Raw genomic sequence first — 120554 nt, forward strand, 5'->3', positions numbered from 1 at the left:
AGCTGGAGCTCAGCTCCCGTCAGTGTAGTAAATACCAGAGCAAGGACATGCTTGTGTTAACATCTTCTTAATTCATGATATATTAAAAAAAAAAGGTGACAGGTTTGCAAAAAAAATATCCAAATGCAATCTCCTTCTTCAGCTCTAAAGTTTGCAAAAATTCGTCAGTGCACACAAGGAACCAACATTGTTTTAAAATGCTGTTAAATTGCTGTTAAAAATAATTAACCCATCCTTTTTTTTTGTTTACATGTGTTCCTCGTTCTCGCTGGTGCACACACACAAACACACACACACACACACACACAGACTCGGTGGACCCAGACAAAGATAGCCCCGGTTGCAAGAGGCGGAGGACCCGCACAAATTTCACGGGCTGGCAGCTGGAGGAATTAGAGAAGGCTTTTAACGAGAGCCACTACCCGGACGTGTTCATGCGGGAGGCTCTGGCTCTGCGGCTGGACCTGATAGAGTCGAGGGTTCAGGTAAATATAGATACATTTTTGTTCCTTTACACTAAAAGGTTACATGTTATTATATATATATATATATATATATATATATATATATATATATATATATATATATATATATATATATATATATATATATATATATATATATATATATACATAGTGGGTGTGTGTGTCTTTATTTGTTCTCTGTTGGTGACATGGCTTACATTTTTGTGTAAAAAAAATATAAATATATAGAAATCTTCAAATTGCCTATAAGCCAATTCAGGGTGATAATGTATAATAATCATTAAATATTTTAAAGCATGCACGTGTGTGTGTATGTATTGTCTGACCTTTAATGTTGTATTATGCTTACGCTAGTCAAATAAATCAATTTTGATTGCACTATTTATTTAAATTTTTTTAAGCAGAATAATTTGGTCCAAAAAATACTTCATATTTCTCACTTTTATAGACAAATCCTGGACAAACAAAGGACGGAAATATTCAGAGCATAATCTACAAACTAGTTCAGTTGCATGACTGAATATATCGAATTATTTTATTTTTCATTATAAGAATATTTCTGTAGAAGCTTATAAAGTTTTAGTCTAATTATCAGAGGTTGGTTTGGGGGGGGGGGGGGGTGATAGTATTATTATTATTATGGAGACTTATGAAGTAAAACTGACCCACGGTTCAGTTGATGTCAAACCAAAGCTTCACTCGTCTTCATCCCAACTTCCCGGTGCACAGATTGGTGTTTAATGAGAGGCCTAATTAAAGGCCTGCGTGCAACACAATGAAAAATGAAACCTCACAACTTGTTTAATTACCATACTGTTAAAGACACCGACAAATTCTGCTCTAATTAATTCCCGCCCCCTCCTCTTGTACACACACACAGTGACAGGAGCTGCGCATCACGTATGTCCCCCCTCTCTCTCCCTCTGTGGCAGGTATGGTTCCAGAACCGCAGAGCCAAGTGGAGGAAGAAAGAGAACACGAAGAAAGGTCCGGGTCGACCCGCGCACAACGCCCACCCGACCACCTGCAGCGGGGAGCCCATGGACCCGGAGGAGATCGCCCGCAGGGAGCTGGACCGGATGGAGAAGAAGAAGCGGAAGCAGGAGCGCCGGCTGCTCAAGGCCCAGAACAAGCTCGCGTCCGGGGATTTATTTCACACGCCGGGGTCGGACAGCGACAGCGGGGTGTCGCACGTGACCGACAGTGACCACGCCACGGGCCCGCCTTACGACCCGGTGGGGCCGGCGAGCCAGACGCAGTCGAGCTGCGAGCAGACGTCGCCTCCCCCTCACCCTCACCCGCTCCACAACCACAACCACAACCAAAGACTGCTGGACCCTCGGGACCCTCGGGACCCTCGGGACGCGGGCGGCTCCGACCTGGACTCGCCCGACGCCAGCCAGCGGACACTGTGCTCCAGCAGCACCAGGGGCTCCGGGCTGCAGAAACTCAACCCCTTCAGCGTCGAGAGCCTCCTGTCGGACGCCCGACCGAGACGCAGCCCCGCGGCCTTACCCTCCTCGCGGCCCTTGATGGGGAAGGGACACTTCCTGCTCTACCCCATCACGCAGCCGCTCGGATTCATTGTTCCTCAGACTGCTCTGAAGACGACATCGTCACCGTCATCGTCGTCGTCATCATCATCGTCGTCGTCGTCGTCGTCGTCAGCAGTGAACTGTGACACGCCGGCGGAGAGGAGCCAGCCCGGCGGCGGCCGCTGCGGCGTCTCTGCGGGATGTAGGAGCAGCTCGCCGGACCCCGCCGCGGACGCCGTCCCGCCAAAGCGGGGACACGCCGCGGGGTCAGGGGACGGCGCGGGGTCACCGCACACCAGCCCGCCCGGGGCCGCCTTTTCCGCGGGCCAAGCCGGCGCGCACGCCTTGGTGCTTTGCGGCGATTCGACTTTGGGCCCCCACGAACCCCGTCCGCGGCCCGGGACCGAGCCTGCAGCCGCCGCGGACAGACAAGTGCATTTAGAGACCGAGGACCAGGCCCAGTCTGTCCCCGGCGACAGCGAAACAAAGACAGACTCAAAGGAAGATGTCGACATGGAATAAAATCTCTGGGGGTAAAGACAAAACAAAATAATAATAATAATAATAATAATAATAATGCAGAAACATATTGATATAACCTCTAAACGACACCATTCATTAGGCCAAAGCTTCACCAGAAACCACATCTACACCCCCCCCCCCCTCTCTCACACACACACACACACACACTCTGCTGATATTTTGATAATGGTGTGATCACTCTCTCTCTCCATCCATCTACCCTCTCTCTTTGCAAGTGTGTGTGTGTGTGTGTGTGTGTGAGAGAGAGAGAGAGTCAGGAGTCTCTAGATATCCTTTAATGTGTGATGAACTTGTCAAAAAAATAAAACAAATCACAAGACCCTGAGACCAACGAAAATCCTCAAGAGCTGTAAAAAAAGAAAAGAAAAGAAAAGGTATTACACTATTTATATATGTACGTTTTTTTCTTAAATAAATCTATTGTATACAAGCACCTCGAAAACCCGTGTGAGACCCTAAATAGCTGCAGTTACCATACACAGATATACAGTAAGGAAAAAGGGGCTTTTCTCAAGAAAATCTCATGTTGTACTTTGTATATTGCCTTAACAAATTTATTCATCTATAAGCCCCCCAACTGAAATGAGGTTACGAGCCCGGGGGCGAGAAAAAGGACCCGCTCAACTCCTGCAGAGTTTTGATATGAAAGTAATTATTTTCCCGGTGGCTACTGCAAAAGGGGGGTGGGGGGGGGATTCAGTTTATTTTAGCTCAAAGGGGGTTATAATACATTACCGATTTCTAGTGATATGAAATCACATAAACTTCCAAGAATAATAGAATTAGCATGAAAAGGCCTGGGTGTCAAATTGAAATAGGAAAATAATAGCCCCGGCAGCTGGGAGTGTGTGTGTTTGTGCATATTGGATCGGAGATGGGGATTCGTGGGGAGGCATTTTCATGAGCTCTTTTTTTCTTTACTCCCATCACCCCCCCTCTTCTTCTTCTCCCTCTCTCTCCCCACTTTGTCAGGGTCCCTTGTAGCAGGGCTATATTAAGATAGATGTTCGATGATATCCCTCATTGTTCTGTCGCTTTACATTGATGTTTCTGTGTTATCAGCCTATTGATCACGCGTCGGCTGTAATAGGACGGGCTGAGGCAAACGTGCCTATTTACAATAGCAGAACACATTTGTTCTAATAGGGTTGGTGGTCCCCGGGGGGGAAGCCGCGCAGGATCTGGGACATCTGCTCCCCCCTTTTTTTCTCTCCCCCCGTCCCTCTGCGATATTAGCAGCGTTGACCACAATATCAAGGGGACCCAGGGAAGAAATGTCGAGGCATTGGAATAACATCTTAGGACCAAAATAATAATAATCTAGTCGGCCCATATGTAGAGCTGCTCATGCCCCCTTGTTATAAACACCCACAAGCCCCTTTAGGTTCCCTCTTTGGGTCTTGATTTGCAAATAAATTGAAAATAATCAGAGGGGTGAGCTTTACGTCTGAGCCGGCGCAAATGAATTTCTGAGCCAGTGTCCCTTTCAAAAATATTTACATAAATTTCCGCCCATGTGCAGCTGTTTGCACTAGGAAGCAATGTCTTATTAGGTTGGGGGGGCAAAAACACACATGCACACACACACACACACACACACACACAACATGCAGGAGATTACAGGCCTACACGAGCTCTGGGTTAGAGGTGTATCCTCTGTGTCTGTGTTGAGATGACACACTCCTCATTGTGCTCTGTGGTGTGTATTCATCCTCATTCTTCATCATCTCCCCATGCAAGTTTTTTTTTTGTTTTTTTTAAAAAAATATCCTATAAATGAAAATGTCCCTGCAGTTCTTAAATGTTGCCATCCCCCTTTAAATGCCATTATAGCCTATAAATATTCCCATTGTTGAATTAGAAATATTTAAAGGTTAAAAAAAAAAAAAATTGCTAAACTCATTTATAGGGCTGTCAATTCTGTGGAAATGCAGCGTGGAGACCAGGGTTTGTTCAGTGAATTTGGGATATAACCGAGGCCAATTTTGAAATAACCCCTGAAGATTCTTCTGTGTGTGTGTGTGTGTGTGTGTGTGTGTGTGTGTATATATATATATATTTTCCCCGTGCTACTCTGAGGCTTTTTGGGACGTGTGCCCAGTTCATCCATAATTCATTAAGCCCACTGAATGGGAGTATCGCTGGCTGCACATTGGTGGCCTTAAGGTGAAATTAGCGATTTGCTTAAGTAGTTAAGCTTTCCCTGCCCGAGAGCTGCACGCCGCGTGATTCAAGACAAACTATCAATCGATATGCCCCGGCAGCCTGCAGACAGTGTGTCGTCCATGAATCATACTTTATGAATTCAATTTATACGCCCGGTGAAAATTTTCAATTTGAACGCGCGGATCATTATGGGGGGGGGGGGGGGGTGTAAATTGTTTTTGCTCTATTATGCATCGGACGCCATCATTTTTCTTTCTAATTACGGAGGTGTCAGGTCGGGCTGTCATGCAGACGCTGATTTTCAATTTAACTGATCATCACGCATTCATTTCCCCATTTGATAAATCTGCTATCTCGGAAAGCGCCGCCGCGCGCGGACTGCTGAGAGAGGCGCAGATTGGCAAAGTAATAGGCGCCTGTATGCGGCAATAAGTGCAGATCAGCCAGCTAATTTAGCACCTCCTGGCATTTTCCATTTCCATTTCTCATTTCCAACTCTCAGAGGAGGAGAAGCAGCCCGAAGGCAGGAAGCTGGTAGAGGGCTCCCCACTATCGGAGAGAGACAGAGGAAGGGAGGAAGAAAAAAAAACATCATCATCTACCGAAAAAAAAAACGGCTTGTTTTCAACGACACATTTGCCTAAATTAGGATATCAAGCTTAATTAAGGCTAATGGAGTTTTCTCAGTGTGTGTTAGTTTTATTTAATAGAAACAAATTTGCGCAATTAATTACACGGCCACGATGTTGAGAGTCTCATTTCGCAGCAGCGGGAAGAAGCTTGTAGATCAGCGTCCTCAGAAATAAGCCCCCCTTCACTCCCGAAGCTTAAACGACCAGCCTCCATCCTCCCATCGGTTCATTTTCCATATCATATCCGGGGAAACTAAGTCGGGTTAGACCCAAACTGATCCCCTTTACTGCGAGTTAACTGTAGATTTGCTTCTTGCAGAAATCGATTATTTCCCCGTATTGAATTCGAGATATCTTCTTTTCAAATACACATTCTTGGAACATATTCCAACACAAAAAAAATCTATGTTTTCTCTGTGTCATAGAAGTTGCATGCTCACACCAACTGGCATGGACAACCTGTGTTCTCAATCTGTGTGTGTGTGTGTGTGTGTGTGCAGGCGACCCCTGTGCGCTTTGTGTTGCTGTGCGACATCTCACAGGCTCAGTTTGGATAAGAAAGATCCGTGTCCCCTACAAAAAAAGAAGATCCTCCATAAAAATCAAATGGCACTTGACATTTGGCTTCTCCTGCAGCAACTGCGCCATGCCTTTTAGGATTATTTTACACCTCACACTCATTAATGCGCCGGTGGATTGAATCAGTCTTATCTGTCCTGTGCATACCTGGGATAAGCCTGACATTACCATCTGCATTGATTTCTGGACGATCCTTAAAAAAATAATTTGAATTATCTCGGGAGTCCTTCGCCAAAAGAAAAAGGGAAGAAAAAACAAGACCCTCTAATCAAAATGTTGTTAAGAAGAAAGTCGCCCCTCAGGTTGATGTGTGCAAAAAATAAAACAATTTAAAAATGTACTCAAATTTAGCAAATTTAAAAAAATCATTAAAATTATTTAATGTGTTTTTTTAATTACTAAATAATATAAATTAACCCTACAACACATTCAACCAACTGCACTTTGACTTTGTCTTTTTTTTATCCTGGGGGAATTTTTTTAGGTTGACAATTTCAATATTACATCTCAACTTACAAAGTACTAAATAATATTTGAATCAATTGTATTCACTCTTCTTCTAACTAAATTGAACATGGATAAAATGAGGGTCATAATATCACAGCTTCATGTTTAAAAAAAAGGTGCAAAATATTATGACATTATGACAAAATATCATAAATTTGTATCCTATAATTCTATAGCTTCTAAAAGTCATTGTTTTCACAATCTTGTCCAGACTGTGTAATGTGTGAATCTCCCAGACTTTTGAAAACAAGTCAAGAAAGATATTTCTGAAAAAACACACTTCATATATGAAAAAAAAGGAAAAAGCTTTTTCATCACAGAGCAACATGGAGTCCATAAGTCAGGATAGAATATTTTATGTTATATTATATATTAACTTCTTGTATCAGAGTTAGTTAGTTGCTGTAGTGACATGACTTGCTGGTTGTCATGACAACATAAATGTCAGCTTTCTGATAATGATATGACCTTACTATTCTTTAACACTTTTTTAAAAATATCACTTTTTATAGCAAACAAGTGCATGTCACAGCACATAATGTAGGCTGGGATGACTGACCAAACAGAACATTGCATTTAAATGAATAGATAAAAATATAATTGTTATGAGGGAACAATTAGACCACACTCATGTGAACAGATTCTATTGAGCTGAAAAAGATGAATATTTTCAAAACGGCAAACGTATAGTATCTAAAGTTGGTTAAGAGGCTGTCCCACATTGTAACGATGAGCCTACAAACAAGAACAAAAAAAAACAAAGTTTTGCAAACTACTTCTTTAACAGAACGTGAAAATAATATATTAAGTTCCCCAGTGACCACACAAACAATAATAGTTGTCTTAAGTTACACAATATAGAAGAATGAGTAGGTACCGGCAGTTTTCCTGAGTGCAATAACATAAGTTCAATAACATATCATTGCATCTTCTTCTTCTACTTTTTTTTTTTAAACGTCCTTCTCATTAAATATTGCACATTTCTGCATTTTTATCATGGCTCCTTATTGTATTGGGATAGCTGCAGGCAAGGATTAGATATTAGACGGCCCTTCACAATAAGAGCACTTGCATCCATGTATGATGACGTGAGAGATCAGTCGGGTCATTTCAAAGTGGTTACACCTGTTGCTACATGTCTTTCTGGTCCATCACCTAAAGTGACCCGTATTGTGTTTTTGGAAAACGCAACCAGACGAGTAAAAGGACAAAGAAAATATTAGAATGCGACGAATGGACGGTAAAAAGTCTCATCCTTTAAGGAGGAGAAGATCTTCGAAGGCGACCGTAGCAGCTGTTGGGAGATAAATCTGATTTCAAATCGTCAACCACTTCCTGACGCCTCATTGTCTTGAGTTCTTAAGGATTCTCCTCCCAAAAAAGCCACGCTGAAGTTATCATCCATCAATATTTTTGAAGCCTTTGTGCAGTGATAAAGGAACAAGTTTGACAACGTCCTACTCTGATGTTTACCAAAATATCAAAAGGTGCAGAAGTACGTTAGTAATCAATAATTTTGATCAACAAATTTGATGGCAATTGTCTCAGATTTACATATCTATCTAATCTGGCTTGAGGCTTGCACAGAGTTTAATACAGTAGTCTGCATCTTTTTTCTTTCTTTCTTTTTTGCAGAGGAGCCATAGTAAGCTGTATAGGCAAATTTTCATCTTTTTTTTAAAGTTTGGAAATGAATGTTAGGTAATTACTGCTGTCTCTCAAGTCAATAGGTAAGTAGTTTTCCTTTGGTGATCACCGCTGTAGCCAGATTTGATAACCATGACAATCTGAGACAATTTAATATCTGAAAAATATAAATATAAAACAAAGAACCATACTAAACTTGGAATATATTTATCTGTGTGGAGAGTCTATATGCCCTTCTTCGCCGCTTGGTAATTACACTGCAGGTGAAGTTGGGATAGTATTTATAGAGTGGCTGGATATTAAAGGTATAGTTCCGATTTTTTTGGGCATGAGTTGGTTCATGCAGTGTTTTCGATGCTTGGAAATCAGTGGAGGCTGCAAATAACTTAGGCACTTCAACTCTCACAAACTACAATGGCCGCTAACTTTTGTCCGGCGGAGTAAGCCTTAGCGTATAGCCTACACTACTGCTCACTTTGCATGGCCGAGTGGGACGTGAATGGGCTCCACCACATCTTCTCGGTTACCTTAAATGACGTCTGAGAGGTAAATCTTCTGTTGCAGCTAATCAAAACTGGAGGCACATGGTCTAAGAGACAAGGTTTGCATTATTTCATCTATGTCAATAAAACATGTCTTGCATTGATTAACATTTATACTGTTCCAAAAAGTGGTGAGGAAACATATCTATACACACTTTACATCTATCTATGTACATAGACCAATTATCACCTTCTCTGGCGATTCCATCGCTGAAAAAAATATGGTCATAACAATTTACAGTGAAATCCTGGGTGTCTATTTGGCTCCAAATTTATTGTGTAGGTTAACTGGCAGATTATTGTCCATGTGTAGATTATGTATTTAGAGTCCTATGGAGTCACCACCACGAGCATATATGGATAAGGGCCTTCAAATCTTCACATGAAAATGTTTTGCATTAGCAAAATATATTTCTAGAAAAACAGTGCACAGATCTAAGAAATGTTCACTGCTAACATCCTGAAAAAGACTTCAAAACATAATGTCAGTATTTCTTATTCTTTATCATATAATATCCACTCATGGGAGTTAGTGTGAATCAAAGTTAATGCAATTAAACCTCTCCTACCTCCACACCCTAGCTTGTGTTTTGGGAAGTGAAAAAGTGAAAAAACTGAATACTTGTTGTCGTGATGGTGGAGAATCCAAAAATAAATAAACCACTTGAGCGGTAACAAGCTGCCAAAGCCGAGATGACATGCTTTGTGAAAAGCTTGTAGATTAACAACACACGACTCACGGTGACATCCAGGAACTGCCAGATCATGAGGCAGCACCAGGGGCGGCGAAGAACGGCTGATTACGTTAGTCCACAACGATGACAATATTTTGAGAATCTCCTTAAATTCTATGATCGGCCAAGTACAGGAGACGGCGAACGATATCATGGTCGGAAACCCCCTAACGAGGACCCATGCCACTAGCTTTCTGCCAAAAACTTTGCTATTTAACAGGTTTGGTTGAAAACTAAAATGCCTAAATGCACCTGTATGGGATGGTAGAGGGGGTGTTTCTGTTTGGTTCAATGTAGGGCCCCGCAGGTCCCTTTTGCCTGGGGCCCCCGAAGTCCCTCGAAACAATTCTGGGCAGAACATAAAAAGACCATGTGTTGGATAAACAGTACTGAGAGTTACTGAATCAGTTGGGACTGGCTTTAGTTGAACAAGAACATGAAAGCAATCCTCAATCCAAGAGGGAAGGGTGACACTCACAGAAAACTCGGGGCAATAACTGCAATTGGCCTTTCTCCTAAAAGGTTTGGTATAGTAGGTGATGACCAATAGGTACGATTAGCCAGCTGAGGCAGGAACCTCAGCCCCTGAAACTGCAGTTCGAGAAGGCAGGAGATGAAGGAAAGGGAGGCACTATCAGGCCTTCATGTCATGATGAGAAGGAGCCATTTCAACATTCAGAGGGCAGATTATCATAGAGGTCATTTAGAAAGAAAACCAAATAGTAGGGTGCTGTGCACAAGTGAGTTAATAAAAGAGCCATTTAGGATTCCACTGAGCTGTTCAGTGATCTGCAAAAAAGGGGAAGGAGACCTCAGAGCAAAGCCTTTGGTCCCTAGATTCCTACAACTGCTGCCTAGACATACAATACGCTCCAGACTCAAGTTATTAAGCATTTTGGGCACAACAGTTTTGTCTTTCACTGTCTCCATCCAGGGGCAAGTTAAAAGACAACCTTGGCTCTCAGATAATCAAACACCTGCAGGATTCTGGTTCCTGGTAATGAAAAGAAAGAGGTGCTTCTCCGCTTACACCATTTATCTGTCCAGCAGCAACTAGTTGCTACTCGTAGCAGCGAGCAAATTAGTGCAGCCAGGTAACCTCCTCGCTAGAGGTCCCAATATAGGATTTCATAGTTCAATAAGCTTACAATTTCTTTCATATTATCTTGCTGGATCTATGTGATTCACCACCAGGCTGCATGTAGCTCATGAAAGGAACCCTGGAGGAGGAACATCCTCAGCTGCAGCCCGTATGCTTTGGGAGAATGAATCTTTTTGTTCAATAACCACATCCCAAAGGCCCGCAGTGGTATCATCCAAGGTAAGTCACTGCTGTAATCCAAGGAAGAAGAGAAGAGGACACAGTCCCATGTTGACCTCCCCGAACAGCATACTGCTAGCAGCTTTAGCAACATGCACAAATTCCATCATATCATAGAGACCAACGTATTGACTGCATTTGGGTAGAAAGTTGGGAGAGAAATCCAAATAGCTGTTTGAAGTAGCACACAGTTGGTCAAAGTTTAGTAAGCTGATCCCCAGACAGGTGCATCCAGACTGAGAGGGGATTTGTACTTTGCCTGTGTATGTGACAGATATGTCGAAATGCACCATCTCTGAAGTTCAGCCGGCTGTTGGAGCCGAGGATGCCATTGTGGTTTGGCCGCTCAGCTTAACCGTGTATACGGACAATATTCAAGACAATTCAAAATGTCTCGGTGGAGTTAAATGGATTCGGATTCGCCACCAGTGAGGAAATGGAACAACAAAAAAAGTGATTGTTGTACCATGCAGGTGGTAGAAGCCAGCCTGCAGCGCACAGCGCTAGCATGGGACGATAAAGACATGGCCATCAGAAAACAATTTGAGCATGAAGATTCATTCTTAACCTCTAAATAGGAGTTTGACAAAATTGTGAAAGCGACGGTACACTTCCAGAAAAACCCAGTTAAAGGCTGGTGGGACAGTGAACCTTGATTTCAGATTACTTTGTTGGCCAATTATAATTTCTATTGCCAACAATGATGTTTTATGCTGTCCCTGCTGAGAGCGAGTCTTTTGTTGTTTGTATACTGTTACATACTTTTGTTTGTACATTTTCCACTTATATGGGGATATGGAAACAGTTTAGGGCAACAGTCAGTATAACTAGCCTACTATTCCCAAGACATGCGTTCATATTGAATGTATCTGCAGTGCACAGTTTACTTCCAGTGGACATAACAGGGGTTTGCAGAAACTGTTAAAAATTTACTAAATTCCTTGAGTGATGCCACGGGACATCTAGTGTCAATGCTCGGTGTCAGTGCAAGAGGTATTGTGACTTTTATCCAGTGTGGTGCTCTGCTCGGCTGAGAGGGAAGCTATTTTTATCCACAACTTAACCTTCAGCCAATCCCGCAGGTACGGCATATTAGGACTGGGCTGTAGTTCAATATGAAATGTTGAAGTTACGTTCAGGTACAGATACAATCGTTTCTGTGTTATTGCTTTCAGCTGTCTTAAATTGCAACCTTTAATAGTTGGATCTGTGATCTTGTTTTTCAATTAACATGAATGTAGTGGATCTGTGATGTTGTTTTTTAATTAACACCTGCAAAAAGCCATTCAACTTAACATGAACATAAACAGGAAAGGTGTTGGTTGTTTTTCCCTATGAAAACTGACATTTTAACTGTGATACCCATGATATTCTTTTCATTTATTGGCAAACTAAACTTCATATCTGTAATAGATACTGTTGAGTTTTGTTGCCCCAAAAGCTGCCTGTACACAGTTCCATCAGTGCTCAAAAAATGAAAATCAATTTAACAGGGATCCATGCGAGTGTTACACTACTGTGTAAACAAACGCTTTGGAAGTTGGCATGTGTCAGTTTAACCTGGGACACAGACAAGCAAACTTCACCTCATCCCAATTATTGTTGTTTTTTGCGATTAGTGCGAGCTCGCCTTTGGCAGCACTGTTTGGAATTTTTTGTTTATGCACACGTGCATGGATATTTGTGATCGAGACGTGAAAGCGCATATAAACGGCACCTCAACCAGAATATCAGCTATTATCTGGAAGATTGTGTGCATGTAAATGTTGTCACTGCCTGGTGGTGATTTATAAGAAAAAGTCAAGCATTCTCCCTCCCCGACTTCCCAGGGAATCTGAGCCCCAGAGGTTAATGAAGTGTGAAGTGTGAAAACTTCCTGAGATGGGATGAGTTAAACAGTGTTCTCAGATGTTGAAGCAACACTGTCCAAATTTATTTGTGCGTGTTAGTTCTTTCTAAGTCGTAAATCTGGCAAACGTGCCCCGCGGGCCATCTGCTTCCATTGTCAGGGCTAATGCCATCTTGTGTGTTCCAGTTAGTCTGTCGTAAATGGATGTAATAACAAGATCTATGTGAGAATTCAAATCAAATTCGTGGAATTTAATGATATTTGTTTTACCGTTCAGTGTTTTTACTAGTGTTGGAGAAATCTCACATGAAAACGTAAAACAACAGCATTTGTCTCTAGCGGATTTTAGCTACATTTGGTGAGTGTGAGTGTGATAACTTCTACATGTTACTTTAAAAAAATAAAATAAGACAAAGCGATTTAAAACTACCCCTTAAAAGATGTGGTGACTGAACATAAAATGGAATGATATGGGTTAAAAAGAAATGTGACAAACTATTAATACACAAATAAACAAATTACACCATGATGGATTATAAACAGTTCATTCTATATTCTGCAATAAGTTCGAAGAAGCTTTCAGGAGGTTAGTCAGATAAACGACTGCAGTGCAACAACTACACAAATATTTGGGCTGAAAAATGCTGAACAATAGTATAGTACGAGTACATAAGTAGTTAAATGATAATAATAACAATAATGATATATTGATAAAATCTATCTAATGATATTTTCCAACCTAAAAGTTTGACCTCTATAATGGATACAGTATCTGCCTAAGGGAGACTTCACTAATAGACATTTTTTGGTTGCAATTAAAAATGGTTCCCATGAAAGGCCTGACATGTCCTCCCAGGCAGGAGTCTCAGACTCGGCTCTTTCCTTTTGGTCATTAAAGTGGTACTGCAAATGTTCTTAGCACATCCAGGCCAGGACCTCAGATCTCACTATTACATGCACATTATTTAATCCTTGGGCTCTCTGGTAGTACTGACATGTACAATTTCTGTCATTAACTTGCCTGTAAGCTCAGGGATGGACCAGACTCAGAGATCCACTTGAGGTCCAGTCTTTCATTTAATGGCCCAGGGGAGGTAAGGTTCAACTGGGCCTGAAATGTTACTATGAAAGTGCTCTGTAGAGGAGCACGTTATGGCTCTGCGTCGGTCCCAATCGATCACATTAGGGCTAAGGAGGTGGTGAGATGTGACAGCCCAGAAACATTTCAATACTGACACAGTGTCTGAGAGCTTCAGGCACACTTCTGAAAATAAAAAAAAGCTTTGCATCAGTCCTGTAAATGGGTGTGATTAGTCATAAAGGAGCCTATTGTGCAGAGGCTGGAAGCAAATTAGAGGTGATAGTGGGACAGAATCAATGCTGTTTACCTCTCGGAGGTGTGAGCGTATCCATCAGCCATCACCGAGGATCCTTTTCTCACAAGACGTTATTGACAGTTTGAAGAGGACCTGAGGAAGGAACAGTTTTAAGGCACAGCATTAATTTCTCTGCTATCGACGAGCAGACAGCGCTTTCAAAATGAGTGATTAGGAAAGGGAGGAAATAATTAAAACATCACGAGCTTCTTAAGGCAGATGTATAGGCGGTTTAGAGAAAGTACAATCACGTTCTCCGTTTCTTTAAAGCCAGATAGTACAGTATGTGGTCCTTTCTCAACAGGCAGCAAAAAAGTCCTCAGATACCAACAGATTTAATGTTTGCATATTTGGTTCTAGTAGTAGTACAAGTTTTAAATGTATGTTTTACCTAATCCAACATATATGCCATATTTGCAAAAATTAGGTATACTCATGTGTTCAACTATTGATATTGAAAGTAACCAACGCAACAAATGACCAAATATCTGATGATCAAATGTGACGTTTAACCACTTTATGGAACTTAGTCGTGACAATACACCGTTCTTTCAATGCCACAAGTCCTAATGTTATGTTGATATAAAATAATGAGCCATAAACAAATTTAATTTACAATGTTTGGAAAATGGAGTACATAACAATATGTTACTAGCTAGTAACATACTCCAATTTCCATTTTTGAATGTTGAAAGTTGACATTTCCCAAAATTGCACCATAATCCACTTTTCCCGTCAGTAAATATGTTTAATTTGTGCTAAACAATCATTGTTTAGTGAAGACACATTAAAGGGGGTGACATGTTTGTATATTGTTTTCACAGTTAGTGTTTCTGTGAAAAAAAAAGAAAACTTAAATATCCCAAAACCCTAATACATCAATAATTTAAACACACAGCCCACTCAAAGGTTGTGCACAAAAGCAAAACGTGTGGTTTGATCCGTCTGCCTGTCGCAACAGCACCCGTAACTACTGAACTGCTGTTCTGAGCCACAAATGTTTGGTTGGTGGTTTTTGTCACCGGCAGTATCGGCTGGAGAATACACCAAACAAGTCCATCACAGGGAAAGTCACACACAACATTAAGGAAATAATAGTACAACTTCCAGCAAAGAGGTGAGCTGACCTAGTTCTGGCGGTAGACTCACAAGCCACAGTGACTCCCAGAGGACTGGATTCTCCTCCGGAGGAAGGTGACTCTGTCCTTGATGGGAGGCAGTCAGTGGCCGCTCCAGCACAATGCGAGATTTTCCTTCAAACATCCTGTGTGACGCCAAACCCAAGTAGAAGGGTGTGAAGATGCTTTCAGAAAGGATGTGTAAGATTAAGACTAGAATACAGCCAGTGGTGGTTTGCAATGTGTATGTTAAAATGTAAATGTTTTTGTGGTATATGTAATGTTTCATAGCTGGAAACATTTACTTGAGGATCATTCACTGAACCAATGTATATGAAGATGGACGTCATGTCCCTACTTCCTCACAAGCTACAAAACTGAAGCCAGAGTCTGCGCAGTAGTGATTGTGGAGGGGAGTATTGAAATCACGCACTCGACCAATCACAACCTGCCAATGATAGTTTTTACAGCATTTAATCACTAAATAAAAAATGATCTTTTGTTTTTGTTTTGAACAGAGCCATCTTGAAACATTTAAAGATAATGCCAACAATCATATTTTTTAAACCATCTCACAAAACAAATGTTTGCTTGATGGTAAAATCTATTCGTGCTAGAAATGAGAATCTTGCTTTTGTCTACTGCCGTTTAAAATCATTAAATGAAAAAGAAAAAAACCAAAAACCTTTTAAGTAATAAATCCACTATTATTAGCACATGGTCAGACAAAAGAGTCTAATTTCTTATTTATTGATAATAAACAGGGTGAACTCACTGTTTTCTTTCAGTTTGCAACCTTACTTGGAAGTATTTATTTCCGTTCTGTTGAATAATTGATGGAAGTGCTTCTCAGGAGAAGGTCTAATTTGACCAATTCATCAGGGTTGTGCACGGCCCTGTTTAAAGCCATTTTCAGATTTTCAATATTGTTTTTAGTTGAGACACCTGCTGAGACCATTATAAACAGCTCTTAAGAGGTTGAATAACTTGGCAAATGTAATTTCCAAATATCATTAAAGGCATCCTCTTCATAAAAAACGTAATTGACCGGGCAACACACAGTCTCCGACAACGGCCGGGATCTGTCAGAGATCTCGGGGCATGTCTGCGAACTCAAGATATCCTCCACTACAAAAGTGCTCTCCCATTAATGAATAGAACATGAGCCGAGGAAATGATTCCTTGAATTTTCTGTGCAGATAATGATTCTCATCTTTATCAGTGGTTTATCTCCTAAGGTCAAGATTAAAGTGAAAAGTGACGTGAACCCCCAGTGTCTCCAATTAAGAAGAGAGAGAGGGAGAACGGGAAAGAGAGGGGGAACGAGCGGGAGCAGAGGTGGACTTCTTCTGCATTACGCCGCTTTTGCTGCATCCCTCAAGTATCCCTGAGAAGTAGAAAACAACACAATTAAATTATGACACCTGACACTTGGACCTCACATCAGTGTGAATCATAATGGACTAACTGCTGGAAGTGAGATCCTGTCAGACGATTAATGTGATCACACACATTAGCACCTTTCTAACTTGACATTTTGAACGGGTGTGTTTTCTCCTTTTTTTGGTCTCTTCATGATAAAGACCTCTTGATGGATATCCATAAAAACTGCACGGTTGATACTTAAAAAATTAAAAACAAAAAAGGACCACCACGATTGCATTGATATGTCTCCATACAATATATATTAAATCAATTTCCCAGTGCGAGTGCATACCCTCAGCAGGCGGCCAATTGCTTACTGGCAGGAGCAGCCGCATCTTTCCGTCTCTGCTGTGCACCCGCCGTGTTTTCAGAGCAACTAATAAAAGCTCTTACAGAAAACGCTCTCCACGAGAAAGGTGTCGGGAATCTGGAGTCTAATCTTCAGACTGATTTACAATATTTTGATTAAAAAGAGGGGAAAAAATACTGTCTTGTTTGCAAAAAATGCTTCCAAACTTAATTTTTTTAATGTACAATTTGTGTTGTAGATTTCATGCAGTTACTACGGCACATAGTAAGTACTGGTTTTGACATTTCAGCAATATAGTTAATATAAGAAATAATGAACACCATGGATAAACAGGCAAAAACAAGATAGAGAAATTAGTGTTTCTTCAACTGCAAAGGACCTTTAACTTGACTAAGTTTCAGATAATACTGATTGTATGAAATATTATGTGATTATGATGATGTTGTATGAAAAATCAATCTCTGTCCTTTCATTTGTCTAACCTGAGAGCAGAGGTCTTTCATTCTGTGCCCTGTGGTGTGAACTTTAACCCCTAACCGTGGTCTGTTTTTTTCTTTTTCTGAGGCTAGTAATGAGTTGTTTTTTTTTTCTCTTTGGGTGTGTTGGTAAAGAAGCTTACAAGGTTTTTACAAGCAGGGGTGCTACTCAAAATTCTGCCTCCTCTGACAAAATGTCACACTGGGCCACCCCCACCCTCTAATCACATATGTTAACCTTTATTTCATCAGGGAAGTCCTATTGAGATGCTTATTTTCAAATGAGATAATAAATGTATCAGCAGTAATATTTTAGATGGTACAATATATATTGGCATAACTACAATAATAGTTAGTTACATAGAGAATAAAATAGTAAATAAAAAAAGGTTTGAAATTCTAAACTATAACTAATAAACTTTAAGTTTAAAAACACACAAAAAAAGAAATCTGTATTTTGACCAGTATTCACATTTTTCAGTGTCCACATATATTTCACATATATGGTGCAAAAAAAAATCAGAATAACCCCCCCGAAAAAACAACTGTGACATATCTGTTGAGTCCTGCAGCACCCGTCAGGCCTGTGTATTATATGACCCAACTCTCCTGCCAGTTAAAAGAAGTCAGACATATAACATTGAGCGCATCAACTCGACCTCCACCTCGGGGGCCCATTAAGACCACTCCCACTTTTCATGAGACTCACTACCAGTGCCCTCAAATTAAAAGAACTTTCAATAGCAGTGAAAATAGCTGCCTAGAGCTGCGCCTCCTCACCGAGCAGTTGAAGGAGCTCTCAATCAAGTGGCGGAGCGGAGTTGGGAACATGTATATATTTTAAAGTGCAACCAATCCATCATACATGATGGACAAGTAACTAGACAGATGAGCTTCATCAGGTTCCAGTTGGAGTTTAAGCTGTTTTCTTCGTCTTGACAAGATAGTTTTGCTTATTATTCTCAAGTTTTTTAAATTCCCAAATTAAATCAATATGTCAAAAAAACGAAAGTTGACCACAAAGTTGTGAAGGTGAACTACATGAGAGCACAGGTGCCTTCACTTATATTATGTCTGATGACATTAAAGGAACAAGCTAAAAAAGCAGAGCAACAGCATATCGGGACTATACGAGAGGTCAGCAAACGCCACGTACAGAAATGACAGAGCGATGAAGCCGTGCAAGGAGCTGAGGAAGATGTCAAACAAGCAGAGTCTTTACACACCTACACAGCTCTCGGCTGTGGGCATGGAAATAGTGTGGGTGGTGGTGGGGTGTTGTAAACATAAACAGTGGGGGCATGGCAACCAGTCCACAGACTAAAGGAATCACAGCCCATTCCTCAAACATTTTGCCGTCATTACTTCTGTCCTTATGTCCTTGCACTCGCTGCAGCCAGGCAAGCAGCAGTGAGCAGACCTTCGCGGCTCTGCTGTGCAGCTATAACAACAAATAATATCTCCTGAACGAAAGGTCAGTCCCGTCTTTCAGCCTGGATGCACACTGGATAGCCTCGTGATTTGTGCATGTCAAAGTTTAGATCTAACTCCCTGAGTAGCAAAAAAGGAAAAGAAATGAGGGTCAGTAGAAGGGATGAAGTCGGGTCTGAGTTGTACTGTAATCAGACAAAATAACCCGTGCTGGAGGTTTAACACATCAGAAACAGATACGCTGGCTATTTTCCTCTGCTTGAGATGACACATTTACATTTGACCAAGTGTCCTCACCTCCAAACACAGCGATCAGTCTTATTCCAATGTGAATCGTTCAGAAGCCGCAGGTTATTGCTCTTGTCACTTTCCTCTCCATGGTCCATTTCACTCGTTTCTCTAGTTTCTCTGGAACGGGTTTGAAGTGAGTGGTCAGAAAAGAAAATGCTGAAAAGTCCCTGGTTGCTAATATTTATACTTCTTGACTTATACATAGTTTTATACTAGTATGTGTCTCTAAAATATGTCTCTAATACGTACAGTGTAGCTCCTGCAAATACAAATGTTTAAGGGAGGTCAGACTGCAGTGCAGCACAGCATGTTTGTCCTCTTACCTTAAAGTAAACTAAAGACCAAATCAAACTGAGAACTTTATATGTATGAGAAATATGCCACGATAAAGCATCAGTAAAAAGGGCCTGTATGTTTTGGACCACAGGATCGCGGATTCAAAGACTTTGCTTTTACATTTTTCAGGATTCTCAATAAATGCTGATCTTTAAAGTGGTAATTCTTTGTTTCCAAATGAATAGAGTCTTCGTATTTCAGCACCAAAAAAGAAAAGAAGAAACCCAAGAGCACACACGCTCACAGTAACACGCAACACCTACACATGATGCCCACATTAAACAGTGGGTGCTTTGTTATCAACATGAGGCTTGATTAAAGCAGTAAATCCAAGTAATTCGGCGGCAGCACAAAACAAGTTCAACACATTTAATTGCTGTATGGTATGGTGTCACTATAAGAAACCAGGACTTCTTTCTGTTTTTTTTCAACTCTAAATAAAGCCCCCTCAAAGAATAAAATATCACGGGAGCTGCAGAGAAGAAATAGTTAGGTTTGAGACGCGATAGAACTTCATGGAGTTAAACTTTAACATTTGAAAACAACACAGACCGCAATTATTCACTCTGTGGTGTGAGAAAGATGACTTATTAAAAACAAATTATCAGCAGTAACAAGAAAACCAGAGCTTTTTAAATAGAAACGTTGTATTTAGTCTCTGTTGAGATCTTGAAAGTTTTTGACACATTGATCCATCGATCTCCTATACCCGTCGCCTCGGCAGCAGAATGGAAAAAACTAAATATGTTATACTGCTCATGTAGCTGTAATGGTTGAACAAATATCAAGTTTCGATTTCCTGATACATTCAGTAATTAAAAATGAAAGCTGGCAGTCACCCGACGGAGCTCCCGAGAGGAAAGTTATAACCGAAGTAAAAGTTTGTAAATTGTTGTCTCCTAAACGGTGATTTCTAGCTCTGCTTGACCCTCGACATATGTTTTTACCATTAATATTTAAAAAAACAGAAACAGTTTTAATGTTGTATTTGGACTTAATTAATTCACACTAAAACAGCAGACACGTGGACGGCCTTTCACCCTTCGTCTTTAGAGTTGTACTGAATGGTGATAACTTTAAAACAAAGGTTTCACACTTTTATTTACAGAATCAATTAGTCTTCAATCAGTTGAACGTGCTGAGGAGTTTTTGTTTCATTTTGTTTTGTGTCGAAGAGACACGACCACGCAGGAAAATAAAAGCCTTTTGCTCCAGTGGTTCACAGCAGACAGATGATTCCACCAGGTAGATTCTTTTTTCCTTTTAGTTCAGCTGAGCTGCATTGATTTGGCAGCATCGGGTGGATGTCACACATTCACTGAACAATGCTCGATGACTTCGCCATCCTATTCCCATTTAAATTGCTTCAGCGTTTCCTTTCTGACACCTGTTTAAATCAATGCTTTCCTCTGCAGGTCATGGGCTGAATGTACGGAGGCGCACACCAGCCGCCTCTCAAATCCACTAAAATCAACACAATAATTGAAATATTTTCAAGCTGATTACACCGAAGCCCAGGGCTTGGCTGGTTGCTAAGAGTAAGCTCCCTAGTTGCTAGGGGGAGTAAATCATCTCGCATTATTTGATTTTTGTTACTGATATGAAGCTGCTAGTCCCTCGATTAAATGTCTCACAGTCCAACACCTAGGGGACGGACGGGAAGAGGAAAAAGGAAGAAAATAGTCAGTGTGAACCTTTAAAATAGCATCTGTAACTTCTCCGGTCCGTGGGGCTTCAACACAAATCTATGTCCTCGTTTGTGTTTGTTCCTGCCGAAATAAACAAGAGAGCGCCGCTTTTCTGTTGAGCAAAAACAGACACGACAGCAAAAATATATCCAGAAATCCCACATCACACTCAGGTTTGGTGAGATCACGAGTAATCTAACTGTCCCTGTTATCAAAACAGATTGCATTGTCGAGGCCGTGATGTTTTTCGGCGGCGGTCTCAGTGCAGTTTGGGCCGTAACAGTCTCATATAAATAGTAGTCAGTCAAAGGCAACAAGGGAAACATCGACTGAATAATAAACTGTCAAAGAAGATTCAAAGACAAATTTCTCTTTCACAGGGGTTTGCACAGGTGAGAGGAAGATAATTTAAGATCTGGATTAAAGTCTGACTAGATTTTTTGTCCCAGTGGGTTTAAATATTTAGCAAGAAATGTTGCTTTTAGCGTGTGCACATTCCTTCCCCTGAAACACCTCGGCTAACAAGCTCCATGATACATATTATTTCTCTCCTTCCACATTAATAGAGAGGGGGCCACACTCAACCACACACCGCACTCTTCGGATCTGATGCTCGCTGATTACAGCTGGACCTTCGCTCTCATTTCATTTAATATTAATACTGCATTGAGGAGGATTTTCCTCCAAAGACTTGTCAGACATCGAGGGCTGCTCCAGCCGGCTTTGTCAAATGAGATCAGTGCACGCCATAATGGTGAGGTCAAGTGGAGGGGCAGCCTCTCAACTCCATAACAGCTTGACAGTGAGCATTATATTATGCTCTGTGAGTAAAGAGCACACAGACACACGGGCTATATGCAGCTGCACATTATAAACTACAGATGCTCTTAACACACATTCAAGGTGTGCCGTATCATGGCGGGCAGTTGAGTTAGTTAATCTACTTATGCAACATTAGATTCTATCTATCAAGAGGCTAAACTCCCATGAAGAGAATACAAGCCATTTAGCCGTTTTTACTTGACCTCTGCAATGAGCTGGCCCCTGGTTTTGTCATTCTGCAGCCAATGAGAGAATAAAAAAAAGAACAGGCTGACAGCTCCACTGAAGGGATGTCGAACAGTGATCAGGCCCCAGCTGCCTTAACACGGACCGGGGTCCCTTCATTAGCCGGCCGTCAGCTCTGGCTTGCGGTAGTTGGATCGATAAAGCAGTCCCACTCTTATTTTTATTTATTTATTTACCAACTAGCACATTTCTTGTCGCCGAGTTGTCTTTAAACTGCGCTGCTGTTTAACTGCTTTATTCACCCCTCTGTATGAGACCATCTGGTCCCCCTGTCCTGTAAGTCTCTTCTAAAGCCCAGGCCTGACAAGCAAGAGATATGTCAATGCGGTCCTCAGCACAAAGCAACATCTGCCATGCCTGACGCCCACCATTGTATGGCCATTTAATCTGTCCCCCTCCTCCCCTTAACGGCACACAACAGTTCCTGGTATTATGTTTTGCCACTCAATTAGCATTATCATCCCGCTGAAATAGAAGCCAATTTACCTTTAATGACGTGATTGTTAGATGAGTGACAGCGGTCCGGGCGCCGCCACTATCGCTAGATAAACGGAGGCCGGCCCCCGTTTCCCTGACTGGTCGCGCCGAGGGCCGGGAAGTCAGAGCCAGCCAATCGCGGCGGCGCGACTTCACCCTTTCACCACCAACATTGTTTCCTCCAGTTCATAGAGGCAGTGTGCTGGAAAATTGAGTCCAGATTCATTAGGTTTTCAGTGTGCCGCTCGAGTCAGTTAAATTGATACATTTCCTAACAAAATTGAAGTGCTTTTGTGGTGCCTGCGGATGGCTGGTGACCCCACTCGGCCCACTGAGCAGCCGCAGCAAGCTGATGGATCCATTAGACCGCTTAGACTGCTTATTCCTCTCCCTCCATCTCTGACTGACACTGTAAATCTGAACCAATTTCAGACTCTAATCACCATTACAAACCCCTTCCACTGTCCATTTGTTACTCTGCAATTCGTATACACTACCTAGATTGGTTCGGAAACACCAGTTTAGAGGGGCCCTCCTGCTTCCCCCATGGTTAAATGGCTCATGACTGGTGCCCTCTCTCAGCTGAGGCAGAAAAGCAGCGGCTACCGGAGGGGGCGGGAGGGTAAATAACGTTCGGCGAAACAAAAGGGGCCTCGAACAATTCCCAAAAGATGAACCGGAATTAAGAAAAATGATAGATAAATGAATAAATACGAGGGGGAAAAATAGAAGAGTGTGAAATTCGGCGAGATGACAGACAGGCCTCAAGGCCACACTGCCGGCTGTGGTGGAAGGGTGTCCCTTGAATAACAATCACTGTTACACCTCCAAAACATTTCCTCATCCACTAGCCATTTTTACCCAAGCTTTTATCTGCTCAGTCAACCGCACAGCACTAGCGAAGCGGCTGGAGGATATTATTTCCCTGTTGGCCCCAGTCATATAACTCTGCTTAATATGCACTCTATAATTTAAGAAACTCGAATTATAACCCGAATACGCCTTGCTTTATATTATCTATCTAACCTTCAACTTTGTTCAACTTTGAATTAGTGACTCTGAACATTTACACATAACAGGTAAAAAAAAAAAAAAAAAAAAGCTCAGAAAAGTCTGAAAGTAAAGCCTCGCATGCATTATTTATGCCCTTAAATCATAGCGGTTCAATTGAAGGGCTTATATTGAAAACCGGTGAGTTCACCCGTCAGTCTCTGCGTCTAATTAACTGCTGCACCTCATATTCTCTAAGTGCAGCGGAAACACATTTTAATTGATATTTAGATGTTTATGCCCTCAGAAAGTAATTAAGATTTTCAATTAATCCGGCCTTATTTCTGGACATCTCGGCTCGGTGTCCTTGAGCGTCCAGCGATTAATTCCCCAAACCTCCTCCAAATAAGGGAACTTCAATTACTTTGCCGTGAATTTACAACCCGGCGAGTGACCTCATCCAAGGCTGCATCATCATTTAAATTAAAGGCAATACAAATCACCAGTAGCTGAGCTGAGCTGTTTCATAGGGTATATATATCCCACGTACTGTGGGAGCTCATGAACTGGGTGGGAATTTTCTTTTATGTATCCTGACAGTGAGCAGACAAGCCATTATGAAAACAGCTGCTTTTAGATTATCAATACTTCCATCGCACTCAATTAAAACACCCTCTTCACAGGAAGTTGTGGCCCCTCTGGGATCGGAATAAGCAGGTTGTGCTATATACGCTGACCTCTTCCCACTCCCCTGCGTCTCCATTCGCTTGTTTACTATATTATGTCCGAACATGCACCACACTGTATGCGCTAGTAAAAATGTTTGCACACCGGCAGTGAAGAGGAAGACGCAGACTTTTATCAATCAGCTCTTAAAATTAAAAAAAAAAAAAAGACTGGTTGTCTCCTCTTCCCAGATACACCCTCACTGATACCGGTAAAAAGCCAGGCCTGATATGAAAAAAAAATCCATCTTCTAGAGTAGCAGACCTTTGGAATTACATCTCCCACCCCAAACCTCAAATGTGTACATACAATATGACAACACTCCGACTGTCCAAACCTCTATTGTCATGCCAAGAATAAATAATAATTTCTCCTTGCTGCCCTTGCAGTGCCGTTTTGCTCACACATAGAATCACCTGCCCATCTAGGCAACAAAAAGCCTGCCTGGGGATTATGGTGACATAATCTTAGCAGTGGCCTGTGAGTCGGGGGCTGAATGGGTTTGAACCCTCTATGCCACGCTGAGATAACATTTGTCACTGGGGTTCCTGGGCGCCCTATTCATAGATTAGTGGACTGTCGCCTTTTCAGAATGTGAAATGGCTTTGGCACCGCTGCATGTTTATTTTCAAAAAACCTGTGCCTCCGAGGACGAGGAGAGCATCTTGTCCTCTTCCTGGGAGCACCATCGCTTGGCCTCGGACGAGCACATAGAAATCAGTGGCCTCTGTTCTCTGAGTGAATCTGTGAGGACAGTGAACACGGAGGAACCATCTTATAGTCGCTCACTGGACCTCCTGGGATAATACAGTGCATGATATGTCTGATAGGCAAAGTGTTGCTGTCGTATTTCTGTTCCTTTTGCTGTCGTTGTTCTTTTAAACCCAGAAATAGGGTTCATTTCAACAAGAACTAATAATGGTTAAACTTCAAGGACAATAATCATTTGAGATTTTGGGGGAAAAAAGGTATTTGCTTTCTCGATTAGAATTGGATAAGAAGATTGATGCCTCATACCTCATATCTGTCCATGAAATGTGAAGTTACAAGGGGCAGCTGGTTAGCTTATAGCTTAGCATAAATATTCGAAACAGGGGGAAACAGTCAAGGATCTCCAACAATCTGTTTAAAACAATCAAACAAAGTACATTTACTTCATGTTGCGAACTATTCCGATTTGCTTGGCTTTTGCTTTCCAGTAAACCCCCATTAAACTATAACTTGTTGTTATTAACCTTTGGATTATTATAATTTGGAGATATAATAATTCAGTTTAGCGAGCTGTAGATGTGCAGGTAAGTGTTTTGGTTACCTTTGCACAGATTTCCAGTCTCTATGCGAAGCTAAGCTAACTGGCTACAAGCTTTAGTTTCATATTTTACAGGCAGATGAGTACTGCTATTAATCTCCTCATCTGACACTCTGTGAGACAGCGAATTAGCAGATTTTCCAAAATGTTTTTACTCTTCCTGTAAAGCAATGAACATTTTCCATCCGTGAAGCCAGCATTAGACGGCAGTCTATGGTTACTTATTTATTTATTGAAATTCATTCAGAACACAAGATTTGGGGGACGCTCGCCGCCGCAACATCCCCGCCGTCCCTCTCAAAAACATCTACAGAGCATTATGTGCGCACGCTTCAAGGGGCCTTTAATCAGCCCGAGCGGTCCCCACAGTTAGCATTTAAAGCGCATCTTTGCATCACAAAAGAGTGGGATGTGTAAATGAGATGTGACATTTTATTTGTGCGGGGCTGTGCAAGCAAATAAGTAAATATCAGGCCATGACAGACAGAGACTACTGGGGAAATCTCCTCTACATTGCACTCACTGGTTAACTGTCACACCATTAAATTGTCTTTCGCGTTGACATGTTGCCTTGCGATTGGTTAGCAGATGTAAAAGAGAGGGAACACTTGCCAAACTGTTTCCAAGAGCATGAAATTGATATTGTGAATCATATGTGACAGTGACTCTTCTGCCCTATAATTGATCTACATTAAGGTTACAACGCCTCAGCCTATGATTGGAAAGCGGGGCACATCATGAGACTCTGTGTATCCCTGACTGCCAGCCAGAGGAGTTTATTCTTGCAATGGAGAGATTACATCTTCAATTTTACCTGGGGTGTATAGACCTCAGTGGGCTGGCAGATATCGCTCTATAAGTGGGACCTTACTTATTGCTCTTTCAAGTGGTAGATCTATCCATTCACTCTAATTAAATTGAGCTTTTTAATCTGGTTCTCCTAATCCAGAGTCAAGTGTGTTGGGACTTGGATGATGTGATTTGAAAGGGAATACTCTTGATTCGCTGAAACACTGTTATCTCCTCTCCACTATTGAAATAAAGGCGGAAATGAGGTTTGTGCACGGAAGCACCACACACTCGGATGACCTGAGCCGGATGCTTTGGCGTACAATATGTTTCAAAGTAGAGCAGAAGGATGTAACGGGAAGTAAAAAGGTTTCAATCAGCACCTTTCCCTTTTGTGAGGGGAATGAAATTCTAGAAGAAGGTGCTTAAACCAGATCTCAGCACAGGTAAGAAATAACATTGATTTTTAAAAATTATTATTTATCCATCTATTCATGAACAGGCCGAACAAACATGACACTACAAATCCACAGAAACCTTATCATGTGAGCCAAAAAGGGGAAAATGTTAAAATTTAAAATTCTGTCCATCCAGTGAAGTTTGTTGACAAATTTTGGATTTGTAAGTTGAGGATGACCTCTCCTGGCAATCCCAGGGTCCATCTGGCTAAAGGTAAGCCCTCCATCTGAAAAGCAGTAAAGCATCCATTGCTCCGCTTTATAACCTCTCAGCTGGGGGAATTCATGCAGTTTGGTCTTAAAGATCCAGATCAGGACGGGGCTTGATAAAGCTTGTTCTAGCTGGGTATCCAGAGATGGGGGTCTTACCTATGAGTCATTTTCAGCATGATCACCCTTATCTGTGTTGAGCTGGGCTCCCCTGGCTACTCGGGGGGCCTCTGTTTAACCCCGGCACTCACATTGCTTCACCGCCAAACACAAAAAAACACTCACAGCCAAAGATGCTTGTTTGTCTGGGATTAAAGGTATTTTCCCGGCCTCTGTCGCAGCATCCTCATTTGGCAGCGGCAGCCGTCTAATTCCGCTCATGGTGCCATCAACAAACTCCAGGCCACTTTCCAAGTTACACTGATACAAAGCTAGGGAGAAAAATAAAAATCAAGAAATTTAAAATAAATCATTATGGGGTATATATTCAGTTGAAATCATGAGAACATGAAAAGTATGTGTTGAGATCAAAGCTGTGGGAGAAATGGCTGAAAGAATTGGACAATGAATATATTTTTAGGCAATTACCTCAGAGAGCAGCAGAGTTCCATAATTTATGTGTGTCAAGATAAAAAGTAATCCACAACACGGAAACTAAAGCGCTGATCCCATAAAGGATATTTTAATCAAGTCCCTTGAAAAGAAAGAGAAGCCTATTAAATTCCAATTTTAATTCATGTATGAAAAAAAAAGATTTTGCACCTCCGAATTACCAAGTGCAAGCGGCAAGATGTCGAGCAGGATTACACATTTAACTTTAAAAAAAAATGTAAAATTACTTTTTAAATGCAGTCTATGTTTCTCTTTCTAAAAAGAGTATTTGTTGATCCGTTATCTGCTGTCACTGTTATGCAAGAAAGGGATGAATTATGAAGTAAAACCTTTCTTTGCATCAATATTTCATGGAGGTTTAGGGGACTCAATAAGGCCTGCTATACATTGAAGTGTTGTCTCTATGGTAACAATATATCTAGTATATTTACATCTCTTCCTCGCGGGAACACGAATGCAAGGAGGGCTACCATTCCCAAAAGGAATATCAAAGTAAACTAATCATGACGCTCTGACACCAACATCTCTCACGTCTGTGTCCCAAAGAGGAATACTCTCCTCCAGACTAATTGCCCACGTTAGCTGCGCAATGCACATCCGCTGAGACATCACTCGCTGTGTCTTCACCACTTTATTAACATCTACGGAAAAAATCATCATCTCAGGTTCTTTCTTTTTTTTTTAATCTTGCAAAGTCAACAAGGGATGTCATGTTTCGCCTTGATTTGGATAACAGATAAACACCAATTCAGCAACCCCCGCTTCCATTGATTTACGCAAACATACATTACCGCTCAAATAGCCTAAATGGATGTCTAAGCAGCGGCTCGTAAACAAACAGCGGCGGAGTGGGAATGGTCTTTGCTACAGAGCAAAGCATGACACTCCAGGGGGTTGCAGATGGGATCTCTCCATAGTGACAGGATGTGATCAGAGGCGTCCCTGCTGAAATCTATCCAGGTTACATGATGCCCACAGCGAAAGGGACTGATTTTTTTCTTTTTTGAAAACTGTGGCCGCTTACATCAAATACACATACCTAATAAATACACACACACACACACACACACACACACACACACACACACACACACACACACACACACAAAGAAAGAAAGAAAAAAAGAAAGAAAGAAAGAAAAGCAATCCTGGAAAATATGTAACAAAGACCTTGGAGAAAAGGAGGAATGAGGTAGGAAAAGTGAGGAGGAGGAGGAGGAAGGGATACAATATGTGTGTGTGCATGCTGGTGTGTGTTTGTCCATGCAAGGCCAAGAGGGAGAAATAAAGGGGGAGTCGGGGCTAAAAAGATGTGAAATGACAGGAGAAGGAGAGCACTGGGGGAAGTATTGGGGTCACACTAACGGCCACTGAATTGTGTCGTGAATTGAATGAACTCATCTTTAAAAGACTACTGTGTATTTTTCCCCTTTATTGAGAGAATAGCCATATTAACATCCTGTTCTCTCCGCGAAGTCAAAGCCATATCCGATGATGATTGGGTTTGGGAAACGCTCTGATGGAAAAATAGAGCCCATTGCATCCACATCACCATCTCACACCACATTGGCATATGCGGCTCACTGCCTCCCACTTTTGGCCAAAATTGAAGAGCTCGCACAGAGGAAAATAAATAGATGGCTGAATAGCAATGGCCTCTGCCACTGAACCTTTTATCAGTGGGAATCTAACAGCCGTGCCGTTTCAGAATTTCAGTTTAGCTTCCGATTACGGTATGTCCCGGCATTTTATTCCCGACATCTCTATGCTTCGTAGCCTTCAAACACTTCTCGGTAACTGCCTATTATCCAACAGTTCCACTTCACTGACCCTGCCAATAAAACTTTTCATATCCTTATAAATGAACTCAATTGCCACGTTCTAAACATTTACACTGCACTAACAGATCATCTCCACACCTTGGAATTGGCTAAATTCCCTTTTCCTTATGAATATATAGGGGGATATTAGTGATATGATAGCTTTTCAGATTGCTGCACCCAGTGAAATTAGTTTAGCGAGCATTTACAGACTAAATTGGAGCCATTAAATAGCGGATTGAATTGATGGCACATTCATTGTCTCTCCATCGGTATCACTGTAAAATCAATTAGCCGTCACTTTTCCATTCTCAATAAAGTATGATTGTCAGCTACGGATGAATAAAGAAGACCCTGACAGCCAGTCAGACCAGAACACCATGTGAAAACAAATCTGTGTGCAGGCCCACGGCTGGCAAATGTGATCTGTAATTGTGCAAAAAAAGAAAAGAAAAAAAAGAAGGCACGATTGTCTTCATCAAAAGGCCATGGGATTGGACGGGCCATTAGTTTAAAAAATGTACCACATCAAAGTGACATCAAGCTGCTTCAGTCCAATGATAAGGAAAGAATTCTGAATACTGATTGAATTTTTTTGAATTATTCATGCAAATGTGTTCATTTTTATTTCATCGATTCAACAGAGGGGCACGTGTAAACATATAAATACATGAATATGTATAAACAACGAATCTGAAGTCTTTTTTATAAAACGTTCCCAAGTCATAAAAACAAAATTAATACCTCAAATTTCACCCAATGCCTGTTTGTTGAGACTGAGACCTTCCTCCACCAGAAAACGACCAAAGAGGTTGTTTTTGAAGCAGCGTGGTCGTTTTTAAGACCGTAGCCCCCTCTAAGTCAGCGGTAGACATGGCAAGTCTGTGAAGTTTTTGTATTTCTATGGATCTGCTTATATTCTAACCATCACCCTAACCTTTACAAGCTCATCAACCGTGCGTCGGTTAAGCAGATAAAGCCCCACAATGCTCTGAGGCGTAAAGTTTTTCTGGCATACTTCCTGTCACCGGGAGAGGCGCTAATTTACGAAACGGTCGATTTGGTAGTTTTTACCACGTACGACATAGTTCGTCGTATGAGTTGGAGGACTAGATGGTTTGTTGTCCGTTTGTTGATTTGTTTGTAAGCAGGATTACGCAAAAACTACAAAACAGATTTCCATCAAATTTGGTGGAGGAAATGGAGCCTGGAAAGAACCCATTACAATTTTGGTGCGGATGCAGATTAAGGGATTTAAAAAAACAACTTCTAGAACTATGTTTTATGACAAATAAATAATTTAGGATTATCAGACCACTTATTTTTTTCCCTTTATAATTCAAACTAGACAATCATGTGTAGGATTAATGGGCCTTGGCGGAGGTAAGCGCCCTACAGCGTGCCATTCTAGTTTCCAAATGTAGAGGGTATGATTTCAGCCTTGCACATGCAATAAGGAGATGATATTGTCATATGCCTTGTTGGGCCATATGCCCGTTACGATGAAAAAAACATTGCACCACAGACGCAAATAAAATATCTTGTCATGCTTGGGTTTCCATCTTGTGATTTGCCAGGGATATCAATAAGGGGGAAATCATTTGTTTAACCAAATGCTCTGTTTGAAAAATACATTCATTGCCAGTCAGCTGTTCAGTTTTGGTTGCAAATCAAACAGCCGTGTGTCTGTCAATTTGCCAGAGGCGCTGCTAAGTGTCCTCTGAGATCAAGACTTTCATCTAATTTTTCCTTCTAATGAAATCAAATAGGGTCTCCCAATATCCCTCATCACAATTCTTTGTGCAATATCTGCACTGAGGAGCCTCGTCTACACCGGCTGAATTCCCCCCTTCTTTATCCTCTCTGTATAGAGTAACATATGTACATGCATATGAAAATTACCAGAGGCTGGAGTATCACATATGCTGTTACGCCATAGATGTCACAATGAAACAATGCCAGTTTTTCATCAAGGCATTTTGTTGAATTGATGGAACAGCTGAAGCAGTTTTTTCTTGATATGCCAACAACAGATTAAAAACAACAGCCTGATGGACTGCAAACACTCTAGCTCGTAGGACCTGCCAACAGTTACGAGCCAAAGCACTGATGTTAATAAAACGTTGGGATTTCAACATTTGCCGCCTTTTTGCCATTTTTTTTCAAGTTATATTATTTAAATAAGTAGAGAAGCGATATTTGTTTGAGTTACTTGAGTTTCAACCTTCTGATCAAAGGAGATGGTGACAATCAAAATGTTAATTCCTGCATTTAACTGCAAAATAAATACAGAAAGAAAAAGAGTGATATGCCGAATCGAATGAAGATTCAAACCCTTTCATTCTCAATAATCACAGAATAAGACGCCTCAGTGTCCTGAAGGAAATTATTATATGCAGCTAAATGCAAACCATGATGGGTGGATGATAAAAAAAAGTGCCATAGCATTTAGGGGTACAGGTATTAAATTCACTGTCAGGAACACTTTGCTCTAATTTCTAAAAATTTAATGAATCCTCATCTCCCTGCCGCAATTACTCTGGTGTGCATTGTACTGCCAGAGGATTGGTTATCTCCACACAAAGTGAAGGGCTTTCGGATTCTCAGATGAAAGGTGAGATGGAAATGCGATCGGGTATTATTGCTTCATGTTATCAACACTGCAGCTTCCAGTGTATGTACCGATACATAGTAGATGCTCATCTTAGAGGTAAATACTTTGATTTCATGAATACAAATGGTTGTTCACAATAGGCAGGGTAAGAATTCAATCTATATCAATCTGATTCGGCGACTCTTCCAGGCCCTTAAAAGAGAATGAAGGGATCCAGCTCCAGCCTTCAGATATGAGCTCAGTGTTTGGTTAGAGCAAAGAGGCGAGCTATAATAAACCGCCTGTGTGTTTTGCGGTTGGCCAATGGCTGCTGAGCGCTCAGGAATGGTGCGAGATTGACAATGTTTAAGGAGGCAGGCTGAGCGGCGTCCGGGTCAGAGGATGTCCCAGGTAGCAGATCAACCTCAGACCAGCAGAAGAGCTCTTTAATGTCCAGGAACTGGTGGAAGGTGAGAAAAGCTTAGAGGGGGTTTTCTCATGAACCTGTCTGACCTGGGGGAGAGGCTGTAGGGGAGGCCCGGGGCTTCGGTGGAAAAATAAGACAGCTGATATGTTTTGGTAGCAGGTGGGGCGCTGCTCTGTCCACAGGTGCTGCACAGATGCCTCCAAAGCAGCGCAAGCACCAGTTATCCAGGGACACTGGGACCCGCTGGAGTCTTCACATTCACTCTCACCCACAGCCCTCGCATCTGCTCAGCCATTCTCCAGGAGTAATTACACATGGCACCGGGTGGGCACATGATGGATGCTGGGAAACAAGGACAGAAATCTGACACGGCTGTTTGTTTGTTTTTTCTCAATGGCAACCGATTATGAGAGATTCTTTTCTCTTTATTATTATTTCCGTGATAATTCTAAATGATTTTTTGTATGCAGAAGTGAGGTCAGGTCCATCTGCCGTCTTCTAGGGAGATTTTCAAGATGTTCAGTATTTCAAAGCTAATAATGGAGAATGAATGAAATGTATGAGGAAATGCTGTCCAAGTGGTGTCATAATTGCCATTTGGGGGATTCATAATTACAGAGTGCAGCCATCAGATAAAGGAGTGTAGATAAAAAGGAGTTGGGCTCTAATGGAAATCTGTTTGGAGAGGAATAGTTCCTAATAAGTAATTTTGCCTAATAAACTATAACCGATTTAATCTCCGTCTTATCAGGCCAAGATTTCACCACTTTCCTTTTTAATTGGCTATTTTGTAATCCTGATTCCCAACAGAGCGGATGGTCTGTCTGCCTCTCCTGAGAGTTAGCATGAAATCAGTTTGAAACACTGTGTCAATCTCATTCTGAAGTGGCCATCTGGCCGGTGTACAGAGGCTGGGGATGGCACACTGAACCGCGGGGTCTCTGTGAGGCAATCATCAGCAGATTTACACAATGTGTTAATGCAAATTTAATAGAGACTTCCTATCGGCCACTTTAATCTTCCATGTGTTCTCAGTGTCATCCCGACCAAAAAGCTGCACTGCAGCGGGAAAATCATACTCCATTTCCTGCAAACAACATACATAAATTCAGCTGCTCGGACTTAGCTCCATGTTTCTTTAGTGTGATTATTTATTTTTACAAATTTATATATATATGTTTTGTGTTTTGTGACTGAAATTTGTTTTCATCCACAGGAAATTAAAAAACATTAAACTCTGGCACTTTAAAAATGTGGATAACAGCCTGTAGATGTGGATTACACTTAATGCACTGCTAATAGACTGACATGTGCTGGCAACAGGCAACAGAGGTCAAACCAACATCAGCTGGTGTGATGTACATCAATTTAGGAAGAAGCTTATTCCTTTAACTATTGTGCCCAAGACACCAAATGAATAAAACTACATTTTGCTCTTTTAGTGCAGCACTGACAATGGACATCAATGTTTGTTTGTTTTTTAATTAGTTTAGTATCATTCAATTAAAAAATCTAGCCTTTAAATGAATTGCGTCTTATAGGCTGTGGTTAATAATTGCCCCCAACCCTGATGTAAAATTCCGGTGGAAACGCTGCTGTGAAAAACCCTGAGTGGCAGCTTCTATGTTGGTTTACAAACATGTCTCTATTCCCCTCTGTTCTTTTAAGTTTAATATATCACGCAGAGACACAGCCAGGAATTCTGGGATCCTTGAGAGAATATTGCTCTGGGCCCCGCTTAATTAATTCATACACCCTACTTCGATTTTTATGGTTTCTCTCCAGCTGGGGACCCCTAATATTATCCCCACCTTTCACCCTCGCTCCACTTGCATTGCCTTTTACCTAGATACAATCCTTGGTTTCAATTAGGGAAATACTGGGCATTTGGATTGCTTGCATGATAAAAACCAAACTGTAAAAGAAGTTCATAGAAATGTCAGAACTTCTTAAAAAAATACCTCAATGTTGCGACAGGAAATGTTGTTGTTTTTCTTTTTCTGCAGCATTTGGTTTCCAGACGGCCAAAAAATTTAAAAATAAAATAAAATAAAATTCTTACAAGTTATTTAAACTATCCAATCCTGTTATGACCTCATTGCCTTACTGTGCTTGAAAGAAACACATTGTGCTGTGTCATATTGTGTAATATTTTAGATTATGTAAAATTTGGATGAAAACATTCCGACTCCAATACAATCCAGGAGAAGAAAGTGGCTTCCAGTATCGTGAACTTGAACATCTCTTGGCCAGAGAACAAAGAAGTGCTGTACAGCCTGAGGGCAGCTCAATGAATAGGACACAGCTTTATTGTAGTGGTTCTTGGTTGTTCTGTTTAAGCTATAATATGTCTGATCACCAGAAAATTATACTGGCTGCTCTCTCAGTGACCCTTTGGCATTTTTTTCCATCCCATTTTTTTTTTTTTTTTGTAGAGGGCCACATCAGTGTTACATCACAGGTTACAGGATGCGGGAAAAAATCCTCTCTTGCTTCAAGTTATTGCAGAAATTATGGACAAGCAATATCACATTTCAAAGCGGAACAGCAGTATAGTCGGTCAAGCACAGGGTGCGCGAAACATCAACACAGTCCTGAAGCAATGTGGACCTATTGAAATTCTTGTTTTGTTTTTTGGCAAGGAAACAAAAGTCCAAGTGATGACTTATTTACTCTACGTGTATACGTGGCTTCAGGGTTCTTTGACTGAGTTGCATCCAAAATGGTTGAAAAATGCTATTTCAATCCTCACCCAATGTATTTAGTCAAATATCTACTAGCAACTGTTAGTTATTGTCATTACATTTTTTTTTCCATGTGATTTCTTTCTCTTAAGACATTTTCAGCTTTTGTTCTCAGACTGGAAATAGACATTGCCTCACCAGGTCCCTCTCTGTCTTATTTGCTTTGCCCCTGTCAGGCCCTTTGTCATGGCATGATGCAGTTCCACAATGCGACTACATTATAGTCACATATGCATCACTGGTCTCCAGTGGGAGCATTGTTATGTAAATGCATATAAATGAACTTCCCTTGGAACAAGTGCACTGCTGCGGGAGTTGGAGATGTATCAAGGAGACAAGATATTATAGCCATGTCTTTAAAAGTCAATACTAGTGTTTTCACTATATATTAGTGAATATATAGCACTTTTACAAATCAAGACATTTCATTGACCAATGGTGTCTTTCACTCTGCATTCAACAAATGCCCCAGACTAGTTACAGATTGAAGTTAAGTTTTGGAGATGCTCCAAAATATTGAGTCCTGAAACCTTTCTGAAAGTTTCTAGAAACTCTTGAGTAAACCAATTGAACTCAAATGGACAATATTTATTCTAATTAAATCCACGTTTTGTTTCGAAACTCCCAACATTTTGAATTTAATCGTGTTTATACTTGTTGGACCTCTTCAGCTTTCAGGCCCCCTCAAATAGTTTTGGTCATGCCAAATTGTGAAGTAATTAAAACAGTCGGAGACACACATAATGGTTTTTCAACAAAATGACATATCTGCATAAAACAGGGGACTGAATTTGTTTGAACGTCTGGAGCAGGTAAATAAAAAAACCTTTGATTTCATTTCAGCTTGAGTGTTAACAAAGGCGACGTGGCTTAAGAAAGAAAATGGATATCAAAATGGAAATTTTCCCAGGCTGTTTAATTGGATGGCCACTTTTACTTAACTTATCTTTTTCAGCGCAGCTCATTCACTGGAAGTGAGCTTTTCCAATTAGAGGAAATAACTATTTCTTCTCGGTTCAATAATATTCCTTTCACTGTGGTGTTTAGTTGTGACAGCGTGTAAACAAATAAGACACCCAGTGATGTCCTCTCCTCACCCTGATCGAGTCTGTCAAATATGCTTTTAAACACACATACACTGAAGTCACTTCCCCAGGTTTATAAGACACATGCGTCATTCAGAATCACACTCCTCTGCAAAAAAAATAAAAAAAATGCTGATAACATGAAACATATACTTATTTATAGCTCACATAAATGTTTGTGGCACAAACTGGCACCCTGGAGATCATCTCTAAGTAAGTCAATAAGACATGAATCATGATGAACGACATTTTAAATGGCACACCGATACAATCTTAACAATATTGCAAGCTAACTTAAGAACAAATGATGTCATCCTGTAGAGCCTCAGAATAATGGAAAAGGCTCCTACATTATTGCCCATTTTTTTCCTGGAAGCTATAGAGACTGACATTAATCCCAACTGTCTGTAAAATTGAAGCAATAAAAACTGCAAGCAGTGGCATCAAATTTTTTCGCCGCGGCGATGCTCCTCGAAAAATATAGATCCACAGACAAACAATGATATACTTAATTGTTTCAGTTAAGATTCCTGGACTGCCCGCTTTCCCTTTGTTGTACATGAGAGAGACATTACACCAATGGTGGAATATGACCTCATTTGCTGCAAAGAGGAAATTTAATTAACAGAGCAAACAGCATCTGCCAATATGCCTCCGTAGAGACCGCAGAGGATAAGACATACCTTTCACAAGAACCTGCAATACGGTCTTAAGACTGGACCAACACTCGCACACACACAATCCACAGCTTTAAAGCACCATTAATAAAGATGAGTGAAAGGGTAAACTGTACATACCATAACCGATGTACTAAAGATCATACGGTCATGAAAGCTGCATGAATGGAGCTTAGAGAACAAGATCCAAAAGTTTGCGTTGTCACTGCAGAGTAAAAAGACTAATTTTTTTAAATTTTTATCTTAACTTGTAAAACTGCTCACTTGCCTTCATTGCTGTTCTTTTCTGTGCTTGTTGTGCCAAAGTAAACTGAAAATCCTCAGAGGAGCAATGTGTGTATTTTTTATGCTTTTTTATCCAATACAATTCATCTCGTGGCCAAACGTACTATATTCTACAATTATATTCACACTTCACATTTGTGCACTAATTTAAGGAGATAAACTACATGCACACACACACAGACAGGCAGGGGACTGGGCTGATCCAACAGTTGAGAGAAGGTAAATAAAAATGATTTCTTATTGGTTTGAGTGTTTTTTAAAAGGTCAGCCGCACTAACTTCATTCAAACAGATGAGCAGGTCTTTAAACAGCCCATGAAGAATATTTCTTCCTAAAATTAAATACCCATCAGTTAAAATACCATATTCTTAGTTAATAAAAACATGTATTTGATCAAATTTGATTGACAGAGGCAAAACGATCGACCAACATATGATTAAGATCCAGATGGTGCTAAATCCTGATTGGTCTAAGGAGGCATGTGACATTTCCATTTTCAACCTGAGCCGCACCCACTTTAAAGGCAGGGTAGCCGATCTTATAGTAATGAATGAATGAATGAAAAGCTCCGAAAAGAAAAAGAAAGAAAATCTGTCATCTGGGGAAGCTGTAGGGCTGTAAAAAGTTCATCCAGTGATTTAATTCATCCTGGATGAAATTATTGGATGGCCTTATTCCTGCATACCTCTACTTGTTTCAAACACTGCACGTGGGTCTTCTACAATGCTAAACTAGAACATGTTTTAGGTCAAACCAGCTAATGTTGATTATGATGATGTTTGGTGCTTTCTTACCCGTGAATGAACCAGGAGTAGTTAGCGATGTGGCGCTCCTCTACTGGAGGCGAATTTCACTTAACAGTTCCTCCAGGACATTAAAGTTAGGTGAACATATACAGTCAACTCTATCGTACCCTAAGTATGGAATAAGGACGTTTGGTGAATTAATGCATCACCTTTGAGTTTTGCTAATAACTAGAGGTGCTGTCTCGACCTTTCGCTGCCTTTACAATGTGCTAACATCTCACAACGTGTGTGGAAACAACACCGTCACACGGCGAGCAGCGATATAGAGCTTGTTGCTGCATGTGGCCGATTCCGGGTTATGATTATTATTATTCCTCTTTGTGCCATGCCTGAGACTTAAAACACTCCACTGGTGTCCTGATGGTTGAGTGGACTGATTTGTTTGCCCAGGGAATTGTTCATGTGCCGTTTACAACTAATAAAACGCACGAGGCGTCAGGACCGCTTGGTGTGGAGGCACATCATCTCCTGTCAGAACAAAGAGGGAGCAATAGATACCCCAAATAAATGTCACTATATCTCTGGGGTTTTTTTTGTCAATTCTTAATCTTTATTAGCATAATTGGTTTCTGTGATATTAAATTCATAGCTAAAGTGAGCAGCATCCAAATTCCAGTAAACAATTTTAAGCCTAATTTGGTATGAGACATGACTGGCCCAGTGGCAGTGTGCAACTCCAATTATGATAAGGATTAAGCACATGCAATCAAAAGATAGAACAAGATAATGTGCAAAGATACATTTGGCAGGCGAGCAATTAATTGGAGAAGCATGACACCCTACCTGCGAACGATGAGGCACAAGATGATGTTTCAACACTTCAACGCTATTAATGGAGAAGACGAGTGATTTCTGCCTGTTTCTGTGAACTGGCCACAGTCGTCGCAGGAAAAAGGCCTGTCTGTGTGATTTGGAGCAGCCAGACGGAGCTGTCAGGGAGTCCACTGCGTTTGGTGGCCGCTGTCTGTGCCTAGTGAACCCAGGAGGCAGAAAATGACTGAGTTCACAAGTTGATTAATGAGTGCGCTGCCACCAGTTGTCAAAATCTGACACTGATTATGAAGCCTCAAACCTTTTTTCTTTTTTTTTACCAGGCAAAATATAAAATCCTTTTATGAATCAATTTGGTGCAGAAATTGATAATGACTGGTTGTGAGCACACATTTAAGGTAATATATGCTGCCATAGGAGCAACTGCAAATAAAATAGATCAGGGGGTTTGGCAGCATTGGCTCAAGTGAACACTCATTTTGACAGGCTGACTTGACTCTGAGAAAATACAGCAGCAGATCTTGTATTCGCTTTGCTGGAGAAATGGTTTCAGAGTAGTAGTAGTAGTAGTAGTGCTGGTAACATATGTTGAGTCTGTTTGGCTGCTGACTGTCCAACTGTTAGGAGCGATGATGAGATTAATTAGGAGTGGGATGGCTACTGAGGGAGAGATGAAGCTGTCATTATACAGTAGGTGTTGAGTAATGATGACTGCCTTGTCTTTATCCTCAGCGAGAACGTCTCCACCACGCTCTTAACTCTGACCCAATTAATACCCCAGGTAAACAGGCTCCTGCCGCGGCCACGGGCTCACGCCCCCCCCGAGACTACCAGTGAAATGAAGCTGTACATTTTATCTGTGCATCATGGTAGGAAAGTCAACTTGACAGAACGTGGGGCACTTGATAAACAGTCTATCTAGGGCACACACTGTATAGCAGGTCTCTCAGGGGGGGTAGACAAAACCCAAGACATTACAGAGAAACCCAAAGCAAATTATCCTGACATGGATGAAACAATAGCAAATTGGACAAATGATATAATTTGAGTCATATAGGCCCCAGCAGAGTCTGGTTGTTTCTTGCACTCGGAGGGATTTGGAAACAAGAATAGTGTTTGATGGTTAAGGTCAGGAAACAAAGGTGGCTCTCCCTGCATGGTTTCCATAGCAGGAAGACACCGGGTCCCCGTGAAACACCTCCACCACCAAATACATTCATTATTTCATGCCTGTTTTGTAGTGTGCCTCAAAAATGAGGAATGCCGTTTTCATTATCCAGGAGTGTTTCCTTTGGTCTTTGCTCAAAATACAGAGATTTGGGGTGATTGTCAAAGGTGCCAACCAGGCAGTGGAACCGTCTCATTTTCTACACGCTATAAATCATTTTTGTTTGCTGACACATATAGCAAAGCTCTTCACCAGCGCTACTACTTGATACCCCTTAACGTCACGTAGCTATAAGAAGCACAACCGATATCGCATCATAAAAGATCAATTCGCAGCACACCAGATTCTACACATCCTGCTAATTAGCCCTGATTAATCACAAGGGGACGGAGACGTAAATGTGACTTTCTACTTAAAAATCAATTACATTTCAGAGGAACAAATGTGTTAAATAAGTTCAGGGGGACAAAGGTCTCTGGGGGATATAAAATTCCTCAACTGGCGTATGGATGTCTCCTTGGTAAGGAGGTGGTAGGTTGGGGAAATCTTAGTCTAGACTGAGTGTGCACTTTTCGGCAGGAGGGAGCCACAGTGAGTCATTAATCACCCGCCACTGACACCAAAAACCTTCTGCCCCTCATAAGGGCAAAATAACCTCTAACAATGAGAGGAACTAAGTGGCCAGAGACAATGGGATATTGCGCGCTAGTTTATGTTCCTCTCATAAGGAGCCCAGCCAGCCCGAGGAAGATGGAGGAGCCATTCGACTCGGCTCCATGAATGTACACAGCAGCAGGGAGGGACATTACGTGGTCAGCCTCAGTGAAGCGGCCCAAAGATTCAAAGTGCACAGTGGAACATGTTGTCGTTTCTCACAAGGAAACCGACCTGCAGCGGCATCATTACATTCACATTTTGAGCGCGCACCCAAAACAAAAACAAAAACGAGGTGTGAGATATGGCAACAAGAAAACTTTTGAGTGTAATGGCACAAAAATCGTTAAACTTCAGCCAAAGTCAGCGACCATACACCGTTTCAAACATCACACCAGTCACATTTTTTTTTTCAAGATAGAGATACATGTATTCAACTAAGTACAAATACTGCATTTCACTTATTATTATTGTATCATCTCTGCACTTAGCTTGTGGCTAAGCTAACAAGCTGCTGGCTTTGTCTTTTCTATTCAAACGACCAATACGAGGCTGGTGTCCGTCTTCTCCTTTAAATATCTATATAACTACTCATTGAGTAACTTGAGTAAATATACTTAAATACACTGAACCAATGGAGACAGAGGACACCTTTTTAATCAGCATACTACATTTTGCATCATATTGCCACTGATTATGAGAGACCGGCAAACCATTTTGTTCTGATCTGACAACAGAGGTGAACGATACTGAATTTCAGCAACCTCATGTTTACCAGGTCCGCATGACTGACGGTACACAGCTGTCACCAGGAAACAAAAGAGGCGAGTTTGTTCCGGTCCCTAAATTGTGTTGTCAGTATCATCACATTGCAGCTTTCCAGGGAGAACAAACTTGGGGAGGAAATGACAGATTGGGATATCATGGAGAATGTTGTGCCATAGTGAACTAGTGTAAAACCCTTATTTGATTATAAATGCTCAAACGCACAGTTGTTTGTATCCACAAGTCAGTTTTTTTTTCATGACCAGCTGGCGAAGCAATATCTCATTTAAATATTTGGCCATTTGTGAAATCTTAAATGTGTTCTTATTTCCCCTATTGATTGTATTAATCTTGAATTTTAGATCCATGTGCGTCACAGGAATTTGGCAGCCGAGACCTGAGTGATTAAAAAAAAAAAGAGAAAGAAAAGAAATGGCACCTTCAGCTATAACACACACATTTGCATCCCAGATCTCATGAAGGCCTAAAGCTGATTGATTAATAGAGACAGAGCATGCCAAGACATATCAGGGCCCCTGCGCAGGTTAAGTGGTGCTAAGATTGTTTTATATAGTCTGTGATTAGAGGATGAGGAAGGAGAGTTTGATCTCGCAGACTTGCTGACCCTCTAATCACAGGGGATCTTTCGATCCAACCTGCCCCAGCAACTTCAATCAGACACACTCCTGAAGATTTGAAACTGGCAGCAGGGAACAGGAAACACTAATGGGGGAAGGACAATTATATTTTCCGTTCAGATAATCATAGGAATATATATATATATATATATATATATATATATATATATATATATATATATATATAGAGAGAGAGAGAGAGAGAGAGAGAGAGAGAGAGAGAGAGAGAGAGAGAGAGAGAGAGAGAGAGAGAGAGAGAGAGAGAGAGGAAGATCTTAAATCTTTTACGTAGCACTTGTAATAACAAACACCTAAAAGTTCTGCTTTCAAAAATTGAACATGTCCACATATAGGTCAATCATCCCATCCCTCTGAATTGACCCATGGGGGGGGTTGCCTGAAAGTGGCAGGTGTGCACAACCATTGTATTCATGGTTACAATAACACACATGCAGTTATGTTTATTACAGACGCATAGTCAAGGTTGTGGAACAGTCATGGATGAAACAGCACCAACTGATCTGTTTCACAATCTCCTGTGTCAAATCCTGTGTTTTGTCAAACCCATCCATCCATCTCATCTGACTCCTAACGTGGATTTTTTTTTTTTTTTACACTTCACTTCCTCCTTTGCTCCCATCATAATTATTAACAGTAACGTGTATTATGTATCCATGCACAGACCGCTCTACTTCCTGAGCCATGTAGACAAATCTAAACTCTTTTTGCATGAGCACTGTTGCACATTATCTGTTTAAGTAAAGTTACCTGACTTAATGGTATAAAAATCATACTTTCTCATAAAAATCACTGTGACAGAAGATAAAAAGATAAAACTTCTGAGAGCCCTGTAATCACTCTTCAATGAGTGATTCTACCGGCTGTTATTATTTTCAGTTGCATTTTCACTTAAGTGCTAGTGGAATGCTCCAAGTCTCAGTGATTAATTCACACGTTGTGAACTACTAAGTGATTTTTTTTTAAAAAGGAGAGAGAGTAAAGCATGACCTCAAGATATTGGTTAAATATTATTTACATGGGAAAGTTGATCTGGAAATCAAGCGTCACGTTCTTTTCTGTAATTCGCCCGGTGCAAAAACTCTCCGGAGTGCAACATAATTATCTACATCATCAAAAGCAATTATGGATGCATAAATTGAATGCATGTCTACATCCCCATTGTCCCTTGCATATTTGTCCCTTGCACAGATAACACAGCATTAACATTACAATGGAGGGGGAATAATGGAGTTGCCCAGCTGGGGTTAAAGGGACATGACAATAAGTGTGACAAGCCTCAGTCAGTCAGATGCATGGGCTCAGAGAGAAAAGGGGAAAAAAACTTTTCATCCCATTCAAATGTGGGTGTGTGGAGTCAAATGAATCACAGACATCATGGCGTCATGCAGATCAACTGCCATGCTAAACATTAACCAAACATCATATACACAAACAGCATCCGCATTCAAATTCACTGTGTTTTGCCCCTTAGTACAGCAACAACCAATGATAATAATATATATATTTTTTAAAACCTCTATGTTGTTGTACAAGACAATTTTTTGATTTGGACAAATTAACTTAGAATTTGTGATGACATCCATCTTAAGGCTGATTGCTCTTATTGTACTGTATGTTGCTGTGGATGAATGTAATAAACAATGAAAGCAAGTAAATATTTAATACTGTAAAAATGAGCTCATGAGGCTGATAGGGTTTTAATGTTATTGCATGAATAGGTCACCAAGAAAACAACGGTGTGCCTCTACCGTTCTCCGCCTGACCAGCGACTGATCCATATATACAGCTCAATTCTGATTAATTCACCTTTGACTTCCTGTAAATAGGTTTACACAAACAAATACAGATATAAACAGAGAACCTTTGCTTTACACCGCCAACTGATTTTGGAGACTGTGAGTGAGACTTGACCCTGACCAGATTGTCATATTTTTGGTGATGTGCTGCGACACCCATTTTCTTAAAACGTACACCTGGTATTTGTCTCTGGCTGTCAAAGTAAACCCAATAGATGACGTCAGTCTGCAATGTTAATACAGATAAGGTTAAACTTGTGTGTTGGTAAATTCCCCAGCATCATTTTCTACTTTTGTGTTTAGAATATCATCTTTATTTGGTAGTGGGCCATGGGTCAGTCAGACCAACAGGCCTGTTGGTTGAAGTCTGCGAGAAACAATCCACAGTTAAGACACTGACATGCATAAATGTAGTTATTTTTGCATAAGAGGGGACAGATATTCAAAACGCAGCCACTTGCTTGCAAGTGAATGAGCAACAATTTCAATATTTTGATAACAGTGGAGAGCCGGTAACCATTTGCCATTAAATTATTTTTTAAGCCTCTTGAGAATCAGAATTCCTCCACGGACCTTAAAAAATAAAGACCCAAACTGACTATTTTCAGGCTAACTACAAATGATGTGGATGTAAATATTCAGACATGCTCCAGTGACTTCAAGTCAACTGTCTAATTATTTGTCAGTGGAAAACTCCAGGCTGAACATTGATTCCCCCAAGTCTGCACAGATAAAAAGTGAAATGATCAACAAGAAAACCCATCAATTTAGAAATGTGTAATATTTGAGCTTGTCTTTCAGATGTTGGTTTTCGTCAGAGAGTGAAAACACCTTGTGCAATGATGGACTGTCGAACATCACTTCATCCCCACATCCTGATCCTCAATCAACAAGAAGTGATAATCGTCTCCGAATGCTTGATTCACATTATTATCAGAGCCCGCTGCAGTGACTCATTTTGGGCCTTTTTTCCTGAGCTGCAGTCGGCGCACCAGGCCTCCTCCTGCTCAGCTGAGACACTCTGAGAATCCCTGGCAGCTCATATATCAAGGGAGATCCTCACAGCAGTACTCTGCTTCCTTTTTCAATGCGCAGGGTAAGTATTTTAATTAGTTGGCTAATTGTCTAAGTAATTGGGAGACAACTTAGCTCAAAGAGTAATCAATCTCTACAGGGCTGTGTTCTATCACATCAAAGGATCTGTAATTAACACTGCAAACCATGGAATGGTCTTTGACTGAGCTCGATAGCGTGGGGGCGTACGATCACAGATAACACAAGAGGTTCAGGAGACGGATCTGAGCGGCTTCCAATGAGGACGGAGAGGTGTTATCGTTCAGACACAACCAGACTCGCACCCAAACACTTTGAACACTGGCTGTGATGCAAGAGTTTCACTCTGTAAACAATAGGCAGGTAAAGCCGCTGGTTATTGAATCATGCGTGTACGCGTGTGTAAGTGGCTTCCATCAGCTTTTATTCTTTTAAATTCTGGAAAACTGAGTTTTTATCATCAATTAAAAAAAAGGGGAAAAAAATTGATGTGAATGTCTTCATGCAAAGCTCTAATGTTCAAAAGTGCATCCTCCCCTTAAATTTCCCCAAAGAATATCTGTTAGCTTGATTTTGACAACACAATTGGCAATTCATTAAATGTTTTCATATACCGAGTATCAATTTCACTTTGCAGGAAACGCCCGCGCCAGGCATTAAAAAAATTATACGTTTGGGATGAACAAGACTAATCATGTCTCAGATTCATCCATTTGAGGCCCCTTAATTTCCCCATTGTAGAAAACAAGATGTATAATGAACAATTATACATAAAGTCAATTTCAGTGTTGTGCAGAAGACTTAATTAAAATTACTAATGAAAAAATGGACTGCTTACACTGTGGAAGTTTGCTCATCAATTTCAAAATGAGTAAATGCTTTGTCTTCGTGGCCTGTAATGAAAATGACCCGAATGGCAACACACACTTCATTTTTTATTTCTTATTTTTTTTTGTTTTGTTTACAAACAATCATTATGAATAGAATTAGCGACCACAAACCCATCCCGCGTTATTGACTCTGAGAAGAATTTGGCATGATTGGCCAAACTGTGCGAGGAAGCGGCAGCTAAATATAAACACCATTACATTATTATGGGGCAACGTATCATATTATCAATTAACAAATGTATTCAAAACGCAGGGATGGATGTCATGCTTGTGGCAGCAGCCCAAAATGGATAATTATAATGAAACATCTAAAGGAGAACAGTCGCTGGAAGACATGATATTCCCTGAAGTGATCCCCCCTCCCCCTCCTCCACCCCCCCCTCCGGCCCGCGCTCCCCGCCGCAAGGCACAATCTACACAGTGGCACTGACAGATTGACAAATAAGGTTAATAAGTACTTTCCACCTCTCCTAAAGGCTAATCAAATATTAATCCTTGAGGTGTGGTCAGCAGGAAGAAGAGAAAAAAAAGCAAAAAAAAAACATTCAGTAGAGGGGAATTGATCGGATTGATTCTCTCTCGTAATGCTCGGGGACGGGGAAGGAGAAGAAGAAGGAGAAGAGGAAGAAAAGAAGGGGTGGCGGCTGTTGAGTTGGAACTGTAAGAATTCATTTCAGGCTCAGAATGGACAAATATTTGGATACAAGCGCTTAAAGCAATTTCAATTTTTAATCCATCTCCCCATGCTGGTGGCCCAGTGGGTGCAGTTTATATGCCACATGCTCACAGTATTGTGACCATATACCCCCACATCCACCCCCAACCCCCTAAAACAATAGGTTTTTTTTGTGTGTAATTCTCCATTGTACACCATCAGCCTTTTAACAGAAAAGCTGAATCTCATTTCTAAACAATAACACACGAGTTTAGTCAGTAACATCAAAATGAATAATAAATAAACCTATTAATTTGATCTTTGGAGATCATGCCACCTTGCTGCAAACACAGGGGCAGTAATCAAAAGAAAATGGGACAATAAAAAACAAAAAAAAGCTTATACTATTGGTGACATTGGAATTTTATACAAATCGCACCCACTCCTCTCTCGGAGAGTTGTCACTAATCGGAAGCCTCGGGACATCTCGGAGCCTGGTGGACCATGTGAGCAGAGCCACACACTCGTGTACTGATAGCAAAATTGGATCCAGTGAGAATGCAAAGAAGCTTATCAACCAACACTTCCAGGCAGTGCTCTCTGCAAGAGCATATGTCAACATCATTTATTAGATGTGGCCAAGGACTAAATTATGTATGATCACAAAATGAAAAAGGGGGGGGGGGGGCAGGTAGGGAGAAAAATAGGATCACACGCAGCAGGTGGATAGAATAATATTTGGAGAGAATATGAAATTATTAATGGGGGCCCCTTAAGGGAGAATATTTGTTAACATTAACCGGTGAGTCATTTGTATTGGTTTGAGTGTGTAATTAATCATATTGGACAGTTCAGATGAGTTAAGTGAATCTTTTATTTGCCCTCCTGTTTTTCGGAGGAGTGATCCATAATATTACTGTCACATATGGTATTTCTTTATTAATGTGTACTGATACAACAAGGAGGGAAATCAGACTTTTTCAAAATTGCATCCGGTAAATTGTATTTAAGAAAAAAAATCTAAAAAAATAAACTCCAAGTGGAATTCAAAAGCCTGTTAACTGTATTTCCTTCACTCCTGCCAAACATATACTAAGTAGCTTTAATATTGCCAGATGAGCAATCTCTCAAGCAAAATACTCTTCAGAGATACTGTGTAATTGACTCCACATCTAACAGTATGGAACAAATCCCACTAGCAGAGGGAGTTGACAAATTGCATTAAAAACACTCAAATGGGCCAGGATTGGACAGAAGCTCATGTTCCTCCTTATCCCATTAAACATGAAACAGTTTAATCTCTCAAACTTGCTGACATACGTGCAAACGCTCGAGCATGCAGCCAGCATTCGGTTTGTAGAAGGAAATTAAAGGTACAACAACATGGCCTCTGAACTAACTGTACGCTTCTGTGTGTGTGTGTGTGTGTGTGTGTGTGTGTGTGTTTGTATACTTGCCTCAACATGGAAATAGCATTATTCTAATCTTCAATTACAACATTGTTTAGCAGCGGCGCAACAGCAGAACTGTAGACGTGCATATGATTTGTCTCAGCCTGCCTAAAGTGGGCAATGTTCAAGAGACTCAAACTGTCAAATCATCCAAGTTTCTTCTTCAACGGCTTACCCGATTTGAACATGTTCCGCTTCTTTTCATGACATGTAAACAGGTTTTGACATGGGTCTAGTTAAATGTGTAAGACATGCTGAAAAAAAAAAGAAAAAGGAAAGGGAAATGCCTGCGCAAAAAAAAAATAAATAAAAAGGCCCAAACCTGTCAACACACAGTACCTGCTTTAAATCTGTTCCCCCATTTCAGGCAATCTGTGGGAACCAGGCCTGTGGAGTCTAATCCTGTTTTCATCCGTACTCACCCCCCACCACCACCAGCCAACACCCCCCTCATCTGTATCACACTTTCAATTCCACTTGCTGGTGCCTTTGTGCGATTTTCATTTGATCTCGCGTTTAAAATTCAAAATCTATTCAAGGTTTTTTTAGTTGGATTCACGCTTTTGCCATGAAGCCCTATTTATGCTCAAGATTGGGAATTGCAAATCACGAGTGTGTGATTTAGGGGGGGAAAGGAAGTCCAAAATTCCCTGGCATCACCTTTTATGATTCTGTAGGTTTAAAAATGTTAACAAGGGCGTTTTAGCAAGCTGATTTGTGCAGTATCAGCCTGTCGCTGGCTCCGCGGGTGCACACAGGAGTCTTTCTGGTTGTAGCAGACAATAATCATGGTGAACTTATACTCTCATTGTCTTGTTGTCTGGTAGCAGAGGCACGATGGCGTTTTTAATTCTTAGGTCTAGACACACCCGGTGTCCCAGGCCCCTGAAGTACCTGCCATACCAATTTTGACAATGCTCTGTTTTTGCACTTGCACTTTGTTTATATAAAAATATGAATGACATTTAATTTTCACAACAGCTTTCGGATCTAAAATCTTTTCATAAGATGAGTTACAACTTAATTTTTCTCCAGATTTTTTCATGTTTCTGATCTGTCACCCCTATTTTTCATCTCATTTCACTCGTCGTCATCGAGGTGTTCAGCACTCATGTGTCTCCGAACTCTCAACAAGCTGTTGGGATTTGCAGAACTGAATGACAGCAAGGAAACAAAGTCACCAAGACTCAACCAGATTAGGGTATAAACACACAATATCTCCGGGTGCTGAGAAACAACCTTTTCATTTCAAACAGTTCTGCTAAATGTCAGCGTAAATTGCGTAGAGTTGTTTGGAGGAGAAATATCTTCATGTACAATAATGAATTCTTTTATCAAAAGTATAAAAGAGCCCTCTGGTATATTTCCAAACCTACAGTCTGTGATCCATGCACAGTTTCCCACAGCTAAAGTAACATTATGGTTTGAAAACATATCAAAAAGAATTAGAATCCAGGAAAGCATGCATTTGATTTTCCCTGAGACTTAACTCTGCCATTATTGTGATTCCAATGGGACGATATCAATATCAACCAAATTAATAACGTCCCCACTGTGAAAAGATCTCAGGCTGCGCTGTACTTATAAGAAACAGTGGGGGAAAAAAACAAACTTTGGATCTATTGAATTCCTCTGAACAATTTATGCAAAGAAATGTAATATCGCTGCAGACTCGCGCCAGCTTTGCAAATAAATGCTTACTTCTGCGCTCAGATATGACTCCAAAGAGCAGATCATAAAGAATCCACATTTGGCCGATTCATATTCCTGAATGGCGAACGCTAACATTAAAAAGAGATACACTTGGTTGTTTTTCAAATGTCAAGGCATAATAAACAACTGAATATTCTTATGCGAGTGTTCCGGCTCAGCGGCGTGTTCTCCATCTGAAGCATGAGCGGCAGTGAGTACATGTGAGCCTTTGATGATCACTCCTAAAGTCATGTTTGTTTTGGTATAAGTTATAGCTGATAATCGTATTATGGCGAGGACAGTGTATCTGCTTATCAAAGAACATTACTGCCCCACTTGATGCCCAGTCAGGGATTTAGGTGAGGCATTATGAACTCAAGCCATAACAAGCCCCACTTCCTGTGATTATCTGACACAAGGTGCTGACGGGCGCTCGCGGTTGACATTTCTGTAGATATTGCCAGTGAAAAGGGCCGCGGCGGCGGAGACTTACAGCGCTTACGGGACTCACACACACACTTGTATATCTCCCTCTTTGTCCGCCCTTGTTGTGGGACTTAGCGTATCATCGGCGGTTGAATGAGCTGTGGCACTGACCTGTCGTGACAGACCAGGAATCGTACATCAGGGCTGTTTTCTCTCTCCGTCATCACAGTGGTGTGGACAGGCACCGGCAACCTGGAACAGCTGAAACATCACAAATGCAAATATGTAAAAAGCCCCAATTGTAGAGCGGCGTGTCAAAAAGTAGCATGTGTAATGGATAGAAGGTCACAGTGTCGCTGTTTTGTGGGGGTTTTTTTACATTGAGGTCTGATCCTAACCTGATTGGTTTCCGTTAGAAGTTATTATTAAAATAACAAAGACCCTACTTACCATAAAATAACAGGTGAGGTTAATGGCAAATGACTTGTTGCATTAAAGCTACAGTCTTTGCCTCCATCTCTCCCGTTTTTTTCCCGGCCTTAATGGATTTTATTTTACTGAATATATTCCAAAAGCATACATAATTCTGTATGAAAGCAAATCTATTTTTCATGCATACAAAGCAATATTAAAAGCACAACTTAAGAGACTATGAATAAATAATTTTGGATTACCGCACATGAAAAATGCACAATTAGGGAACATTTCTTTACACCTTCCTGTGTGGCGGCACTGAAAAGCGATGAACCGTATCATAAAACACGTGTCTAACGTAACACAGAGTTTATACGGTTCAAATGGGGAATATAGAAAGCATCAGTATCCTATATGAAAGATACAAAATATGAACATGAGATATTTTACTTTGGAGATAAGTAAAAATCAGCATCTGCATCATGAATAACATGATTACGTTCGACCACATCCACACAGGTCATGACGGAACCAACAATAACATAGTATTTGAGTCGATGTAATCCCTAAAATCTCCAGAGAACTGAGTCTGATACCTCATATTAATTAGACCTAACAACACCAACCTGCAACAAACACTAAAAGGATCAATCTTGCATTATTGAAAGGCCTTAAATATATCATACATTCAAAACGCACTTTATCAGAGGTGAAAAAGATCCTTTGTTTGGGAACTATTTTCAGCCACAGACGGGCGCGTGAATATTTATGGTGACTGGTCAGTGTATGTGGGATTGACTGGAAATAAACTACAGTGCAGATTAAACAGAAACATGTCAGCAAGTGGAAGAGTGTAGATCACTGGTTTTTAATAGTTTTTGGACATCAATGGAGGCTTCCAACACACAGATGATACTAGGATACGTGTATTGTTTATTTTGGTCTTTTCATGGGATTTGTGGACAATTAGAAAAATATATGTAGATTCTCATTCCTCCAGGTCATAGTTATCCAAAGATGTTTAATCAGAAGCGACTGAACTTCTTCTATTTCAGGTCAATCCCACTTAGCTCCTGATTCAACGCCCTCGGAAAATAAGAAAAACAGCCTACAACTCCCTTCACATACAACCAATGTCAATGTCGCTTTCAAACTCTACTCGGCAACAAGGTAAAAGGACAAACTTTGGCTTCAAACAGCCCCAAACTGTCTAATGACCAGAGACTAACTGACGATCATGGTTCTTGGTTGAAACCCCGGCAAGATCTGTGGATGGCACATCATGTGCCATCAAAGCCTTTGTTGTCTGATCTTAGTTTTAAACAAATCCCTTCTGTATCAGTATATAATTTACAAATGCATATTTTAATGCCTGCTTTATATAAATAAGTCTGTGACCAAGCTTCTCCCTCCCCGAAGCACAAACAGTAATGGCTGTGGCACCGGCTTTTCCCATGACATTTGGAGGTTAATTTGCACTGGTTTCATGGTCGTTTATCAGTGGAAGGTTTGGAAATTAGCATTCACCACGCTTTTTATTGACAGAAGTGTTTAATAACCCATCAAATCAAACGGGACGGTCAGCCAGCTCCATTCAAGCTGCAGACGTCCACAGTGTGATGACTGAGCTTATGATTCTGAGGCCTAGGAGGTTGGTGTGACTTCACTTCCAGGAAAATCGTGCAAAAGGATTGTGAACGATTTGTGCCGGGGCGAGGCTTTCGTGATAGATGTTCTGCAGGAAGTGATTCCTGGTGTTACGCCGATGTGCGTGGAGGCATTTACAGTAAACAAACCCGTGTGAGCTGCTTTGATCCAGACGAACCTGGTCAGTTGAAGTGGAGATGGATGACGGAAGAGGAAGGAGAGGTTTATTCTTCTCACCACAGGTTTCTCTTTAGTTTGACACATTTACAGCCCCACAATCTGCCTTATCTTTCATTTCACCAATATAACATATTCTGTCCAACTCAATGTCTGAGATTTACAGTGACTTCTTTTCACATCCTCATGCTCCAACGTTGCCACAGTCTTTTGAGCAATGGTGACATTGTCTACCTTTGCAGTTGAACGCATGATGAGGCCACAGGGGAGAAACTGTAGATAACGTACCAACGCGCCATGTTCACCAACATGTATCACATTTGGAGAGAACTTATTCAGCAGACAACGTGCTAGTAGCTGTTAAAAAACTGCAGCAACTCATGCGAATTTTTTGTCTAGGAAATTAGTTCAAGCCCATAAAATACACTGCACATAATTTTTTGTGATCTCCTTTATAATTCCCAGCTTCCTCCTGCAGCCTTATCTTCCCTCTAACCCACTGTTTTGCGCGCATGTGTATAATTTTCACATCCACAGATTCACACGGCATGTCACCAGCTCGGAGTGAAATATACTTATGTTCAAAGGAGCCCTAATGTGGAGTGATGGGGAGGGGGGCTACAGTAGTCTCACAGCCGTTGACACACAGCTGTCTTTGCAATAAATCTTGCAAATCCACACACACACACACAAAAAATCTCTCTCATGAGGACTTCTTTGAGTGGTAAATTGCTTCAGCTCTGAAAGTGGGTGTAGTAAGAATCTTTATGTATATACAGAGGAAATTATTTCAGAGTTCAATTGAGAGAGGAAGTCAAGTTACCCCCACCCCTAAAAAATTCGGACTCCTAACATATAGTTACCAGACAAGGTTAATCCTGCAGGTTAATAAATACAATGCATTCCCCTCTCAATAGCATGCAGGGCCTTGTCAGAGTCCTTTTTATCTACAAGCCTCGTCTGAGAGGTTATAATATAATTATATTATTGCATTTGTCATTCGCTTTCGCTCTTGGGGTGAAGAACAAATTAAAGCAGTGAGCGTGTTAGCTTTATATAAGCAAAATGTCTGCGGCGCAAACCGTCACCAAAAGTTCATATTTTCTTCCCGTGTAATGAATGTTACATTATTTATATTATGAATTATGGATGAACTTGTGCAGACCTGCGCAGCCCCTTGAATGGGAACGGCTTGTAATCAATCCTTGTCTGATGGACTTCTCCAACAAACACTTATTAGTGGTTCCTCTGTCTCAAGTCGACTTGGATGAACCACACTAACTGGTCCAGAGCAATAATAGGAGCTATTATCACCTGCGTTCAAGCTATAAATGAGATTTTTATTCACAGAAAATTCATTTGGGGGAGGAAAAAAAAACACTAAGATATTTTTTCAACCGTAATGATTTAAAGATTGTGGCAAGAAAGATTAAGCAGTTCACCGGTTTGCTGTCATCGAAAGGGCTTACGGAAGCAGCCTGCTAATGCTTTTCACAAAATACTAAAGAGAATGCATATTAAATGACAGCCTCCTTTGAATTAATACACTTTGTAACTTCGCAGGCAGCGGCATAAGCGCAGAAGTGAGATAGGGAGGAAACATTATTCATGGTGTTTTTTCATCCTAACTCTACTTTATTAGCTTATTTGATTCCCCATTCTCCTCATAGTTGATTCAATACATTTCCTATTTGCATAAAACTGTCCGGTAAGATTATCTTCACTTATTCGATCTATTCTAAGAGTCACCTTGTTCAGGATCTTATATGAATAATGAGATTTTAAATTGGAAGACACTCACACAGAGAATGAGGCATTTACAGTTAATTCATCTCATTGAGTTACATTGCTTAGAGGTATTGGAGGGTTTAGATTTTCATTCAAGCATCATATTTAACAGTGTCTGCTTCCCCCACTTTACTGGCATTGAAATTTAAATGGCCTGAGCCTGACAGATCCAATATTGGAACCCACTGTTGCTATTTTCCAGGTAGAAAATATATTGTCAAAATCCCTACATTCAGAGAACGAGAAGGCAAAAAAAAAGACGGATCACATGGAGCCTCTCACCTTTGTGGTTTCCCCCTTTTTTCTTTTTCAATGGGACCAAACTCCATTTGTCATTTGCCTATTTTTAGTATATGTGATCTGAACGTTGCACGGGACTGATCTGAGATCTCAAGAATTTCCTGTTAAAAAAATGAGCAGTCAGTGTTTTAAATGTGTACAAAAAACATGGCATAATAAAAATTTCTGTCACACGCGCACATTCACTGTGATTTTACAGAAAAAGAGACAGCAAGAATCAGAGTGGGACAGAGAGTGAGAGGGGGAGGGGGTTAATTGGCTTTTTATGACTCCAATTAAATAACATTATGCATATACTGGCTTAACGGCTTATATGTGGCCTCCATTAACAATGTCCCCTTGATTGGTTCTTGGGCTTAAGGTCTCCTCCAACTCAGGCAGCGCTTGTCACAGTGTTTAAACCCATATGTGGAGAAAAAGCTTATGTGACAGTAAGATATTTTTACACGTGTGTGTGGACACGTTAAGAAAAAGGAAGACTACAAAATCTCAAAAAGATCAATGACCTCCCCCTTTTCCTATATGCACACATCAAGACCGCCGCCCGAAACATTATGTGTCTTGAGAAGACAATTGAATAAAATAAATCTCATCATTAAGGCCTCCGTGTGATATCTTGAAAGCAAAAGAGAGAGAGAGAGACAGAGAAAGAAAACAAGCATGTGCCTGTCCTGAAGCGCAGCTCCTGAGGTGTTAACTAATCTCTGGTGGCCAGTCTATGCACTGCCTCCTCTAATTGCTCCCTGTATTTCAGTCTGGTGTGAGAGCAGCCATTGTAGCGAGCGCCCAGTCAGCCCCCAGAGGTCTCACACCTTCATTATCACTCTTTATTGCAGAACCTTATACGGGCACTCGGCACCAAACAGCCTGCCCGTTAAAAATAGAGCCTTCTCCTCTCCTCTCCTTTTGGTGGTTTCAGTTTTAATTACGAACACAGAGCCAAAGCCAGAGTACTCAGCAGGCCTGGCGTTTCTTTTCTTTTTTTTTGTTCACTAATTAAAGCGAGGACGGAGTTTATTGAAGGGACCCTGACTCTGCTCTCTCATCTATTATTAAGAGGGCAGGACAAATCATTTTCAAATTTATATGCTGAAACCTGTCCAGGGACAGGCACAGGGCGGTAAAGGTTGGGGGGGGAAGGGGGGGGGGGGTCGAAAACAAGGGAAGGTGGTTGAGACTCTGTATATGTGGGGAGTGAATGAGATAAATAATAATATTTTTTTAACTGTTTTATAACGCAACACATAGGAAGGAGTGCAGTAGACGAATGCAAACAGCAGCGCTCCTGCGATGCCGCACACCTTAATTTTCGCTCATTAGGGGATGAGAGTCTGGTAGAGCTGCGCCGGTTGTATTAGCAAACATAATGGCATTGATTGGAGGACACCCTCTGTGTGCTCTGTGTAAACAGTGGGCATAAATACCAAAACAGCAGGGTGGTAATGCGAGAGCACAACGTCCAGCCAGATTGATGTTCTTAGTGATTCACTGGCCCCCTCTGTCTAACATTCTTAATTGTCTAAACAGCCGCGACCCTGGCAGCTGCACAGGTACCTCAGTGAAAGAACAAAAAAAAAAAAAAAAGACACGTCTTTGACTGGAGAGAGGGAAAGAGGCGAGACAGCTGGCGGAAAAGACAGAAAAAACAGAGCATGAGAGACAGTTGAGACGAGTCTTACTAACTCACTTTTACGTCATAAAGAAACTCAAAATCTGATATAAGTACAGATTTTGAGAAAATCGTGATTAAAAACAAATATAAAGCACTTGAATGAAACCAAAGATTGTTTTCTGCTTGAGAAAAGTTTAACAAGGTATGAATCGGAACGTTAAAAGCCTTTAATTTTAGTTTGCACATCGTCAGGAAAGTGAAATTGTTAACCCTGAAAAAGCCACTGGGGTTTTTACAAGCCAAAACAAAAACTAACAAGCTGGTAAGGAGCCAAACTTTTTTTCCCCCTCCGCAAAAGCAAATCTTTATGGAACGCCAAGAGACACATGAACTGCTCGGCTTCAACAGAAATGCATCAACTTAAAAAATGAAAAAGTAAACAATACAACCCTGACTCCTTCGAACAAGTTATGATATCAAACCAGTGCTTTGTCAAATTGCCGCCGTACATTAAATTGGCCTCTAACCGTTCCAGTGTGTGAGGCATTTGAGCTGGGAAAAAAAAAACACAAGTGGGAGCGAGTCCACATGGAGAAATTAGCAACATACAATTAGAGAGAAAAGAAAATGTTCATATCTGGTTTCTAACCTTTATGCGATGGGGTGGAGTGAATTGAAAAGGAGAAATAATGAATTTAGCCGGGTGAAGAGCAAGAGGATCCTCCCTTAGCCTAACAAGCAGCCTCGCATCCTCGGGGCAATTAGTCACTGTCATATGGGGGCAAATGTAGAACCCTTTGCTTGCTTGTTAAGTAGAAACTTACACAGGGGTCACTGACATGTAAGAGAAATGCAGTGTAACCACTGAGCTATGGAAAAATTTTCTGGAGTTAAAAGAAGCCAGACAAAACTCCACCAACGGATTACAACAAATCTGACTTTAAATATAATCAAACTTGGTCTTATTAAACACATGAAAAGTGCAATTAATGAATGTACAGTGAAACACAATGGGGTTTGTTTTTTTTGCTGCTTTGACTACACGTTGATCTTTTATTTTATTATTCATGTCTGATGCATTTAATGTGATATAATTCTCCAGACGCAAAAACATTATGACAAATGTAAGTTGATCTTTTGATCACCATCTGCGTGACAGTATCACATTAAGCTTCACGTCTAAATAAACATACAGAAAATGTAGGAGACGTCGCCCGTCTGTCAGAATCTATTAGAGAATATGTTATTACAGAATCAATACGCTGCTGTCTTCTTGTTTCAGTTTCAGTGTTTTTTTTATTTATTTTTTTGTGGGATTTTACCTCCACTCAACCTTTCATGAGCTGCATGTTCCTTGTCGACAATTTGGCCCGGCACTCAACTAACACACACACGAGAAAAATCCTTCAAACAGAAGAATAAAGTGAATTTCACAGCAGCTCAAAGTGTGATTGTTTAATTTCACCATTTCTATGCATTATAAATGTACGTTTCTTTCAGGGTGGATTTTTCCAATACATACAGGGAGGGATATATAGGTCAGAGACCCCGGTGCCTTATCAGTAATTCGCCATTGCCTGGTTATTAAGGACAGCTTAGGTGGAGAGGGCTGGAGTACCAGGAGGGGTTAAGGTGAATTGATTGCCTGTGGACATGTTAAACATGACCCTGTCAGGCCTCCCCCTCCACTCCTAAAATGCGCCAACCTGTGCACCTCACTCCAAGTTATCAGCTGTAGAGGCTTTAATAAAATTCAGAAAAGCCCCGAGAACTTCGCCCCCCCCGGGGACTGTACCAAGTTGGAAATAATCAAAACCTGCGGCAAGAGACATTTGCACTGTGTTACCGTAGGAAGCATAACAAAATGCCTGGTGCTCTGAACCCTTGAAAAAAAAAAAAAAAAATGTTTTCAGGAGGGGAAGAAAAAAAAGAAGTTGTGGTTTATGAGTGTAATGAAAGCACATAGGTTGTTGTTGTTCACTGTTAAACAGATTGGAAAGTAATCACCAAAGTGTCTGCTCCTCCGCCGACTGGGTTCAGATGCAGCAGCTTGCGGCAGAGGGGCAGTGGCAGGGTAATTACGGGGTAACTTGGGCTCAATCTGTCTGTGGACGCCCTCCCTCTTGGAAGGGGGTGTTTCCCTTGATTAGCCCGACGCAGGGTGAAGCCCCCTCTGCAAACGGCAGATTGAAGTTCATCACAGGGGTCTCAGCTGCCAGTATGTTGCAATGAATTGCTCGCCGTAAGAAGGTGTTGACGGGAGCAGCTGGACATCAGAGAGCGATGAAAAGAAAAGGGGAAATTCATGGAGAACCCAGACAGAACGGTCCACTGGGGAAAAGACAAGAGAGTTGGTCGTCCGCTGGCGGAGGGCAGAACTGTAGCCATTGTGCTCTGGCCTCAGGGTGGGTGTGGGTGTGTGTGTGTGTGTACAAGTCACATTTGTTTATACGTGGCCTTCATTGTGGAGGAGGAGAGTTAAAAAACACCAAAGTGTATGAAGTTCAGTCACACGAATGGATTGGATCAATGCAGCCTCTGTCCATTGCTCAAGCGATAACCTCGCTGAAATAGATATTTAAGTCAAATGACAATGTGACCCATTCAAAAAAATATTTTTTCATGATACGCCCTGCAGCATGTTGATAAAACTACAATATTGATGATCATAAAAATATATTTTTCCCTGTGTCATCTCTCAGCAGGCAGAGCGCGGACTTTCCACGAAGTTCACATCAAAACGTCCCCATCATAAATGATGACACTGGACAGGCCATTCCGGTTGGCAGACAGCGACTGTAGGACATTTACACACATTGGTGTCTATGTCTCACAAGTGCTGCTCCTTAGCTCAGCCAATGGTGACTTATATTAGTAGAAATGAGAAATGTGTGCGCGTGTGTGAGTGTGAGTGTGTGTGTGTGTGTTTTGATGAATAGAGATGGTGCCCTAAGGTGAGGACAGACTATATTGGTGTGATTCTACCATTCACTATATTAATGAACTGCCTAAAGGTGCAAATTAGGTTTTAATGGGTGTTACTTTACTGGCCTGGTTCTACCTCACACAAAGCCCTTTCACTCACTCTTCCTCCCGTACCTCGAAGACAAAAAGAACTCAAGGCAACAACAATGTGTCGTCAAACCAGTAATGCCAAAATAAAATACAAACATTAGCAGCTCGACGTCTCAAGAGACAAAAAAAAATGCTTATTCATTTTTTTTCTTTGATACGTTCTGACTTTTTTTCCCCCTCTACACTTGAAATGCCTCAACGCTTATTGCCAAAATGTTGTATTCCACCAGCTTACCGTGAACAAAGCCAAAACCATTTTTGCATGCCTGCGCGATTGAGCTGCTCACGCTGTATAATTTACCGCTCTTTATTTTTGCAGCAGGAGAATTTGGAGAGAGGGGGAATTCAGATTGGTGCATATTCAGAGAAATAAACGGAGAAAACAAATGTCTTTTAGTCCGAGCAGGTTTGACAGAGAGAGAGAGGCTGCCCGCCTGACATGGTGTCGTAGAATAGGTGACACCAGCCACTACTTAATTAGCTGCCATCATCTCTGAGCCCCAGAGAAAGAGGGACAGGCTAATGATTAATGATGAAAAAAAAGAAGGGAAGAAAAAAACCTTTGACAAAACACAACATGTCATTCTGTGTCCTCTACAGACGTGAACCAGTGCTGTGATTTCCCCCTCCTCGAAGCAAAGCAGAGGAAGATTATTCATGCTCACAAACCTGATTAAGCTCAGATTTCTTTCTGCGTTTCCGAAACGCGGGAGGAATTTTCGGACCCTGCTTGTACTTGCGAAGAATGACGCCGTTTTCCCCCGCGCAGACGGTGACTGATAAGATGTTTTTTGACACACATACAACAGCTGACTGTGCAAAGTCTTCAGGGAAATCTGGGGAGTCATGTTTCCGTCTGCATGTAATGGTCAGGCTATATTGCATTTTCATGCTTTAAACTCCTCGACTGAATCTCCAGGCACACTGCAAAATCAATTGCGATATTGATCTATAACTAATTAGGGGAAGATAAATGGTTCAACTAAACAAATACAGGCTCTGTAATGAGCCAATACACTGCAACACATATAAATTGAGTTCTGCATAATATGGGGGCTATTCTTCCATATTAGAGGCTGGAACTAATGTGACTGGTGTTACTCCACAGACACCTGAAGCCAGAAGACATAAAATAACATTTTATTCTATATCATATAAATTTTCTTTTACAGCTTATACTTAAAAAACAATATGTCTAATCTCCATGCCAAAGTATTCTTGTGTGCCTCCGCCGTGTGTAGCAACCAGATCCCGTGGTAGAACCACCTCTCCTGTGTGACGCGCGATGTATGCAGTCACCAGCGATCAAAGGCTAATTAGTTTCAGTTGACACGGGGGTACGGCCCTCGGGTCAAAGATCATGACTGATGTTATGGAGATGATGGTGGAAGGAGGGAGAGGCAGGGGAGAGTCAAGGGATCCGAATCCTCATTAAGCAGAAATTGTTGCTCTTATACATCAAATCCCAGACTGGACTCTCAACTCAACACATTTCCCATTTCTGTAACGCGGAACAGCTCAATCCTTTGGCGTGTGTTTTTTTCGTAGGAAAAGGAAGAAAATCAAACGCACTAGATCTATGCCGTTGTTTCCCTATAGGCCATAGGATAAAATACACGCACACAAAAAAAAACATTTTCTCAATACAGTTGAGAGTCTATAAAGTAGGGCCAGCGTAGTTCATAAACAGACTGATAACATGCAGGGGCTCCCTCTACAGGCCGACGGCTCACTCCAGCAGCAGGCGGCTCGGTCTCTCACTGACAACGCGCTCCCTCGCAATGCTTCATTTGTCATAGCAGATGTTCAAAAACTATTTTCCCTGGAAGCCCAAAAAATCTGAAGAAGTAAATTAATATCCCCTCCCCTCCCGTTCTAAGTCCCTCAGACTCAGTTCATAGCCTGCACTAAGTGCCCTTGTTGACTCAATTGGATTAGCACTAATATGTAAACACAGGAGGTAAGAGGAGTAATCCTCTAATGAGAGGAGGAAAAAAAAAAAAAGTGAAATAAATAAGTTGAAATGCCATGCCTCGCCTTTAACGGAGGCATCTGTCAGGTAAGCTGGATCTGTGCGGATTGAAAGCAGGTATTAAACGCGGACCGGGGGATACTCCGAGGTAAACAGTTGTGACCATTCAGTGACAGCGTAATTACTCGTTTGTAACTTAGTTGGATAATAGGAGCACAGCCTCCAGGGGATGAGACAAAGACTTGTTAATTATTAAAAGCTTACATCAGCCAGGCACTAGAGAGTTGCAATTATTAATGTTGTTGTTCTTGTTTGTGCTTAAACACTACCTCTGCTGTTAATATGCTCATTAACCAAAATGAGTGATTTTATTACTGCTGATTTGGTTTGGGGTTTGTTAAACGTATCGGGGCTCAGCTGTCGTTGTTTACTGAGGGATGAACACCGCGGGCAGATGCGGACAGGTGACAAGGGATAAGCATCCCATTGATTCCTGTTTTTAATCACATTCATTTGCTTGACTCTCAATTCGGAAAAATAAAACTTTTCGGTTCCTCATTCGTTCTCGCAGTGCACAACACTGTGGTGCGGTTAACTGTATCCGTCTATGAAAAGAAACGTCATTTTACATTTAATCACACAGATGCACCGCAAGGCTGTCTCTACTCGAACGTCACTTATCCTTTACTAACTCCCAATTTAGACGTAATATCGCATTGTGCTCAGAATTAAACAAGTTGTGTCTAATTAAGCAAATGTTTGCGCTCAATTTTCCCTCGTTGAAAGCGTGCACACGGCTATAACGCCTCCCTGCTAATGAAAAAGAAGAAACTCGCTCTATTAATAACTGTTGCATAAAATATCATGGCTCAAAAAAAGTGTGCATCAGTTGCGGCAGCAGCAGCAATCTGTAATAAAACATGCTTTTAGTCTTTAAACTTTATAAGCATGTCTGCTAAATGACAGTTATTATGACACAAATTAGAAGAGAACTTAGCTTCTTGAGATACAGCTGTTTCACATCCTTAAATGTTTGAGTTAGTAGAAACCCATGTGGCCAATATTGATTTCAGATGTCCATACTGTTGTTCTTGCTCTCAATTGGAGCTGTCTGTTGCTCGAGGAAAGAAAAAGAAAAAAAGGATGTAGAAGTAGTGGATGTCACTTAAAGGGCAGCCGTAAGTCTGTGCGATAATGTATGACTGTGATTTCTCATAATAAACAATAATCGTCTCAGGCATACGTTGCATATTTGTGTCTAAGCTTTTACTCAAAGTTTGATATTTCTAACTAATAAACTTTATACATGTCATCATCTGTGACATTAGGTATGAAATGTAGCCTTCGTCCAACTTGGAAGAAAAATATAAAGATGAATCAGTCCTAGAAATACACAAACAACATCAACAACAAACATAAAGCAAACAAACGGGCAATTATATTCGCTCACTCTCCATTGTGAGCTAAAACCATATGCAGCTTTAAAGGGTGTTCCTCTTTCTAATGGGCCCCGTGGGGACGAAGGGGTTAATTGATGCAGATGTTGATCGCTTTTACACACAATGCAGGGAGCATCTCCCCAGTGGCTCTTATTAGAGGCAGTTTTAATGAAGTGCTAAACAGACGGCTTTCCTCCAGCGTGGCCCGGCCTCAGGAATACCCGGCAAAGAAAAAAGCACTCCGCAGGAAAACAAGGTCCCCCCCTATTGATTATCATGCCAAATAACTGAATCCTTTCCCAATCAATGCTTATTTCTCAACTTACGAGAAGCTAATAGGAGACAACGCAAGAAGAAGTCAATCAGGGGGGCGTAATGCTGCTTAGGCCACATAAATGAGTGAGTGGTTGAGGTGAGAAAACCAGTGAAGATTTTAACCTCTTGATGGGAATGGTCCCAATAATTCAGCTGTTATCTCAATGACAGGCTGCAGGTTAATGGGTGAATATCATATAGGGTCAATTCTGCAGCTAGATATTATTTTAGACTTTAAACATTGTTCTCTCTTTCATTATTATTTTATGGTAAATCTTCTCTTTTTAAGTCTAGAAATTAACAATAAAATGAATATTTTGGATCAAGTGGGAGAGAAAAAAGACTAAATCCTAAATTCACACAAGTTTGATTCCAAAAAACACATTTTCTCTTTTAAAAATTACAAGGGAATAAAAGCTTATAGTACATAATGTGAACTAGTCAGTGGAGGTTGGTTAAAGTGATGGTAATGTAATGGGGCTTCTCACGCAGCGTTACCAGCCCAGAGTCACTAAATTCTGCTCATTAAAATGACAAACCCAAACACACAGTTACTGAGGCGTGATCTTCAGCTGTGTGTGGCATCTGGCCCTGACGCACCTCCGCCCCCCCAACTCCCCAGAGCATCGCACAAACACACACAGACACGCATGCACGCTCATACACACAAGCGCACACACACAGACAGACTAACCCCAATCAAATTTTAAAACAATCAGCATTCCTTTCATTTCCAATTTAGTCACCTGCCATAGCCTCCTATTAGTGTCCACTATGATACAGTATTAGAGGCTTATAAATGAGAATGGCGTCTTCCTCCCCTTCAGTCTGAAGGAGTTTTCCACATTTTCCCCCAGTCGGCTTCTCACGCCAATCCGTCAGCCTCCTCCATCCTGATTATCAGGAGACACCAATTTTCAAAGAGACATCTTAATAGTGATGTCAACGTATTAATTAGAAGTGTTAATGAGCTAAAAGCAACCCAAATTAAATTAATGCAGCAATAGACGGAGAGCGAAATTAACTTCAATTTCTGTAAATGATTCTGAAGTGTGCACAACATATCAGCCTGTCTGAAAATTCCCATCCCCCAAAGCTAATCAAGAGCTACATTGCAATTAGCTGCTTAATTAAAGCAACACTCTGCTCGGAAAATCCGGCACAATTAAGTAATGGCTGTTATAGCATGAAGACAGACTGTATTTTTCTCCGAGGGGGGGGGGGGGAGGACTGAAAACAACATATTCTATCCCTAATGGCCTGCAGGGGACTGAGCCAGCCAAGACGTGCCAAGATGGAGAGGTTTCCATCTCACGCTTCAATGGGGATCTTTGCTCCAGCTGGAAGCCTTGTGAATAAATGACAGCAAGGCAGATCAAACCGCCGTGCCCAGGGTTGTCGATACATCCGAATTGGCACCGACCAGGGCGACCGGGGCGACCGTGGCCTAAACGCCAGTTCGGTTTTAGCAGCTCAATGGCTTCCAGTTGGACAGAGGAGCCCCACACTATTGACACTCTGCACATATTTCGGCGGCAGACCCGTCATTGATCCCTGTGGCTGTGGACACTGTTGTCCTCCGGCCCCTGCTGGTATGGCTGGAATACACCACACAGTGAGAAGTAAACAGTCTCAGATCCAGAGGAGACTGACCGCATCTTCACGCTTACAAGTGGATTCACTTATCATTCACAAAAAAAACTAAAAACATATCACGACCACAAAGTACATGGCCAATTAAAAAAATACCGCCCAATTAGTGCTTGAAATTGAAATTTTCCTTATAAAAGGAATTGTAAGATTTGTTTGTGCAGGATCTAATCAGACGAATGATATGAGGTCATTTGAATGGCTCGTTTCTCGTGATGAATTGCAAACTCTTATTTGTCTAAAGTAAAAGAGTTTAAATTTGATGAAAATGGATCGAATACTAATTATGAAAGACAGCCTGTATGCCAGTATATTTTAAATGATTGTGACTTTAGTTTGTCATCATGTATTTCTGCAGCTACAGCTACAGATTCTTTTAATATTTGGCAGCTTCTTCATTTCTTTTGTGCATTGCATTGTGGGACAAAGGTGACAATTTGTCAGTGTGAAAATGCAACAAAACAAGCAACAAATTATTATTTAGCATGGAATTAGGACAGAAGGAGTGTGGTTGTCAGATGGACTAACAAATTCTTGGATCTTTTTATTCCACTGGAGAGTAACAGCTTTCAGAGCTTTCTAAATAACTGTATCGTCAGAACTTGCATCTAACTGACAAAAAAAAAATCCAAGTGAGGAAATCCCCCCTGCTATTCATTTATTTTCTGCTTTTTAAAATGTGTCTGAATGAGCGGTGAGCTGTGGTTAACAGCGTTCTCCGGGATGGAGTCCGGGGACCGTGGTGTGAACGCCATCCTCCAGCAGGTGTGGGCCACAGCAGAGCATATGCCGTCAGGTAACCAGGCGGGCTTGCTCTACAGAGACTCCGGTGAGGTGATCCGTTTCCCTGGGCCCGCTTCTGCTGGGAACCGATGTCACTCACAAACACCATCTGCCACTAAACAAGTTTGCCTGCTAGGAGCATTTATCAGCGGGTCAAGGAGTGGTGCCTTCTTCTCTTAGAAAGAAAAAAAAGAAAAGAAAAAGCAACCACACACCTGCTGGATCCAACAAAAGGGAGACGGTGGTTTGCTCTGCTCTTATTGCTCCTAATTTCGTCTTTAGGAATCAGCCGTGTAAACATGAAACAGCGCCAGGCGCTAAAGATGGCTCAGAGGCACCGGTGCTCCAGGAAACCTTCCATTTGCTGAAGAGAGGGGAAAAGACACCTGAAGTGTTTGACGCTAAATTAGCTTTTCAAAGACAATAATTAGACTTCTCCCCCTAAAGGTAAATTACCTGCTAACCGAGTGAACTGTGTTCTAATTATAGGATTTTGCCTCTGAGCCATTGCCAAGGATCCTTGTTCCTAGCAGGGAGATGTAAAAAAAAAAAAACACATTTAGAAAAAAAAAATATGCATGCTTTAGTGGTAAAGCCTGAAGAATACAGAGCGGAAACATGTTCCAATAGCTCTGCAACACCGAGCTGGAAAAAATGACAGATCACTTGCGTAACCTTTAGAGGATTTCAACGAGATAATTTCATACAGCGACCAGATGGATGCTATCGTACCTTACGTGCATTTTTGACGGGAGAGGTTGACTGAGCAACACCGGATGGGCGAGGACTAGGTACTTATCTGTGCTTTGCATATTTTGCAGTTGATGTGGTGACATTGTAAATTGATTTGTAAGACACACAGTCAGTGAAAGGATATTGAATATTTACACTCACCACGAAATAATGATAATATATTTTTTTCAAAAGCTATCATGTCTGCCATTGGGAGGCCTCCATTGGACTTTAGGTCTTTAGGTAATTTCTCATTGTTCATGCTGGGCTGAGCACTGAGTTTCCCGCAAGGCGGCAGTGTGGCTGCGGATCGCTGCAAAGTCACGAGCACGAGGGCCACACATTTGAATTCATCGCCCGTGCCGATAGCCCGCCACTAATTAATATGTAAATGTAATGTTGTTTGTTTGCCGCCATGTCAAACTTTGATGTGAGGAGCCGCTTCCAGGTTAACAGAGATTTAGCGAGAGATTGAGGGCTGGAGACCCACCGCCACATATCCCAACCAGCCCTGTAATCTAATATTTTTTATTTAAATACATCTACTAATACTGTACGTCTCCACAGCTTAGAACCTGGGAGACGGGCTAATGATATTTTATTAAGCCAGAGTAATTGAGGATCCCATCAAAATATGTAATTAAACACTTAAGCATAATTATCCAACACAGTAGGAACCCGAATTAATTAATAAAAAAAAAACGCCAATACATCAATTTATTTGAAATCCTTTGTCCCTTTTCTACTTGTAATAATTAACATTTTAATTGCCTTAATTTGTGATGAGTTAAAGAAATCCACACCTTACCCCACAACCAGAAATAAAGTAAGAATTTTTGTACGCAGGAAAATGATGAGTGTTAGCCACAGGAAGAAGAAAAAAAACTTAATATGGGGTTTTTTTGGGGGGGTGGAGTAAAAGAGGAGGGGTTGTGATGGGGTGTATATCCATCTCTGTGGCCATGTGTGTGTCTATGTGTGTGTGTTGCTTGCCTGGGTATATGTTCATTATCAGCAGACTGCCAGGGCTTGATGCATACCTGGAGAGCAACTTAATATCCTCAGGCCACTACTACATGTCAGGCCACGAGAAAGATACACACATAAGACAGAGGAACATCCCTGGCCCCGGTGGAGCCATTTACCTTTCTCCAAGTAGGTTCAAGATATTAATTAAGATAAATCTACCGCAATTCACACATTCTGCCATCTGCCTATTTATCAGAATTATGTTAATCATTTCTGTAGGGCAGAAGAATTATTGCCCATTTTGTTCGTAATTTGCATTAACATTCAGAACTAAATGATTTTTTTTGCATTCTGTTCCACATGGACTCCCGTGCACCATGACATCTTTTCAGTGTACAGTAGTAAAATTCGGGGACACATTCATAACAGTCGTGGAGGGGAGCGACCGACACGCCATTTCCCTCCGGTGCACCCACAAACAATATGGAAATGTATCCATTCTAATCATACACAGCCTCTCAGGATTTATCTGTCATGATGCACCTCGTGCATTTGAACAGCTTTAAACAAAAACAATAATCTTACGATGATCCGTTCTGTCTCGGTGGCTGAGATTTGAAGTGATTCAAGGTTGCTATTTTTTCTTCTTCTTCTTCTTTTGGCCAATAAATGAGCTAGTTAATTAAACTCTGAGGAGATAATTAAGATGAGGCGGCTGCTCGAATCACTCCGGTCATTCTGCCATTATGTGGGACAGGCCGACAGGTGGCACACAGGCCTGCATCAGGTGACAGCTCAGCCAACAGATCGTACCGTATCACCTTATGTGCACATTTCGTAGCATTCCCTGGGTGCAAGACACTGCTGAAGACCCACATGTCAAACAAATCTACAGTAGATCTACCAAGTTGTTGGACTTAATCTCAGTTTTGGCTGTGCGGATGCTGCTGGCTGATGCCGTGTCTGGGTCAGAGTAAGGGGGCTACAAGGAAAGTGCCAGGGCTAAAACAGGGCAGATCATACTCCGGCACAAGCCACGGGCTAATGAGGGTGAGAATGGGGCCAGGCAATGCTATGTGATTAAATTTAGATCTGGAGGGAGATCTTGACCCACGGTGGCCTACGTCTAAGTGACATTTACCCAAGAGAAACACACTGCAGCTGAGGCTTATTAACCTTTTATAGATCTAAGCACTGCCGTATGTCTTAATTGGCAATTGGATTATTAAATTGGCCAAATTCGGAGTGATTTGATCCAACATGGTCTACAACGTGGGGGCTGTTTTGAAAGGTCCAGTCGATGTGACGATGCGGTCATTCCAATCTATGTGGGAGGTTCAATCTTCCAAAGTAAAATTTCTGGGAAGCATTTCACTCAGTTCTATAACTTGCAACGAGCATTATTGAAGTTAAGTCACTATGTTAATGGTGAGTTAAAATAGTATAGAGCAGACCTGCCAATAGTACAGAGCTGGAACTAGTTTCAGAGCCAAAATCTATACGTCCTTAGAAAAAGACAAATACTATGATAGAATGATGGAAACTGTAAAAAACCTCATCCTCATGAAGGTCTTCATTTGTACAGTGCAAAAAAAAAGTTTTTAGAAAAAAGAGTTTGCACACTTTCCTCCATTCAAGGCCAATTACAGAAGCGTAGAGGATGATTTCAATGATATAAGGGATCAAAGTGTATCTGTAACACACCAACAGACTCCAAGTGTCCCCTAACTTACTGACTTTTGAAAACCCACAGATGCTCTGTACTCGACTCGTCTTCAATTAGAGGGGGGGGAAAAATGGATTTAGGTTTAAATTATCAGTGTGAATGTGCCTTTTCTTGATACTCTGTTTATTTACTCCACAGTCTGATGTAAAATAAAGAAGAAGTTGTGGCTCAGCCAAATATCATCATTACAACACATTTTCCCAGCAGCTCTGAAAATTGTGTCTGTGTTCTGGGGGTTGATATTCATTCATAAGCACAAGACGGCCACTTTTATGGACTTCTTACAGTCAGTTAAGATGACCGACAAGCAGTGGGAACATTAGTTCTGTGCCACAAGTCCCATACATCAACTGTCTTGTGACGAGTAAGGGAGGGGATCAACATATTCTAAATGAGCAGACATAATCCCACTGAATGTGGAGTTAAGCCATTTCATAATTAGCAGATTTTCTAATGTATGCCAAGCTTTAATGACCTTTGCAAATGAGAATGGTTGTTTGAATTTCCATCCTTCACATCGCTTTATCCCTGCCATATCTGCCTGATAGAATGAGTGCACCAGTTGATGATATGCATAAGCTTAATGAACAAGTGCACACACTTCTGAATGGAAACTGATGGGCTCAAGCCAGGGAGATTGGAAATGCATTTCCACACCTTGCATATCATCATCATGACCATAAGTGGTGTCTCTCTGACCCATTAACAATGCATTTCAAGCCTTTTCCTCCAATTAGGTACACTTTTCAGTCAGATTTCCCCTCATCAAAATGCTATTAGTATACTATGGTGTATAAAATACACCAGACTTCTGCAGCGCCGCAGCCCTTTAACTGCTGTAAATAACAAAATTATCATTCATTCAGCAGTGCAGATGGCAATCAGAAGGAGCAGCGTATTGCCTTCTTAGCTAGATAATGTGTCGCTCTGAAGGGCTCCTGTGTGGACATCTAACATGAACCACTAATCCACACATATCAAGTCTTAAATTGGCTTCGATCAATACTTTTTATGAACAAATACACCACATGACAACATATAATGTGAAACTCCTGATGACAAACTTTGAGCGGGGATGCTACCGATCCCACAGACAGGGACGGGCCGGGGACAAAAAAGAAATGGACCTTTTACTTTTTCACCCATGCAGGCGAGCCCCGTACAGCCGGTCAAGGAGCAACAAATTATTACAAAAACTCAGGTCCTGACAGTACACACTTTTGACTTCTTCTTAAATGCATCAACCAATGTCTGATGATACAAAGTGAACCACTGATGTACAATTCCACACACACAACACAACTGGATGCCAGATACGGGCCCATACTCGACCACATGTACATCAATATGCATTCAATTGACATTCATGACAGTGTAATCAGCAGAATCTGGGCTCTGCTAACATCCATGTTCCATAATGTTATCTAACCTCATCCTTACACACAGTAGCTGTCACCACACAGGTGTGCTTGTGATAGAAACATTGGAGCTCAAAAGAAAAGTTGCCTCACCGACCCGAGTTTGTGCTCACGTCCTGACTCCTCTGCTGCTTCAACCACACGGGAGATAAAACTCCATCTCCTCTCGTTTCACCTTCACCTGTCGTCTTCACTCTCTTTCTTTGGGAAAAGCTTCGAGTCTTGTCAGAGTGACTCAGCTCGCTCGCTAGCTAGCTAGCTAGCTAGCTAGCTCCAGGTGCTAACCGGTGCTAACAACAACAACAAGGCGGCGCTCGCGCTAAATGCGCGCCTCAACTTTTCAAACGGCTGCGCGGGGAGGCAGCCAATCACATCGCGTTTGAACAGACGGCGCCAGCGCAGGGCGCTAACCAATCAAATCACGCTAATGCTCTTCACGAACCTTGACGTGAAACGTTCAAATGAGCGCGGAGAGAGGAGGCAGCTGTTTACTCCGGTGTGCGTGCATCTGGTCGTGGGATGTATTTCCCGCGTATTTACCTGATAGCCGCATATGCCGCGTGTTTCCGGAGCACACAACTGATTGGTTGTTGTTGTTATGACGTAACGCCATCGCAAAGCGTCAGGCAACGCCCACCGACAAGCAAAGCAACGCAGGTGTGAGTCCATTTTGCTACATCTTTGTTTCGAAATGCATTAACTGCTGCTAGGTTGAGGTACCTGCTGTCTTGGAAGTTTGCAAGCACAGTTCGCTTGTCGGTCACGACTCGACTATCAACGGTGAAGGAAAAACATTTTGTACACACAGACAGAAACGGTTCCGCCTTGTCGTTCAGTCCAACAAAAGAAACTCCTCGTCCATACTTTTTATTATTGTTGTTTCTCGTTTGCAGTATTTTTTTTAAGTAAGCACCTCAGTAAGCAACAATCTCCTGCGCACGCCCAATGTTCGTGAATGGTCACGTGATATACTTTTTTCAGGCGTGTAATTATAGATGGAGATTAATATACGGAGCTAAAACGCTAGTCAGGGCGGAGATCGTTTCAGTTTTAAAAGTTTAAATGAAGCCACTGTATCACTATTCAGTACTGAATGAGAAGCATCACCGTACATGAGGGGGCGTGGCTGCCCAAACTTCTTACAAAGTGACCGGCCTGCCGGGAGAAATCCTGGTGCTCCCGAAAGGCCAGTTTTACTATGCCCACAAACAGTAGCCTGAGTCAAGCCGAGCTCGCCATGCAGTATACTTCAAATTACACTTGGAGACATAACAAAGATGACTGGAGGTTTAAGTTTGGATACTTAGCAACAACAACAAAAAGATAACCCAAGTATATGACAATGAAGCAAAATACCAGAGAGTGACGGCCAGCAGTAACCGCATTCTCCTCTGGACAGAGAAGTTCCAGGATACTTAACTTGACGTGTTAAATCAAATGACACCATTGATGTGCTAAACGTTCCACACAGTCACGCTGCCTAACTCTGCCCTCGTGGAGACGCCTGCGAGAAGCCACGTGGCAGGCTCTGCGGAAAAGCCACCAACATTCATCGTGGCTTTTAATGCTATCAAACTGTAATCTGTCTGGGATTTTGCGTGTGTTAACACAGCTGCGAATGCAGAGAGCAAACACTTCCAACAGCACTACATAAATGTCTCAATATATTAACTAGACAATAAACAACCTATTCAATTCCAGGGATTTGCATGAGAAACGCGGGCATTAGTGAACAGAGACAAGTCTCCTGCCGTTCTGCCGAGCGTTACGATGCCTTCAAACATGATCCTTTGTCAGACGGGATGGCAGACGCAGACACACACAAGCCTCCCGGTTTTGGCAGATCTTGGGCTCACAATGCCATAGATTAGTAACAGCCTGACCACAGAGCTGAAATAAGCTAATTGCTTAATTAGCTGACCCAATTCTATAAGCTTCTTTCAGCATATTAACCAAAGCTATGTAACAAATAGTTATGTTTCACAGAGGCGGTGTTTGTTTATGGAATTACAATAATGAGGATCAAATACAAAACATACGGTCAATGGCACTCCTTTTATAGGATCTTTGCCTTAGAAAATGAAAGCATTGATTTCGGCAACATGGAGGTGCTTTCATTCAAGTAAAACCATAATCAGCCTTTTGTCTGATCCGCATGCAAATTATGCTCATTTGTAATTGACATCCCCATGTTTTTGTCTGTACGTTCGTATTATTGCTTGTTATTATTTTCTGTTAAACAATTAAGCGGCTTCGGGGGAACAGTTTGACCGCCCTCTCAATATTTCTGGACATTTGAGCTATGAGGGACAAACAAGAGTAGGGAGAGAGGAGGAGAAGAAAAAAAAACGTCTTATTAGATTGAATAATGATTGAAATGGATTAATTTACATTTTCTGCATGCATACTTTACATACATGATCTTTGCTCAGCACAGGGAGGTCTGGGCAAAAGAGCACTATTTGTATGAGATGAACTCATCTATATGCTAATTCATTGGCATGTAGACCTGCTTCATTTCTTCCATTCAGGACTGTTTACCTATTAGCTCTTATACATGCAAAGGGAATTGGAATATTAAAAGCACAAAGCTAAGGAATACAGAGCATTAGCAGTACATCACCTGTTATTATATTTAAATTAGGGCGGCAATGCTGGCCTTTGTTTAAGCTGTAACCACGAGGCAACTTCCAAGACACCAGTTCACAAATAAAATGAGCCAGCTCTTTCACTGAGGGAGACTTGTTGCCCCTGACGAAGGCACGGTGGGTTTTTAAAAGTCCTTCAAAACTAGCTCCTCTGGTTCAAATGAGGGAAGGATCTGATGCTCGGAGACGGAGTGACAACTTAGACTGCTTAGCATTTCACAAGAGGGTTTCTGGGTTTTAAGGTGCTATAATGTTCTTTTGTGCGTCGGAATAGGATTCATAACGTCGCAGTGACTTCAGTGCTGCATACGACGACTGACATTGCCTCATAAGTTTTGACAGATCAACTTACAAGTGATGCCTAAATGCTAATGTAATTTTCATGTGAACCAGGCTGAAAGAGATGCAATCAACCATTCGTGATTCCGCCCGACTGTTGTGTTTAAGAGGATGACAACCCTCCCTCTTATTGTCTATGTAATTCACCAAAATTGCCACTTACAGCCGCTAAGAGCAGGATGTTTCATCTCCAAGCTTTCCTCTAGTCTTTGCTACTCATCCCATTTCTACTTCCTCCAAAAGTGCCACCACTTCATTAACCTTGCCAGGCATGAGATAAGAGAGGCAGTGCATCAAAGCTGCCTGCCCACAGAGAGAACAGAGCCCTGCATGTCTCCACTACACAGCAGCCGTCACACACACACACACACACACACACACACACACACACACACACACACACACACACACACACACACACACACACACACACACACACACACACACACACACACACACACACACACACACACACACACACACACACAGTCCACAGGCCATCCAACATGCAGAAAAGACCTTTTGTGTTCCAAACTGTCACTCACAAATGTTTTTTGTTGGTGTGTGTGGGTATGTGTGTATAGGACATTATTATGCTTTAATATAATTCTAAGTCGGGTGAAAACATTTGCTTGTTCCAAACATTTTAAGGGAGTTTGATTGGAAAGGAATGCAAACTAAATGGACCGGGTCAGACTCTCCATTGCCTCAGACACTTATTAATGGCGTCTCATAGCAGTATTATAAGAGGAGTTCAGGTACAAGGCGCTGTCATCACTGTGACCTATATATCTAAAACCTTGAAAATGAGAAAATGAAACAAGAAAAGCATCAAAGCCAACTTTAACTCAATGTTTAACAACTCCGGACTTCCTCAAAGCACGAAAGTAGATGGTAGGAAATGTATTAACTGAGTCACAATATTGTTTTACTTGCACCACATACAAATCTCTCTGGTGCATTTAATCCCTCTACCCACAGTTTCTCAGAGAGGAGGATATAAATTATTTTTCCTTTGGTGGAAACAGCAAATCCCTGTCTGGATTCTGTTAAAAGGCTTAAAATGTCACTAAATGCCAAGGCTGAGACTCCCGCTAACACGTAGGTCTTTAAGACAAGATGTTAAAGCGCTGAAAGTTACCTGAAACTGATGAGGTTAATATTCTTATCGCAAACCGGGGCTTCTGTGAAAGTGGATATTGAAAATAGCCAGGTAACCCTTCATATTAGAGGCTATCACGGGGATTAGCAGCATAAACACCAATTACACATTTAATTGTTTATTGTCGTATTCGGAAAACATGCTACCCTCCATAAATTAAAAAAGGATTGTGACATTCGGGTGGGGTTTTTTTTCTACAATACAATCATACGTTTGTATTTGAGACAAGAAGATGAGAAAATGTTTCCAAAATGACAAGTCAAACTGCTGAATGCTGGTCTGCAAATTAGCAATTTATCCTCCTCGATCCCTTTTTACGACCATACGAATTTCCAAACCACGTTATATACTAGCATGGAGGGGCTCTGTCACTGAAATTTGAAATAGAGGACAAAGGGCCACCGAGCAAATAGGTTTTTTTAGACACCCTCCTCTGAAAGCTCTGCCAATGTGAATCAGAGGTAAAATACAGTGCATTAAGTCGACCTCTGCGGCAGCACAGAGGAGGGTAGAGTGAGACATTCTGCTATCTATTAAGACTGGCGCTATGTATATATTGTGTTTTGAAGGAATTTTACTGATCCACAAAACCAGCAGGGGAGGATAAGAGTGAGTCCCTAAGACCATGTGGTAAGCAACTGCAGTGCAGATTCTCAGGCAAGTCGAAAGTTGCTGTGCCGTTAAGGAGAAAGTCTGTCAGAATCCTGCATGCCCGCTGATAACATGGTTGGATTAAGGATGTTTAAGGGAAGTGAAAATTATTCATTTGAGATGGATGAAAGCTGCACTTGTCAAGTCTACCAGTCATGCACTTTATACATTTCATTTCCACTAGCCAGCATGCATAATTTCCCCTCAATGCAAATTTCTACACACTGAAAATTGTGAGCATATTTACCCCGCTCCCTTAACACGTTCTCTGACACAGAAAACGGATCATCTCCGTTGAACAGGGAACAAAACAATGCAATTTTGTTTGCAGAGGTGTGAGAATCTAATTTTGTGCGGGAAGGATAAAGTCACAAGACTCTGTAGAATACGAACAATGGCTTTCATTTGAAATCACGCCCGAATCGCAAAGAAAAAAAAAGAGACAATGGTTGGTGCCCTGCTCAACAGAGTGACATCTATGGAAATAACTTTAGCACATCTCCAATTATCCAAACAGACTCCATGTTGCGAGTGTAATTACTGGTTTTTAAAGTCACATAAGTCTCACTGTTGATCCAAGACCCTTGTAACCGAGTATATGTACGGTACATCTGTCTCTCTCTATACAAATATTATGATCTCTCTGATGAGAATTAAGTCTCCAGCCTGGATGGCCAATAAATTAGAGGCACGCTTCTCGTTTACTCATCAGAGCTAATGAGCCTGATAAAATTACCTCGAGGATCATAATTACAGGCTAGTGGCACAGACTCTGGCAGGGACTGGAATAAGACGAGACACACACACACACACACACACACAGAGAATTCAAATTGTATTGCAAGTGGCAGCGTACAACAACTAACTGAAAACATCACAAAGCACTCACGTCGTATTAATAGAAAAGAAAACACAGATGTAAATGTACAAAAGCAAAGATTATACATTCTCCTTCTTCATTCAGGAAGCCTGAAACCAGTTCTGCTAATGAGACTTATAGAAACCAAACACGGTGTTCGACGGCAGCACATTTAGAAAACATGTACAGGATTAACATAATGCAAGGTGCTGAACAATATTACAATTTCCACCTTTTCTGTCGGAGCAGTTCAAACTGATTTTGCCACCCTTTCATAAAGATTAAGCACTTCATGGGTAATGGCATATTTTAATGAACGATGGCAGCCTGGACACAAGAGCTCACCTCGGAGGATTCCATTTCATCACACATTCACAGGATGAATTGTTTTACTTATGAATATTAATGTCCCTCTAATTTGAGGCTGTTGTTAATGCTTGTCGCTAGGAGCTTGGCAAATCAGGTCCCATTCCTGTTAAAACCATGTATTAGACACCCCCCTGACACTAAGCCCTCGCCTTTGATTCTTAATTGCAGAAGTGCAAGCATTTGCAGTAGATGGGGCGCAAAGCTTTAATTAACTCTAATATCACACATTCAGTCTCGACTGTCACCCACATCACGCATGGCATTTTGTACCAATATCATCCCCAACTCTGCTCAGCGAGAGAGAGTGTGTTCCAAGTTCATGATCACGATTTCATGCATCTCAAAATGAGCGATGTGTAGTTTATAAGTAGCTGCGATGTATTGACGCCAGTGAATTATCTTGATGCCGTCTTTAAAAAAAGCCTCATTAGAAAACGATCAAAAAAAAAAAGTGCATTGATGCGGCTCCGCGATCGCTGCACAGCTTTAATGCAAAAGCGCCGCAGCATTGTTGGTTTTACTCTTAGTGAAGGCAGCGTCTCATCTTTGGGCGGCCGTTGAATCAACAGTCTGTGGTGGTGAAGCTTGACACATGGGAAGTGAAGTGATACAAAGTTCTGGGGATGTGTGGCAAAGGAAGTAAATAATTCAACTCCTTACACACACGCTAAGCTTCAAAGGATTTATTGGACAACAGATTTCAAGTTTAAAAATATAGAGTACGAGTACAAACCATTCAATAACACTCCTAAAATGCAACATTACAGTACAGTCCCCCGCAAACACAGCGAAGGCCATTTTCCTCACAAGTGACTCCGCACGTCGTTTGAACATTTTAATAGCTCAGGTGCAGCGGAATTCTGATGCAGATATTGGTAAAGAGTAATGTTTAATTAAACCAGGTTTGAAGATAAAGGGCTCAATACAACCTATAGTTTATAAGCCTCACCCGGCCATAAGCTACTGCTCGACCTAATCCTCTTTTCACATAACATTATTGCATCAGCACAGCCGAACACTTTTGCAGCATTTATAAAATTAGCAAAGAAATTAACTGTCTGTACTGTGGCAAATTGGATTTCCAAGTTGTCGCCCTGCGATACAGCATACCCAGGCTGCCACCTACAGTACAGTGTGGGAGAGGAAACGGCCGTCTGCAACAAGGCAGCTCAACATGTGTGGCTCCTTATTTTACACTCCACAGCCATTCAAACTTAATTGTCAAGGCCCCTTTTTTTCCCCCTCCTGCTAATATCCTTACAGGAAATTTGTTAAAATCCATTATTGAATAAATACGGAACTAATTTCATTTCGGATTTCGAGACCGTTGAAGGATTTACACATTTATTCTCCTCATTCCCATTTTGCACGTGGAGCAGCCAGTGCTCCCCTTTGTAATTCACACATCATGATGGTTAATATGAAACTCCCAGCATCCAGGTTTTTGTTTTTTGACCAAGTGCATTTGAATTTGCCGAACTTATGAATTAGACACCTCATTCCAATAATTAAATAAATACACCAGTATTTTTTACATTACATACTTATCATATAAATGGTGGTATTTCTTGTGACATTGACGTTTAATTAATATAAGGGAAACTTTCATGGCAGCATTTGCCATGTAATTAAACACCCCTTTTGTATTACCGTGACAAAACAATTGTGAAAAAAAATTACACCCCTTGTGGAAAATAAAGGAAAGATTAAATCATGAACTATACAGAAATTTTGCACCACAATAAAAACACAATTAACTGGGAACTGAAGGTGAATCTTCAAGGTGAAGGTGAAACCAAAATAACATTTTTTTCAAAAAAAACAAACCACATGATTTGAGCCTTTATATTTCCTGATTTGACATCTTGTCCTTTGCCTTCTTATTAGCACACTACATACTGCTGCACCTAAATATAAAAACCTTCAAAAATATATAAAGAATATTAAAACAATTAAAAAATAATTAAGTTTAGTTAAAACAAATAAAACCCTCGAGGATCATTCCACGCGTCTTTTACTTCTTCGTCTGAACAGTTTTGAGATGGAGGATTTCCTCTTATTTTTGCTTTTCTTTACTCCTAATCACAAACAAAAGATATAAATAAACATTACAATGATAAATTCAGATTGTAAAATCACTACATCAAAAATAAAGATACCTACCAAGATTTTTCATCATTTCATTCAACTGCTGATCCTCCTCCACTTCCCTGAAATTGATCAGAAATAAAAAAAACCCAACCTGTTAACTCTTCAGTCGTCCTCGGATCAGATTGCTATACAAACAGTGCTGCCCTACATCAGTGGTCGTTCTTGTCACAATTAATTACAAGACGCATCAGGTTACCTCAGCCTGTCCTCGTCCAGACCCTCCACGATCGCATTTCTGCCGTTCACAATCTCCATCAGTCTCTGCATCAACGTCGTCTCCCGCCGTCGCTCGTCTCTGGACTTCAGATGATCTGCGACACCCAGTCAACTTCAGCGTTCAGTGGAAACGGGGAAGTTACAGAGCTGAAGTTAAACCTGCGGCGTCTTACCTGGCTTCTCCAGCAGCCTGCGGAGTTCGCCCTCCACACCTGGCTGCTGCTGCTCCAGCTCCTGAGTCCTGGCTCTGACATCACACATCATTAATTACATATCTTGAACAAATGCATTTAGTTTGACAGTGGATGAGTTTTAATTCCCTCTAGACACGTATAAGTACAAAAAAAAACAGGCTGCCGTTCACATATTTCAAGATAAGACATTTTATACAACGAAAGAATAAAATGGCAACATGAACAAAGACTGTGGTGAAAGACTTTCAAAGAGAATCGGTTTTTTTCACTCACGTGTAAACGAGCTCCGATTCCTTTCTAATGTACATCTGCTTCTTCCGAATCAGGTTGAACCAGTCGACCATCAGTGGGTCCATCAGTATGTCTCCCTCTCCCTCTGAGAAAAAAAACCCAAAACACAATTCCTTTAAATGGTAAAAACACCACTATTGAGATACAACTTGTGATTATGTTCGATAATGCATTAAAAATCATAACACATCTCGAAATGTCTAAATTTAGACTTCAGTCCGTGTCCTCAGCTCATACAGTTCAATGAAACTCGACTTGTGAGTAAAAGAAAAATTAAGCTCAAAGAAAATGTATTTAAATACAGTTCTGTGCTTTTCTGAATGACTAAAGTTAAATGGAAAGTGGCATAGAATAATTCTGCACAATAATAAAATTAAGTGCAATTACGAATGAGTTTGAAGTCATTTGGCAGGTGGAGGTGAGACGGAGGTTGACTCACCTCCTGGGACCATGTCAGCACTACTCTGTAGCTAAAGACTTAAAATTAAACCTAGTCTAACTCTTTTGTATGAAATGGATCCATCTTCAACAGTTTAAATTGTCCCCACCCTTGCTGTTGTATAAAAATCCAAAGAAAGTGTGAATATTTGGGTTAATCAAGTATCAAAAATAGTTTTTAATCAAGTTTTTATACAAAATCCGAAACATTGTCTGGTTCCAGTTTGTCAAATGTATAAAAGATTTGAAAGTAAATTGAGCATTTTGTAAGTTTTAGGCAAAACAAGCTTTTTAAACGTCACTTTGCGAATTGACAAAATCTAACAAACATCTGTCACCATTGTCGGACGTCCCGTGTTGATTAGCACATTAAGTCAATAATGAAACTGTCAGTTGCACCTCTTCATTAATAAACAGAGGCCCCCTGCAATGCAGTCTTAATGCTATGAAATGCAAGTTTAAACATGCAGTAAGCGTAAACCAACACAGAGGGAATACACAGTGAAGCAGAGATTTGTGTTAATCATTTATTTAATAATGACTCGCAAAAAATCCAGCAGGGACTAGCTTTATTTATTTCTTAATAGCTTTTGCACTCGAAAAGGAAAGGAAGAATTGGACCAATGCTAAAAAGGTCCCTTCATAATAGTGAACATTTTAGTGCCGCTTATGTTAGATAGGTCTAAAACGTTAAAGGCGGTTTAAAAAGAAATTCTAACCCTGTATTTGTGGTTTAGTGACAAGCAGTGGGTTGCAATTTCGACAGTTTAGATTTTCTGCTTGGCCAAGTCAGGCTGGAGCAGCGAGGAGTAGGTGGACCAATTGATTTTTAAAAAACGATTATTAGCCATTCGCAATTATTGTCCAGTCGATCAATCAAACAGACAGAGAGTCAAGAAACAACAGCGAGGACTGTGACTGAGGACGAGGCAGCCCACGTCCCGCCGTCACCAGAATACACCTGATTTCGTTCTGCGCCGAACTCGAGTGCCGGGGTTTTGGTTTTTACGCCAAACAGATTCCAGTTGAGCAGTAGATGATCTCCTAGGTGGTGTGCAATTGATGTCAAATTCTGGCCGAGGGATTGCACGCTCATTCTTCCTGGGTGGCACCACGTAGAGGAAAAAAACTGTTTGCAATCCACCAGAATACATACACACATATATATATATATATATATATTACCCCAAGTCATGTTGACCTTGAGGAAAGCAATCAGGCCCCCTACTCCCACTACCTAAAAAGAGAAGCAACATCCCTGTGGGCCGTCTGTGCCCCTCACCTCATTTGGCTGCAGAAACAGTAATAGAAATGGCAGGTAAATCCCCTGCACGCACACACGCACGCACGCACGCACCTACCACCTACTGGCAGTGAGTGAATGCATGTGTGTCCTGTGTGGGGCAACCAGGACACAACTCTGCACTAGAGATACCGCAGCAGCAGGGGGATTGAGCAGTTCGCACAAATTCAATAAAATATCAAAAGTTTGCTGCGAGGTTATCCGCCGCGAGTGAGCAAAATCTACCGCTGACATCATCTTCTGCCGCGGAGTAAGTGGGTGGCTTGAAGGACTGTTTATTTTTCCAAATTGAAAAGCTAGTTTCCGACTTGTCCACATTCCGTTTTATTTGTGTGTGTGTAAACCAGAAAAAAAAAAGGGAGGACGTGGGAGAGAATTTCGAGTTGACAGGAAAAAAAAAATGTATTAAATAAAAAGTACCTTCCTCACAGCTGCGGAGCCTCTTCTCCAGCTCCACACCTTCCTTCTCCAGCTGGGCCAAGTTTGTCTCAATATCACTCAGCTCCGTCTCAATCTGCTCTGCCGGGATATGATATGACTTCGCCTGATATAAATCCAAAAAAAAAAAGAAGATTTAATTTGAAAATTCTGACTTTGGCTACTTAGATGTAAAGAAGGTCGGCCATTTTTTGTCCTGGGAATGTAATGAAAGCATATTTGTGGAGCTGTTAATTAATCTCTTAAGAGACTTAATGCAGGGAACTTACGGAGGGTGACCTCATTTCAGTCCTGGAGGCGTTGGTGGGTGACAAATACTTTCCCTTTTTAGCACCTAGGAGGTAGATAAAATAGGATTAGATAGTTTCCCTTCATGGCAGCTTTTCACGTAAAGCATTGTCGCGTACGACTTCACCTGATTTATCTTTAGTTTTCAATATTTTTTTAATATGAAATCAACAAGATGGCTGAAGAGCACATGCGTATGGCTTTGGTGATGACATTTTTTTTCTGAAAGTGGGAGCCGACCTGACGGGCTTCCATGATTGGCTGGGGTGGTTGGCGGAAAGCAAATGGGTTGCACAGCCGGCCGTCTGGGTGGGGATTTCACAGGCGAGTGACTCCCATGTTCAAGACCTAGAATAAGGACAGGAAGGTTTACGATTTGAAGTTCATCCAACAATGGGTTTTTTCTCTGTTTTCTGCTGCAATAGAAAAAAAGAAAATCTACAAATATCCCACACGGCAGGATGTTTGTGCTGGAATCGCTGTGTGCGGATGTTGCTCCATGAATTTTTGGCCATGCTACTCAGTGGTCCAGACTGAAATACCCCAACAACTATTGGATGGATTGCCTTATTCTCTACAGACATGCACAGGCTCTAATAGATGCCTTTAGACTTTGGAGGGCCATTGACTCTTTCCTGTAGCGCCGCCTTTTGTGGTTTCGAGTAAATTGTCCCTTGTCGCAGGAGGATGGTGATACAATTTGGTAAAGCTATTCGTTAGCCCTCCCTAGGATGAATTATTAACACTCAACAAATGTTAAAAAAATCTTTTCTGGTAGACAAATGCTCCTCACCGTGGTTTCCAGAGGCAGGCGGAGGTTTCTGTGGAGAGACTTTCGTGACGTGCGCAGGATCAAACAGAGCAACGCTAACGGGAGGTACAGCGGATGCTGGGGCCGAGGGAGGCCTCGTCGCGACCACGGAGACGTCTGAGGAAGGCCAGGACGTGAATCCAGGCTTACGTTGCTCAGTGGAGGCTTCGGCTTCTCTGTAGGAAAGTTACAGTGGATTGAGCCTTTGAGTATGTGACCATTCAAAAACTTGTGTAAAAGTACAGCGTTCATCTGACACATGTAAGGGCGACAACAGGGCTGATGATAAAGAATGAACATATGAGAAAAAAAGGCCTCACCTCTTGAAAGGACAAAGGGTGGGGAGGGCAATGGAGGGATCATCAGCAGAGATTAGAAACGAGAGAGTCTAGTGTTAGGAGTAGGAAAGGCTCAGGCCTGGCACTCAGGGGCGGGGCTTGTTAGGATGGAGGACAGAGCAAGCGGCTTCACTCGGAGCCAGTCAACGATAACAGAGATGGACGAAGCTCGAAGGTTCCGAATTCTGGAGAGTGGACACGTCGAGCGGTCAGAGATGTTAAAACAGCGAGATCTTTCAAGACGTTTGGCTCCACCTGTGTGACCTCCCCGTTTCCCAGCTGGGTGACTTGTATGGCGATATTGATTATTAGACGATTGAGAATACTTACTTTAGACCGAGCTCGGTTCTCACAGGTTTCAACTTTGATTGCTCCTCTCGCCAAACTGGACCTGTAGGAACAATTAGACAGAAAAGAGTTCAAATAAAAGAAAGACTGTAACTAATTACTTTAGTTTTGAGAGTTTCCATAAGTAGTCTGTTTTGTCTCCAGTGTCCACAATGTAAATATATTAAATTCAACGTAATATTTAAAAAAAAGCAGCAAATGAGATTTGAGACTATAAAACTTTCTTTATATACAATAACTGATCAACATTGTGGTGTTGATCCAGTAATCGATTAATTGATCAATTGTTTCAGCTCTGGATAAAAAGCATAGTGGTAAAGTTCATCACTACATTATCTTGTCACGTGCACAACGATTGAAATCAATATCTACTTCAAAACCTGGGAGGAAGTACAAGAGCCTGACTGACTTATCGGTTGGCTGATTTAAAATAGGCTGATATGAGTCTTTCATGGCCGTATTGGTATCTGCCGATATGAAAAGAATTACAGAGTGAGCAATAAAGAAAAGATGTGCATTTGTTTACATTTTACATAAAGAATATGTTTATTTTCTTAAAGTGCTAAAGTAATAATCTATCAAATCAATTCAACTTAACATTTGGTTGTGATGTTGTGTTTTCTGATTATAGTTATTTAAAGTCAAGTTTATGGTTAAACTGTAAAATATTGAGCCTCAATAACATTTCTTTGTCATAAAGGTGTGACAATGACATCTTAGGATTCATTGCAAAAATATATGTATATACACACCAGCCTATATATATATACTGTATATATATATATATTGGCATAGACATTTTTTAACACCAAATCTGTATCGGCCTCCATAAATCCATATCGGTGGTGCTCTAGAAATAAGCATATCACCTCAATACGACATCTTCTTTAGCAATGACATTGACAACTTAATGTCGCCCCCCCAAAAAAATCTCCACCTTCATGGACTCTTCTCCATGTCACACCTGAGCAGCTGATAATGAGAACATCTACTGGTTTTATTTCACTCACAACAATGTGTGTGACTGATCTTAACCTGCACATATGTATTAGACACACAGATTCTACTCTAATCTGTGCACGAAAACAAATGGATAAATGAACACAACTCTTTGTGAAAATGTAAAATAAAAGCGGGTTTTCCTGATTTCCGAGACAAGCTGGAGTATTGTCCGCGTGTGCGCCACATTAGCAGGCTGCAGAATGACTTCCCATGACAGGGAGGCTTCTATCAATGCTGATAATGTGGCGAGCGTTTGTGCTGAAAACCCAACAGTAATTGTGTTTCTGTCTTAAAAGCACATCCATTCCGGGGAGAATGACAGTTCAACTATGAAAGTTCATTACAAGTGTGAGGCAGAAATTAAAATGTCAGCGAGCGGCACACGAGATAGATGCGCTGTCTGTGTAAATAGGGCAAAGACGACAAAAGGGCTTTGTTTTCTCTGAATGCGTGCGGAGACAGACAGAGAATGGAGGGGCGGGTGGAGGTTGGCTGGATGTCAAATAATGGATCAAGAAATAACTGAAACTCTTTAGTGGCGCTTGCCTTTGGCGCTGGTGTGTACAGTTGTTGGCCTCGTGTCGCCTCCGTCGACGGCCTTCGGACACGGCGCTTCCTTATTGTTCGTCTGGCTGCTGGAGGGCTGTCCTGCCCAGTTTCCTGTCGGGCCTTGGCTCCATTTATCCTTCCTCAACGCGGGGCTGTCAGCGGGACTCGGCTCATCTCCAAACCTGCAGCGAGAGAAAAGCCCTCGCCGTCAGCCTTAATAAGGAAAGTCATTAGAACAGCATACAGTGGGAAACGACCAGATGTATCCAAATACAAAAATCAACGCTCGAGAGACAAAATCAACGCTCGCAAAGCTCACCGTCTCTCTGCTGGGCGGATGGTGAACGGACGTTTGTTGTTATTGTTGCGGTTTTCTTCTGCCAGTTTCTTTCCAGTCGTCGCCGTGACTCTGCTCTTCTCGTCATAACTGCTCGGTGGGACCTTTGGCCTCCCCAAAACACCGGAGGGCCCCGCGGGCTCCCCGTTGCCTGCCGGGGCCTCTGTGACTGGCGTCGCAGCCTGGAAAAACCTCTGCCGGTCCACCTGCGTCTTCTGGGCTGAGGTCGTCCAGGACTGGGAAGGCGGAGTAGGACTGACTGGCTTCCGCACAACATTCAGAGGGGCTGACAGCACAGAAGAGGGGAGGCGTGGTGCCGGCTGGGCCTGGCTGGCGCCGGTCGATCGCACAGCTGAACCGGCGGGAACGTTTTTGATTCCTGCCACGGAGGAGGAGGACGGTTTGCAACTGTTCTGATGGGTGTTGCAGATGAGAGTGTCCGGATTCTTCCCAGGTCTGTAGCCTCCTGCGTGGAGCACGCCGGAGCATTCGCTGCACCTGGTGGAAGTTTTATTGACATTGAATTATTAATGCAATAAAAACGGACGATATGGAGGGGGGAAAGTATCACTGAATATAGATCAAATTATCTCACTTGAAACAGCTCCTGTGATAGAGCTTGCCGTCCACAAAGTGCCTCTGGACCAGGTGAACGTGGCTCTTGCACGCAACACACTTGCTGTTGAGGGTCCCGCTTTTGTTGGCGTTTTCTGCCAAAACCGTCTTCTGTGAAAGAAAACTAGAACTGAGGGCAAAATCCACCCAATGCTTGAAAAAATGAAAAAGTAACACCGTACGATCATTATTAGAGCCATCAGACGCACGCTAACGGTTGTGCACTGACCTGAGCTGCAGCTCTGCTCGACTTGGGGGAGCTCTGCGCTGTGCGGCTGGAAGGTGAACGATTCTCAATGGGGGTTTTAGACACAAAGGTTTTGGCGACCACGGGGAGATTCTTCTTCTCCGATGGCTCCTCCTTGGAGCCCTCTGCTGGCCTCTTTACGCCTCCCACTGAGCAGAGGTACAACACCGTCAGTGTCAGACGTCACAAGGTGGTACAGGAGAGAAAACTGTAAACCTCGGCACAAAAAGAAATATTTTATAATAACAATAAGGACTAGAATGACCACCTCACAACAGTATGACTCAAAAACTCAAATACTGACCAGACAAGTTTGCAGAACATTGTAATGTTGCACTTAAAATGACCTTTGACCTTTTTCGATACAAAATATCATAATTTTATCCAGGTAGACATTTGTGATTTTTTTTTCTCGACTTGACCTAAAACTGGTTTTGTGATGTCAGGGTGACCTTTGACCTCCAAAATCTAGTTTGTCTAGTTAACGTGACCTAGTTATTTGATCACCAAAATCAAATTAGTCCATCCTGGTGTCCAAGTGGATCTTTATACTAAGTTGAATGAATTCACTCAAGGCATTCCTGACATATTCCGTTCACAGGAATGGGATGGACGGACAGCTCAAAAAAAGAAAAAGGTTTGAACTAAAGAAAATATTAATGGGGTAATGCACAACATCCTTCACAGGTATTTGAAAACAGCCACGTTCTCACTTGGTTGCCGTCCCTTGAAGTAGTTGTGGTACTGGGACACGTAGGTGAGGATGCTCAGCCTGTCTGGGACCCTTAACGCCACCATGTCTTCTGCGTCCAACAACGCCGGGATCCCCAACTCCTCCTCCGCGACCTGAAAAGCCTTGAGGCGACGAAAAAAGAAAAAAAAAACGCCAGCGGCTATTGACTCCTGCCAAGGCGACATTTAATAGCAGCGATTGGTTTTGCATGGGCACACAGACTGCTGGCCATTACAGCGTGTGTAAAAATGTCAAGACTGTCAACTTTGAATAGAGCTTTAAATAGAGTATTCTGTGGCCCAGGCCCGGAGAGGTCTGAGAAGGGGCGGGGGCGGCAGAATGAATAGCAGACTTCCTGTGAGCTCGTAGCGAGAAGAATGAGGGATGGAGGGAGCAGGATTCCAGGGCATTGTTTGGGATCAGCCTGGACATGCTCATTAAATTTAAAGCAAAGCCTCAGTGATGTAAAAGAAGAGCACAAAAACACAAAGACGCATTCAAGTCCGCAATCTAAATTCAAACTATTTCTCATCCCAACAACTCGTGAGATTACCACCTGTAGGTAACACGACGCCGTTCATGAAATATAGACGGGTGTAAATTACCACACTCGCCACGTTCTCGTGTTCCCGAGCAGCGGAGCGACGTCGACAGTCTATCGAGACTTGAACCTGATCGAACGCACCGTTCTCTCACCACAAATCTGGTTTTAAGTTCGTCGTCGCATCGCCTTCGAGAGAGGCATATAACAAACGAGTGTCTCCCGGCGAACCGTCGTCGTCGTCGTCGTCGTCGTCATCATCATAATGCGGCTCGAGTGGCAGGTTGACAGCGAGCCCTCGTTTAAAATTCCACAGTGTGGAGAGGCTCTCCCACTGCTGAGCTCAGGTTTGTTGTCGGAAAGTGCCGGTGGGTTCATCCGAGACACGGGAGGAAGTGCGTACTGTGGCACTCCGTGGGGCCTTCAATCCTCACAGGAAGCCGGTCAGACTGGAAGAAGACTAAATAATGGAACGGTGTAGCGGCTGCGCGGCTCAGGTCATGTAGGGGTTTGTGAAAAATAACTAAGGTCGAGTGGACAGAGGGAGAGAGTACACATTCAGAACTTTGAAGTTTGTTGAGAGACAACCATTTTGCTTAAATTTTGTGATGTTGAACATGGACAGATAAGACAAGAACCCGTAACGACGCGTCTGGTGGGAGAATGAAGTGGAATGGTCGTTCCCACGACGACTCAATGGAGACAAAACGACTCGACATCTCACCAGTCTGTTGTTCTCGAACACATCCTCCTTTCTGAGTGAGTCATAGTCTCTGGGTAAACAGGAACACACACACACACACACAGAGAAAGAGAGAGATGTCAGCCGTGTCGCCGGAAGCCTCCTGTAGCAAAGGATCACGACTAGGAGGAATTAAACTATTCAAAAAAAACACGCTGTAAGGATTGATGTTTGTATGCAGGCATCATCGCTCTCATACATGATGGATCTCCTGAGAAATAAGTAACATAAGCAATATAACACCAGACATTTAAGGGGTTTAAACATGATTAGAATAAAGAAAATGAATTGTGTATATACTTATACTTGTTATATACTTGTTTGCCAACACTAAGAATCAAAGACAAGGTATAAACTCATCATTGTGGGCTACTTGGAGGAGACGAGGCTGCCTCACTATTCAAACGGCAGAGACATTCATTCCAATCACAGGCACTCACATGAGGTCCGGTCGGTACTTGTGTATGAGGGCACAGAAGGCCAGTCCGCTCCTGAACGAGGTGGTCATGTTGGTGACGGACACGTCCCTGTAGCCGTCGACCTGCAGCCGGCACCACTGCTCCAGAGCCCTGATGGCGGCCATGGCTCCGCGGCGGCGGCGCGCGCCTCTCTCTCCAAACGCAGACCCACAGTGCGCAACAGGCGGCCGGCGGGTGCGTCAGTGCGGTGGAGGAGGAGGAGGAGGAGGAGGGAAAGAGAGGTTTTCTATGAAAGAAAAAGAAAGAGACAAGCACAGAAGAACAGAAGAACAGCGTGCGAGGTTTGACCGTGAACTGCAGCAGCTGCGTCCTGTTTCCTCCGCGACGCGCCGAGCGAGTGGAGGAGTCGCTGTCTGCGGGACGCGCGCGTCTCTCATTACTCTAATTGACACCGACTGATGACTCAGTGTCGTTCACACAGCTACCGTGGGGTCAGACCCACGTCAGAACAAAGAAAGATACCAAATAATCGTTTATTAAATCCTGCAATAATAAAAAAAAAATGAATGGGTGCAGAATCACCCCAAAAAATATCCAGGACCTGAAGTGACCGTGACCCACTTTTTGATGCAACAGTGGGGTTTTTTTGTTTGTTGTGCCATAAAATAACTTTATTGGAAGGAAATTGTCATCGTCAAAGTTTGATGGATTCAAGTTTGAGTCACATCCAGATGTGGTCTTTTGACAGAATGAGACCAAACTGAATATTTGAACCTCTCCTCCTCTGAGTCCTCTACTGTGGCATGTTCAGGGGTTTGGGATTATTAAATCTTCCTGTCTGGTGGTATCTAGAAAATGAAATGCAACTTGCAGTATCCAGTATTCCAACTGAAAGGCAACACGTGTCTCTTTTAAATTGTATTCCTTTTTTGGGGGGGGTCTGTGTTATTTAATTTGACTATTTTAATATGACAAGAATGCTGCAGGGCCTTTTTTTGTGTGTGTGTGTGTGTGTTCTCCAAATGGTCTGTTGGAGACGTCTCAGTCGTCACTCCCTTGTGGATGATGTGGACGTTCACGATAATATATTTTTTTTAATCAAACGATTCATGAAATGCATGGTTTTAGGGGGTTCAAGTGAAGAAGAAAAAAGTTGCTGTATAGGATTTCTAAAGTAATTAAACACCAGACTTGACTATCTCTCAGCCAGCATGTTGGGGTCATTATGCAGCAGGAGAACCAATAACATAATCTATGACATGTTGGGTTTTGTTTTTGCCTCAGTCATCTTTGTGTGGGGCCTAATTAGGGACTAATGGAGGCCAGCTATTGTCATATGAGGACTATGACCTAATTGGCCCCATGTTATGGTGTCCCACAAACTCTTTTGGGGGAAAACTTGCGGCTTGATTTCTCTGCGACTTTACAAAGAATTATACCGAATATTTGTGAACTCCCCGTCTTGAAATGTGCTCCTCTGACTGAGTTTCAGATTTGACCCCTCAGCGGTGACAGCTACACCTCTCTCTGACACCGGGGAGTGTAATTAGTGTGAGACCAGAGTTGAACTTTGGAGTGTTTGAAATGTGAGCGACCGGCACTGACCTCATTCCCTACAACGGCTTACAGACACTGTAGACAATGAATTGTTTATTAATTGTCACGACAAAGGGCCTCAGGGAATATACGCAGAGAGACGGAGCTGTGAGCGTCTCCGGGTTTATTGGAGACAGCGAATAAGATGTGTGGCAAAAGTACAGTGAAAACAATGATGATAACACATGCAATGGTGGGCACTCCTGTCTGAGGACATGTTCCCCAGAAGGGGGCAGTGTCACTCTGAACAACAAATACACATAACAGCAACTGATGCCTGATGAAATACTTTGTATGTGAGCTGAACTATGATCGAGAGAGATAGTAAATGTTAGTTTAATCAACTATGACTTATGTCATCATATGTACCATTCTCATTTTTCAGTTGTTATAGTTCCATATCATCGAAAGATTAAACATTCAATAAATTCATTCATTGGTAATTATGTTTTTTTTTTTTTAAATCATTTGGAGGATTAGCTGGTGAGGTTTTTTTAAACCTTTATCCTCCCATCACTTTGTATTCTTGTTTTCACTGCGGGTAAAATAATGTGTGGAGTATAGTTACAGACACACCCACAGAATTATGAAATTGCTTCCAGGCATCACTACTGTGATTTCTTGATAAGTGAAACATGTGCGTACCAATTATAAGTGTTTTAACTTGATTTTAAGAAAACAAGAGTGTTTGTTTTGGCTGATACCAGATCAAGGAATCTTCCAAAGAAGAAGAAGAAAAAAACATTTTCTACACTAAGTCACATTAGTTGTCCTGAACATTGATCTACCAGTCATTCCATCATATCTTCATTTTATTTTATTTGTTGGCTGGTTTGAATCAACTTCCACGGCCCTTTATAGAATATTTGTCACGGTGAAAAACAAATGTCAGTACATTTGGTCTTTGAGTGTGATGTAGAAAAACATACATTTATCATGTAATCTATACACTGTGTATCAACTCACTCTTCGTGATTTCATTTTTCAGCTATTTCCACCGTTTCCGATGAGGACGTGTGGCTGCGTGCAGACATCCTGCCCGTGTGTCTGAGAAGGGAACCTGGGAGGTCAGGAATACGACTTGACTGTACCTCGTGGCCTCTGTGCCCTGATAGACTGAAATGATAAGGTGACATTTGTCTCTCTTCTGTTTTTGAGATTCAGAACAACTCGTTCGCAAACAACATATTTAAAGGTGGGATGATGGAAATCACATCCCAAAGATAAAGAGGCTGAAAAACAGCACATGCATGTGCAATTGATGTAGGATATTAAAACCTTGTCCTTTTGACATTTTTATTAAAAAACACAAAACCGGGATAGGCTATTTGTTCACCACCCCAACTTCAACAGAACTTCCAAAGTTCTATTTAAATAAAAATGTCGTGAGTTAGAATGTACTGTACCATGAAGGCAAAATTGAAAATGGCAACTATGGAAAATTACATTTTATATAGTAAGAAATATTTCCTTAATTATGGCTAAATATATTTGGTGATAGTATACATCGTTTTTTTCTTTTTGGTCATCTGTACAAACAGGAAGAAGGAACATAATCAATCACTGTGCTCGCCATCGGCTTCCTGTGTTTGTGGCTGTGTGTCACCCCCTGACATGTTTACGGTGCTGTGGATCTCGGCCTCGTGCTCCCTGGCTTTGGCCCTCAGCTTGGCGATGCTGCAGGAGCGGAGCTCCTCCGAGCTCTGCCCCCCCGGCCTCTCCCACTTCCCCGACCTCGGGGTCACGGGGTGCTTACGCACGCTCAGCGCCGCGCTCGCGGCTTTTGTCCAAGGACAGTTCTCCCCTTCCTGTCGCTTCTCCCACTGCTCGCTGTCCGAACTCTCCGACTGCTGCTGCTGCTGCTGCTGCTGCTGCTTCTGACTCCCCCCGTTCGCTTTCTCGGTTGCTTCGTCATTGTCTCTTTTCACGAAAGGCCCTGCAGCGAGCTGGCTCTGGAGCTTCAGCTGCCGCCGCATCTTGGCACGGCGGTTTTGAAACCAAACCTGGAAACAAACCAAAAAGTCTCTAATATATGAATGTAAATATAATCGTTAGGGAAATGTAAATAATAGAGATATTGAGCTAGAATTCTACCTCCAAAGTCACAAGGAAACACTTTTTGGGGGGTCAACTTATGCTCATACACTGAAAGAGATGCTGTAATCATTTGATTCAGATTCCTTTTCTAATGTGATTCCACAGAACAGTTCACCACAGGAGAGTGTAACTGGCAGAATTCCTTGTGACACAACATTGTGATACCGCTGAAAACGTTCAGATCTTGAATGCAACTGAACTAAGAAAGTTCATATATCTGTGGGTTTTTAATTGTGCCTTGAGATCATGAAGGTTGTGATTTGGAGCTTCACAAATGAAACTGAATGGAATGGAATTAGCAGAAGTTTCACACACATTAATATCTCACATGGACGAGCATGAAGCGAACACTTCCAGTCACCTGCACTCGGGCCTCGATGAGGTCCAGTCGGAGGGCCAGGGCCTCCCTCATGAAGATGTCCGGGTAGTGGGTGGTCTCGAAGGCCTTCTCCAGCTCCTCCAGCTGCCAGCTGCTGTAGTTGGCCCGCGCGCGACGCTGCTTCACTGGCCTCTGTTCATCTGGAAAGCGCAGCGCGAGCACCAATTACACAATCGCCAACGGGTGACAAGCAACTAATGGCTCTAGATTGGGTAATTAGCCGCCGCGATCATTAGGCCCACTTTAAACGCCGGCCCCGGTAATTGATTGTTAGTTACGAGCTGTTAGACAATCCTTTGTAAACATTTACACTGCGACCGGATGGTGTTCGCGGACTGTCTGAGAGACTGTCAGCCATCTGCACCAGTCCTGTATCACCCGGTCGGTCCCGCAGGTGGTTTGAACTCACCTATGCCCTCTGCGAGCGGCCCCGTCCCGACGGCCCGCGTGGCCAGCAGCAACGCCTCCTTGCATGGCTCTGGCTGCAGATAGCTCCTCAAGGACTCGTAGCTGATGAAGGGCCCTGGGATCAGGATCTGAGGCCGGGAGCCCAGTCTGGTCGGGAATGCCGGGAAGAGGTGAGCCGCAGGGGAATGGAAAACTGCGGGCAGGAGGGTGGAGACCAGTTGCCCCGGGCCAAACATAGTCCAAGCTATCAAGGGTCCAATACTAAGTGGCGGTCCAGGTTCAATCCTACAGGGATGCCGGTCGAACGGGGAAATGCATCCCCAACGTCCAGATGGGAGGGGAAAAAAAACAGGAATTGAAGGAGACGACGGTAGACGTGTCAGCCCAGTCGGGCGTGAGAGCTGCGGTATGTGCAGGTATAAGGTGTCGCCTGAAGAGTCAAGGTATGACTCGAGAAGCGGAGGTGGTCTCACCTTAGCTTTCTGCTCTCCTCCTCAAATCCTCTCCCTCCTCCTTTCCCCCGGTCACATGACCTCCAGACCGACAGACAGCAGGGTTTGGTCTTTTAGGACGTGTAGGTGAAAAATCCAACCTGTGATCCATCTCTCAGTGGATTAGGAGGTGGCAATGCACATCACTGTCGGCCACTTTCCCGTGGTTTCTCTTTGATATATTTCTATCTTATTTAACTAGGTTATGCAGGGAGGGTACGTTTCCTCACAATGTCTCTCTTCCTTTCTCTCTGGGACAAGTTGCAACATCTTGAGGTGAGATGGACGGGATCTCAGTGTGCACACGTACGCCGCGCAGATTTGCCCAACTCCTATCCGACTGGTTTCAACGCTTGTCAGGCATAATGGGAACAAATGACTGCAGAGCGGTTGAAACGAAAACACAGGTTTGCTCATTCCTGTGGGGACCAAAAAAAAAAAAAAAAAGAGAGAGAGAAAAGGCAGCAGACCCTGAACAGCGGGTTCCGCGGGATAAACAAAAACCTGGAAACGCTAATTTGCTAAATGTCTTTAATCCCTCCCAGTAATGTCATGTTTACACCATCATTGTTTTCTTCTTTTTTCCAAAAAGGTGTTGTGTGTTTTTATCATCAAGACTGGTTGTGTGTGTGTGTGTGTGGGGGGGGGTATCACATCAATCAACTTAATGAGTAGGAGCAGAGCACGCACGCACATGCGCACACACACACACACGCACATGCACACACACGCGCGCACACACACACACACACACACACACACAAGCGCAGACAGATCCCGTCTTTACACGACAGTAGAAGTCAATACCTTCATGGAATACTTAAACAGGTAAGCCTGTCAAAATGAATACACAGCTAAACTGCTGTCCTTGACTACAGTAAGGTTTGCGTGTCATGGTCTTCATCTTCATTATATTGGACTTATTCTAAGTGACTGTCACTGATTTCAAGTGCGGTCCCAAAAGGCAGCGCATCGTTTGTACACTGCCAATAATTGGAGGTGATGTTTTTTCTCAGCAGCGTGGTTGTAGAGCACGAGACGAGTCGGTGTTACCAGACACTTACAGGATTTTTCCATCTCCGATCAAAGCACACACATCAACACATTAGCAAACCAAGACAGGGAGATTATTAACACTTTTTTTTTCTTTTCCTTTCCACCTCCATTGAGCGAAGCAGCTGTAGCCCAGTGTTGACGGATCTGCGATGAGATGATCGCCAGCACCGTCTGTGTGAATTAATCCGTATCACCCAACAGCACATCTCTCTCTAGCTGCTCGGCGGCGGCGGCGGCGGCGGCGGCGTTGGAACCACTCGGCCGTCGGTGTTGTCACCGCCAAACGCCGGCGGGGGCCCGAGGCCCTTTGATCAGCCACGGGGGCCTCAGCGGGAGGCAGCTGGTCAGGGCTGCCGGGGTGAGTCACGAGGATGGTCGAACACCTCCGCAGGGACAACTGCCTCCGCCTCACCTGTGGCCCCTTTCATCTGCACCTGTTCAAACACAACAGCGATGCCCTGGCGGAGGCGATGGAGAGGTCAGGATTAGGGTTTGGCAGATCCTGATCCTTTTTTTTTTTTTTAAAGCTAGTGTTGAGACTAAATATTGAGTGTTAAAAGAATTTCAAAGAACTACAGTTTGAAACCTTAAGGCGGAAATAGACAACTTTTTGGCTGATATTTGTCAGTAGGATGTTAAAACTAATCGCACGGTGTGATGGTGATAGAAATAAGACACCAACCACGGTTATATCGGCCCACTATGAGCCTTTCAACATGTTATCCTCTTGACCACCAGGATGCAGTTTTTGCAGGAAAAAATGACTTGATACAACGGCACAAAGAAACTGCGTCACCGATTGCTTAACCAAAACATATAGTGTCCTCCCGGTGTCTAGAAGGCGGAACAGCCAAATTGACAGAAACAAGTCAACCTCGCAAGAAAAAAAACAATCCTGTTGAGGGACGAACAAAAGAAGGAGAGTGAGTCAAAAAAAGAGAGTAAACGTCAGACGGGCATTTATTCCATGGTGAGAACTCTGGGACTTGATGAGGCTTCAAAAATTACATGCCGTTTGTTTTGTTTCTACCAAATCAGTAAGTGACAAACAAACCAGCCTACTTATTAATGTGATGGCAACGCCAGGAGCCAGAAAACCAAGTAGCAGCTTCAGTGGACATACTTCTTTCTTCTCCTCCGTCATCTCCAAAGCGTCCCGACCGGCGTCCCGGTACTGCAGCCTCTTTTGCGACGGTGACCATACAGTAATACCGCCTGGAACCACTAGGGGGCCACGAAAAGCTGCCTGTAATTGCCTCTTTAATGCGAATTCCTGACATTGTTTCAAAGAAAGGCATCTTTAACCACTTTAGAAAACATATCGGGTTGACGAAACATTTTAAGCTTCATACAAAGTTCGTTTTTTCATCTAACTTAAGGAACCGAAGCGGTGCATATTGAATAACGAACTCAGGCGCGGCCGCCGCCTTTCACAGTTTTCGGCACTTTCTGTCTGTTTGCTCGTGTGCGAGAGCGAGAGAGAAAACAGACAGAGGCCGAGAGAAATCTTTTTTTTTTCCCGGGCTTTGCGAGCTCAGCGGGCAACAGAAAAAAATAGATTAAAAGTGTCTGCTTTGAGCTGTGGCTAAAACAAACACCGTGTGTGGTGCGACTGACGACTGAATAGCCATCTCCGTTTGTCCCTGGCACACAGGTAGTTACAGGGATTTCTGGGCCGTCTGAAAGGAGACCCCCTTCCTCCAACCCCCCCCCCCAAACATTCTGTTTGTCTGTGCGTGGGTCCTTTAATGCCCATTGATCCGGATAATCAGGGACAGAATTGGCGAAAACCCGGCGGGGGGAGGTTCTGACAGTGGCTGCTCCAAAGAGCTGCTCGTGGATAATTGAAGGAGGCATTAAGACAACAATGGCGGCGGCTCAGGCCGGGCCTTATTGGCCTCGCAGGTATGTCTCGCTCCCTGGGTGACAAGGGAAACTCGGCTAAAAATGGCAATCATCGCGTCATTAGCGGCGTCTTCAAACTGCCGGGGACGTGCATCATCCGTCGGTTTAGCGAGGCTTTAAACGGACTTGTTGGAGCTCGCGTTCATTCATCGCAAACGCGTGGAAAAAAAAAAAAGTGGGGGGAAATGGGAACTTCCCCTCCAGAGGTGTGATCTCGGATAACACGGCGATTCTCAAAATGTGGAAATGCTCAAAGGCATGTTTTCTTCTTACTGTTGGAACCTGGTGTTTTAACCTCCACTGTGCAGCATTTGGTACGTTAAGACTCCAGAAGGCCGTTTTTCTACATTCATCTGCAGAAGAAGGGAACATTTTCTCTGTGTTCACCTCAAATCTCAGTTTCGAGATGCATTCATAGGACCAGGAGCAGTCTTGTTCTTCATGGTCCCGGCTGGAGGAAATTCTACTTGCACAGATAAAAACAAAACAATGACAGTAAGTTCATACATTACAACAACAACACACAATACGATCAACAAAAGAGTCGGCACGACATCGGCGCTATAGAGTGTTCAAATTAAATTCATAAAATAAGATCAATTGATGAGATTAAGTGTACATATTGCCACTGGGTACAAAAGAAAGTTAGTTTGGCCAAATCGTGCTCCGGTGTGCAGTTTTGCAGGAAATCCACATACAAACATCGATTCAAAGAGTTATTTTCATCCACATGTCAGAGGAGGATCTTTAAAGCTGCGATAACACCGATTTGTTTCTCTGCACTCGAGCGGAGCAAAACCAACACGGTGAGCACGGACACATCACCATCTTTTAAAGCCGACGCGGCCGACTTGTCTGCAAACGGCATCCACCAGTTGTTGAGCAACATTTATCGTTCATCCTCGGCCGTGTCTGTGCCCATTTGATGAATATTCACTTCACCCGATGGCTCTATTTGGCTCTTTAGCTGCTAAATTATTTTTCAAACATAAACTCGGGCTTGTGTTTCTGATTTATACACGTTTCTTATCTTGGAATTAAAGGGCCATAAAATTCAAATGAAACGATGTGGGCCATTTAACCTCTCTTCTCCATGACAGACATGGCTGAAGTGGATTAACTGTCACACTCTGCCCTTGGGTGTGACGAGATACCATCTGACATAATGGAGATGGTGAACACAGCTCAGTATCAGTCTTTCTCCACCACCACGACGGCGGCGGCGGCACTTTAGCTCATAAAACACGAGTTCTGCCAAATGTCACGTGAAGATGGATGATTATTGTCAGCCCCCCCCCCCCGCTGTCACGGGAATATATCTATCTGGTGTAATTTGCAGGCTTGGGAACATAAATGAGCGCAGATAAGATCAATATTTAATGAAAGTGTAAGTGAAGCTTAAGGGTTGTCACTTAATGCCGCCGCTGTTAATGGCACGTCACATCATCGTACTTATCAGATCGGGTTCAATCTTAACTGCAATTACTGGCCTCATTTCTTTTTTAATTCATCACGAATGTTGGAATGGTCTCAGTCGTCCAGCTCTGTGCAAACACACCGGGGACACATTCTCCGGCCTCCGTCGCGCGCGCGTGTGTGTGTGTGCGTGTCTTTGTGTCAACCTGCACAAAAAAGTCCAACTAAAAATCTATTAATGGGAGCGTGGGTCGGTATAATTCAATCAACACACCTGCAGTGTGTGTTTGCAACTTGGGAGGAAAAGTGTATTTCATGGCTGAGGAAGCCCCTATGCCTTGGTGCCTCACTCTCCCTGGTAATAGTATCCCCACGGTGAGCCGGCTGATTGTTTTAGTCGCGGATCACCGGCCGTGGGATAAACCTGAGAGCCCCGTGTGCTTTTCATGGCGGAAAAAAACCTTCAAGGGAAAGCGGCCACGATCCAAGTGCAATCACACTTGAGACATCAAAGTGCCAGGGAGCGGAGAGGCGAGAGACGGTCCACATTTTTTTTTCCCCACGCAGGCCAAGTGCAACTCAAGCGTGGAGGAAGAGGAGATGATCTAAGGCGAGGGGTGCCATTGAGAGGAAGACGGAGAGCAGACAGATGTGCATTGGGCAGGTAGCGGCACATCGCGGGCCCCTCGCCGGGGCTGGGAAGAGACGCCGAGAAGCCTCCGCCGGGTCGCATTCCTGCTCGCTGCTCCTTCCACTGTCCACTCTCACGTGGGCAGGAGGACGGGCCACTGACCAACCACGTGCCTGCACTTTGACACAATGTCTCACACGTGATATTTCAGCAGGCCTCGCGGCCGTTGCTGGAATAAGTATTCAGATCCTTCAACTGGGTGCAGAGGTACCAATAAACTAGTCAATGCTCTGCATTGAAAAAACTGAACATACTACGAAAAGTAATTATGAAAAGTGTGAAAAGAAAGGGTAGAAAAGAAGGTAGTTAAAGAACCTGTTCCCCTCCGGAGACGCTGGTGAGCTTCTTACTCCGGACATGTCTCCACGTTTCCTGTCCGTCTCCGCCACCGCTGTCCAAAAAAAGAGCAAAACAGGCAGAGATGAGCGAGGAAAAGTAATTTGTATTCAAAACTTTGGAACTTAGGCTATTGTTTTATGTGAAATATTAGATAAGTTGCACCCACCTGAGAAGTGTAGAGGGGAAATCTTTAGTGGAACTGCCAACAACTCCTTTTTTTGGGGGGGGGGTCACAAACCAAAATATTCAATGTATATTACATGTTTACACATTTGCTTTCCAACTTAAAATCTCAAATCTGAAAAATAACTATGGTTGTCAGATACATGCATTTGAATAAAAAGTAAAATATCACTCTTAAGATATAAATATGAAACAAATACTAAAGTAAATTACATCAGAACTGCACTTGACTACAGTGAGTTCCTCCGTTTCCATGGTTACGCCAATAAATATGCTACATGGAGACACTCTTTCACCGTGCGAGGGGGAAAATGCTCAGCGTTTGGACAAATGAGCAGCTGCAGGCGAGGGCACCCGGCCTGGTGCCACGAATAACGGCAGAGGTTGTTAACTTGTCACTGGTCCATCAAGACCATTCAGCAGCCGCTCGGCCCCCACGCCTCCTCCTCCCCCCTCCCTCCCTCCCTCCCTCCTCGTTAGCTGTCACTCATCTCTGTTCCGCCTCACTGCTGCCCAGCCAATGGGATGCTGGCGCCTGACCAAGAGCCCATGGCTGCTGGGACTTGTGTCGTAAGTTTGATTGATAACCATAAACAGAGCTTGTCGGCGAGTTATAGGACACCGTACAGGTGCAATTAACACATCAGACATAAAAAAAAAAATCAAAAAACGGCATTGAGAGATCCTCAGGTATGGTGCATGATGGGTTGAGGACGCGACTTCTGTGCACATATGAACAAAATGTTTAAAGGGAAGGATGTGTTGAATATGCACATCGATTAAAAAGGATTTTGATGTGCCGAGGAACATGTTTGGTTTTTTAAAAAATGCCTTGAGAGGGTTAAACAGGAAGTTTAGGGGTTGATCACTTTGACCTACAGCCTACTGGTTAAATAGAAAATGCTGCATTAATGTACAGACTGATCCACAGCCTCCACTGACCCACCAGTGTGGACACGTCTCACCCTCAACGAGGATCCTTCACCAGGCTTCGTCGTCATCTCCTCCTACATGTAACAAAACACCAGCAACGGTCTTTGCTGCCCCCCCCCCCCCCCCAAAAAAATGGCCAACCCACATCCCATCTTCAAAGCAGCCTTTGGTCTGATTGAACAATTACCGCCATGGTTAATTTAGCATCAATGGCAGCGTCCACTTTCCTAGTTCACCAGCATGCCTGCACGTTTGTTTAACGGATCCCCGCGACTCCCATCAAGAGGTTTTTCCGATGGAGTCAGCGGCGCTCGGCAAAACAACTCACACTTTTCATGGCAAAATGGTTTCCATCACAGCGTGTGCATCGCGCCTTTCATTTGTCCGTTACACCCCAGTGAAGAGCGAGCGCGACCAATGACAGACGTTCTCTGACTTTTATCAGGAGCCAAGAATTATGGGAATGAAATGAAAAGGCCGCAAACCTTCCACCATTTCCTTTAGGTGATAACATGTGTCTTTGAAAGGTAATAATTGGTTCCTGTGAACATTTTTTTTTAATAATTTCAACATTAAACTACTTTCCAATTTAAAGTGTGGTAAAATGTCTCCATTGAGTCGCCGAACTAGTTAACTGTCGACATATGATACTTTCCGACGGTTTAAGATGAATGAAATAAAAAAAAACAAAGATCATTCTGAAAAATGATTTTATTCAGTTCACAGATTCTAGTAACATTAAAGCATCAGGACTTTTTGATTATTTGTTTCAGCTGTTGAAGAAATTCACAAAAAATAATTTGAGCGATGACAATTGTTTTGTACTATGGCTTCTTATTTTTAATAAGTTTCAATTGTTCGGTAATAACAGTCAAAAACTTAAAGACTCAATATTAAACTGCTCCTTATACTCATATTGATGAAAGATCATCAAAACATTTAGGTTTGTATCCAAAAAACATTTGTATTAACATAGTGTGATTTTAATATTAATAATTCATATTCAAACAATTAAAGATATGAAGCCAAAAGTGAAAATATGAGGGCCTATAACAATGAGATTTGTAGTGTCATAAATGTAATAGCTGATAATTTAGCGACTGCAGTGATGTAAAAAATCTCCCTCTAAAGACAGTTTAGTAATTATTTAAATCTAATTGAACCGTTTATTTGACTACTTGTAATATAATGCCATTTACCATATTACCATTTCCAATTATTAAATCGACTGTTTCTATTATTTATCCAACTGGGTGTAGTATGTGTTGAATGACACAATGACATCACCTAATACTGTTCCAGTTCTCCTTATCTTTTTTTCATTACTCGTTCTTGTATTGTCACAATATCAGTTAAAAAATAATTTACATCCTTTTACAGAGTAATAAATGGCCTAATTGTGACTTTACTGCAACAATGGCAATTTCACAGTTTTTAATTATTACATTTCCAGCTCATTTAGAGGGAGTTTTAATACATTCTTTGAAGTCGGCCAAATTATTACACAACTGGAAGCTTCTGGCTCGCTGGAGGACGCTTTAATGTGAACCGTCGACGAGCCGACGAGTCCGGTAATCTGCTGTGATCAAATTAGAGCAACGTTTGAACTAAAAGGCAAAAGGAGGGAAAAAGAAATCCAGCTCCGGAATGCAGAGAAGGAGTGACACTATTTTGGTGCAGTTGTTCACGCTTTTACTGTTATGTTGTTGCTTCCATGTGAAGGACTTTCATGGACTCGGAGATCATGGAACTGGTGTCGATCTGTCCGTAGATTCCCACTAGAAACGCCTTGTGGAGCAGGATGTCTGCGTGTTCTGGAGGGAGGGGGAAAACAAGCTCTTTACATGATACAGATTTTAAAAAAAAAAGGTCTTATGACTATACTGGTGCCCTTGTGACCAGATCACTGTCAACAAGGAGGCGTGTGGCTGAAGAGCTTCTTCTTACCCTGACAGAGAAGCACGTATTCGGGGAGATTCCTGAGCGCAGTCTGCACCACGTCGAAGTTCCCACTGCCCATGCAGTACATGAAAGTTGGCAGGAAGTCTGTTGCCAGGCTGTGGCACAGAAGAAAAAAACAATATACGATTACACGGAGAAAAGAAACTGAACAATGATTAAAATCACTACAGCGTTATTATTACAATCTCCACACACACACGTTTCTTCTCGGTTGCAGTAGGTTCCTCTGCAGGCGGTTTGTCCCCCGAGTGCTCGTGAACTTACCAGGGGTTGTTCTGCATGCAGCGCAGGGCCAGACTGAAGGCCATGTTCCGACACAGCTCCTCAGAGGAAACCATAAGTCTCTGCAGATCGTTCTACAAACAACAGACACACACAGGGTGGTGACGGACGCGTTACACATTGACTGCTGCTGCGCTATTTTTTTCTTTTTTGTTATGACTCACAATGAAGTATTGGATGATCTCTGGGCTCCTCCTCGACTTATCATCCACCTCTGTCAACACTTCCAACACATCTACGGCAGATGCAGAGAAAACAAAATACCTACGCGTTACTCGTTACGAAACAGGATTTAATACACACGACGTGGCATTTTCGGTGGCGGTTTTGTTGCGTTACCCTCGACTGCTTCTCCTCTGGACATCTTTTTCAGGCACATCGTCATGTCGGCCGCGCTCACTGAAACCGAGGCAGATATGTTGACTAGGGGAAGGGAACCGGTCGACATGTCATCTAGAGAAGAGAAGAAGAAAAAAACAATTATTTAGCAAAATGCCTGTGTCTGCAAAAAATGTCTATAAGAAGGGAGACTTTAGATTTTATCCTTCAAATGTAACCATGACGTACAGGATGTATGCTGGTGCAAGGTGGTTATGGTCTATATCTACATCAGCCTCTTACTATTACACTATTTTAAATGTACTCATGTTCCAGGTAAACGAGGGCTCTGTGAAGTCTGTGATGTGTTTCGGACGAAGCCGACATGAAAACCGTGCTCACCCTCTCCATCGTCTGTCGAGACCCCAGCAGAGGAGCTTCTCACTGGCAGAGTGAGTCCGGCCAGCAGAGACTTCAGCTGGACCAGGTCGGGGTTTTCAGCGCATAGGCCCCTAAACAAAACGGTGAAACAGCAAAACAAAATGTTCAACAAAACAAAAAAACATTCATAGTTTAATATGTTACAAATTTATTGTACAAAGGCTACAGTCGGCATGAAATACTAACTGTAAGATGGCAGAGTGCTTCTGTAGATAAGGAATGGCGGCCGCCGCGTTGCGCGTGATGTACTTCTGTGTGAACTGCAGGAATTTGTTGATGAAGACCAAAGGAGAACGTGTCCTCTGAAAGTTCTACAAGAGGGAAGACGCACACACACACACACACAGAGGGGAACTGTGAGTCTAAATCTCTTTTCTCAAAATCGCCTGCCGAAGATTTGAACGTGTGAGCGAGTTGAGTCGAGTCGCCCACCCGAAGGACCTTCATGAACGACAGAAGGCAGTCTTGAAGCGCCCTCTGGTGGTCGCCGTGGAACACCAGCGGCTGCAGCAGCTCCAGGATGGCGAGCACGTTGCTGAAGAAGGTCATGTGGTTCTGCTGCCGGAACTCCTGCATGTTCAGGTGAATGCGACCGTGTAGCAGACCTGCGACCATGGGCAGGTGTCTGTGGAGGAGAGCAAAAAACAGCCACTGTGAGACACTGTGTTCAGTCAACACACAACTGTATGAAATACTTCCTTTTTCTTTTAAGTTCACCTGAGCAAAAGGACGGGGTGCGACACAGCCAGTTTCCTACAGGCCAGGTTGGCATCGGACACGCGGCTCTCCACGGACTTGGTGTCTCCAATGTCAGCGAGCAGAGTGACCAGGCGATGGACGAGGACGTCCAGCTGAGAAATGAAAATAAAACTGTGGTGTCATTGTTTTACATATGGTATTTCAAATAGTAAAGTTCAAACATAAAGCACATTTTCTTTGAGTTGAAATAATAGGGAAAAAATAGTCTCTCTAGACTGATGTTAGAGGGATGTTAGATTATTCTGGGGAAAAGATATTCACTACTTTGGTGATTTGATGATGGCAGTGGCATGATTCATATAATTTTCATACTCAAACTAAACCAAACAAAAACACTGCTCTCTGCGGCGGGATTATCGAAATGTTCCTGCTGTCGTGAGCGCGTCCGACTCGGGACAATCTCCTGCCGTGGTCGTCATATACGTGAAAGCCCAACTGATGCTGTCGATGTCTGAAAACCGCTCGTGTGACCCTGCGGGGCGAATCTTCACCTTGCAGCTGCTGCCGTCTGCCGCCCCTCCGCTGCTGAAGGTGCCGTCCGGCAGGGTAACGTGCTGGATGACCTCGGGGAAATGAAGATAGATCTGCAGCAGCAGGTTCTGGCAGCGCTTGCTCATCGCACTGAAAGACAAAATAAGCAAAGAAAAGGTAAGTGTACTGTTTGCTATGGTTTCGGAACAAGCCACAAGTACAGGAATATGTAACTCACTTTAGGGAAAATACAAGTTATTGTAGGTTAATAAGGAAGTGTGAGACAATAATCCCTGATGTCATTGAGTTCTGTAGCTGGAAGCTTTTCAACCGACAGTGACCATTTTTTGTGCCGCCACAAAAAGTTAGGAACAGCTTTTCACCTCCAGTGACCTCCACTGTTTACTGGAGTTAACAACCTGAAGCTGTTGGATGTTCCCTGTTGGATTTTGTGAAATTCAACTTCCTCCATCTCTTTTCGACTGATTATCAACAAATCTGATACAAGATCAGAGAGTAAGCGAGCGCCATCCGGCGCTTCTCCGTTGTTTCACGTCTTACAAGCGACAATAATTATCGCATTTTAATAACAAAGTAGGCACATGAATAACCGTAATGTAATTCTGCAGTATTTGCCTTTAAGTCACTGTGGTTTCGCACACAATCCTCTTACTGGCTCAGGCTCAGATGACGACCACTCTTCCTCCGACTGAAAAGTTTATTACGGCTATACGTTAAGCAAAACCGGGCGACCTTGACCGAGAGTAAAGAGTCGTTCAACAGTTGATGTGTAATTGGAATAAACACCGGCTTATCTGACAGTGAGCCTCCACGAGAAGAATGCTTAACACACAAGCAAGTGTTTATTCAGCACAAGGCCAAAACCCTTCACTATCAACATCTTTTTAAAAAATTTTATCCCACCATACTTTCACAAGCAACCATTTTCACCAGCAGCTTAGTCGTACTTAAAACGCTTTAATTCGGGAAGCTAATTTTGCCTGACCTTGGCCAAAGTTTCCTCATTAAAGTGGTTTAATAACCAGAGACGCGCTCATGAAAGGAGTTTTTTTTGCCTCCACAAAGAGTTGCACCCTGATCTCTGACAGCTAAGTCAGCGCAGGAATTCACAACACAGGCAAGTTTGGAGCTCCAGCCTTAATCCTCCCGGCTTCATTATAATAACACTGAGCATTTAAAGAGATCACAGTGTAGACGACTTCTGCTGGTTTTAATTTCACACCAATAGACCTAATTATCGAGTTTCCCCTGGTCCGCGGCATTGTGGCTGACAGAGGAAAGATCATCTGCGCCGAGAAGGAAAAATCTAGTGCGATTTTTTACTCCCAAGTTTATCAGCACGCCATAACAGGGAGGAGAAAGGAAAAAAAATAGCCTCACTGTTTGAGGCTAATTAGAAAGAACAATACAAAGTGTGGAAAACGGTTGGTCTGAGCACTTTTCATGAACCTTATACCATAAAAATGTGAGGAACATATGCGTCTTTGGCTGTGGAGGGAAGAGAGTGACACGGCTCACCTGTCCTCCCACTTCTTTGTGCAGCTGATGAGATACTCGGAGACCTTCTTGATGTTTTCCAGATCTCCGTTGCAGTAGGAGTGAATGAGCGGCAGCCGGGACTGGATGAGGGAGCGCGAGGCCTGGTCCACGCCGCCCTTGTCGTCGTGTTGCTGGTCACGACCGTTGAGCTCCGACTCGGACAGGATCAGGTCCACCAGGCTGACGAGCTCCTCCGAGCTGAGGCGCAGCACAAACTTCTCGGTTTTCTTCTGCGCAGAGGAAAAGATACAAACGTCATCATCAGCTTCATTCGTAAGCAGAATGAAACTGCCTCCTGTTTCTGAGGATTTTCTCTCTAATGTTCGAGGGATTTTCGATTTTTTACCTGAGGGATCTTCTGGTCACGTCCTTGCCAGATACGCGGGATGTGGCTGCACGCCCACAGGAAGTCCAGAGCGGACGAAGGGTCCAGTCTGAAAAAAGTTATGCAGATATCAAACATAAGTTCTCTCTGAAAAAAAAAAAAGCTGAGTAAAATCTAATTTGTCTACATGTTCTTTTAGTCTGTATCCTTACATTTTTTAAATTATAATGTGTGGGTGTAGGTATGGGCACATGAAGATGTAAATTTATAAATATGCAACATGTATGATAGGCTGCACATGTATGTGTGTAAATGTATGTATATGCACCCTCATACTGACTATTCACACTATTGTGTGAATTGTGGAATATAGAAGTAGTGGTAGTATATATATATATATATATATATAAATAAATAAATGTATGTTTTAATACTAGAACTAAATATCAGACTAAACCGTTGCTCAGAAAATGTTAAACAAAATAGACAGACGTACTTGTAGTCTCGCCGCTTGCTGAGAAGAGCACCGATGCACTGAAGGAGGGTGGACCAGTTTGACTGATGTGTGAGCAAGGCCAGAAGATAAGGTCTGTATGCAGGGGTGCCTCGTACCTGGAATAGAGGGGGGGAAAAAAAAAAAAGGATGCATAAGCGACGCCAAGCGAACACACAACTCAATGTATAATTATGTTCAGCGTGTGGTACAGTATCTGCTGGCAACGATTATCTCACTTTGTTGAGGGCGAACAGTAGCTTCTGCTGCAGGTCGGGACACACCGACGTGACCTCGGGGTCGAGATGCTCCACCCAGTCGACGAGCAGCCCAGAGCTCAGCCCCGACTTCGTCACCTCAGAGCTGCAGGCAAAAGGTCAAACTCAACGGGTTAACTCAAAACATCTCAACGCTTCATCTCCTACAGCTTTAATCATGACCTCAGAGCAAAGTCGTGAGCAACACATGCAAGAAGAAACAGAACAATTATAAACAGAACCGAACCTGGTTGCTTTCAATGCTGCTCAGAAAAAGCCTGATAAAAATGTTGCAGACAGAAGCAACATGGCTCCTACAGTTAAATCAAGTTACCGCAAAGTATTTGGAGATTTTCGCAGCGTGTGAATCAGAAAAGCCAACGTAAAGCTGCAAAAAACCAATTAAAACTTCCTCAACCAAATCCAACAGCAGTTTACTAGCACAAGGCCGCAGACAGTAGGCGGCAAGTGTTTGTCAGTTAGTCAAAGATTAACGTTCCTTTGCGTGAGTTGAAGGGGGGGATATAATTGCGGCGCTCACTTGTTAGAATCCACTTCCTTCTTCACGCCTTGCTCCTCGGTTTCTTGAAGCAGCAAGGAGATCACCATGGCGACGGGGCCGGCCGTCCCGTTCTGCGTGCCCACGGTCATCAACAGAGACAGCAGCTCCTCCAAGTATGGCGACTTCACCTCCATCAGCCCTTGTAGCACTGAACAAATCAAAAATAAATAATAAAACTGTTCTTCTTAGTAAAAAGATCGTTGACTGACTTAAGGGCGTCTTCGTGTCATAATGAAGGCCACAATACACTGTATTATATATATGAATATGTTAAATTCAAGGCTTGTTGTTATAAAAAGTTGTTCTTTTTATAGCATATCACTCTTTTTTTAAACTAAAAATATATGTTTAAAATATATACATATTTTTTATATAACTGGTAGTTATGATTTGAAATTGCACCTTCTTACTTCTGCTGTACTGAAAACACAAAACTCTTGATCACCATAATCAATATAAAAAAGGTAAAAGTTGTAAAATATTTAGTACTTGATGAGCAACTAATCAGCTGCCAAGAGGTTATGTGATTGGTTTGGTTTGTCGGTTTGTCTTTTAATCAAAATGTTATGGGCTTGATATGTCTTGGCCATGATAATTTAAATTTTTTCCAGAAATTTTGATGTAGGCATATTTTTGAAAGATTGGTCATCATTGCAAGAGGCAAACCTTGAAAAGTCATATCTACACAAATACTGTACATAACATTATACAAAATGTGTCTGTCAGATGGAGATGGGAATGGAAGTTTGGGGTTTAACTGTATATATATGGAGTTTTGCTCAGCATTGGCGAAGATCTGAGTGTTCTTGTTAAGATGGTAAAAAATAAACTTTCATCGGGCAGTACAAACAAATTCAATGCACATTCACACCAACAAAACTCCGTTAATACCTTTGCCAATGAGCTCTGCTTCTGCGTTACATCTGTCTCCAGCTTTCAGCATTGCAATGACGGCTCTCAATGGCCCTTCAGTGTCTCTGCGATACGCCAACGCCTCAGCCAGGTGGAGGAAACCTGTCCGCACTGCGGGGCAAAGACGCTTATCACTCACTGTACACAAAAAGGACCAACCAGCATCTGAAACGAGAAATAATGGAGGGTGCTCACCGTCATTGTGCCTGTGTGTGTGAGAGTTCTGGCCAGCGAAAGATCTGAGCAGAGTCTTCAGTGGTCCTGCCTCCACAGTCGGGTTGTCTAACCAGATTAACATCTCAACCACGACCTTGAGGAACAGTGAGGAGAAGGTAACGTCCTGGGACACGAGACGCTGCAGAGAAAACAAAAATGTTAAGCAGGAGAAAACAGAAAGAAATATTGTAATTAAGTGTTTGAAGAATCAGCTTTAGGATTATGTCTTACCTGATAGAGGTGAAGTTGGCGCATGAGCGGACAGGAGAGGGCGTGGCTGCGGTGCATTGACATGACGATAGGCCCCGCGTGGGCAGAGGTGAGCAGGGCGGCAAAGGCCTGGAGGAGGCGAAACGCCAACCCACCCTGCTGAACCTGGCCCTGTTTGGCCCGCATCAGCTCTTTAGCCAGGGCCTGCTGCAGGGCCAGGGAGAGCTGGCTGGGGGGCGGGCCATGCCAGCGAGGGTCCACCTTCAAGGGGAATATCTGTCGAGGTGAAGGAAACAGACATAATTTCAACTGTCAAAGAAACAGTTTAGAATACATAAGATTGAACAACTTTTGATCGGAGACGGTGTTCAACCTCGGTAGCCGAATCGTACCTGAAGCAACATGCCAGTGAGATCGTCTTCGGGCCCGACGGCAGGAAGCTGACTGGCCGCTCTCATCTTAACAGAGCTGTGGGGCGTTTCCACGGTAACTTTGGCCTTACTTGTTTCAGCGGAATCTGATAGGACGTAAATTTGATCACTTATCATTCAGTTCTCGTAGCTTTTTGTTACATTACAAAAAACTATGCAATGTAATATTCTATTTAAGTATAAAAGTATAAGGATTTACAGAACATTTTAATATTGTTAAACACTCTGAGGGATGTGACTAAACATTTAATTATGATAATTATTGTTAATTATAAGTCGCAATTGCACAGAAACAATAAAGTCACTGACCTCTGCTCGGAGGAAGAGAGGAGCTCAGTAAAGAATGGAAAGTGTGCCCCCCAGTGGCCCCTCGCTCATGTTGCACCTCAACCAGGTGGGCCATGTAGTCTGTTGCACAGGAAACAGAAAATGAGATTAACAAATAAAGATTTAGCACAAATCTTTTGAATCTTAAAACGATCAAAGAGCAGCAGAATGTCTGCTGAAGACACTTACGCTTGTCCATGATGTTCTCCTCAAGAGACTGCGGGTCTTGGGAAACGGCCTGATCCAGGTACTGCAGCAGTTTGCTCATGCTGGACACGGGGATGCCGAAGGACTGAACGAACAGCAGCAGCTGCTGAGGCTCCAGGTCGTGCAAAGCTGAGGGGGAAAAACGTGCATTGAAGAGTAGATAAAAGAACCTATTGACCACGTGAGCCATTTTCAGTTTGTTTTTTCGCAGGTTACAAGAAGTTGTACCTGCGTCGACCAATCGAGAGACCTCTGATCGGATCATCCTCAGTTTCAGCCAATCGGGCAGCAGGAGGGCCTCCTCTGAGGTGTCAACCAGGAAGGCGGTGGGCAGGGGTTTCTTGTCAGGGAACCAAATGTCCAAAAGAGCATAGAAATCGCTCTCTCCTGTAAAAACGAAACACACACATATGCAATAGTAATAATGTTCTCTTCCAATGCAAATACAGAAGTGTGACAGAGACAGGATTACCTTTTGGCGGCCCCAGAGTCAGCAGGATGACCATGGCGTGGACCACAAGGATGTGCATGGTTGCAGTCTCTCCTGTAGTCCAACGCAAAAACACCTGGTCTTGAGATTCAGACTAAAAACAAAACAAAAAAAAAAATATGTTTGTCAATCACAAGTTATCATTTGAATCCATCCTCTTCTTAATAGTTTGATGCCCACAGACGTCAAAAACAAATACATTTGCAGTTGCAGATTAAATTAATTTCGTCTTTGTCCAGCAAGCTTGCTGCTACCTGCTGCATTTGTTTTTTGTCCTTCACTGCATCAAGATTTGCCAGGTAACTAGGCTTGACTGAAAAAAGATTCTAGGTAAGTGGATCACGCAGTGAGAAAGATTCCCATAGTGCTGTGCCTTGCACTCACCCAGCTGTAAAGATCCTCGCCGTCTTTGGTTTTCCTCATCCTCTTGATGTAAGCGGAGAAGATGGTGAGGAAAGCGGAGAGCACGGCGTCGGACTCGGGTCTGGTGGAGTGTTTGCAGAACAGGCTGTTCATGATGGTGGAACGTTCCACGATCAGCCGGGCAATGTCCTGCGGAGAACGACACGAAAACCAGATTCACGTCAGCACTGATCTATGAAAACAAGAGTTAAAAAAAAAAAAAAACACATTCAAGTTTATGCAACTCGCTGCATTTACCAGAGCAAGGTCATTATGAGAAGCCTGCTCCTCCACTGGTGCATGCTGGGATAGGTAGATGAGGTAGGCACTGATGGTCTGTGGATCGGTCTCCATGTGAATGGCCTGCAGTGGAGCAAGACAAGACATGCGTCAAACACCTTTACCTTTATCTTCAGTTATGGACAGTTCACTGCTAGAGTCAGACGCTGACCTGTTGCAGAGCGGTGGACGTCATGCCCCTGACGCTGTCAAACAAGGGGAGCTTCGGGAGGTCCTGCAGCAGCCACTGGTAACCTGGCAACAGCTCAGCATCTGCCGAGTCTTCCTCCATGGGCTGCTCCCGCTCGTCTCCGTCCTTCAAGCCTCCTTCGGTCAGCACCAATGACAAACCCTGCAAATAATATACAATAATACAATTATATTTTGTTATTTTTAAACAAAATAGCAACACAAAGCTACTAGAGATTACATGATGTTTACCTTCATAGCTAGGACTCTCGATGCCACCTGAGAAGAGCTGAGACGACGCAGGAAATAATCCAGCACTTCACACGTTGTCTGTTCGTCGGCTTTAGGACCTAACAAGAGATCCTGCAGTCGTTCGAGCAGCTGCCGTTGCTTTTGTTGTCGCTAAGAGGAAGAGGATTCAAGATTCACTCAAGAGACAGTAAGTCCAATTTTGTATCCAACTACAAAGATGTATGATTAAATACGGGTAATGTGAATTTTATAAAAAAAAATAGGAGATCTCAAGTTTAATCATCGACTTACTTGTCTCTTCTTGGCCCTCTGCTCTTTGCTCTCTGCTTCATCATCATCGTCTATTGGCAGACTCTCATCTGCAGCATCGTGCAGAAGGAATTCACACAGGCACTGCACTGGGAGCACGTCCAAGGAACCCTCGCTGGACTGGACCAGATCAGCCAACCATGGCATGGACTGAGAGGAAGCCTGTGAAGGAAGGAAAACATTACAGTACTAACAGGACAAACGGTGACGCTAGACGCTGTTATTTCCTCTTAAATTAAACAGGCTACGTGGTTTTAAACTCAGTTCATCTGTCCTGGGTCAATACCACCACTCTGTATATATGGACGTTGACGTTACCTGTCGCTGAATGATGTTGAGCAGGAAGTCTGGGTTGCGGCTGCGGCAGAGGAGGTGTCCCAGACGCAGGGACTGGTTGAGGGTTTTTAGTTGCTCCTGGAACTGCGGTGGAGGTCGACGAGGAGGACCCCTGAGGACAAAAAATAAACATCAGTCCTTCCTCCAGTGACACAACTGCCATAATTTTTTTTGCAGAGTAATACAGGAGTTTGAGAGTGACACCTCATTGCCTCTAAAAGAAACCAAATTGAGCCGTGAACAGCTAAAGCCTGAAGTTCCATCTTTCAGCAACTTTTATTGGGTAACAACTGAGGCCTTTTTCTGAAATTACAAATTATCATATAACATAACTGACTATTTTATTAAACCTTTTTGCAGGACTTTTGATGCAATTCTTTTAAAATGTACCATGACCTTAAGTGGAATATCTAACAGTGGTGGGAATAATGTATACTGTCATTATACATGATATTACACTTGCCATCACTTACACAAAAACACATCTTTTACAGGAAACCCTCTTAAATGATTTTTTAATATTTGTTTTATTACTTTCTTTTGTTATTTTTTTTATTTTTGTTTTGTTCTGTGCAGTTTTATTCCCATGTATATTATAAAGCATTTTGTAACCTTGTTTAGATCAATGCTTATTTTGATAATTATGAGAAATGCAAGATAAATGATCGGTGTATAGATTTCTGTATATATTATTCAAGTCAAATAGGTAATTTCAGAAGGTTCTGGTGTATAAATCACAAGTGTATTAAGTCACGCGCTGTGAAACAGTTCCTCTTAGTGTCTTACTGTGGGTCCAGACTGGTGAGCTGAGACAACAGCAGACTGTTGCTCTCGGTGATCGTCTGTTTGGTGGACGCTGCGGCCAAGTGGCTCTCGAAGGCTAGAATCTCTTGTTTCTCCCGTTGGGAGATCTGCAGCTCGCGGTTGATCATCTCCGTCTTCGTGTCCTCGTCCGTGATGGTGCACGGAGGGTAGGTGTAGTTACTACACACACACAGAGACGTGTGTTAAGTCAAGCTTCATGAGACAAACTCGGAATTATTTGACTCTAAATTAAAACCTTTACGTACTTTGTCATAACCATCTCCATGAGCATTTTCAGCGTTGGGTAACCATCCCAGGCAGCCAAACCTAAATGGAAAAGAAATGTAATGACAATATTTCAAAAGACACGATTTTAAAGAAAAAATTATCTTATGTGTGAAACATCATTTTCAAACGTACCTATCCTCTGAGGATTAAATGCAGCCACCACAAGCAGCAGCTGCCACGCCTTCCAGTAGAGGGTGGATATCGCCAGATTTGGTGGTTGGTACCTTAAAACACAAGGAGTCAATTATTATTCTCGACTCGTAAAACAGTATAGCTTATAAGTGTTTTTAAAAAGACATTGGACGTACCCCGCTGGCAGCTGAATGTTCTCTGGGTGATGGTATGTGCACAGGTTCAGCACCGCATCGATGAGTTGAATCCTCTCCACTCTCAGCACCTCCAGATCAGTTGAGCTGATATGATCTGATAACAAACAGTCAGTCAGCTGTGCTGCTTTAAACCGCCAAGAATCAGATCACGCATTTCCCTTTGCAGCGGATAAAATTTGAATATGGTGAAGCCTCTTTAAGAAAACTCAATAAATTGGTTGTGCCGAAAGCGGAGCCTCACTCACCGTCGGACTGAACTCCGGCAGCCCTCTTCACCAGGTGGTCTGCCAGCTCCATGGCATCGGCCGGGCCCAGGGGCAAGTCGCGGGACAGGCCGATCACCAGAATGCGCATCAGCGTGTCCTCCAACAGCGGCACCTCGGAGCAGAGGCGAAGGAAGAAACTGAGGGAAGAAAATAAATCAGTTTAGTAAAAGAAACAGGCTGCATATAGTTTTAGGAAGAGAACAAAAACGTGTAGGGAGACTCACTTTCTGTCACTCTCAGGAGGCCAGTTGTCCCACTTGTAATATGTTTCGGGTTGCTCGGTGAAAAGCACCTTGTGAAGGCTGCGGGGACGTGAGAGAGATGATGATGATAAATCATGTTTAACGTAAATGGAAACAACATTAGTTTAGCACAACCTGTTCAGAGACAGGCAGATACCGACCAGTGGACGTAGTCCTTTGCGCCGACTTTGCTGATGGTGGGGACCACGGTGTGGAGCCACCACACGGCGTCTCTCTGTATGGCGGCGATCTGATTCTGGAACGACCTCAGGCCCTCCAGATCTGTTAAAACAACAACCCCCAAAAAACAGACACGTATAAGACAAAAATAAAGGAAATACCTAAAAATGCTTTATTGTTGGTGAATATGTGCAAATTAGAAAAATAACACACAGGACTCACTCTTCTTCTCGCCTTTGTCCCAAGCTAAGCCGGCTTCTTTGACCTGAGCGGTGATGCCCAGCATCATGGAGACGGTCAGCAGATCCGTCACCTGGATAACAAAACGCTCCTTCAAGGGAGAGACGACGACAAACAGTCCAGAGTCAAACGTGAACACAATGACGATTACAGCTACAACGACTGAGGGGCTTTTTATATGTGCTTACTTTGAACTCCATGTCCACGTAAGTGGCCTCCTTCCTCTCCTGCATTAAGCCAAAGCAGAAGGACTGGAAGTTAATCTCGTGCTTGGTCTGCTTGATGATCTCTCTCAGCAGAGCTCGGGAGGCGCGCAGGTAATCGTCCTTGTTGGTCAGCAGGTCCTGGAAAACCATTGCCAAGAACTGCAGGCAAGAAGGGGGGCGGGGAGAATGAAACAAAAGAATTTAAGGTGTAGAATTTAAAAGCTTAAAGATGAAAACAGAAAGAAAATGATTTCTGGGTTCAGGTTTTACCTTCGGAGCCTGCTCTGGGCTGTGCTGGAGCACCGTGTGGAGAACTTGCATGTTGTTGGGATTCCTGGCATTGGACAGCTCATTGAAGATCACCAGCTTCACCATGGTGGCCAGGTTGTCTCTGTGTGCGTTCAGCAGCTCCCTGGAGAGTCGCATACCAAAAACACAAAGTCAGTAAGTGTGAGTCACAGAGTTTGACGCCAAAAGACAAAAAGAAGTCAAGACAAAACGAGGCTCTGCACCTGACACACAGCATGTAGTGGTTGAGGAGCACTTTGGGTTTGAGGCGGATCTTGATCAGGTTGGAGATCACCTCCATGTCGTCCGCTCCATGGGTGTTGCTGTTCATACACATGGACATGAGGAGGTCTTGGGCCGGCCGAGTCAGCTGCATGTATTCAAAACACAAGGAAGAAAATCAAATCATGTTCATGAACAAAAAATTGTCTGTCTCTTTCAATTCACAAATGATACAATGGAACAAAATTTGCATAAACATACATTCACTTTAAATGATCTATAACTACAAAAAATGTACGATTATATTTCCTTATTATGGAAGTATGGACTCAAGATTCAATTCCCAAATGCAGCATCTCACAGCTCTCAGCTACAGCCAGTGATATACTGTGAATTAGAGCCTCGCACGTGTCGGTTTATTCCAGGGATCACTGTCCCAGGGTCTCGCTCTCTCACCTTTGGGTTCTGGAGCCACATCTCCAGCCGCTGCACGGCCATGAGTCGCGCCTCTTTGTAGCCGCACGTGGCCGTGAGCAGACGCAGCAGGTTTCGGGACACGTTGTCCATCGGCTGCCTGCGGTTCAGCTGATCCCGGAGGACGTCTAGCACATAGTCCTCCACGCTCTCAGACAGTTCCTCATACCTGCAGTTTCCCAGAGGGCGGGACAAAAAAGGTTCAGTTTTTGCAGAAATCATAAGTCAAACTGTGATAGATTCATTCAAGTTTTAAGATCTTGTCATTGAGAGTAAAACAATTAAAGCTGCATTGAATCTAAAGCTTGCGCACAAATCTATGTGGGTCGCTCTCATACCTCGGCATCACCTGCCCCTCGTCCTCAGGGCTGAGCTTCTCCTCGGCGATCAGCAGTTCAGTCTGGCTGTCGTCGTCATCAGGAGTTGAGGGGTGTGGGCTGCTACCTACAAAAGCCGAAAAAGCTCCATTACCAACCAGCACTTGTTTTCTGCACACTGTAATTCCCGGAACTGTGTTATCATCAACGTACCTGCACTCAGATCTCCAGCGGAGCGGCCAGTGTCAGCCTGCAGCAGCATACTCTTCGGGGGCATCTTTGTGCCAAAAGCCGTCTGGATGTTGTCGACAAAGTTCTTGCAGTGAGAACTGTCCACCCAGATTCTTTCCCCCAGCGAGTCCTCTATGTACACCTGCAAATACATTTCAGAGTGGAAAAAATGAAAAGTTCATGCAAAGGTACAAAAAAAAACCTTTTAAAAAGGAATGTATAAGTTTTGTTTCCACCACAGGAACTTTCCTCAGGAACTAGGACACTTTTGCAGGAACTATGTGTGTTTCCACCGCAATCAAGTTCAAGGGAAATCTTTTTATCCCCCAAAAGTCTCTGCGGTGGGAACGCACAGAGTTCCTGCGAAGGTTCCTTAATTCCTGGAGGTCCCTGCAGTGGCAAATTAGGTGATGGAAAAAAGTTCCAGGTACTTCCGGTCGAAATGCGGCTTGTTGACGTGTGTTTGACCGAGTAGGAGATTACTCACTTTAACAAAGATCTCCGGCCAGTTCTCGTCCTCCTCGTAGGCGGCCATCAGCAGATTGCAAGTGAGAACGGACACCAGGCTGTTGCCCTTCGCTTTGAAGTTGATGGAAGCGTCCCGACGCAGCAGGCTGCACAGGGCCTGGTGACAAAGAGCAGGAGTCAAGTCAGCGAGCAAGTACTAAAAAAATCAACAACAACATCTGTGAGGTTCACCTAAGAAACCAAGTTTACCTGTCTTTAAAAGACTTAGTTAAATAATAATATATTACAGCATAATACTGCCGCGAGCACTCTCACCTCAATGATTCCTTCGGTTGCAAAGACGTTGGGCTTGATCTTGGCGAGGAACATGAGGCTGAGGTACAGCGTGATGTCGGGTTTGGCTCGGTTCAGCTTGAGCTGCTTCACCGCTCCGCACAGAAGCCCCTCGATGCGATCGTCGTTGCCCTCGGACTCGGCCGCCTCGATCTCGTCCAGCAGCACCGCCGGCGACACTGCAATCACAAAGGAAAGAGAGAGAGGTGATTCAACTCTCCGTGTAATAACTGGGCGAAGGGGTCGGAGGCATCTCCACGTAGGGACGTACCTTCAATAGGCACCACTGACGGCTCCTTTATCGAGGGAGAAATTGACCTCTTGTCCGCAGCTGCCACGTCGGCCAGTCTCCCCAGGGCGCTGACCGGAGGCGTGGTGGACAGCTTGGGGCGCTTGGTGAGGCCGGACAGGCCTGACGAGGAGGGCAAGGCGGTGGACGTCTCTCTCTTGCGGTCCGCCGGTAAACCTGTGGACGCGGGTTTCAGGAGGACCGCGGGGGCTTTGGGCTCCGCGCCCTGGCTCTTCGATCCGAGGGCGATGAAGTCCCCCGGCGGTGGGTGACCTGTGGACGAGCAGACAGAAGTTGTGATCTGGTTCTCACGCAGCTTGTCACCTTCACTGTGGAGGACACTGGCTGGCCGGCGTCGCACCTGAGGGTTTGGCAGCGCTGGGGCGCCGGAGAGTTGTTGGTTTGGGACGATTCATCTCGACTGACGGGCACAAGGCGGAACCACAGTCGCCGCAGGTGGAGCAGGGGGTCGTCGCCTAGTTGAGATTCATCTGCGAGTGCACGGGACACAAAGAGACGCGGGATAAACGGACGTAAAGCGCGTATCTATTCGAGCTGATGTAGCTGTTAGCTGTTAGCATCGCCTAGCTAGCCGCGCTCAGTGTGGTTAAACGAATCAGAACCAAACATTAGCGTTAAAGACGAACCGGGGTAAAACATTTATGTTCAACCTATAACGTTGAATCAATATTTGTAGTTATGAGACATAAAAGATAAAGGACATAAATGCGGCTGTTAGCATCTGGACTTAGCCTACGTGTATGAAGCACTGACAGCGACCTGGCACTAATCCACGGCACATAAACAAACTTATTTTGGGATATTGTGTCGTATGAACGTCAAAAAGCAGCTCACTTGTTCAATGGGCTTCATGTAACGGGTCGTTGTCAATCTGAACGCTGCACTTGACACAAAAATACAACGTAAATGAGACGCATCGCTAACACACAGACAGAGCCATGTTAGCTCTGTTGTCGTCTTCTTCTTCTTCTTCTTCTTCTTCTTTACGGTATTGAACTCAATGGTGCAAGTCGCCACCTAGTGGACAGGAGTGTCGGGCAGTGCTGTTAGGTTATTGGACGACATCGACCCCACGATGCAGATACTAACGCTTCCAGATTAGTAGACATTGAAAACCCAATTGTATAAATAAACAGAACTTCAGTTTCCCCTGCAAGTACAATATTACCTGATGTAATTTGACCTTTACTGAACAATTCAACAACAATGACAACTTTGACTACTTTTCTCAGTACAATGCAGCACCAGGAAATTGCCAGCAGATGTCCTCACCATGACTGTATCAAACACTTCAGAACAGTGACTCATGTTAAGGCACAGCTGCATTCATGTGGTTGAGTCAGTGATTGCGAAAACTTTTGTTTTTCCCCCCAAGCGTCAGCAGATTATTTTGCCATGTCATCATCGTAATTACAGTCACCGTTATTTCTGTATCCATCACCGTTACACTTCCCACAACTAATTATTCTCACATTAGAGCTGTCGGCGTCAGTGCACCTGACACTTTTTTCTAATTACATTTTTGAACATAGTCTATGGCGAGAAAGGTGCAGCCACCTTTATTAAAATATAGAGTATTTCTTGTATTTGAACAGTATTGGGAGCTATTGGCTGGTAATATAATTCTGATAATCAATGCAAGAGAAAATAACTCCTCAAGATAAGAATGATGTGAATATAAAAAGCCAGCTAATGTGATTTATGGCATTGATATATATTCAGAGTTAAGGATGAATCATTATCTGTTTTCTGCTAAACAAAGATCGAAGCACCAAAAATTTATGAAAAGAGACATGAAGAAAAGCTATGACAGAGATGATAATTTCAATTTTTATCTGGGTTTCACTGGATTTACTTTCTTGCCTTGAAAAAAAGCAAAGCAGGCGATTTAATATTTGTTCACTGGTTTCACACACAAGGTGGCAGTGCAGTCTCCATTTTGCTACATTATTATCATTTCATGCACAGGGTGGTATAATTAATAAGTAGCCTACCAGAAGAGAATCGGAAATTTCAAAAGAAATGATGAGAGGGGAAAAGGGATTTAAATACAAACAGAATAATTAGCAGAGATAAAAGTAGAGTGTTTTGTGATGCCTTCTATCTAAAAAGGTGACGCACCAAGAAACAATAAGAGCAATGTAACCTTTACACTGTACACATCAATGTAGATGATACAAAAGATTGAAATTTGCATTCCATGAAGCAGCGGCCACAAAGTACGTGCAAACAGTAGTGAGGTGCAGATTGTTCCAGTGTGAAGTCACCGAGAAAAGTTGCAAATCCGAGACTCATGGTGAGTCACACGCGACGGAGCAACGTGCATGTAAGTTGTTCGGAGAGAGACAGTACAGTATGTAAATTTCCATCCTCGCAGCTGTTTTCGTTTGTCTCCAGCAGCGTCCCTGCTCTGATGGAAAATGAAGTCAGAGTATCAGAGCCCCGGGTCAGCGGCAGAGATTTGCTCATTCCTCGGACATTACTAAACTCTGGCAAGACTAGTAAGTATAGAAGTGAGTCACTCTCAGCTACACTTGCTCGCTTCCTCGAAGTCCCAATCTTTTTACTTTGGCGATAAGATACTTTCGGGAAGCGTGCGGTGAAGCTGTGGGAGAGTTTAAAGTTTTGAGGCCGTCCACCATGGCCTGTTCCCACACACTGTAACCCCACCGTGTTCCCTTCAGCGCAGCAGCTCCGGCTGGTTACGTAAAGTGTTTTCGTATGAAACACATTTTGATGAAGTCAGTGGAATGTTGCGCTCAAATGCTCCAAATGAAATCATGTGTCATGAGGGAAGTCTGCTGCGAATCTGCAAAAACAACTGTTTGACTTTTGGCAATTACGCCCCGACTCCGCCAGAGGCTGCTGTCAAAATGTGCGTGGCTTATATTCTCGCTTAGGTATTAATGTGAAGTGTAAAAAGCATATTTCAATGTTTTGTGCTGACTGTTACTCCATTCTGCAAGGCCAATGCTAACCCGTTTACCTTTTACCAATCAGCTGGTGCATTAGGAGGAAGAAGAAGAAGAAGAAGAAGAAAGAACAACAGGGGGGCCTCTTTGTGCCAGATCAGATTTCTGAGCTCAGGAGTCTGAGTCAGAAAGGAGCGAGATTAGTGACTCAGTGTTACTTCCTGTAATCCAAAACGTCCTGAGAGAACCTCGACCCCACAGCACGCCGATCCAACGCACCCCCCAGCCCGACTGGTCTGCTGCACACGGTCCGCTGGTTCTTGTCTGGTTGCACACAACGGGTGCGTTCCAGGTCATCTTGTGAACGCCGCTGCCAGATGGACAGTAATTGGGCGGTATGGCGTTGACGGAGCAGCTGGACGGCTGACTGCCCTGGAGTAACAGAGGTCATTCTGCAGAGACTCTGTCTCACCAGTTGTTGCTTTTTCTTTGCCAAACTCCGGGGAGATTCTGCTGGAAATAGTAGTATTTTCCCCATTTTTATTGTTTTGTTTTTAATGCTACATCCCCCCCCCCCCCCCCCCCCCCCCCGCGCTCTATCAGATTGCCATCTCCTATCGTGTCATTATCATTTTACCCTAAATATAATCTTATGTCATCTGTAGTTTAATGTGATGTCGTTTTAGCTCACATTTTTGATCTATGTAAAGGAATGTAAAGGAATCTCATCAAATCAAATATTGGATCAACCCCTTATCATCTAACCTCATCTCTGATTTAATGCAATCCAATCTCATCTTAGATATATATACGGTAACACAGATGTGTTGCATCACACTAAGTGCCTTTGAATCTTTAATGTAAAAT

The 120554-nt window shown here is 42.6% G+C and overlaps 4 protein-coding genes and 1 non-coding gene across 7 annotated transcripts in view; 1 reads left to right on the forward strand and 4 right to left on the reverse strand.

Moving 5' to 3' along the window:
- Window positions 1-2888, forward strand: part of uncx (UNC homeobox) — a 3818-nt gene extending 930 nt beyond the window's left edge. Inside the window, exons 2-3 of the mRNA XM_035615710.2 lie at window positions 310-485; window positions 1418-2888. Coding sequence (XP_035471603.2) covers window positions 310-485; window positions 1418-2542 — 1301 coding nt within the window. The 3' untranslated portion in view covers window positions 2543-2888. The remainder of the gene's footprint in view (window positions 1-309; window positions 486-1417) is intronic.
- Window positions 2889-13074: 10186 nt separating this feature from the next.
- On the reverse strand, window positions 13075-70477 carry LOC118289052. Its single transcript, XR_007029901.1, has 6 exons — window positions 70158-70477; window positions 50219-50308; window positions 27304-27449; window positions 15044-15180; window positions 13929-14009; window positions 13075-13804 (listed from the first exon to the last, which is right to left on the reverse strand). It is a non-coding gene; the product is annotated as an uncharacterized LOC118289052 (transcript).
- A 6283-nt stretch (window positions 70478-76760) lies between these two features.
- Window positions 76761-88529, reverse strand: micall2a (mical-like 2a). Of its 2 annotated transcripts, none has more exons than XM_035616199.2 (17): window positions 88115-88529; window positions 87657-87705; window positions 86372-86513; window positions 85641-85807; window positions 85392-85519; window positions 84779-85294; window positions 84457-84641; window positions 82891-82951; window positions 82205-82398; window positions 81652-81759; window positions 81393-81457; window positions 81106-81229; window positions 78927-79029; window positions 78633-78706; window positions 78440-78554; window positions 78256-78302; window positions 76761-78170 (listed from the first exon to the last, which is right to left on the reverse strand). In XM_035616199.2, exons 1-17 carry the CDS (start codon window positions 88255-88257, stop codon window positions 78091-78093), a joined length of 2301 nt encoding a protein of 766 aa, XP_035472092.1. In that variant the 5' UTR covers window positions 88258-88529; the 3' UTR covers window positions 76761-78090. The 2 variants fall into 2 exon arrangements, with proteins under 2 accessions (XP_035472092.1, XP_035472091.1); XM_035616198.2 differs by having other exon boundaries at window positions 85392-85522; window positions 88115-88528.
- Window positions 88530-89776: 1247 nt separating this feature from the next.
- Window positions 89777-93366, reverse strand: si:dkey-43p13.5 (homeobox protein unc-4 homolog). Its single transcript, XM_035616534.2, has 3 exons — window positions 92575-93366; window positions 92148-92305; window positions 89777-91692 (listed from the first exon to the last, which is right to left on the reverse strand). Exons 1-3 carry the CDS (start codon window positions 92807-92809, stop codon window positions 91246-91248), a joined length of 840 nt encoding a protein of 279 aa, XP_035472427.1. The 5' UTR covers window positions 92810-93366; the 3' UTR covers window positions 89777-91245.
- Window positions 93367-100280: 6914 nt separating this feature from the next.
- On the reverse strand, window positions 100281-117767 carry ints1 (integrator complex subunit 1). 2 transcript variants are annotated; one of them, XM_035615587.2, is made up of 48 exons: window positions 117610-117767; window positions 117116-117245; window positions 116737-117027; window positions 116448-116644; window positions 116152-116289; window positions 115647-115806; window positions 115455-115560; window positions 115099-115285; window positions 114645-114790; window positions 114403-114544; window positions 114115-114291; window positions 113909-114017; window positions 113668-113788; window positions 113489-113566; window positions 113244-113401; window positions 112978-113092; window positions 112802-112893; window positions 112648-112708; window positions 112364-112561; window positions 111560-111689; window positions 111224-111403; window positions 110933-111082; window positions 110664-110843; window positions 110471-110575; window positions 110195-110362; window positions 109793-109904; window positions 109549-109707; window positions 109303-109449; window positions 109096-109194; window positions 108748-108872; window positions 108377-108631; window positions 108125-108284; window positions 107909-108040; window positions 106997-107165; window positions 106438-106561; window positions 106202-106317; window positions 105727-105814; window positions 105360-105610; window positions 103841-103970; window positions 103308-103441; window positions 103023-103215; window positions 102777-102901; window positions 102552-102661; window positions 102171-102284; window positions 101996-102066; window positions 101814-101905; window positions 101535-101644; window positions 100281-101401 (listed from the first exon to the last, which is right to left on the reverse strand). In XM_035615587.2, exons 2-48 carry the CDS (start codon window positions 117168-117170, stop codon window positions 101286-101288), a joined length of 6576 nt encoding a protein of 2191 aa, XP_035471480.1. In that variant the 5' UTR covers window positions 117171-117245; window positions 117610-117767; the 3' UTR covers window positions 100281-101285. The 2 variants fall into 2 exon arrangements, with proteins under 2 accessions (XP_035471480.1, XP_035471479.1); XM_035615586.2 differs by having other exon boundaries at window positions 113900-114017.
- Between the last annotated feature and the right edge of the window lie 2787 nt (window positions 117768-120554).

Source organism: Scophthalmus maximus, chromosome 17 (genome assembly GCF_022379125.1).
Source record: "Scophthalmus maximus strain ysfricsl-2021 chromosome 17, ASM2237912v1, whole genome shotgun sequence".
Classification (NCBI taxonomy): domain Eukaryota; kingdom Metazoa; phylum Chordata; class Actinopteri; order Pleuronectiformes; family Scophthalmidae; genus Scophthalmus; species Scophthalmus maximus.

Coding starts and splice junctions, on each gene's coding strand:
- micall2a (XM_035616198.2), bottom strand. CDS start 88,257: ATGGCCGCCATCAGGGCTCTGGAGCAGTGGTGCCGGCTGCAGGTCGAC. Junction 82,399..82,890: donor AGAACCGAGCTCGGTCTAAA/GTAAGTATTCTC, acceptor ACTTTCCTACAG/AGAAGCCGAAGCCTCCACTG. Junction 81,760..82,204: donor GCCTGCCTCTGGAAACCACG/GTGAGGAGCATT, acceptor TCCTTATTCTAG/GTCTTGAACATGGGAGTCAC.
- si:dkey-43p13.5 (XM_035616534.2), bottom strand. CDS start 92,809: ATGTTTGGCCCGGGGCAACTGGTCTCCACCCTCCTGCCCGCAGTTTTC. Junction 92,306..92,574: donor GCCGCTCGCAGAGGGCATAG/GTGAGTTCAAAC, acceptor TGCGCTTTCCAG/ATGAACAGAGGCCAGTGAAG. Junction 91,693..92,147: donor TCATCGAGGCCCGAGTGCAG/GTGACTGGAAGT, acceptor GTTTGTTTCCAG/GTTTGGTTTCAAAACCGCCG.
- ints1 (XM_035615586.2), bottom strand. CDS start 117,170: ATGAATCGTCCCAAACCAACAACTCTCCGGCGCCCCAGCGCTGCCAAA. Junction 116,290..116,447: donor CAACCGAAGGAATCATTGAG/GTGAGAGTGCTC, acceptor CTTTGTCACCAG/GCCCTGTGCAGCCTGCTGCG. Junction 103,971..105,359: donor ACAAAGAAGTGGGAGGACAG/GTGAGCCGTGTC, acceptor TTTGTCTTTCAG/TGCGATGAGCAAGCGCTGCC.